This window comes from Xenopus tropicalis, chromosome 7 (genome assembly GCF_000004195.4).
Source record: "Xenopus tropicalis strain Nigerian chromosome 7, UCB_Xtro_10.0, whole genome shotgun sequence".
Classification (NCBI taxonomy): Eukaryota; Metazoa; Chordata; class Amphibia; order Anura; family Pipidae; genus Xenopus; species Xenopus tropicalis.
The window spans coordinates 102604584-102748762 of NC_030683.2; the positions used below are offsets into that span (position 1 = coordinate 102604584).

Consider the following 144179-nt stretch of genomic DNA (forward strand, 5'->3'; position numbering starts at 1 on the left):
CACAGGGAGAGATTCTAATAATGCTGTTGATGGTTTATATGTGGTCTCACAAAAACTTTGTCCAGGTGAAACAAAATAAATGGTGAAACTCTAATGCTGCCATTGGCATTCTTTCATATCACGTGAAAAAATTTGCTCATACCTAGTGATCATGAAAAGTTCACCTGTAATAAGAGTGTTGGAAGGGAACTAAATGCATCAATTATTTTAATTATTTTCTTGCATCTTTGTTTTCCTATGAGTGGGAAGAAGTTACAATAGCTCTGATTCGGTAACATCATCCAAAAGTTCTCATGAAAAATTGGCCTCCAGTGACAGATTACTATTAGATATACTAAATCCATGTTTGTTCAGTATAATGACAATTTAAGAACCACTGATCTGGCCCCTGTTCCCCTGCTGATCTGGCTGACTACTTTAAGACTCAAATAAAATGTAACAGTAGTCGACTGTCCTCAGTCTGCCTTCAGCCTGCATCCTCCGAATCCTACAATTCCCTGCACACTTGATGTCAATAAGGAAAGGAATGTTGCAGTGCAATGCATTGTGGGTTATGTAGTCCCTGCATGCTGTCTGTAAGCTGTGGAGAAGTTGTTAACATTTTTAACAGCAGTGTTTTATTCCCTCCCCCTGCCAGGATTTCAAATGATGTAGAAAGAGAAGAACTGTTTTGCAGCTGGGTTTCAGCATATAAGGGCTCTGGCACACGGGGGATATTAGTCGCCCGCGACAAAACTCCCTGTTCGCGGGCGACTAATCTCCCCGAGTTGCCTACAGGGAGTTTTGTCGCGGGCGACTAATCTCCCCCGTGTGCCACAGCCCTAAAAATGGTATTTATTCATACTTAATATGAACAGATTACAGTGTATGAGGGGGTTTTTGTGTTGTGCAGGGCTCTTTAACATATTTTGGTTTGGAAGCTGGAGTTCCCCTTTAATATAGGAGGAATATAAATAATTGCAATAAGTCCATTAGCAATACTATCACTCACAGAAAAGACAAAACAACCTTCAGTAGACATGATTGGTTTAAATCAGGACCCTTTGCATAAAGTCTGCCTCAGTGAGTGACAGTGTTATCAGATGTTATGGCAAAAAACATATCTGGCAGTAGATGCTAGGCAGAAAGCTGGAACCAAGTCAGGGAAGCACTTCAAGGCAACAGCAACCCTTCATTACATGCAGGATAAATAATTGTCGGCCTTCAGTTGTTTGTGACGAGGAAGTGAAAGGCTGTAAGAAGGCAACGTTAGGAGAGTAGGGTTATACCAGTACAGCTATTTTGTACACAGATTTTCTAAGTTTAATAATAGGAATTTAGTGAAGTACTAAATAAAGTAACAAGAACCCCACCATACCACTGTAACAATGAGTTGGCTAATTTCATTATTATCATTTTATCATTGTGTTTTTTATCGATTGGTATTTTCTAAGATTGGTAGAAACTGAAAGTTGTAACTCTATAGGAGAAACAGAATGTTGACTTTTCTGGCACATACTCTATTTAGATACTATTTAACTTGACCAAATTATTACCAGGTATTAAAATATTTCTTATTCTTCCCTCACTTTGCTTGACAGTTATTTATCCTCCCATACAGCCCACTGGGATTTCCCCATGTCTGTATATGAATATTTTTTTAACAATAGGGCAGTGTGATCTGGAGCAGCCACCTTCTCAAGGTAGCAATTGAGGGCCTCAGAAATCACAGAGCGCCATACAGCATATTTATCTGGGCCCCCAGGGTGGGTAATGGTTAAAAACAAAGCACAGGTTGATGTCCAGGGGCTTTATTGATTAAAAAGTGAACCCTAAATATACTCACATAAGCCTGTGAAAGACACAGCCTAGGGCCCAATTAGTAACATTCTTGGCGGTTGCTATGTGATGTCCATGCTGCCAATGGCTTATCAGGGGTCATTTCCATTACAAAATTACCCATAAGGTAGTTTTTTTCCCCTAGAATTCCAGCGACGCTGCTCTTGCCAGGGGAATTTCACCCGATGCAATTCTGGCCAGTGCAGTGTTGTGAGAGTGTTGTGTGCACCCAGTTCTTTAGATGCAAGTGTGCTGCACCTATTGAAGGGACCTGAGGAACCCTCAAGCTACCAGCTGGTCATGAGGTGGTGGCAGCTCCAGGGTTCTAGGTGCAGCAGCACTAGATTTGGAACAGGAGGCAGGAAGAAGGCAGCAGCTGCAAGAGCAACTATACAGAAGGGCAAGGAGAGCATCTTGACATAATGAATGGGGTTTTACACACAACTGACTGCAGGGAGATTTAAATGAACAATACTGCACTTGCAGCTGTAAATGACCCCTATCAATTTGAAAGTCCATTTTGTTGAGGTAGTTGCTGGCTGGGTGGCAAATAGTGCCTGCCTCTGCCTCTCTCCTACTGCTACTGTTGTAACTAGTATCTCTCTCATGCACCACTTACTCACCTATCCCACATAGTTATTATCTCCAGTGTTTCTCAGCACCCCCATTTTGCTGCTCTTGCTTCCATCTAACCTCTCCATGTGTCAACCTCCCTTAAACCCCATGTGCCATTCTCTCACTATTTAGTGTGCCACATTCTCCCTCTCCTTACTAGCTAGAGGGTAAAGTTTGAACTCCCCAGCCTATCCAATCTCCATGCTGCTCTACCATGACGAGAAAACGAGTAGTATAGAAAGCTGTGTGGGCCAAAAAAATGCAGGGACTACAGCCTCACCCTCCCTGGAGCCCGACCCCAGATAACCTGAGTGAGTACTGCACAGCTAACCAAAAGTACCAGAAAAAGCCAGGACAACTGTTCCACCCTGATGGCAGTGCTGTTGAAATTATACATTTCCATTAAAGCAATTTTATAGGCAAAGTTGGAAAATCAGCAGACTCTACAATCTACCACTTCATCAGTTGAGTAAAGGACTATTCTGTCAATGTCCACTGATACCTACACTGTGCCTCTCTTAGTAAAAACAGCCATGATATTGCTTAAATAGTGTCCTGAAAATAAGCTTCAGTCACTGATGGCATGCAACATGAAAACCCATTTATTCCAGAATAGGAATACTTTTAGTTTTTTTTCTGTACAGTTGTTTTTATAATTCGATGTAGAATGAATCACAAAATCTTAAGTATTCAACTTTATTGCATCTTTATTGCATCTTTTATGGAAAAACAAAACAGAAAAGTAACAGTACTTTTAGTTCACCCTTAGCAAGACAATGTTTATCATACGTTACCCTCCCATATAGATTGTAAGCTCTACGGGGCAGGGACCTCTATCCTCTTGTGTCTTTGACTCTTAACTTATTGCATCTGTATCTTGTATTTATTTGTGCTTATTGTTATACTTTGTATTTATCTATTTTAATACCCCTGTTTGTATTAATGCATTCTACTGTACAGCGCTGTGTACATAAGTAGCGCTTTATAAATAAAGTTATACATACATAATCACAATGTTAATTGTAAATCAATTGATTTTCATTTCTGATTATGTCGCTGGAAACAGTAAATCCAAGATATTGAAATGTAATTGCATTTTAACAACATGACAGAAATGTAATGCTGTTTATGCATGTATTACCCCCTGTACAATATGCTGCAGTTACACTGGGCACTGGAATTCCACTGCTTAGTATAGATTTTATAGTGTTAAATGTGTCCCACTGTGATAATGTATTAGCAGCAGAGAGAATTCATTGGGTAATCTCAGGCTCCTGAGAATGAAGAGATACCAGGACCCAGAAAAGATAGAAAAGAAGAAGAGAGGAGGGCAGACATTCATTTCAGCACTTTGTGAAAACCATCTTCCTGGGAAAACCTTGCTAAATGGGCTGTTGATGTGAATTAGCCTTTATGTAAACATCGGGTCTGATTCTCTGAAATTCAGTTACCTTCTGCCTCCTGCCGCCACCGCCGCTGCTGCAGAGAGATTGCCTCACAGAGAGGTAGGAATATGGTCTAGGGCTGATTTGGGTTTGTTTTTAGTACTAGGCAAGTCTCATGCGGGGGGTGGAAAGAATAACTGCATGGGTATATTTGTTGGCTGTTACCCTTAATCATAGTGCCTGGTCCTGTTTAAAGGAACAGTAACACTAAAAATGAAAGTGTTTTAAAGTAATTGAAATATAATGTACTGTGGCCCTGCACTGGTAAAACTGGGGTGTTTGCTTCAGGAACACTACTATAGTTTATATAAATACGCTGCTGTGTAGCCATTGGGGCAGCCATTCAAGCTGGAAAAAAGGAGAAAAGGCACAGGTTACATAGCAGATAACAGATAAGACACCATTTTATTCTACAGGGTTTATCTGTTAGCTGCTATATAACCTGTGCCTTTTCTTCTTTTGAATGGCTGCCCCCATGGCTACACACCAGGGTTTATATAAACTCTAGTAATGTTTCTGAAGCAAACACACAATTTTTACCAGTGCAGGGCGGCAGTACATTATAGTTTAATTTCTTTAAAATATATACATTTTTTGGTGTTACTGTTCCTTTAAATCAGTAGATATATGTGATAAAAATATGAAGAAGCCAACTGGATGAGTGGTGAAACGTTTTCAAGAAAAACTCAGAAAAGTCCAGTTGTTTTAGACTTAATTCTACTAGATACTGTATATCATGACCTGGATGAATAAGAATCTTCATAGACATACGTCACAAAATATCTTATTTTATCTTGAAATATATGTGTATCATCTTAACAGTTTGAGAAAATAATTTTTCACTCACTAAGTTTTCAACAAACATTGTTTATTAACAGAGCTTGCCATGACATAAATAACTGTTAGCCCATATATATATATCTCATAAAAGGGCATAACACCGAGGTAATGAAAGTTGTTGCTGTGTGCCCCCTACATACCTATGGTATAATATGACAGAATTTTGAAATACCATTTTAAAATAAGCAGCCAGCAACACCCAACTTCAAGCAGGTTTCACCTGTGTTATATTACAGCAGGGTTTCCACAAAACAGGACCACTTTACTTTTTACACACCATATGCAACAAAAATGATGAAAGTATCTGAAATCAGAAGTGCCAATTCCTACACAGGAAACCTGCTCTTGTAAATAATCCCTTAGCCTATATAAAGGCACATTACTTTTACTTTTAGCTTTCTTCCTTAATGCCCTAAGCCCACCTGCTCATTTCCTAAACACTGTTTGGAATTACTGTATGGAAATATTCTGCATTCTAAGTACATTAGCTTATTTAGAAACATTATTTATTCAAACCCCCTGTTAGTCCAACATGTGGTTATTTCCTTTAGCTCATTATAAGGATAGAGACACCTACAGTAACTGTCACCCTGCTATAGTGTTCCTAGAGAACCCCATACCTTATCCTGATTTTGGGGCTGGGCCTCACTTATTATAAAGCTGGACATCTGCTGTTTGGAAGTCTCTGCCTATGTTCAGCATCTGAACAAACCAAATATGCCCCTTAATATAAATATATACACCTGCTGGATGTACAATTCTCGTAACAGGGAAGAGATAACAGGATTATTGCTTGAATTCCTGAAACAGCTAATGTAATGTTCCCTTAATCTGCTTTATAAAGACATGCTGCATTGATTTCTCATAACTAGGCCTTAACAGCCATAGATAAATTGAGCCTGATTATGGTTTCCTTATCCCGAATCGTTAGCTTAAGTGAGGAAAAACAGCACACAGGTATAAACAAACCTATCTAGCCGTACACATTAGAAATAGCATTATTGTTTTTGCATGCTTTGCAGTAATACTAATTAATTCAAATTGTGTTTATTGTTTACCTTAAATTGCCTTTGATCAGTGCATAGTGGCCATATTCTGGCTTGTTACTATAGAGGAAGCAGACCCTGCCGTTTTGGGGGGTGGGGATCAGGGGAACCGCAGGGTCTGCTGCACAGAAATCCTCCCTCCTCAGTCACTTTCTAAGTGAAAATTGGAGTGCTCACTGCATCAGGCAGGGGCAAGCAGGCACAGAGGAGGAATGGGGCTGCTGTGTGGGGTCATTACAATAATAAATACAAATAATAACAAAGAACAGTTACATTAAGATTAAGAGGAGGGAGATCCCTGCCCCAAAGATCTTACAATCTAAGTGATAATTTCCATCCTTAGAAATGATCTGGGATTATCCAGAGCCCTATCTGTATGAGCACTTGACTGAAGTGAGCAGTACTTAAATGGTGACACTACAGTACATTAGAATGATACTGACTATCCATTGTCTGTTACAATTTACTAGATCCCATAACTGCCAAGCTATGTTGTTATCTATGAAAGCCACAGCAACTGATTTAAATTTATCAAATGTGATCAAATAAAGCCAACGCATCAGTGCTGGCCACCTTCTAATGCAATGCCAGAATGGTCTATAATCTACCAACAAGGTTAAAAATGTATAAACAGGTAGGGCATGGCATATACCAAGAACACGTTTCACAATTTGCATTGGTCGCCACTGCATATCCGCAGCAAAAATGGTAATTATGAGTACAAATAATTAGATGATATACTCAACTAAACACTTGCAGTGCATATTCACACTTCTACATAGGGAAGATGAGGGTCATGAGTGGATATGGGTGGCCTCCACCTATTGCTCTGGTGCATATTTATATTATACAAGAGCTATAATTACCCTGTAAATGATATACTTATACTGTAAATGGTGCTTAGTGACATAATATCTATTACATGACTCACTGAAATAAATAATGCACCCCCTGTTGTAAAATATGTCAAAAGTCACCTCAGAGTTCCATAACCCTATAAAGCACTTAGCCTCTGGCCCTGTGTCAATAGGGGGTACTTTATTCACTATACATTTAATTTCTTCTTCTGCAAAGAAAAAAGAGACTGAGAGAGCTAAAAAATATGTTTCAGCTCTGACTTTCCCCATTGATGTTAACAGAAATTTCAAATAAACAATGAGGTAAATTTTTCTCAGTGAACTGAACCCAATATGCATTATAGAAAACTCACTTATATAAGTATGTGCACTGGGGTTCATATAGAGGGGTTGGATGTTTTTTTACCCAACTTAACTTTTAGTATAATGTAGAGCAGTGATCCCCACCCTTTCCTACTTGTAAGCCACAGTCAAATGTAAAAAGACTTGGAGAGCAACACAAGCATCATAAAAGTTCATTGAGGTGCCAAATAAGGGCTAAGATTGGCTATTAGGCAGCCTCTATGCACCCTATCAGCTTACAGGGGGCTTTATTTGGTAGTAAATCTTGTTTTTATTCAACCAAAACTTGCCCCCAAGTCAGGAATTCAAAAATAACTCCCTGGTTTGGGGGCACTGAGAGCAACATCCAAAGGGTTGGGGAGCAATATGTTGCCCCTGATACACTGGTTGGAGATCACTGTTTTAATGTAACAACTGAAAAATGAAAGGTTTTCTTGGAAAAGGACATATGCCAATTAGCATTAGATTTTTGCCTGCAACCAAAACACCCATGGATTTCAGGGTTTTTTCTTATAAGTACAAGGTGCACAATAAAAGCATAATAATAATGTAGCACTAGCTTGTATATGACAATGCTGTCCTCAAATGCGGAATATAAATAACACATTGCTTTCATTAAATATGGATAAAGCATTTTTATTGTTATACAAACAACACATAATTTATTTTATATTTGCCACTTTTTTTTTTTAAGTGAGCCATAAAGACCTATTCATGTCATTTTTATAAATTCAAAGCAATGACATTCATCATGAGAAATACTGTACATAGTGCATAATAAAGCAACCCTATAACCCCTCTTCGCCATGATTTTGATCCTGACACAATAATGAGAAGTAGTATGCAGAAACATGTTCCTGAATTACAAAGATGAATTAATTTGCAGATCTGCTTCACTCACCAAATGTGCAAATGGGAAAAAAATAGATTTTATACACTGAAAGCATGCAGGGGCATGTGAACTGGGTTCTTGTTATACAATGGAACAAGGCATTCAGTTTGTGTATTTAAATTAGTTTAGCACAGACTTAAGATCTTATTTATGTACCAGCTATGAAAAAGTCCCCTAGAACACTGCTGTCAAACTGAAGGCTGTGGCCCTCCAAATGATTATGTGGCCCCCGGTCTAATCAAAGAGATGTGTTTATTTATATTAGAGCCAAAACTCACTGGTGATGTTGCCCAAAGCAACCAATCAGCAATTAGATTTGAATTGTCAACCTACAAGTTAGAAAACAAAAGCAAAGATCTCATTGGCTGCTATGGGCAACACTGTCTCTTGTGTTAATAAATACACCCCACAGGCTCCATAGACTTTAATCTGGCACTTTAACATGCTATAGGGAGAATGTAATAAAAGTCAGTAATGAAAAATATATTCGCAATGTGAAAATGTATGGCTCTGTGTGAACAAATTTGCCTTTGCATAATTTTTTTCCATTTACTACTTTTATTACATGCCCCTATTTGTATTTAACTGCACAAGGTAATGTTGTGTATAAGGTACCCAAAATGCCAGGGAAATATTCTTTATAATGCTGTTTAACTAAGGGGGCTAATACACTGTATAAACCCCAAGCCTCCCCTAGCACACACACTCTCACAAATAAGCAACAAAATCATAATTATTCAGCCTAATGGCACCTAAAGGCATTGATGTCTGCAAAACGAGGGAATCAGGGAAAGGAAATGCTGACATTTTGTAACTGGCAAATACTTTATACTACTGCTAAGGCGACTGCCATCTTTCTCCACTTTCTCACTTATGTAACCTTAATACAGACTTTCTCTCAGTTTACAGTGACCTGGCATTACTTGTTCTCAGATTTATTTTCCCTATTTAACTCTTGATTAATCTGCAGCAAAGCTGGAAAGTAGCCATGATAGTGGAGTGCCTAGTAATCCCTGCCAATGGGCTCTTTGTACCCAGAGAAAATGTGCTTAGCTTAATCCCTGCAGTGCTGATAGACTTGCCCTGAAATTTCATACTATTTCTGTTAAATACATCAAACGATGTACAAACAAAAAACTTGCCATGTGGTACCTATTCTAGCAGCCAGTAACTGAGAGAAGTGTGTGTTTTTACAGCCCTGGGTCATATTTAGGCCAGAGCAGAGAGAATTTGGGGCTAGGCCACCAACTTGAAAGGTCACAAAAATGTGGGATCTAATCCACCATGAGCCAAGAACGTGTCTATGTACATGTGTGCCAATGTACATCATTGTGACTTTGTGGCCAGTGAAACTCTGTAAAATAACCATAAACCAGACTCATTACCTCATACCAGGCATTAGCAACAGTTAAACCTACGGGACTGTATTAACAATTGAATCTGGTGTGGGCCTATCTAGAAGATCTTTATGACAATTTAAAGCAGAGCACAGATTGGTTGTCATAGGTAATTGCCCAGATGCAAATCTGCCCATGGTTCTTAAATAAGCTCAACCAAGAAGCACATTTTCTAAACACAGACATGTTAGTTCAAGTGCAGTAACCTACAGTATAGCAACTAATCAGCATTTAACAGCCAACAGTCTACTGTAGCTAGAATAAAGAAAGTTAATCTTTGGCTACTGTAGGTTACTGCACTGGGGCATTTTTCCCCACTGTTAGTAAACGAGGCCCAATGAACTTAATAACAATCCTGTCGGAAGCAAGTAGAAAAAAAACATTCTGTGATGTGCTACGTATTTTATTATAAAAAATATGTCTAACGTTTTCCTCATTTTTTGTTAATATTATCAAAAATATAATAATGAGGATTAACCCCATACTCAAAACTTACTAATAAATACACCTTATTTATCTATAGTTCTACTCATGATTTAACAATCTGAACTCAGTACTTTAACCCAATGTTACATCAGAGTAAATCTTCCCTTTTTTAAAGGGACACCATATTCAAAGTTTTATGGGATCTGTATGTAGCAGGAGCATCCAAAAAAATCCTGCTGTATTTGTTAATATTAAATGAAAATAATGTAAGTAAAACATGTATATCATATAACAGATATGCTAAATACAATTTTAAATATCCTTAGAACAAACAATAGTCCATATTTTCTAAATATTATGTACCAAATAGACTGTTGCAATTTACTATATGACTGCACTAGAACCTTAGGAAATACTGTTCTGGGCTTTAGTGCCATCTTCAGAAATCTGCAGTGCACTGCAGTCAACAGATAGAAGTATTTATTTTGTCCTGACAACGGCCTTGGCTTTGTTCAGCAATACCGTAATAATTACTTATTAAAATGTGTGTGTGTGTGTATATATATATATATATAAATTCCCCTATACAAAAACCTGTGTTCTAGTGTTCTAATGGTGGATTGACCACTGGTCCAGGCCCCATTCCTAAGGAACTTTTCCATTAACTTTACTCCCATTTTATTTTTGCATAAGGCAGTATCCAGAATAGTTTTTCACCCCTTTTCTTGGCTTGAGACCATTAAAAAAAGTTTAAACTGAAAACTTATTTCCTAACTTAAAAAAATATTATATAAAATATGTGCATTTTAACATGCATTGAGAACAATAACCTTTCATGGAGTGGCACTAAGTAGCTGAACATTGGTTATACTAAATATTACTTATCTAGTAAAGTGTAAGCAAATTGAATGGTGGGGACCTGGGATGTCTTTCCCTCACTAGAAGAACACTTTGGGATGTTTGGGACCAGAACACTAAGCTTGACAAACTCAGTGTTCTATGCAAAGTGCTTCTTGAAGATATGGGCAACCACTGGACTAGCACCATCCATCAGCAATGGCCTGAATTTAATCCATATTAGTTTGCTAGTGCCTGCATACTTTACGTAGATGGCTTTCTAATAAACCTATCCTCCACCTTGTACACTGAAGTTATAATCCATAAGTAGTGCTAAACCCCAGACCCATTTTAAAGGATATAGTCATATTTTATCCAGAGATTTCTATATTTATACCTCTATGCCCCTCTGACTAATTCTTTATCTCTTTTAACATGGTTGTCATCCTATTTCCTACCTATTTGGACTACCTGGTAGCTGTGCCAGCTTTTCTATGTATTGCCCATCTTTAGGAGTGCAATGGGCTAGGTGTCCCTACCAGAAGTGTGTTTCTAGATATGTGGCCCTTAGTGAGTAATAAAAAGGGGAGGATGATATTAAAGCGTCAACATATTTTGGGCACTGTACAATAGAAATACCTGCAGAATGGATTTCGCTGAGGTAGAACTAGTCACAGAGCTTAAGGCAGTGGTTCCCAAACTGTAGGGGGCTTGTAGCAGTGGCAGGCTAAATGCCAGTAAGGGGATGGGGAGGTTTCGGGAGAATGCTTATTCCTATTTACTGTTTAAGATATCATTATATTCCTATCTGTATTCTTATTTTGTTATATTTGTATCAACATTACCCTTTTATCTGTAATCCAGAAATTTGAGTTTTACCATAGAAATAATAGTTTCTCTGTTGTTTAGCAACAGAACCTTTTTAAAATGCACCTGTGCTGCAATTTCACAAATAAACCTTTTATTATGGCTCTCACAGCAGGCTATGGTTTTCTAATTCAAGCTAGGAAAATAGGAAAATAATTTTAGATGAACATCCCAAATTAGGCCTCTTCTATATTATTATTAGAAACCTAATTATGCCTAGCAGAGTACATATGAGGCTCCTGAGTTGTGCTACCAATCACAATTGTGCCAACAAGAGACCTTGCAACACTTCCCTTGTCTCTGTTCTATACTCCCAGTTCAATTAAACAGCTTGCTCCTATAGGCCAGTGCCTATAGGCCTATAGTGAAGTGGGCCAATTATTTCTTATGTAGCATGTTTGGGGGCCAGATTAAATTAGAATAATAATGTCATACAGGGAAGTCTGTGGAGCCTCTAAGCAGACTGGGGGCCATAAAAATCCATTTGGCCTGCGTGCTTCCACTTGGACAGGACTGCTATAGACCATTCTTACAAACGCAGCACCTACCTCACTTGCTAACATATACAGGTATTGGACCCCTTATCCAGGAACCCGTTATCCAGAAAGTTCCGAATTATGGAAAGGCCATCTCCCATAGACTCCTTTTTAATTAAACAATTCATATTTTTAAAAATCGATTCATTTTTCTCTGCAGTATTAAAACAGTACCCTGTACTTGATCCCAACTGAGATAGAATAAATCCTTATTGGAGCCAAAACAATCCTTTTGGGTTTTACTTGGGTAATTACTGTTTAAATAATTTTTTTAGTAGACTTAAGGTAGGAGATCCAAATTATGGAAAGACCCCTTATCCAGAAAAAAACCCAGGTCCCGAGCATTCTGGATAATGGGTTCCCATACCTGTACCAACATACAATTACCAAATGGTGCAAAAAGGAAAGGACTCCTGAGACCATATAAATAACATCTTCTAATTAACCTCTTTTTTCTCTTTAGGGATTTCATGGAACAAATTAATCTGACACCTTTGCTGTTTAATACCTTTAGTGCAGAACACCAAAAAAGAAAGGTATTTTTGTGTACATTAGAATATAATGCACCATTACACTGGTCTTTACTTTAAATACACTACAGGTAAGCTGTATCAAATACAATAAACAGGTTTATATACTATTTATGGTACTCTATGGCAGTGCTGTCCAACTTCTGTTGTACTGAGGGCCGGAATTTTTCCGACCTACGTGGTGGAGGGCCGATAATGGAAGCCAGTTTTGACTACTCCCCTTTTTGAAACCGCACCCACTTGAAACCACACCCATGTTATTACATGACCATACCCGTATTAATGGTTGTAGTACAGCAAAAACCTGCCATACTCTGCCTTCCCTACCCTGCCTGTGTGTGCCATACTCTGCCTTCCCTACCCTGCCTGTGTGCCATACTTGGCTGGTTTGTGCCATACTTGGCCTGTGTGTGCCATACTCTGCCTGCCCTACCCTGCCTGTGTGTGCCATACTCTGCCTTCCCTGCCTGCATGTGCCACACTTTCACTGTGTTTGCCATTCTTGGCTGGTTTGTGCCATACTTGGCCTGTGTGTGCCATACTCTGCCTTCCCTACCCTGCCTGTGTGTGCGCCATACTCTGCTTGCCCTATGATGCCTGTGTGTATGGCACACACAGGCAGCCTACAGTGACACAATGCTGGCACTGCTCCTACAGTCTGCACAATAACTATATATTAAAAAACTTTTTAATTGCAGTACCACCTCAGTATATGTTCTTTTTGTAGTATGCAGGGATTATTTGTGGGTTTCTACTCCTCCTGAGGTGTGAACAGGGGAACAATGGGGGGTGATTACAGCCTGAGCCTGAGGTGTGAACACTGCAGGGGGTGAACAATGCAGAGATTAAAAGGTGTGAACAACACAGGGGATTACATATTTAAACAATACAGCCTGATTACAGCCTGAATCTGAGGTGAGAACCATGCAGGGGGCCAGTTAATCTCAGTACTGATACCATTTAAAGCTTACTCAAAGGTAAGCCATCAAAGCAGCCAGACAGGTGGGGGGCCACACAGAGGGGGGTCGCGGGCCGCATGCGGCCCGCGGGCCGCCAGTTGGACAGCACTGCTCTATGGTATTATAGAAGAAAAAAACCATGCTCATTTAAAATAGAACAGTTGTTACAAATAAACAGTTTATTTGGATGCGCTCAGTAAACATATACGAACATTATTTTTAAGGCTCTGGCTAATGATGAGCGAATCTGTTCCGTTTCGCTTCGCCGAAAAATTTGCGAAGTTTTCAAAAGATTCGCGATCCGCTATAGTTCCGTCGCCCGCGGCTATTATTTAGTCGCGCAGCTATTGTTTTGTCACCCGTGGCTATTATTTTGTCGCCCGCAGCTATTATTTTGTCGCCCGCGGCAATATTTTTGTTGCGCGGCTATTGTTTTGTCACCCACAGCTATTATTTTGTCGCGCGGCTATTATTTTGTCGCACGGCTATTATTTAGTCGCCCGCGGCTATTATTTCGACGCGCGGCTATTCTTTTGACGCCCGCAACTATTCTTTTTTGGCGCTGCCGACAATTTTTGGACGTGCGGCAAATTTTTCCGCAGCAAATTTTTTCATCCGTTTCACGAAACAATCCGCCGATGGCGAAACGTGGAAATTTGCCGCAAATACATGCCTGGCGAAACATTTCGCCCATCACTAGCTCTGGCACATGGGGTGATTAGTCGCCTGTGAGGCAATTTCGGCGATTTGCCAAAATCGCCTGCGCAGCGTGTGCCATCCCACTGGCGACTTACATTTTCAACGGTGGGATGGTAGTTCGGGGAGATTAGTCGCCCGTGACAAGGGAGATTTGTCGCGGGCGACTAATCTCCCCGTGTGCCAGAGCCCTTACAAATTGAAAGTATATCTTAATTTGTAAGATAAGGTGACAAGATGAAAAATAAGGGATATCTCTCAAAGATTTAATTATCTCTGCTGAACAAAATCCTTTGTGTAATCACTTCCACCCTGACAACTGCCTTTTATAGAACTGTTTAGGCTTTGATTAGTTCTTTTATCAGTTTCACACTAGAATGGTCTGAAATATATTTATTTGCCTTTCTAGGATCAAACATTGTATTTTAATTGTTACAACTGGCAGACACTTGGGAGCCTAACAATTTGGAAAGTTTTGTTTCATTACATTTAAGACATAGGCGTTAATTATGATAAGCATGTGTCACCTTGTTGAAAAGGGTTGAGAGTTCTACAAAACAAGCTCTAATATCCAATAACATTCTGAGTGATGCCCATAGGGACAGTCTGTAATTTCGTTGGGAATAGAGAAACTTGTGTGTTTGCAAAAGGCTGTTACTGCATGAATTAAATAGAGACTCCATAAGCAAACGCTACATTTTTCTGAGCTAGCTCGGTTCATTTAACTGCCTGGTCCCATTCCCACCAAACTAATTAAACTACCTACTGTTTCCGCTAATGGAACATGGGCTGTTATATTAACTAAACTTATGTGAAGGACTTTATTTTTTTTGCAGTATGCAGTCAGATGTTGCACATTCTCATTCGATTGTTTATAGACTGTAGCCACTCCCTTTAAAGTTAATAATCCATGGGGAATGCTCCTAGTTTCCAAACATTGTTCAACAAGAATGTTAGACTTTGCATTAAAATTCTTATTTGCGTTATTAGCAAAGTTGGCTCCCAAAAGTGAAGTTTTCATTGTTTTCTTCAGGATCTGTCCAGGTTGATGTAGAACTAAGGTAAAGATAAACAGCGGCGGTATAAGGAACACACCTCGTTCTACTTGTGTAGCTCTTCTTGAGGAAGGGTTTGGGAACCTTATGTGAAAGGATAAATCCATTGTTTGCTTCTAGCTGACAAGTGTGGGAGTATAGTAGTGCAGGATACCTGGGATTATCATGCAAAAGCAGTTAGGCCTGTATAGCATGCAGCTACAAATGCTCCTCGTCTGCCAAAAATGATTTTTGAGGAGTAGAGGAGTTATTAGAGAAACTATTCTATATGCATAGTCTGAATAGATCTTTGAATTATTTGCCTTTTCATTCAGCAGCCTTCCAGTGTGGAATTTCAGCATCTATCTGGTTGCTAGGGTCCAGTTTAACCTAGCAACCAGGCACGGGTTTAAATGAGAGACTGAAAGATGAATAAGCAAAAGCAACATCAACGCTGTAGCCTCACAAAGCAGTAGTTTTTTTTGTCTGCTGGGCAGGCCAGAATTTGTGGCGAGGCCACAAAGGACAGGGCCTAGGGCGGCACAAAGTTAGGGGTGGCATGCCACTCCACTGCACCGAAATTTTGCTCCCTTATGGAGCAACGGGTACCTCTCCCCACTCCCCACAACAGTCTGTGCATAACAGTCTTCCATCTATGTCAACCGCTCATCTTGGGCATTAATTCCATTTCATTTGTCAGTTTTTGATATATTGTAACCTTCATTTCTGAAAGGTACAGCCTCTGTCTTGTATTTGCTGAATAATGTTAATACAGAGAAATCAAGATACCTGTTTCTATGCAATGTGCAATACTTATATTTGTGTATCTTACTTTTTTAGGAGAAATTGAGGCGTAAGGAATTTTCAAAAAAAAAAAAGAGTTTGTCTATGAAGATTTTCATTCATTCAGGTCATGGTATATCTAGTATAATTAAATCTAAAGCAACTGGACTTGATAGGTAATCCTAACAGTCCAGTTGCTTTAGATTTAATTATACTAGATAAAAAAAGAGTTTATTTTGAAAGACATTCCTTTTACATTATCCTATAATTCTTTTGCGTAAATAACTGATTTTATAACCAGAAGGTTAGCAAGCCAACAAGTACCTTTCCCTCAAGTCTGTCCAATCTATAGATGGAATACTGGGAACCGATGTTGATTGAGGGATGGGCACCTCAGATTTTATTGTGGAGCTGCTATATAGACAATATTGCTTTCCTTTACTGTGAACCTTAATGATAATGTTTATAATCCCATTAAACACTTCAACAGATCAATGGAGAGCCATAACAGTGCAAGTCACGCAAGCCTGGGTTCAGGATTTGCAACAGTCCCCACCCTCTAGACTGGTCCCCTGCACCCTCCCCCAACACCTGGACAGTCCCACCCACCCTTTGGAAGTGCTTATGTCATCATGAATATCTTTCCCTTTCTGCCCACCTGGGGGTGCAGACCTGGGTGCATTCTACTTCATCAACATATAGAAGTATTTCTAAACCAGAGAACTGTACATGCAAAGAATATTTTGTTTCTTAGGAGCCTCTGACAACTTGCAAATAAAAGTAAAATCTATCCTTAAATGTATCTTTATGCATAGCTGCCCCCCCCCCATTCTATAACATACTAAAAGCTATCTTAAAGGTGAACCTGCCCTTTAATATCTCCTAGAGAGGCCCATTTGACAGTTTGGGAACCTCTAGAACTCTAAGATGCCTATTTATTATGTTGTGTAAAAAATGGCGGCAAAATTTGCCACACATCACCAGGCTTCGCATTAAAAACAGCATAATTTTTTACACATTTTTTCTTACACCAGAAATTACGTAAAATAACAATGATTCACCATTCACAAATTCACCATTTATTTCACACATATTTTTTACACCATTTTTTTGGCGAATTTCGTTTCACAGAGCACATTAAATAGGCCCCTGTTTGGGAAGGCTGTTTTGTCAGGTAGCTTAAATGAGAAAATAGAATTTGCTGGCTCTTACATAACAATATATATATATGTTCTGTGAGAAGGCTTAATCGTTCATTTGGCTTACATCTTCAGGCCCAATCCTGTGGGAACTTGATAACATTCACAAGATAATGCTTGCTTTTATTTGTTAGGTCTCCAGCTGAAAACACTGTTTTCTTGTTCTGCTGAAAAGAATAACAGCAAAATAAATACAGCAGTGGAGTAAACAGGCAGCTTTAGTCTGACTCATAACAGAACATTTTAATATGTTTTGAATGGTTCCATGTGATTATCCTCCAGAACTGATTAGAAATTCATCTGAGGTCATGAACATGTCTCTATCAGTCCTGCTAATGTTCAAGTTTGCCGTAGCATTTGTGGAGGAGTGACAAGAGAGGAATTATATCATAGGAGCTGACATATTCATTAACAGATTCATTATGGTTCTATACAACTTGAATTAAAATGCTTAAACAGGAGAGAATGATGGGAAATTGGAAACTGGCAGGCACAGGGGAACTTGGCTTTGTAATGATCACACATGTGGGCCCAAATATCCGAGGGGAAGAAAACCCCTGGTTTTGGTATGAACTACCCCCTGTAGTAGCCACATGTCAGCCCCTAGCTACTGGGATATCATTATACTGTATATTCAACCACCAGTTTCCCAGAGGGCAGGCATTCAGAAACGTAAGGGGCAGAGTGATTGGCAGTAGAAAAGGCTTTCCAGTAAACTATAACACTTTAATTGGTTAAACAAAAGCAGCAGACAAAGGTGAGAAACCGTCAGACTTGAAATCCAGACAAGCAGGCAGATGTCAGTAGGGATCAGGATACCGGCCACAGGTCAGAATGAGAGAAAAATAAATAGTAGGAGCGTAGACTAGAGCGGCCTATCAGAAGCAGGAATGATTATCAGAGCAGTATTTATGAAGAAATAGTTGGCTGTGAGTCACTTCATAAAGGGAAAGCGGGGGTCATTGGAGACAGTGGGGGTCATTTATAAACATTGGGGAGATTTGTACCTGGGCAGTAACCCATGGAAACCAATCAGATGTTTGTTTTCATTGTTCTACCTGCAGCTGGCTGTGAAAAAGCTAATCACTGGTTGGTTACTATGGGTTACTGCCCAGGTGTAAATTTGCCCTGTGTTTATAAATGATCCTAGTGTTTGCTTATGAAGCTTTTACTCTGTTGGCTACACAAGGTTTCTGTTACTTGTAGTTTAGTAGGTACACAAAGGCAAACTGGCTGTTCCTGCTTTATTGACCAGGCAGATGCACCGAAAAATAACTCTCACACAAAATAATCATATAGACTAAAGAAACAACTCTTACTGATTAATTATAGTGTACATCAGTGCGGGCATGTATCATTAATCAGCATGTGCTTTAATCTAAATTATTAAAAGTGGGCAAATTTGCCCATAAACAGTAACCCGTGGCAGCCAATTAAATTGTTACACCTGCAGCTCTCTGAAAAAAGTTAGTCACTGATTGGTTGCTATGGGTTACTGCCCATGTGGAAATTTGCCTATTGTTGATAAATCTGCCCATGCCTTGCAAAAAAAAAAAACATGCACTTTGCACCTACAGTGCTAATATGTAATCTGTGCAGCAATTTGTGGGCATTTTTGCCAGCATATGTAATTTGCATTCCTATAGAGGCTTTTGACAAGATTTAGTATTCTGAGATGATAAAAAAAACAAACCCATTCAGAATGGAAAGCCCTTTGCATCGCTTTATTTTCCATAGTCGTGCGAAGTTGCTTGCAAGAAGAAACTTTGCACGACTTGGGATTACTATGGAAACTTTGTGCAACTTCAGATTACCGAAGCTAATGCATGGCATTGCTGTATATCTGTTTCTGCATAACAGATGCCATACAGTACCTGTGCCTCTTTCTTAAAGGTGTTTATGTGTGTGCACAATTGCATTGGGGTGGATGTTAGTGTTAAACTATATCCACATCTGGAAAAAAGTGAGGTCTATAGTGATGTAAATTAATAGTGTCAAACCCAGCATTCGGGCGGCATAAAACAAATCAGGTACCTTGATAAATTTGCCATTTGCACAGCTTTTTCTGCTGTTTTCTAACAATCGTTTTACCCAGTATGATAAATATGCCCCTATGCATTTTCCCCAGTTTCCCTAGTGGGCTCCATTCCTTGCATAGAGCTTTGTGGCCTTGAACAGTCATTACATACAGGGTTTTCATTCTACCTTAAGACATGCATGCATTGTATATGGACAGGGATAGACATATATTTTAGCCTAGTTATGGAATATTATGGCTTTCCTACTATTGATTTTCAGTACTCTCATTACTGTCAGGAAATTATTAATTTGTTAGAGAATTCCCCGTTTGTCCTTGTTCCCAAGCTGCAGGAACCCTACAACATAAAATCATTTACTGTTCCTGATTTTCTCGCCAGAATACTTGCTTTCTGATATGGTTCTTGCAACACTCATATTGTCATCTTTTCTGGCTCCCAGTAGATCCGTCTTGGCCTAGGTTCCAATTCCAGACAGTTTTTATTTTTTATTAACAAGTATTTATAGAATGGCAATATATTCTGTACAATAGATGGGTGTATACATCAAACATACAGATTACATACAAATACTGACAGATACAGTTGCTAAGTTAGGGCCATGCTGTTAGAACTTACCAATGACTACTACTGAATGTGGAATTAACCCGTGTCACCCCTGGGGCCAAACAATCAAATTAGAACAACGGGTATAGGCGAAGTCGGATCAGGGACCACATCAACGATCCGACTAAATTTTTTAACCTGCCCGATCGATATCTGGCCAATTTCAGGCCAAATATCGGTCTGTCAGGCCCGTCGTTAGTGCCCCCACACAGGCTGATTAACTGCCGAATCAGTCTAAGGGACCGATATCGGCAGCTAGAATCGGCCCGTGTATGGCCATCTTAAGACTTTTGAGCATAGGGATGGCTTCTCGTCCTACATTTATCTACAGGCCATGAATCCGCCCCGTGTCATTCAGTGCCCGAAGCCATTACATTTACATTCTGAAACTTCACCCAACATTGCACTTTGCACAATGTGCCTTGGTAAATAAAGTACCCCTATAGTTTTGAACAATAAAGTGTCCTTAGCAAAAATAGAGACAATACAATGCCCACCTTAGTGTCATTGATAAACAAATGATAAAGCAAAGCGCCAAGGACCCTTGTCACTACCTCCTTGATAACGTATTTGTAATCTATCTTTCAGTCAGTTGTGTATTTAAGTACAAGGCCAATATTACTCATTTCCACAATTTATCCAGTAACCTTCTGTGTGGTACTGTACCAAATGCTTTAGTAAAATCCAAGAGATCACATCCATCTTAAACCAATCAAAAATGTATGTGGGGGGGCAAAGTATAGACAAAGTGTAAGAGCCCCCACCGGTCAGGAGCATCTGTAGACACTTTGGCCAGCGGATCTGTTCCAGGGATCTATGGCACACATGCACATTTGATGTTTATGTTGTGATGACTCACCGGCTACAATGATGTTGCGAGCGTGCGCATTGTTAATAAACAAAGGGACATGTACTGTATATTATTGCTTGCTTTCCCTGTACATCACATCTATCTCTTCCTGATTAGTTCCCATGCCCTTTAAATCTTGCTTTCTCCTACTGCACCTTGCTCAAGCTGACTTCTGCTTATTCATATTATGCTCAAGTCTGTGTTTCTTTGCTATATCCGTTTTTTGACTCCTGCCTGCTTTTTGCTTTACTGCAGAAAGTTCTGGCACCCCAAAGGGGCTTTAGTGAACACCAGTGTTGGCAGGGGTTTCCTGTTACAGTGAAGGTTATTCCTCATTAGCTGCCACCCACAGTTCCTTGAAAACTGATTGATAATTTAATTTGACCCATCAATTGGTTTGCCAAATTTGGGCAAAGATCTCACCAAACAAGAGGATCTTACTAGGTATGCTCAACTTGGAATAGATTCTAGTTATTACCTGCTCAATATCTCCTGAACTGTTTTACCATCTGGTACTATGTGTGGCAGTACTATACATATCCCTAGTGTTATTGAGATGGTAGTTTCTTAGTCAGATATCTGGATTTTGTTTTCTGTCCAGTGTGACTACTCTTTCAGGCCATTGGCCCAAACTGCTCTGAATAGAAGTAATGGAGACTGAATGGAGACTACATTCACCTGACAATAATGGACATTGGCAGATGGACATACTTATGATAGACTGACCATGATCTTATTATTTAAGACAGAATTAACATGTTTGCATGACAGTTAACTGAGATTATTCATAATTTACACCAGTGGTACTTACAATCTCGGGTTCCCATTACAATCACACAATACATACTGTACACACTAGGGCTGACTTCTCCTCAGGAGTCAGTTAACTTGCCTGTATGTTTTTGTCATGCTAGAGGAAACCTCACTTGAGAAACATCAGAAGAGGATGCTCAGAAAGTTCATCTGAAATGGGTTAAAATTATAAAGAACAGGATAAAATATAGGACGTGAGAAAATGAACCCTCCTTTTCCAAATGGGGAAATGTTATTGTGGGGACAAAGGGGCAATGTTAAGGAGACTGAAGAAATAAAATGTGTGATTAATATAATGTGATGCCTGGAGATATAAGTATTTTCCAGTCAGTGGCAATCTAGACTCTAAACAGATAAAGGAAAAACACTGATTAAGGAAACTAGTCTTCATCTGGTTTCTAATTCTCTCTTCCAAGAATGTCCCATTTGTCACAGAAAATTGAAAATTGATGAGTCAAGCTACAGAAAAAAATAAAGCTTCATATTGCAGGATGCCAGCATTATGGGAAAGTGCACAGGATACATAATGATACCGTATGAGTTGTGGAAGGGCACGTTTTCAATCAATGTATAATGTGTTTGTGTGTTGCACTACTCAGCATATAATATATTATTATTATGTTATGAAAAGATATTTTCACTTTACTGTGACCTTCACTTAGGTATCTGGCCGGTAACAGCTGCCGGCGGTCCGAGTTGGCAGCTTATGTGGCCCACAGACAAACTGTCCAAGTGATATCTGTCATATATCGATCAGCAGGTTTAAAATTCCTGTCGGAACAAGCAGTGCATCGGCACGGTGATGTAGTACTCATCCTAACAGCCTGAATTCAGGCAAATGAGTCAATGTTTGGCCAGCTTAAGCCAACGCTCATTGTTGGAACTTGGATAATTGCATTGGTTTTTGGCTACATTGTGCAAACAAGAATGTATCTTATCATTGGATCCAAACAGAACAAAAATAGGATGCAGGAAGACTGTGGCTTAATTATATTATATATACAATACCTTATGACTCAGCCATAAACTTGTGTAGGGACCTATAGGGTTAACAATCCCTTTACCTTTAAACCCTATACTTCTTTCACTTGTAACTAAATGGAAGTCTATGTATCTGTTCATTATTGGCCATAAGCCTAGATGTACTTCTTCTTTGGCCTGCATCCGTTAAACCAGGTGGCACCAGGTACCACCGAGCCTGGGATCAGCAAGGCCCAGAAGATGTGTTGCCTTACCTAGAGGGACCAGTAGCTCTAGTGAAGTCGGAGAGCAAGGACCCCATGAATGAGGATTTAGTAAGAACAGGATATCTTTTGTTACAACACTTTCTAGGAAAGTAAGATGTTCAGCTTTGGTTAGAAAGAGCAGCTTTCTGGCTCCAACCAGGAGAGGTTAGCTGGGTGTATTCTCCTTAGTGTAGGGGCCGCAGTACTGACATATCAAGCATAGTCTTCTCCCTGATCCATGTCAGCTGATTGGGATTCGGATCATTAATGTGCAAACCCTAAGGATAAACATTGCTTACCAACTACTCTCTTCAGTGGAGCATAACTGCTCTGTATTAGCGTCATTTGAACCTGCCATTCTTTTGATGACATCTACTTTGTGAGTATATGCCTTGGATCATTTGTCTTGTACAATAAGCCCAGTTCTGTTCTGTTTTGCTGCAAAGAGCTTCTTGCATCCTTATTTTTTCTTTACATCTACTTTATTACATCTGGTAGTGGGAGATATAGTACAACAACACCCTCCATAATAATTCTTCCACATAGCGAAGGCCCATCCTTAGAAAGAGAGTCCAATGTACCCCATACTCTAACCTATCACTAGCTGGACATCGTCTGTATTACAGCCAAAAAGGGGTTACAGTTACACAACAAATAAGAGGTTTCCTACATTGAAGAGACACATTTATAGTTTATGTATGTGAGTGTATAGATTGGTAGGTGTGGGTTAGGTGTGCTGGGTTTACTTGGATGGGTTGAACTTGATGGACACAGGTCTTTTTTCAACCCTATGTAACTATGTAACTATGTAACATTTGTTTACACAAATAGCCTTATACTTAAAGATTTAAACTAAGTGTAAAAGTAAATTCACTCAGGGAATACCCAAAGCACACACACTGTGGCATATCAGGATAAAAATGTAGACTTGCACCTTTAAAACATTTAGACCAAATGGATCTAAAAGCAACCCCAAATATCCCAAAGTGATTAGCCATAAACGCTGCTAGGATTTGAAAAATGCGATATTGTCTTCTTATAAATAGCCTATAAAGACCTAAATATGCTATATTCTAATCAAGAGCTTACAAAAATAGCTAGGTTGCCTTGAACAACTATCCTTCAACTCAAAAGCAATGAATTGACTAGAGACAAATTTTCTCTGCTGGAAAACTGTCTAAATGACAAATTATCCCATTTTCTATGAACATATGAATGTTGCACAGGAGGTAAAAAAATTAATGGTTTCTCTGGAATAGCACCTGAAAAACCAGATGAACAATAAACTAGAGAGATATATTCCTTTTTGTGTCAAAATGTGCATCTCTTACAATTTATCTAAAGAGCTATCAAGCAAACTCAGTACTGCATAGATGGCTTCCCAGGCAGGTACGAGGAAATCAGCTGTTACCAACATAAACGGAACAGAAATGGATCTTTGCCCAGGCACTTGACAGGCACTGTGTTTCTTTATGAAGAAAAACAAACTTTATTTGCACTTTTTATGATTAAAAGTAATATAAACTATCCATATATGTTCTTTGGAGCAGTTGTAAGACTTCATAACATACCTCCCTCTTACTGGGGCTATGGTTTTTTAGAGTAGAGCAAGTAGCCACACCAATAAGTGTATATTATGGGGAATGTATATTGGGTACTCATTCAATAATTACAAAGCAAATTATTATTTACACATAAAGAAATATTTGCAATATGTACAGGCACCTGTTCATTATGCATTCTATATCCTAGTTACCATGAAAGGAAAAGAATAAAGGGAAATATGGGTCATCTGATCTCCCTCCCAGAAGTTCCGTTATGGTATCCTTATGGGTGAGATGTTGCTCTTTACATACTGGTATCTTCGCAATTTTCCAGGACATGCAGCCCCCTCACAACTGCCCAGTTTTAATTTTTATACATGTTTATCAGCACCTGCCCCCACCACAAGCTATAATGTAACTGGTCATATGGGGGGATGATAGAAAGAACTAACCCTTATTTAGCTTCCTGTTTACTTTTTTAAATAAAACATAAAACAATAGTGTCAGACTGGGGAAAACCCCAGAAAACACAATCAAAGGGCCCCACTATTCCAGCCACCCTTTCCCCCCCCCCCCAGGGACCACCACTACTGTACACCGACTGCCCCCAATGATTACAGTTCCTAGCGCAGATAATTACAGTAAACAGCACATTATTTCCAGTGCATTTTGGGCCCTTAGCACTCTAACGATGCACCAGCAAATCACCACTGGGTCGGACCATGGTGCCCAACAGGGCCTGGGCCCACCGGGTTTTCTTGGTGCCCTGGTAGGCCAGTCTTACCCTGTAAAGCAATGAGTTTTATTGCTGCCATAGCAAACAGACATCTAAAAAAATATTGTCAGGAAACCCTTTGATACTCATGAGTGACTTAAAGTGTAATCAGAATGCAAGTTTCCCAGGAAACTGGTTCATAACATACATGGTACATAAAACTGCATAGCTACAAACACAATAATGGCAAACCTAAGATAAGCAATTTCTTCCACAGTTTATAGAATATGTACCTGGGTCTGGTTGGCTGAAAATCTTATATATATTAAATATAATAGAATCAAAAGTCCTTGTTCTGCCCACTGGGGATAAACTGGATGTTTCATTAAGTTGGCAGCCAGCACAGTGCCTTCATAATGACTTTACTGACAGCTTAGGATCAGACCCATGTATTGGGTCTGATCATATTGCTGGCAAATGTCTTGCAAATTAGGAATGAAACAACGGGTGCTTTGGCTTTGAGGCACACATGCATATCTAGTGAGGCCTGAAAGGACTTCCAAGTGGTAGTTGTTGTTACATTTTATGTCCCAAGTATTGGACCCCCCTTTTAATAAGTCAAATTGGCCATTGCAGATAATTTGTGTCAAAGGTTTTTCTTTCCTGCCTCTACCCAGCAATGCAGAGATAGGAGAAGAAGAAATTCACTGGTCTGCTCAGAGCCCCTTCTTCAGCCCAAATGAACACTTGTGGGAAGAATTTCAATGCCAACTGGAAGCTTTCCTATAAGAGTAGATGCTGTTAGAGCAGCAAAGGGTTGGGTACCTACTATATCCCCAGGATAGATAAAATATCTAGCAGGTGGTACTGTATCTCTCCTGTGTTTGTAGCCATGGTCACTGCCACCAAAATATTTCAACATTTATAATTATTATACAAATACAAATCTGTTTCTCTTGGCTAGTAGTTTTTTTCTTGGCAGATACACTTTAAACTTGTCGCCCTAATCACTTTCCTTCTAGATTTAAATGAAGCGACATTTGCAAGTGGAATTATAAATATCAAGCTCAGTATAATGTGCAATGAATCTCTGTGCAGAACTGCACATTATACTTAAAAGCCTAAAGCTTATATTCTAGGTATAATATCTTGATTGGAGGTATTTAACCATTCGGCAGTAATTGTAACTCTCACAGTGCAAGGAAGCATATGCAGAGTTCTTGTTAATACAGCAAGCATTTGGCATGTAAAATGGAAATGTTAAATCTAGCAATTAGAATTGCCAGCAACTGTTACAGAAAAGACTAGCACAATGAATAAAGAGGTGGTACTGCATTACAGTAAAGGCGGTTATATAGGATTCTTGGGTTGGATTCAAGCTTCAACCCGTTCAGCCTACTCTGTGATTGTTTCCCGGCCAAATCATTTTGTATTATTCTTCAGCAACAACCTCTATATTTCAAAGGAGGTTCTCTGCGTACCTGCACTATCCAATTCCATTTGCTGCACTGCAGGTGGTGGCTGCCCTCAAGAAAAATCTAATTTATTATAGGTTGAAACAATAAAATTTGCTTTCCAACAGACATTTAGTTTCAATGAGTTAAACAATTTATAGTGCACTTTTGAACAAGAGAAGGCTCTCTATATATGTATAGATACAGTGTATAGATATGCATATAGATATCTTAAGGAAAGCACACTTGAAATGATAGGTACTATAATATACAGTAAAGGTGGCCATACACGTTAAGATCCGCTTGCTTGGCGAGGTCGCCAAGCGAGCGGATCTTCTCCCGATATCCCCACCTATGGGTGGGTGATATTGGGTACATTTAGGCTAATTGGATCATTTGGCCCTGGGCCCAAACATCAACAAGCCAATGCGGTCCCCGATCCGACTGAATTTTTTAACCTGCCCGATCGATATCTAGCTGATTTCAGCCCAGATATCGGTTGGGCAGGTCAGTCGTTGCTGCCCCTACACAGGCCAATAAGCTGCTAAAAATACTCTCATGCCTCAGCTAGTGGTATATGTAAGGATAGCTCTCAATAGTAAAATGCCCAGGTCTGGCCATGAGTAGGAGAAACAATAGGTTATCTGAAAAGAATTGCATTACGAAGTACTGGTTCCTTCTGAAAGCACAGGATCAGGCACAATCCACTGAGATGGCTGCCTACACACAAGTATTACATCTAAAAAAAATACATTAATTTGTTTAAGAACACAATTTTAAATGGTATATGATATGTAATTTAGTAATTAAAACTATACCATCAAAATTGCAAAAGAATCCCTTTAACTAAAACTGAACTGATCAGTTTATACAGTGGCTGCAGATATATTTTATGTAATTACATTCAAATCTTTAATAAGTGGACAGTTATATCATGCCCCAGCAGTAAACCTTCCATAATGATCATCTTAGAGACCCGAGTCTCGCAAGCACACAAGCTTTGCCATTCTGCAACCAGTATCACAGAACTCATCTGCAAAATAAGCATCATATTCGCAATTATTGAGGAATTACCTTGGCATATAATATCAAATGAAAAGCTTATAAAATAAGTCAGAACCAAAATGTCCACCTGTCAAGATACCTATATCTGCATTTTTTTGTTAAATTATTCATAGATCATATTTCCCAACCTATTCTTCTTACCCTGTATAGTGCAAATGTACCACCAGGGCTTTCCTGGCAGAGGAGAGCAATTGCCAAAGTCCATGAAAGTTCTTCTGTAGCTTCAGGATCATCCTAAACTAGTGGAATTCCTTGTGTGTCATGTTTAAACCACATTTGATTAGGGGAAATGGTGCATGTTAATGTTTTTTGGTAGCATAAACATGCCAGCCAAAAATTGCCAGTATCATCTTCCATTGCACTTTATAAGAATAGTCTGAAAGCACAATCACCAACACAAAGACAAGCAATTATTGCCTGGAGATGAAGTATTGTGCATTTTAAGATGAGATTTGCTAGATAAGCACTATTGGGCTATTTCAAGGGAAAATAGGCCACCATGACAAAATAATATATTGGATGCCAAACTGTGAGCACTTGGAGGCTATTCACAAGGGAATTTTGCTCCCATACATGCTTCATACAATTTCAAACACATGGCACGACAAACTCACATTGAGGAGGTGATACTTTCAGAGTTACCTTTGCAGGTTCTGCCAACATATGCAACTGACTTTTGTCCAGTACAATAGGCACATTGGCACTGAAGGCACTTGCACACACAATCGTAAATGGGGCCCTTTAATGCTCATTTAGTGGCCTATTTGCTAACATTAAGATTTCCTGTTTTAATGGGTCTCCCGTGATTTTGCTGGTTGAAAATATACACTTCCCTTCAAACCTACATCAAAACATTCCAACATGCTCCAAACTCTATCAAATTTTTATTTCACTTAAATATGCAACCTTTTTTTTAAGCAAAACCCATTCTTTTAAGCAGAGGGGGCTACAAGGCAACATGACTAGCAGGTGGGCTGGAAGGACTAAAAATACAAGTTTGAACCAGAGATGGAGCTGGCAGTGTCTGCTGTTCAGAAAGTATATTCTCTGTATATACCAGAGCAGATGTTTTCCCTTCAGTTACATATGGGATCCCAACCTTTTTTACCTGTGAGTCACATTGAAATGTAAAAAGAGTTGGAGAGCAACACAAGCATGAGAGAAGTTCCTGAGGTGCCAAATAAGGGCTGTTAGTAACTATTTGGTAGCCCTTATGTGGACTTGCAGCCTACAGAAGGCTCTGTTTGCCAGTACATCTAGTTTTATGCAACCAAAACTTGTATCCAAGCCAGGAATTCAAAAATAAGCACCTGTTTTGAGGCCCTTGGGAGCAACATCCAAGGGGTTGGGGAGCAACATGTTTGCCCCGAGCCACTGGTTGGGGATCACTGAGTTACATATTGGGATGCAGTAATGAGGGGAACACACTCTACATGTATTCTTTGACAACAAGCTTAGATATGTTTAGCTCCTGGTTTGTTTCTCTTGTGGAATAAGGTATTAATTAAGCTACCCCACAAATAATAGACACACAATATTAGACATAAACCCATATACTCTTGTGTATTATATGTATTAAGTATCAGAAATTAAAAAGTGTCTAAAACTAAACAAATTTAAACATTAGCATACTGTTAGCCCTTACTATTGCACTACTGCTTCCATGATGTTCTCCCATGGTGATCCCATTTCACTTGGGGTCATTACTTCTGTCTTTGTAGATGTATTCTATTTTTAGGTAGTGTTCCCTTTAAATTTCTGAACTTAGTCAAGCTTCACTCTACTGACAGATTTGTTGACATGACTTTTGACATCCCAGAATGCTCTACACAACTGATTTCTTTTTATACAAGGCCAGCTGTACATGATAGGATAGAACTGATGTCTCCCAGTACAAGGACACCAACACAGCCTATCAGTATAGGGGCTGCTACAGTTTGAAAGATTTAGTAGGCAATTTAAGCATGTGCAGATTAGGTTTTTCCAATGATCCACTCCTCCTCACTTCATTCATCTCTACACTTATTGATATTAAGAACTTTTCCCAGGTTCCATCTAAACACATTTGGAAGCTTAATCTCATCTAGCATAGCATACGCAGAGTATACTAAATACCAATGTCACCTTTTAACTACAATGCTCAATGCCAAGTCTTTCACTTTATTGACTCGAAATATTGCCATGCCCACACCTTGCAACTCACTCCCTGTTCTCCTTTTAGATTGTAAGCCTTATTGAACTGGCTTTTTTATTAATGCCTATTTGTGTCTGTTAGTTACCCTCCCATATAGATTGTAAGCTCTACCGGGCAGGGACCTCCATCCTCTTGTGTCTTTGACTCTTAACTTATTGCAGCTGTATTTATCTGTATTTATTGTTGTACTTTGTATTTATCTATTATCTTATTAACACCCTGTTTGTATTAATGTATTCTACTGTACAGTGCTGCGTACATAAGTAGCGCTTTATAAATAAAGATATATATACATACATACAATGGTGTCAGCCCATGTTTCTACCTGCCACAGCTTCCCATATAAATTTATCAGAAATGCTGTGCCTAAAGTACAGGTAGTGGTACTGGAGGCCCATCACTAAGATATGCCCAAGCAAGTGTGCTTCAGGCACAGCATTCCTCATAGATTAATATGGAAATCAGTGACAGGATAATAATATATAATTTAATAATAATAATTTTTTACTGTTTTGCACTTAATAACACTGATGGTTACAATGCCATGTATCACATTAGCCTGTACAAATTTAAATGAGTGTCTTAAACTCTATGCTATTAGCTTTTCCTTTGCATTTTTAGAGGGAAATCTACTACCAAACATAAGAATAAAATTAGACTAGCTAAAAAAACCCTAAAGATTACAAACAGAAAATGATGTGGTGCATCCAATACTGCACACAATGTTTACAATATAAATTATATTATGGAAAGAGAATTTGCCGACCGTATATATGGAATACTTACAAAATAACATAGTGCAGGTATGGGACTATTGTTATCCAGAATGCTTGGAACCAGGGGCGTTTTGGATAAGGGATCTTTCCATAATTTAGATCTCTATACCTCGTCTACTAAAAAATCATTTAAACATTAATTAACCCCAATAGGATTGTTTAGTCTCCAATAAGGATGAATTTTATGTTAGGTAGAACCAAGTACAAGGTACAAGTATGGGATCCGTTATCCGGAAACCCGTTATCCAGAAAGTTCTGAATTACAGGAAGGCCATCTCCCATAGACTCCACTATAAGCAAACAATTCTAGTTTTTTAAAATTATGTTCTTTTTTTCTGTAATAATAAAACAGTACCTTGTACTTGATCCCAACTAAGATATAAATAATCCTTATTGGAGGCAAAACAATCCTATTGGGTTTATTCAATATTTAAATTATTTTTAGCAGACTTAAGGTATGGAGATCCAAATTATGGAAAGATCCCTTATCCAGAAAACCCCAGGTCCCGAGCATTCTGAATAACAGGTCCCATACTTGTACGGTTTTATTATTACAGTGAAAATGTAAATTAATTAATTAAAATGGAGTCTATGGGAGATGGCCTTCCCATAATTCAGAGCTTTCTGGATAACAAGTTTCATGATAAGGTATACTATACCTGTATTTGAAGCTCTGTTTATAAAGCACTGAAGCAGGAATTTACTACAGCAATTTACCTGATTTCCCTTGATTCTGTTTATAAAGCTTTGAAATTTTTCAAAGTTGTGATTTTATGTTAACGTAATTACAAAATATTACAAATGTTGTTGAAGTACAAATAAAAAGTCCTCCAATTTCCACAATTTTGACCAGATAATTGATGAGTAATAAAATGTATATGATGATTTTATCAGGTCCAGGCTGACAATGTAATTCTGCTTTTAGAGCACCTTGATTGCAAAAATCATAATTTGCTAAAGATACCTTCATAATCAAGTTCCTCCACTGTTTTCAAGTTATCATTGTACAGGTATAGGACCTGTTATCCAGAATGCTGGGGACCAAGGGTAGTCCGGATAAGGGGTCTTTCCATAATTTGGATCTCCATACCTTAAGGGGCACATTTACTAACCCACGAACGGGCCGAATGCGTCCGATTGCGTTTTTTTCGTAATGATCGGTATTTTGCGATTTTTTCGGAAAATTATCGCGACTTTTTCGTTACCAACTTTTTCGTAGTGTTAAAACTTGCGCGAAACGTCGCGCCTTTTAAGTTTTAACGCTACGAAAAAAACGCAACTTTTTGCGCAAGTTTTAACGCTACGCAAAAATCGCAACTTTCGGAATGGCTACGAAAAACTCGCGTTTTTTTGCGGAAATCGTATTGGTAACGAAAAAGTCGCGATAATTTCCGAAAAGTCGTAAAGGCGCCGAAAAAATCGCAAAAAATACGAAAAAGTCGCAAAATGTTCGTTTTCCAATCGGAATTCTTCCAATTCGGTCGGAATTCGTGTCTTAGTAAATCAGCCCCTAAGTCTACTAAAAAATCAATAAAACATTAATTAAACCCAATAGGATTGTTCTGCCCCCAATAAGGATTATTTATAGCTTAGTTGGGATCAATTACAAAGTACTGTTTTATTACTACAGAGAAAAAGGAAATCAGTTTTAAAATTCTGAATTATTTGATTAAAATGGAGTCTATGGGAGACGTGCTTTCCGTAATTTGGAGCTTTCTGGATAACGGGTTTCCGGATAAGAGGTCCGATACCTGTAGTAGATTTCAAACCTTTTCTGCCCAAATCTCAATGTAACTGGCCTTTAGACTGGGACCCCCACAGTTTAGGAAGCACTTGAGTAATGTCTGTACCCTCTGTATAACCATAATTTACAATAGAGACAAAAACTGTTCTGCAAAGTCCAGATCCTTGGATGCTCCATCTTCAACCTGTAGGATGGTTTACCTGTATGAGGACACTCATGACGGTCCCCTACAATAACTCCACATTGCTCGCAGGGCCACTTTAATAAATAGTTAAACAATGCATTCTCAAAGACTTACCAGGCCTGGGGACTCACTAGCAGTCTTTTCAACTTTTGAATGCATCCAACAGAAGTGGCAAAAGCATTAAAGGTCTACAATATTATGGCTGCATCAGCAGCACTTCAGTACATATTACAAAGAGGTGGTTCATCTTTAAATTAACTTTTAATAAAATGTAGAGAGAGGTATTCTTAAACTATTTGGATTTCAATCGGACTTCATTTTTTATTATTTGTGGTTTTTCAATTATTTCGCTTTTTATTCTGCACCTCTCCAGTTTGGAATTATAGAAGCTTTGTGGTTGCTACAGTCCAAATTACCCTAGCAATCGGGCAGTGGTTTGTATGAAAGATTAGAATATGAACAGAGGAAATTAAATTTAAGCATTTAAAAGTAACAATAACAATGAAATTGTAGCCTCAAAGAGCAATAGTTTATTGGCTGCCGGAGTCAGTGACCCCATTTTGAAAGCTGAAAAGGGTTAGAAGAGGAAAGCAAATAATTCAGAAATAAAATAAAAAAGGAAAACCAATAGAAAAGTTGCTAGGAATAGGACATTCTATAACATAATATAAGTTAACTTAATGGTGATCCACCCCTAAAAGGGTCCCATTGCTAGCCCTCCTCCAGTAAAATCCTGCATTGAAATCAATTTCTTAAAAGAGCAAATGGATTTTATATACTTAATTTTGAAACTTGACATGTCGCTAGCCATATTCTTAGTTTCCCAGGTGCCCTCAGCCATGTGATTTGTGCTCTGATAAACTTCAATCACACTTTACTGCTGAGCTGCAGTTTGGAGTTATATCACAACCCCCACTCCCCCCCAGCAGCTGATCAGCAAAGCAATGGGAAGGTAGCAAGATAACAGCTCAATGACAGCTGCATTACTAAAAATGCTCCTATGCTCCAACTAGTGGTAGATATGAGAATAGTGCTCAATAGTAAAACACAGGCCATTACTTCTCCAGTTACAGAATGAGAAATAATAGGTTACCTGAAAGCAGTTCTAATGTGTAGCGCTGGCTCCGAGGTACAATGGCGCCTACACACCAATATTAAAGCTAAAAAAAAATACATTTATTGCTTCAAGAATAAATTTTGCAATGCACACAGTCTAATTTAATAATAAAAACTACACCATAAAAATCATGACAGAATCCCTTTTTGGTAGTACAGTCACTACAATGTGAAAGTGTGGTCCAGTCCCAATGGTACTATAAATCTCATCGCAGTCTATTTACATTTAAAGGAATAGGGACACTCTTCGATGACAGTAATGTGCATATATTGGACTGAGAAGATGGTTTGGTAGCATTAAGGAAGCAATTTATGTATTATGCGCAAAGGCAGCCATTATTGTGGGCAGGAGCACTGACAGCAGTCAGTTCAGAGGCGCCAGGTGCACTTTTGTTTGTTTTTTGCACTTTGCACACTGTCCCTGTGTCATAATTAAACACTACAGTGTCTTATTATAAATAATGTAATACAATTTGTGTATATGCATCATGACGGAAAGCACACATTAATAAATAAGCACATTTACTGCAAACAATTTATGGCACAGTACATATATTCCATCATGTCAATATATTTATAATAAAGTAAGTGAAACAAAATACACACTTTTAATTATCATTCTAAGCAGGAAAAATAATGAGCTTTATTTTTTTTACTTGGTTGTTAGTGAGAATGTGAAACCACATATGTGACACAGGACATAACATTTTAATTTACATCTTCCATCCCTGTCCGCAAGCGTATTCACAATTTAATGTCCATTAAGTGCCTGTAGGACTAAGCAAAGATCCATGAAATACTTTGACAAACTAAGTATACAGTGCTAACCTCTAATCACAGTAATACACCAGGAGCAAACAGAGAAAATGCTTTTAATCCTTTGATCTGTTAAATAGAGGTGGCACTCTATAACAGAAAAAAAATCCATATCCAATCTACTGTATATATATATATATATATACCAGTATATTTCTATCAAATTGTTGCAACACATTGGGAAATGGTTTTGGAGTGTTTGCGGAAGCCCATGAAAACAAGGGTGAAGAAAAAAATAAAATCTATGGGGCTTATGCAATTTTCAATAGGGACATTGGATGGGTCTTGAATGACAGATTGTTATCATAGTGATTAACCTATAACAGGTTAAGGTCCCCATACACGGGCCGACTATAGCTGCCGATATCGGTCCCTTGGACCAGCCCGTGTATGGGAAGAGCAGAGTGGCCTGGCTGACCGATATCTGGCCTGAAATTGGCCAGATCTCGATCGGCCAGGTTAGAAAATCTGGTCGGATCGGGGACCGCATCGGCTCGTTGATGCGGTCCCCGATCCGACTGCCCCATTGCCGCCCACATAATCCGATCGTTTGGCCCCAGGGCCAAACGATCGGATTATTTTTTTTTTTACCTAAATGCTCCCCGATATCGCCCACCCGTAGGTGGGGATATCGGGGGAAGATCCGCTCGCTTGGCGACATCGCCAAGCGAGCGGATCTGCTCGTGTATGGCCACCTTTAGTATGGCTGAAGAAGAAAATTGGTTGTCTTCCTTACAACCAATCATTGTAAATTTAGGGCAGTGATCCCCAACCAGTAGATTATAAACATGCTGCTCCCCAACCCCATGGATGTTGCTCCTAGTGGTCTCAAAGCAGCTGCTTATTTTTGAATTCCTGAATTGGAGGCAAGTTTTGGTTGCATAAAACCCCATGTACTGCCAAACAGAGCCTTCTGTAGGCTGCCAGTCCACATTGGGCTACCAAATAACCAATCACAGCCCTATTTGGTCACCTCTAGGGACTTTTTTAGTGCTTGTGTTGCTCCCCAATTTTTTTTATAGTTAAATGTTGCTCAGGGGTAAAAAGGTTTGTGGACCCCTGATTTAGGGCCATGGCAGTTTGGGGGGCATTATGATCAGCTCTGTGCCATAAAAATGTATGCAATTGCTTTTCATCATGGTGGATGGGAAACTTGTACTTATGGCACTTTGTCTTCAAGCTTTCTTGGAGGAATAAATGCAGAGAACAAAACACTTTAGTGCACCACTACCATTATGTAAGGCCATGGGCCAGTGATTTAATCTCTGATAAAACATGACCAATCATCTTTCCAAAGCATGCACTGTGTACATATAAAGTGCTACAAACTGGGCTTATCATTATAACCTCAGAATTTGTTTTTAGACCACATATTCCTAACCAGTTCTTCTTCATCTGCCACTGGGACAGTATGTTCAGCACAAGCCCTATTCAAAGAACTCATGTTAAATAAGGGCATGTACTGTCTCTTTAAGTCTTTCTTTCTCTTTTGGATCAATGTTTTTAAAGCTGGCTTTAGGCTCAAATCTAATTCTACACTTATACCCAAGCCAAACACAAAACAGGTGGTCACCTTTCTGCATTCAAAAAGAATAAAAATCAAGCCCCTCATATTAAGACTCTGCCAGGTCACAGTTCTGCTAAGAGTATCTGATAACTGATATTAGATAACTGCTGTGTTTAAAACATTTCCTGTCTTGTTTCGAAGAATATAAAATATTGACAACACTGGATTTTTTTCATCCAAGGACATTCTGTTAATATGGATCTCTTTTGAAGTCTCATTTGGTATATCCATATCTGTCCCAGTAAGCCAAAAATTTGACCAAATAATCAGTACTGCTTAGTAGTGATGAGCAAATTTTTCATTAGGCATGGAGTCGCAGTGAAATTCTGCATTTTGCCATCAACTAATTTTTTACGGAAACTCGCTGCAATAAAATTTGCAGCAACGAAAAAAAAATGTTGCTGATACAAAAAAATGCCCATTGACTTTAATGTATTTGGAGTAAAAAAAAAAGTCACATGAAAAAATGCATGTAAAATTTGTTGCCTATTTTTTGGCAGTTTCACTGATTTTTTGGTAACGTGAAATGGGACAGATTTGCTCATCACTTCTGCTTAGTAAGCTTCCAAATATGATCTCAAGTCAACATTCACACACATCAGTTTCATTAGGAGACAATTAGCCTGATTGTATTTTTTGGACTGTGAGAAATATGTATAAGAAACACATTAAGACAACAGGAGAGCTTAAAAAATCCTTGGGGATAGAGCCATGGTCTGCGTTAAACTCAGTCCTCCATTTCTGCAAGAAAAAGTGCTAATTAACCTGCCTGTGGTTATTTGGATTGTTGGAGGAAACTAGAGCAGCCCCACACAGATGGTCAGAATTGACCTCAAGCCCCCATCACTGCAGGCCAGCAGGGCTAATGACCCAATCCGACATCTTCTAGATACAGCATGTAACAAATACAGTTAAAACAACAGGCACACATCAAACATAGGCCACTTCTAATTTTAGTCTATTGGCACATGGAATTTTAACACTCCCAGGAAGCACTATGGAAATCAAACCCCAGATCTCACTGAGAAACCCACCCCAACACATTATGAAAAATATATAATCATCTGATGCTGTTTAGTGTCACTGGGTCACTGGTACATGCAAATGGAACTTGGGGTGACACAACATCTTTCATCTTTCCTTGGGATCCAACTATAGATTGCTTGGGGAGATCAGTGCAATTAGACCAATTAAATTGTAAAATATTAGCCTATATGTTAAGGTTACTATCAATCCCTGTTTCAGAGGGACTGACCACCTTTCAGATTCCCTGTCCCTGTGGAAAATATACCCTAACAAGCGTCCCCATGGCAACGGAGCCACCCCCAGCCAATCATTGCTTTTTCAGGATGGATGAGTGATCTTTTGTCCCCTGACGCCCTTCCCTTCTTCCACATCCTTCAACCTTCTCATGCCAGCTTTTCTGTTGCCAAAGGAAGGAAGAAATATGTATAAAATTATTTTGGGGAAATTTATTAAGATTAAAATATGTGGCTGTGATGTTGGTTGGGTGTACAGCAATGGGGGAGTGGCCAAAAAGTGGGTATGGCATAAAAATGTTGCACTTTGGAAACCATCCTCCAGTCACTTCAGTCACAGAGCACATGGGATACATTAGTGGCACACAGCTGGAGTGTATTTAGGGAACATTGTCACTTGCCTACTTCAAAAGCAAAAGCTTAGAGGGATACATTTACAAAGAGAGGGTTTTAGAAGGGTTATTTTTCCCATGATGCCACTTATTGGTCAAAGCATGGGTGGGGAGCTGCATTATGACCCTCACAATCAGTGTGATCGTTAGTCTGCACTGCTGGGGATAACCCAGGATTCCTGCATTGTGATCTAGAGCTAAAGTGAGAGTGCAAAGGATGCCAATTACAGCCTCGCTCAGAGAAATGAACATTAACGGATTTACTACCATGTGCAGTTACCTGAGGGAATGAAAATTGTGCTATTGGCAATTAAAAAACTTCAGCTTTTGAATGTTTTTGAATTTGAGAAACCAACCTGCCATGTCTGAGGGTGGTTTACAGAAAGATAAGAGAGAGCTAACTTTGCTTTGCTTAAATCAGTTCTTTGCCCGGTGTAAAACTGGCCATACACGCACCAATATTATCATATGAAATGAAGGTTTGTACAATATTCGGTGCGTGTATGGTGGATTGACGAGACGACTGATATCCCAAAAACCCTTGGGTGTCTGTCGTCTCAATCATATTCAAAGGTGCCCAAGCAAAAGCTGCATTTAGGGCTGAATCGTCAGAAAAGGGTAGAATTCCTATTGTTTCTACCTCCATATCTGATGATTTAGCCATGAACGTAAAAGGAAAGTACTAATGATCTTTACTGCAACCAATGGTCACAGGAAAGTTTGTAATTGTAACGTGTATGGCCACCTTTAGTCACTTTCCAGCCAACATCACTGCTACGCCATATGATGAGATACGGCCCCAAGTAGCTGCCAGCAGTGTCTTGCCTGGGGGCTATGGGAAGTAATGGCTATGTGTAACATATTCTAAAGCAGGGGTCCCCAACCACTGGTCCGGGGACTGGTGCCGGGCCGTGGGCTGTGCTGAACCGGGCCACCTCTGGTTCCAATTACCTGTGGTCCCAACTCCCCGCTATGCGAAGCCCCGGAAGGTTTCTACTGATCACGGCAAGGACCAAAGTACTTTTATTAAGCTGTAATAATAATAACAATAATAAAGTGCATAATATAAAATGTAATAATTATATTTACATTATATATGTAATTATTAAATTATATACTATGCACTAGCTGCGCCACCCCTCTACCTTCCCCATCCCCGGTCCTTGGAAAAATCGTCTTGCTTGAAACTGGTCCATGGTGCAAAAAAGGTTGGGGACCACTGTTCTAAAGGGTACAGTGCACATGTGAGGGGAGGGGCTTAGGGCTGTGTTGTAAGAACCTGTCTGGGGGGTTGTGCCCCATTTGGTACTATTGGGCTAGTGACTGTAGGAAGTGGTATGTCAGGCCTACGCCAAGCAAATCATTTCCCTAAGAAAGACCACACAGTTTAGATTAATTAAGAAAGCTGGTCTGCTCTAACAAGGTACAGGTACTGGGAAATATATCTGTATCTCAATTACTGTACCTATACTAAAGGTTTTGTATAAATGCCTGTTTAGTACTAATCCTCTCAGGTACTATGTAATACCCTTACTACCATTTTGTTTGTGGAACAATTCTGCTGTTCTGATTGCAGAAATGTTAGAGAGCACCCAATCCATGGGGCTCACAGGCACCTGAGATGAGAGGACTCAGACCCAGAGATCTAAATCTTGGCTCCAAAGACTAGGCAGGCACAGGTACCCTACTAGCAGGGAACATAATATTCTGCATGGCTGCATAGCTGTAACCTCAGATTCCCTGCAAGGCAGGATAGGGGCAGCCCCTTCTCACAAATAGTACAAGGGCTCACCCACAGCTTAACTTGACGGGATCCAAACCCATTAGCGAATACTCCTTCCCAAGCCATCCTCTTTCTTTCCTCTCCTTTTTAACATCTTATTCTCCACCCCCCTGGAGAATATAGTTCGACCCAGGCTCTGAACAGCTCATTTGAGCTCCGAAGTTTGTATTTGGGCTAAGCAGGTCTGAGGAGGGGGGGCGGCTCGCCAGAGCAACTCTGCAGCAGCCGCACCAGACCAGAAATAAGGAGGATTTTGCAATATAATAGGACTCTGTCTGATCATTAGAAGCGAAGTGGCCACATCTGAAAGAGCCAGCATGGACCTAGACTGAGAGAGGCTGAAATGCTCTGAACCTTTCCCACTGCGACCCACGGAGACTTTTATAGACGTTGCTGGCGTTTCGTGTGGTCTTTGCAGTAGACGGATCCGGCCAGCCCCATGGAGGTTCTCCGCAGGCTGCGGCTGTGAGAGCGCTACTTGCGCTGTATGTTTGCGGAGCGTTGCGTCACCGCTCTGGCGCAGCGGGCCGGTCTGGGAGACCCCAGCTTGGCCTTTCTATCCCGGTAACTTCAGGTGACTTTTGCACCTTTCTGACATGGAGAATGAGGTAGCTAAAGCCGTGGACAACCAAATGGAAAAATACATGTAATTGCCTTTCTAAGTCAATTCTTTTATGCGCACAGAATACAGCCTCTGTTTGTTTATTAGCTGAATTACTATAATATTATTATTTTCCTCCAATCTTCTTAAGCTCCCTCCCCCTCCTCCCACCTTTCCCCTTGTCAGCCTGTTCATTCTATTCTATTCCTTGGCGTGTGTGTTTAGCCTGTGTCAGTGCTGCTCCATCTCGGTGTCGGTGCCAGTGTCCCCTCCCTCTGCATGTGTATGAGCGCCTCTTCCCTGCTCTCTCCTGCTCTCCCCACACCTTCCTGCGAGAAGACCTGGTCGGGCAATGACTCCTTAATGCCTAAAGGCACCGCTCTCTCTCTCTTTATTTTCAAGAGTTACAATAATGGGGAAGTCAGAAAGTCAGATGGATATAGTAGAGAAATCAACGAAATCCGCCAAAAAGTCCTGGAGCTTTGTAGAGATTGGGCTCTCCGTGCTGCTGTTCCTGATGACCTGTGCGGTGGTGGCCCTGCTGGTGCTCTACACTAGCCATAAAGGTAAGTCAGGCGAAATGCACACGTTTCGGGAGCAGCCACTTCACCTGGAGGTGAGGGATGCAGTTGGGTTATCTCTATTAGTAGAAACCCTGACTGTAACAGTACTGAAAGTATTTAAATGATTGAATGAGAGCTACTTGCCTTGCATTGTGCTGTGTCTAATGATATATATATATATATATATATATATAGTAGTGATGGCACTCAAAAGCTTTGTGCAAAATAATAAAAAGTCGAAAAATCACATATCAACTGCAGGTGGTGAGGATTTATTTGTCCAACGTTTCAGTCCATTACTTGGACTTTCGTCAGGGAGGTCCAAGTAATAGACTGAAACGTTGGACGAATAAATCCTCACCACCTGCAGTTGATATGTGATTTTTCGACTTTTTATTATTTTGCGCAAAGCCTTTGAGTGCCGTCATTACCTACTACTATAACTACCTTAGCTCTGGCACCAAGGTATCAATTTGTTTGATGGGTGTGCTCCCCACTCTGGACTATATATATATATGTGTGTGTATATATATATATATATATATATATATATATATAAAATGTATATAGCACCAAAAGTGTAGTGATTTACATGGGCAGAACACAAACTGCACTGTACTGCACTGTGTGAGATGTGAAGCATAAGTGCTATGACTTCCAATAAGTTACAATAAGGTCTCTGAGGTCTCTGCACCATTGAGTTTACAGTCTACAAAATGTGTTGCAGAACAGTTACAAAATACCTATTATTTCTGCTCCATAGATTTCCTACTTTTAAAATTGGTTTTAATAAAGTGGGTATTGGTTTATATTGGTTTAATAATAACTGGCACTTGTAGGGACAGTATTGGCACCTTAACAGTACACCACGGGATATATTTGTCTCCAAGGGAGAGTGTATTTGGTGGCATAACTGATATTTAGATATTTAGCAGTAACATGAATATAGGAAATAGGCATATGACATATATTATCCAGCTTAAAACAGGGACAAAGTGGAACAAAATCAGGATTGAAACAGAAGAGACAACTAGAATCGAGGGAATATAATCCTGGGCTGTTTTTTTAAATACATGTTGTACTAGATTGCCCAGATTGCCCAGTTTCACCAGCTCTTGATCACGTTATCCTTGGAAATAAAGGGCATGGTCCCCAAGTTTCACTGGAGGGTTATTCATTTATGGTGGCTGAGGATCAAAAGGAGGGTTTGTAGTTCAGCTGCTGTCCTATAAATAAGATATTACTATAATCAGTTATGTGGGTTTTTCTTCAGTCTCTGTAACTGTGGGTAAGACCTGAATGGAACAGTCTATGAATAATAAATAGGCATATATGATCTTCTTTTTCTCTATATTTTCTAAGTAGAACTGCAGAGGAAGAACATTTGGCAAAAAATATACTGTAATACATTGATAGCTTTTGCTAAACTATCATGAACTATTTACACCACTTACTGTATTATATGGGGGATTTAAAGGGCATGCAAAGCCAAAAATGACATTTTGCTGAATGAAAAAAATTGTATTTGAAGAGATTCCAATATACCTTCATTAAAAATGTTTTGTGGTGTTTAAGGTATTTGTGATTGTAATGGCCACTGAAAGCAGTTTCTCCTTGTGCTATTCTCTGCATTGGTGGATTTGGCAACTGTAACAATGTAGTAAAAGCCAGCTGATTAACAGACCCATGAAAAAGCATGTGAGGCTTTGTGCAAATGGAGTCTTGGCTGAAGGAGATGTGGCTTCTGAAACATTGTTTCAGATACTTCTTTCAGGAAAGCTGTTTAGGACTTAAATGACATTTCATTTGATTAGGCAATTTGTTTTTGTTTACATCCCCTTTAATAAAGTAGTAGCTCATTCCGTGGTATATATATATTTTTTTTTTATTTTTTTTTTTATTTTTTTTAAATCATTTGCACACTTTTTTACATTTTCTTTTGTGGTGTTTGATTTATTTAACATTTTCCTCTTAAGATTTCCAGACTGGAATTGATACTGATATCTGCGGTGTCACTTACCCTAGCAATCAGACAGTGGTGTGACTGACAGACTGGATAACAGACGAGTGTCTGATCAATAAACTATACAATACAATAATATTAACAATACAAATCCAGCCTAAGAATTTATCTGGTTTCTGCATCCCAGGTGACCCTGAACTGGGCAGAAGTAGGCAGAATAGAAAGGCAAATAAATAAAAAATAGAAAAAGAAGAGCAATTACAAGGCTGGATATCACTGTTTTCATTGTGTTAAATGTTAATGCATAAACTTCCTCTTTAAATCTACTTTGATGGTAACCATTCTAATCTAAGGCAATTTGCAGTTTGTCTTAATTTTTTCTTTTATGTGGATTTGTAATTGCTTTTTTGTTCTGCTTTCTCTCCAGCCTGACATTAGAGTAGCTATGTGTTTGCCTGCATTCACAACATCAGGGATAGCACCACCCTATTTAGGCAGGTACTTACCTTTCCTTTGCACTACGTTACTTGGTGCACAATGGTCTTTTGTTTTAAAGAGACTGAAAGTCTGTTGTTAATGACACCTTGCTAAACTATAATAGGTGGCTACATGCTCTTAGAAAACAGAAACAGGGTACAAACTTTCCCCCAGGAAATATAAAATGATAGTAGCACATGTCATTAAAACAAGACAGAGGGCCCGCTGTGCTGGTCACTGCAGGGGTGGGGTCCTGACCATTAAGTTGTATGGGACCAAAGATTTCAGATGGTCTATATCTATCAATTATATAGTCTGCCTTTCAATTCATAAACATTCCATACCAGGAAAATAGGGATGAGCACATTTCTTTCCTGATACTCTCATGAGATTCATAGCCAAACTCCCATTTTTGTAATTGGTGAAAATTTTTGTAAATCTGCGCTAGAATTTTGTGATTTGCTTCACCACAAAGAAAAATTGTGTTTTTTCATGTGGGAAAACACACACACACCCAAAAAAAAATGGCCATTGCCACCAGTGCATTTGGCCAGAGAAAAAAGCCCATTGATTCCAACGCATTTGGGCAGAGAAAAAAGCCCATTGACTCCAATGCATTTGGCCCTGGAAAGAAGCTGTGAGAAACACTCATTGGCTCCAATACACCTGGTAAAAATTCCCCATTTCACTAATTTTTCATTAAACAATAACAGGGCAGTTATCACTAGGGAAATGATTAGAATTCACTCAGGGTTTAGACAAAACATAAACAGTAAGGAAACATATTACATTATAATAATGCCATGAAAACAATATTGATATTTAAACCTTGAAGTTCACAGGCATAACAAAAAAAGAGATCATCTTTGACCCCAGATGTTCTGTAACAGCAGAGGTGGTTATTTTTTTTTTTTGGACCATTGTTGCAAAACAGTATAAAATCATTGGATTTTTGTGCGTCACATATTGCAGCCAGTGCAGCTTAGAAGAACCCATAATGGGCAACAGAACACAAACCTTTAAGGGGGTACGATAACCAGACATGATATATATATATATAACAGCAAACTGATAGGGGGACAGGCTATACACCATGGACACACAAAACTGAGGTTGATTTGAACCACTAAAACGATGAAGGCAAATTTAAAAACTTTTTATAACTTCTCCCTGTGCTTTCGCCTCTCCCCCCAAACACACACACAGATGTGGGGTCTGCTTTCCCCCACTGAAGATAAAAGCACAATGACTTCAAAATATTGTAAACACATCTTTTCCTTCATAAAATGCTCCCTCCGGCTACTGACAGTGACAGATTGCTCTTGTGACTTGCAGAGTTATTTTCTCCATAGTCATTGCTAGCATTCTGGCTTTTTTAAATACTTAAAATTCTTGAAGTTTTCTTTTTTTTGAATTTCTTTCAATGCCATAAAGAAATGCAAGCATTTGTTCCTGCAAAGTGGCAAATTTATTAACATTATTAACATTTTGGGGTACACCATAATGCTTTTTCTTCAGTAGCATAATTACAAATTCAGAATTCATAGACTGCCAAAGCTTACCAGATTTTGCTGTTCATTAATAATAGAAAATATTGTTCAACCCCAGACATCCCTTCTTATCTTGAGAACTGCTGTCTGATAGCCAGAAATATTTGGTGAGGGTCCTGCTAGATGGGGATTTGACCCAACATTCCCCAGATACACCTCAGGTCTCATTTCAGTGGAGTATTCATTTAAAAAATAACCCTAAATAACCACGCACTACAACCTATGGTGATTCGCAGGACTATTTTTATGCCCTGACACCCTTTCTCTTGAAAGCACTGGCACTTTTCAGGCACTAGAAAATCTAGGGTATCTTGGCAATACATCTTAAATGCTACTGGCAAAATCCTGCAATTGAACCATATGCAATAGACCTAAGAGCCCATAGTGAGTAGTGTATTAAAAGGTCCAAAGTTTGCTATAGTTCTAATCGCCAACAGCAGCCAATCAGCATCTAGCATTTGCTGGTCTCCCATTTAAACACAAACATCTTATTGGTTAGTTTGAGTTCCCGCACCTGAGCAAACATTGTGCCTTTTATTGCACACCAAAAACATGGCATATGGCAGGCAATGGAAAAAACATCCTGATTATTATTATCATTATTATAGCGCCATCAATTTATGCAGTGCTTTACAGATAAGCCCATGCAATGATGGAACACGATGGTTTTTGATTCTGTTGCTTAATGTTACCTCAGTGAATCACTCGAGTATGAGCATATATGACCAGTGCGCCATTTGCCTACCTAGTCTCTGGCAAGCTACTTGTTTGACTGATGGGCCACATCCCCAGATCAAAGCAAGTTGGCAGCCCACATGGGGGGCGATTGCACACAATCCTTTTTGATGGGTTCCACATGGAACTCTATGGACACTATTGCTCTGGGCAATGAAAACTTAAAAAAAATAATTATGATCCATTGCAAATTAAAAAGTCCAGACATGCAAGCCCTATTTATCTGTCTTGAACAGAGGCAGTTTTAACTGGGAAACTTTTAAATAAATGAGGAGCTACTGTATTTGTGAATTAGAGGCTTTTAATAAGGGCTGCCACAGCAACATACAACAGCACAATGCAAAATGGTGCCTAGTTTCCTACATTCTATGTACAGGAACAGGAAGCACAGATCATGTGATCAACTCCTGTCTCAATCCTAAAGTGACAACTCTGTGTAATACAAAAAACAACTGCTTGCAAATAAATCCCAGAGGGAAGAAAGGGAATAGACATTGTCCCTCCGCTCTGTAGACACATACTTGCTGAGCTGTCCAGATAATGCTGATAATACGAAGAGATGGAAATGTGCCTTGGCATTCTGGAGGGATGTGCAGGGAGCATTGCAGATGGAGCTGTCAGAGTAGCCTCATTGTGCATGCATGTATTCCTTATTCATTATTTATAATACATGAGTGACATGAGATTATATTTCTGATTTTTTTATTTTGCAGAACTAACCTTTGATTGGCACACAAGGCAATTGGCATTCTGTGAGGCAGAATTATTATACTAACAGAAGCAGAAATGGGAATAGCAGTAAGTTGTGTAGCAACTGGTATCAGTGCAAACAAAGTCATAAATGGGATGTAGTGTGGACCCTAAGAACTGTCTAACTCCCCCCCACGTGCAGTGGGTGGGTATAAGTGCCCCCAGCCATCCTCGATATTTAGTAGGATTGAGGTGTAATAAATATATTAATATGTGTATATATATATATATATCGATCATGGGAAGCCAGCACTAACTTTTAAAAAGGGATACTTCGCCTGGGTGCAATTACCAAGAAGATTCAAAATTAATAATGACCAAGGTCAGGAACCGCTCACACAGGACTTACGAGAAATGATATCGATTTATTTGAAGTGAACAGACAACTAACGTTTCAGCTGTCACAAAGGCTGGTGTGACAGCCGAAACGTTAATTGTCTGTTCACTTCAAATAAATCGATATAATTTCTCGTAAGTCCTGTGTGAGTGGTTCCTGACCTTGGTCATTATTCATTTTATATATATAAGAAACAGAGAGTGACTTTGTTTGTCCCTGAGGAAGAGAACCGTTAGTGCTCGAAACGTCGGATCCTTTTCATTAAATACTTTATTTTTTGCAAAGTCCCTGTGTGTGCGGCTCTCTGTTTCTTTATTATTACCATTTTTGCCGGCACCCAGGGCTTTTGATTCTCTATAGGGTGTGCTCCATTTGTTCTTTTATATATATACTGTATATATATATATATAGTCAACAACAATATGAATCGCATCGCTCAGGACTTATAACAAAAATGTAGTTTACACTTAATAAACTTAATAAACTACATTTTTGTTATAAGTCCTGAGCAATGCGATTCATATTGTTGTTGACTATCTACGCTGAAGAGGACTGCACTCAGGCGCCTGAGATTTAATTATATCGTGAGTGCTGTTTATCGGGAACTTTTATATATATAAGTGCAGGAAAAGGTCCGTTAATATGTGTCCAGTAGTAATTGAGATATGAAGAATAATCAGAGACCCAGCACAAAATGGGTCAATATGGTTCCCTATACAAAGGATACTGTCTACTTTAGGAATAGATGTAGATTTTTGGTTGCTCTTTAGTGGCCATTGTAAAGTAAATATGTTTTTTCAGTAATCATTTGATTGAACTTTATGTGCCCTGCATTGAGGCATACAGTATGTATTTTTCTGAATGCCTGTTGTGTTAAAGCACAGAAGATCAATAGACTTTTCCATTGCATGCAAAGGATGGCTGTTCTGGGCAATCTTCATGATAATCATATGCTTATGCATTTCACTTCTGGCTGTCTGCAAAAATAGACACAATTAAAAATGTACGTTCTGCATCAATAAGAATCCTTCCAGTCAGACTAGCCATATAATCCCAAAATTATGGGTGTCTTGCTTTTATTCTTTAAAATATTTGTATCTGTTAATACATCTTTGAGTTGGTGTAATAAGGATACAAACTACTGTATTTATGGAATCGTATCCTACAACAAGGCTTGGGGTTATGTAATAAAAGGTGCATGCTTGGTACTGGTCAATTCACCTATAGCTTAGTGCCTTTGTTAAATATTAGTTTTTTAATGGATTGGGTATTCTGCAATTAAATTAAAGTGTGGTTCCAGCTCGCACCCACCAGGATTTGTATATAATACACATAAATGTGAACTATATACTTATAATACACGAGCCAAGAATATCCAAATATAGCTTATAAACAATGCTTAGTGATGTCATGATTTAAAAACAGTGCTTAGTGATGTAATTTGTGTCACATGACTCACTGAAACATGTGTATTCTAAAAATAAAGTATATATTGTTGTTAATTATGATGTTAGAAGTCAACTAGGAATTCCATGACAAAAAAAAGGATACAGAACTGATCAATGAGCTCAATCAGAAACTTTTAAAAGTGATGGCCACACGTATTTAAGTCTTTTATTTTTTTAATACATAAATTTGAAACATGGTATACAAAATAAAACAAAGAATGCAGCAGAAACTTGTATCACCTGCAAGGGAGGTAAGTAAAGAATGAGGAAAGAACCAATATCTGCATTCACTTGCAAATTGGCCCCATAGTGTGCACTGGTTTCTGGTATCTGGTTAGTTGCTTGTAATCCAGGTTTTCTTTAACCTTTTACTCTGGCAACACAAACAAGCTTGGGACTGAGATTCAACTTGCGCTTTTTCCCACAGTAAGTTGTGCATAAAACCACTTTCATCAAAGGTACTTTCATATATTTATGCTCGGCGCAGCTCAATCCTTCCTGCCTTCCCCTCCGAATCAGGCGATGCTGAGCAGTACATTTGCGCCAAAAGAATGGGGCGTACACGCCACTTGTGCGCCAAATACCAGAAATGGCGCCAGAAATATTCTGTACAATTGTGCCCAATTTGCACAAAGCACACTCGCAGTTGCATCAAGAGAATCACCTATTTAAATCAGTTATAATTATGGGGAAAAACAGTGCATTGATGGAAAATGTGATTGCCTTCGAAATTGCACATTGCACACTGCATCTAGATAAGTAAATGTGCCCAATCATTTCTATTTGGTTAGTTTAATGACTATGTTAAGAGCCAGAAGGAGGGGTAGGGGTGCAAGTCAGCGAAAGCAAGTAGGACCAGAAAGAGTGAGCAAACAAGCAGTGGTGAGGGGGGGCATGTTTAATGTATAAAAATGTTTGAAGGGTATGTATTAATGTGTGTGTATGGGGGATGTTTTGCTCACAAATTATTCATATCTTTTTCAGTTTCATTCTGTAATATTCTTTTACTGAGAAGATGCTGGAAAAAGTGATAAGTATAGGAGAATGTCAATGGTCTATGAGGCATATTCAGATTTGCTAACATAACCAACAAGAAGTTTCTGGTACTGTCTGATTACAAGAGAACTAAAGCAGTATGGCAAACATGTTGTACCCCACAGCCCTTTATCAGGGAAGATCTGTGCCTTCAAAGATGCCCCAGTGGCTCCCCATTTTCTTTTCTGCTGATTCCCTGCCCATGCTCTGTGCTACTGTCAGTTACCTGAGCTTAGGGACCCACTCACAAAATACTGTATTTCTCAGCAGCTGCCCAGAGCACACTGAGCATGTGCAGTGTCCCAGACTCTTCTAAGAGGTTTCAGTATGGTGACCCCTTGTGACAACTTTGAAGGTCTGGACCATTAGTACTATAGAAATGCTGAACCTTTAGGCTGGTTCAATAAGTTCATTATATAAAATATAGCATTTCTAGCCGTTTTTATTTTTAGGGCAGCAACTGCCTCCCCCAGTATTGCCTATTTCCATCCCTTTAAATAGAGTTTCATTTAAGGTTTGGTGTAGTTTCTTACTCCAGAAACAGGAAACATGCTAGGCCCAGTTCAATACTGAGGTCTTAAAGCTGAATAGTGCTCTTGCACTATGTATTGTATTTAATTTAATTTGTATTGCCATATTTCATTTAAATATTTATGAATTTAAGAAATGATTTGCAATCAAATCAGTGCAGATTAGTGTATGCCATGAGGTGTGGTTGCTGAGGGCTGTGGATAGCCAGGGAAGAGCCAAATGATCTCTGTGTGGGTGCATTAGCCTTTAAGAGATGCACAGTAGTTGTTAGCTCTTTGTTCACTGGGGTATTCACTCCCTTAAAGACACCCCACACTGACCATGGACTGATGGTCAGAGACAGAGAACATTTTAGCCTTCTTATTTATTCTAGGTGTAATAATTTCACCCACTGAACTGAGTAGCTTGTAGCTTTCTCCCCTCCACAGTCAACCCGTCTTCCATATGGTTTCTACCAGCATGTTGCATTGTATGGGCAAGCTTAATGCTTGAAACTTTATAATGCTGGCTCCTATAGCAGGTATATAGCTTACTCCTGCACTGGCATTCTGGTATAACTGTCTGGATTCTACATGTTGGCAGGATGTTTTGTGCAAAAAAACTGGGCATTCATGTCCTGCACCTGGCAGATTGTGGTTGTGGAACCCTTTGTTACTAGATGTTCTATCCGAAACATCTGCATTTCTTATAAAACTGTGTCAAAGTGAGGAAAATTCTTTGGTGCATGACCTTTGAAGTGATCAAAATAAATCTGGACAGATACAGCATCTGCTGAACAGCATGGGGGGGACACATTGCCGCACAGTTAGAGAGACCCGACAGCACTCAGTTTTATTCTAATGTTTTACTTGTTAAAGAGTGAGTGTAGGGGAAACATTGATATATTTTCCTATATATTCTATGATTGTGCCTTAAAAACTTGGCATACGAAAAACAGTTTTTTTGCATAAAGAAAATCTAGTTCTATGCAATTTCATATTTTCAAGTTATTTTTAAAAATATTAATGATTGCAAATAATGACTGCTTTGCTTTTTATATTCTGCAGGGGTCATTTATGCCCTGCCACAAGTGCAGGATGCCTTGTAGCAGGTCTGGACCTAGGATTCAAAATAGACCTTGACATTTCAAGTACACAGAGGCCCAAACAGCCCCCACAGGCCCAATAAATAGTGACTGTCTATGGTACCTTACAGCAACCCCTCTGGCATTTGCCAGAATCCACAGTTTGCCAGTCCAGGCCTGCCCATTAGTGTTCATTTTCAGAGCACTTGCATCTTTGTTAGAATACATTTATCAGTCAGCAGGGAAACATAGACAAAAAGGGTGGTTTGTGATGTGGGAGGGGCAGGGTGATGATGAAAAGGGGCAGCACTATGACATCACAGGCATCTTCATTGCCAGTAAACTTGTAAGACTGGCCCTGGCCCTGGCCTTGGCAGGTAATTTACCAGCTACACCCACAGCCATTAAGCAAACTGATTGGGGAGCACCATGGTTTGGCAAGTAGAGGAGCAAGGTAACCCACAATTATAAGCTGTCAATGTGACTCACTGCTCACTTGTAAGATTTTCCCAGCATTACTTGGTTTGTAGATCAGTTAGAATGGGGGAGACTGGGGTCTCTTCTAGTCTTGTAAAAGGTTTACACAGCCCATTTGTTCATTTTTATTTTACGTTTAAGTGAAAGTTCTCTTTTCTATGGATGTAGTCCAGTCCAGTTAAATCTCAGCAAATCTAAATGTGCATCTGACAGTCCTGAGGTAATTGAATTCTGCCTGTTTCTGACTTTTCTTTGAAGGATTTATCTCAGCTGGTGGATTTCATCCCCGGGTGACACGTCTGGATGCAGAGATTAGTAATGATAACTAATATTGAGCTACCTTCACACTATGTATAGAGCGTTTACTTGACACAGGCTTGGACAGATTTCTCCCCACATCAGATACCACCAAGACAGATGTGATTAAGCACTGCATTTGCCATCTATATATAGTACATCCAGAAATCGCTTTCGCTGGTACACTTAGGGGCTGATTTACTAACCCACGAATCCGACCCGAATTGGAAAAGTTACGACTTGAAAACGAACATTTTGCGACTTTTTCGTATGTTTTGCGATTTTTTCGTATTCTGTACGAATTTTTCGTTACCAATACGATTTTTGCGTAAAAACGCGAGTTTTTCGTATCCACTACGAAAGTTGCGTAAAAAGTTGCGCATTTTTCGTAGCGTTAAAACTTACGCGAAAAGTTGCGCATTTTTCGTAGCGTTAAAACTTAACGCTACGAAAAATGCGCAACTTTTCGCGTAAGTTTTAACGCTACGCAAAATGCGCAACTTTTTACGCAACTTTCGTAATGAATAGGAAAACTCGCGTTTTTACGCAAAAATCGTATTGGTAACGAAAAATTCGTAAAGAATCCGAAAAAATCGCAAAACATACGAAAAAATCGCAAAGTACCGATCATTACGAAAAAAACGCAATCGGACTCCATTCGACCCGTTCGTGGGTAAGTAAATCAGCCCCTTAGTCTGGGCCATTTGCTTTCCAGTAACTTACTCTCATAAGTAGGTACAGCGTTCGACATTCCTATGGCGCTGTAGGATGCAAGAATAATGTGAAAGGGGAATTTTAGCCAAATCTTCACAAATATTTTGCATAGTGAAGATGTAATTCTAAGCATCTTAAAGCCTTTTTTATTTTTGTTTTTAAAGGAGAAGGAAAGTCATCTTGGCATTTTACTGCCAATAGATTTGCCACATTAGTGCCACCTAGAACAATATATTTATTCTGCAGAAACCATTACCATACCTGAGTAAACAGCTTTAGAAGCTTTCTCTGTTTGCTTAAGATTGCAGCTGCCATTTTAAGTGGCTTCCTTCCTGCAGTCAAGCCGTTACAGCTGAGACTACACATTCATAAGGGAGGGGGAGGGTGTTCTTAGCATTCTGGTGGGAGGGGGGAGCAGGAGAGAGGAGAGAACTGTGCAGACTTTCGCCACGGGAATTAAGGCTGTTTCTGAGAGAGGAAGTCAGACACTGGAACATCATGTTTACAAAAACAGAGACAAGAAAACCTGTGTTTCTTTTGATAGAGGACTCTTGATAGTGCAGCATTACTGTAAGTGCTTATGGCTGTATTTACATAGACCTTTCTGATAAAGCTTACTTTCCCAACCATGATAGTTTCTTTGCTAATCAACTTTCCAATATAGTTACATAGTTAAGTTAGGTTAAAAAAAACACACATATATAAACTATATACAAATATCTATACTAATTGTATATTTTATTATCACATTAGTCTTGTATATTATGCTTGTTCAGGAAATCCTACAAGCCCCACTTAAAGGCATGAACAGAATCTGCCATCACAACATCACTCGGCAGGGCATTCCCCAACCTCACTGCCTTCACCTTAAATAAACACCTATATATCGTTTAAATGGTTTTAAAGGAGACATATTGGATTAATGGAAAAAACTCAAATTTTGTAGGAAATTATGAATAATATACGGTGCTGGTTTCACTTTGGGCTAAAAATTAATCCTATCTGTAAAAATGGCCCCTTTATTGGAGCTACTTATAGATCCTATCACTTCTCTGTCTGTGTCTCAAATGAAGAGTGGGCGTGTCCTAACAGTCCCTGCCAGAAGCACGGCAGAAGGGGGAGAGCCAATCACAGCCCTGCACTCATACAAGCAAAGAAAGGCTTCAGTTCCCTATCAGGTCAGCCTAGCTGCTGATTGGTTCCTATCCTACAGTGCAGTGTGCTGAGAGTCGCCGGGTCCCCTGCACATCCAGAGAATTCAGCCAGCAGGAAGTGGAACAGGTGGGCGGGGCTAGTGGGGTTTTGGTGGAATTTCTCAACAATCAGTCTGAAACACAACTTTTTAAAGCACAATCCTTCTATATTTAGATGAGTATAATTCACTGGTACATTCTTAATTTTTATAGGATATGTCTCCTTTAATGATGTTAAAATTATTTGTAAGTGTGATTTCTATTGAAAACAGCATGGGCCTGTTGATTACTATTCTCGGCTGAGCTGATGGTGATTCCCTAATCTCTTGATGCAATGTAGCAAGATTCACCTCTATTCCAGTAAAGACACCAATTGCCATATGTGGTGAAGGTGTGTAGTGCATTGTGGGAACTGACGTCTTGGCTAAATTCTTCATTATATACAGGCCTGAGCTGGTATTCAAAACAGGCCCTGACATTCCAAGAGGCCCAACCAGCCCCACCAGCCCACTAAATAGTGACTGTCTGTGGCATCTTACAGCAGCCCCTCTGGCATTTGCCAGAACACACAGATTGCCAGTCTGGGCTATCCAGGATAGATTTGTTGCTCACTTAGTGATGAGGTACCTTTTTGTTTTTAAACAGAATGCAGAAAGTATATCTAGCTTTTGCCAGAGAAATCAGTGGGGGTTAAAGGGTCCTCTATGTGCAAATATTAAAACATTAGCTTACAAAAGTTTACATTTGTCTGTCAACTGCGGAAAGAACTACAGAGAGGACATATTTCAGCACTGAGTTCCTAAGCAGTTAAGTAACTGAGACTGACAAGTTAGTACTTGGGGAGTGGGGCTTGTAATGGGCTAGATTCAGTTCAATGAGAAAAACTTATCTCATGGTTTATCTCATGAAAACTCAATAGTCGGGAATTTTGGAATTCAATGAAAGAATAAGTGTTTCTCATAGCATTCTCCTATGGTTTGTCATTGTATTCTATGGTTTCTCATTGTATTCTATGGTTTCTCATTGTATTCTATGGTTTCTCATTGTATTCTATGGTTTCTCATTGTATTCTCCTATGGTTTCTCATTGTATTCAACTACGGTTTCTCATTGTATTCTCCTATGGTTTCTCATTGTATACAACTATGGTTTCTCATTGTATTCAACTACGGTTTCTCATTGTATTCTCCTATGGTTTCTCATTGTATTCAACTATGGTTTTTCATTGTATTCTCCTATGGTTTCTCATTGTATACAACTATGGTTTCTCATTGTATTCTATGGTTTCTCATTGTATTCTCCTATGGTTTCTCATTGTATTCAACTACGGTTTCTCATTGTATTCTCCTATGGTTTCTCATTGTATTCAACTATGGTTTTTCATTGTATTCTCCTATGGTTTCTCATTGTATACAACTATGGTTTCTCATTGTATTCTATGGTTTCTCATTGTATTCTCCTATGGTTTCTCATTGTATTCAACTACGGTTTCTCATTGTATTCTCCTATGGTTTCTCATTGTATTCAACTATGGTTTTTCATTGTATTCTCCTATGGTTTCTCATTGTATACAACTATGGTTTCTCATTGTATTCTCCTATGGTTTCTCATTGTATTCTCCTATGGTTTCTCATTGTATTCAACTACGGTTTCTCATTGTATTCTCCTATGGTTTCTCATTGTATTCAACTATGGTTTTTCATTGTATTCTCCTATGGTTTCTCATTGTATACAACTATGGTTTCTCATTGTATTCTATGGTTTCTCATTGTATTCTCCTATGGTTTCTCATTGTATTCAACTATGGTTTCTCATTGTATTCTCCTATGGTTTCTCATTGTATTCAACTATGGTTTTTCATTGTATTCTCCTATGGTTTCTCATTGTATACAACTATGGTTTCTCATTGTATTCTATGGTTTCTCATTGTATTCTCCTATGGTTTCTCATTGTATTCAACTACGGTTTCTCATTGTATTCTCCTATGGTTTCTCATTGTATTCAACTATGGTTTTTCATTGTATTCTCCTATGGTTTCTCATTGTATACAACTATGGTTTCTCATTGTATTCTCCTATGGTTTCTCATTGTATACAACTATGGTTTCTCATTGTATTCTATGGTTTCTCATTGTATTCTCCTATGGTTTCTCATTGTATTCAACTATGGTTTTTCATTGTATTCTCCTATGGTTTCTCATTGTATTCAACTATGGTTTTTCATTGTATTCTCCTATGGTTTCTCATTGTATACAACTATGGTTTCTCATTGTATTCTATGGTTTCTCATTGTATTCTCCTATGGTTTCTCATTGTATACAACTATGGTTTCTCATTGTATTCTATGGTTTCTCATTGTATTCTCCTATGGTTTCTCATTGTATTCTATGGTTTCTCATTGTATTCTCCTATGGTTTCTCATTGTATACAACTATGGTTTCTCATTGTATTCAACTATGGTTTTTCATTGTATTCTCCTATGGTTTCTCATTGTATTCAACTATGGTTTCTCATTGTATTCTCCTATGGTTTCTCATTGTATTCAACTATGGTTTCTCATTGTATTCTCCTTTGGTTTCTCATTGTATTCTCCTTTGGTCTCTCATTGTATTCTCCTTTGGTTTCTCATTTAATTCTCCTATAGTTTCTCATTGTATTCTCCTATAGTTTCTCATTGTATTCTCCTATAGTTTCTCATTGTATTCTCCTATAATTTCTCATTGTATTCTCCTATAGTTTCTCATTGTATTCAACTATGGTTGAATGTTAATAAATATATCATTAGTATCATAGAACTATATATTTTTTCTTTCTTTCTTTCTTTCTTTCTTTCTTTCTTTCTTTCTTTCTTTCTTTCTTTCTTTCTTTCTTTCTTTCTTCTTTTTTCAGCAGTAATAGAATTAGCAGAACAGCCAGTGTATCTGACCTTTATAGTTTGTTAAATGAGAGTTCATCGTTTTTTTTCTGCCACTACCACAAGAGCAATCATCTCATTATTCATGGTCATTAAGCCTTTATGAAAATATTTTTGTATTCGCTTGACAGACTGGTTTGTACAGTCCACCAGATGGAGCTTTAAGAAATATTAAATTTAAAGTGTGCTGAGGTTTTTGTCAATGAGAGGTCACATCTGTAAGTAGAAAGCCCCACCGTCGAATTGCAATAATATCTGACAAATATGCACATTTTCAATTTAGAATTAATATAGTGCTGACAGTCTGAGATTCTTTGTAATGGGAACACCCCTGAGTGCTATTAAACTAGAAATGGAAAAGGCTGGCGGTACAAATATATCAGTTTTAATAAATATCTTGGAAAGCTGTGTGTTTTATGGCCCAAAGAATCAGGAAAAACCATACATCTCTGAACAGTTGTGTAACAGTTGCTGTGGTTTTAGGTTACAGTTAAGTTGTCTGTGAATTATAGGAGAGGAAAAGGTAAAATGGCAAAATGTTAGGCACCACCAGTGATTGTAATCACTTACCTTATACCCCGGGTTGTTGCTCCTTTTAGGAGAAAACTGCACCAGCCCAGGTAGCTATGAATGAATGATCCTCTTCCTTCTCTCGTCTGTCTTGGAATCCCGAAGCCGACGCATGCGCAGTAGCGTGAAAAGGCCTGCTTTTTTGTTAAAGTTTGGCTTTTCACTCTACTGCACGTACACAAGCGGCGAAAAGACAGCAGAAGGAAGATATCTCTCTCACAGCTAACTGGGGCTGGTGCGGTTTTCTTTCTTATACCCCGGAGCACCAGCCCGGGGTATAAGGCAAGCGATTACAATCACTGGGGGTCATAACATTTTGTCACCCCCCCCCAGTAATTGTATTTTTCCTTCTCCTAGTATAATATATACTAGGTAGAGTATATTTGAATGGCTCTCACTGTTGTCTAGGTATAGGATCTATTATCTGGAGAGGGATCTTTCTTTAATTTGGATCCCCATACCTTGAGTCTGAAAACAATCATTTAAACATTAAATAAACCCAATAGGATTGCTTTGCCACCAATATGAATTCATGCAGCTTAGTTACCGTCAAGCACAAGGTACTGTTTTACTATTAAAAAAGGAAATCTTTTTGAAAATTAGAATTTTTTGCTCAAATGGACTCTATTGGCTTGGGTTGTGATATCTTCCGACTGTGCTGTGGACAGGATGGTGACATTGTGGGGGTTGGTCATGACAGTGAGCGGTCTGGTGACTGGAGGTGGGCCAGTGACTATAACAGATGATCGGTAATTGGCTAATCACTGCATCATTTACTTCAGAACCATGTTTAAATTTCCTTATTAGGCAGTCATAAGGAGAAAAAGTAATAAAAATGTAATAGTATGGGATTACCAAGGGAATATTTTGACTGGGATTGCAGCCCTAGTGAACACAGGTGGAACGCAACATGCTGCATTGCGTTCATCGCATGTACATGTGCCTGTGTGAGTACAGCCACATTATGAATAGAATGCGTTTTATTATGCGTTTGATTGCCTACAGTGAAACACAGGAGAACACCCCCGCAGTGGAGCGCAAATAAAAATGTTCATCGGCATCAGTTCAACGGCATCACCATCCTCTGTTTCTGGGAACCCTTAATAGTAAGGGCTCTAACATAGTCAGTTGTCATTTTAACTTTCACATTTTACAAATACATAACTGGGTTATTTCCCCTGTTGGGTTTGAAAGGACAATAACAATAAAAAAGTGGATTTTCAGTCATTGACACTGTACACACTTGCCCTTTTGTGAGATAAAGCCTTATGGCCAAGTGCTTTGGGCAGACTACTGATGTGCCAAATGCTTTATTTGTGGATTTAGAAGAATACTAAAATCTTTACAAAAGATTGCTTTTATTTTTTTAGCATTTGGGGGTGCCTTACATCTGCACTGAAGTCCACAATCTTAGGTATTGTCAAAATCTATAATCCAGTCCCTGCCCAGTGCATCCCTATGAGCTAGAGAAGAAGAATGATGCAAGTTCTCCATGCTGTCATGGAGTCATGGTGTTCCTTCATGGTTTCAACAGATGAATCCATTTGTTGTTTATTAAAACATCTCTTCTGTTATCATCAGAATCCACCTTTTCCCCAAAGTAAAAGTTTTATCATTCTAAAGACAATGCTCTCAATTATCATTCCTGAAGGGCAAAGATAAAAATGAGGACCAGAAAAAAAGACTGCATTTTAAAGATTGTCTGCCTTGTTTGTTATATTTGTCATAGGCAGCAGAAATAATTAGTTTCTTTTATGGCAGGCTGAATGTTTCATTTGATAATGATTATGCAAATGAAAGACATTTAGTGTGCTTTTTTCAATTTAAAGGAATGGCTGATTTCCTGGAACACAACCACAAATTAGCAGTGATTTAGAACAGGCGATTTCAAGCTTTCATTGTGTAAGTGGATTTCGGTATTAATAAAAATAAACATTGCCACGTGGTCCTCATTCAAATTGCCAAAAAAAAGCCAAAACAGAAACTGTCCATAATCATAAGCATTAGCTCCCAATATTTGAAAAATGAAAAGAGGGACAAAAAGACTTGGCGTGCGCAGCGCGGCAATTTTTTGACCACGCCCATTTTGTGACCACGCCCCAATTGCCACACCCCGTTTTTTTTAAATTCATTTTTAAATGCCCCCATAGAAAGTACCCTCCATACACAATGCCCCCATAGAAAGTGCCCCCAATTGCCCCCATACACAGTGCCCCCCATACACAGTAGCCCCCCTTACACAGTAGCCCCCCATACACAGTGCCCCCCAATTGCCCCATAGAGAGTACCTCCAATAGTAAATTCCCCCCATACACAGTGCCCCCCCATACACAGTGCCCCCCATACACAGTAGCCCCCAATTGCCCCATAGAGAGTACCTCCAATAGTAAATGCCCCCCATACACAGTAGCCCCCAATTGCCCCATAGAGAGTACCTCCAATAGTAAATGCCCCCCATACACAGTAGCCCCCAATTGCCCCATAGAGAGTACCTCCAATAGTAAATGCCCCCACAGTGACCCCCATAGACGCTGCTGCTTCTTGCAGCTCCTGCTCCTTATGCGGCTCCTTGTACGGCGGCGACAGGCCCTTTTATAAGGTTGCGTCCCGTGCGTACGTGTGACGTCACACGTACGCACTGGCGCAACCTTATAAAAGGGCCTGTCGCCGCCGTACAAGGAGCAGAATAAGAAGCAGGAGCCGGAGGACTAGACAGAGCCGGAGCGCTCGGCTGTAGCCAGCACATCCCGCTGGCCTGGAGAGTTTAATGAATGCTCTGCATTTCCGTAATGCGGGACATTCATTTAACAATCTGGGACAGCGGGATGCGCTGTAAAAACCGGGACTGTCCCGCGAAAAGCGGGACAGTTGGGGGGTATGCATAAGCATTAGGTCCAAGGCTCGTAAAATCCTCTGAAAACAGGGTTAATTATGGGAACAAATGAAGGGGTCAATATATATTTCTCCTGTCATATGTTTTCTTGGAAGGCTAGCCCATAAAGGAAGACTATACCCACAGATAGTTTATATTATGTTAAGCGGCCTATTAAAGAATCTCACCAAACTAAAATATATATCAGTAAATATTGCCCTTTTACATCTTTTCCCTTGATCCACCATTTAGTGATGGGCTGTGTGCTCCCTCAGAGATCAGCTGACAGGAAATAATGCAGCTCTAACTGTAACAGGAAGTAGTGTGGGAGCAAAAGAGGCAGAACTCTGTCCATTCATTGGCTGATGGGGCCTAGCATGTATGTGTGCCTTGGCTTGTTTGTGTGCACTGTGAATTCTATAAGGTTGATTGGTATTATTATTGGATGAAATTCAACCTGTGCAGTTGCAGAATGATTGATATCTTCATACAGTAAAACAGGTCATTGTGTATTATTTTGTTCATTTTTATTGTACATTTCAACCATAATATATAAATATAGAATATATAATTGTTAGCTGGGTTTAGCATATACAAATGTTTTATTTATTTAAACTTTTCGAAGAAAGAGATTACAGTGATAGTATATTATTGATGTCTGTGTTGTGTGGGACTCTATAACAATTTTTAGTTAAGACGCCAGCATTCCGCTTTAATCTTATAATCTGTATTTATATGTTGTAATATATTCAATTGCACTTAGTAAATCAGTGATATTGGTGCCATCCCAGTGCTAAAATTCATTATTCATGTGCAAACTAAAAAAATACAATGCAAGGCCCCCACAATGGTCACTAAAGGACCTTTTGGAACCGTGCAACAGTTAATGCCATATTGACACTCTTTGCCCCAAAGCAGTCTGCTGCTCTTACACAAAATACTGCATGTTTGGGCCATTCCTGTTTCAAACAAGGTTTTATTTTTGTGGAACACAAAGGAGCCATTTACCTAGACCAGGGGTCCCCAATCTTTTTTTTACCTGTGAGCCACATTCAAATGTAAAAAGACTTGGCGAGCAACACAAGGGGTTACAAATAGGGGCTGTGATTGGCTATTTGGCAGCCCCTATATAGACTGGCAGCTTAAATGAGGCTCTGTTTGGCAGTACACCTGGTTTTTATACAACCAAAACTTGCCCAAAAGTCAGGAATTCAAAAATAATCATCAACTTTGAGGCTATTGGGAGCAACATTCAAGTGACTGGTGAGCAACATGTTGCTCGTGAGCCACTGGTTGGGGATCATTGACCTAGACCCTGGCTGGAAGCAAAAGAGCACACATTAGGGGACAAGTAAGGAGAGAAAGAAGGGATGCCTATGTGCCTCCAATGGCCTACCAAAGAATATAGCACTGCTAAATGGCCCCTACTAAAATTATCAGTTCATAAAACTTGTCCTTTATCTACTAAAATTGATGCTTTCTCACTCGTTACAGTATATTGAAACACTGTCTGCACTCCTCTCAGAACAATTTCACACAGATATCATTAGATGTGTTTATTCAGGATTAGATTTCTGCTTCTTTGTGAAATGAATCAATAAAATGTGGGATTTGGTGGTATCTAAACCTTTCCAGCTTGGGTATTTGATGCGTCTCTACCTGTGATTAACCCATCCTATTATTTTATCATGCAGAAGGCATCTGAAGCCAAATCATCACAATCAATATTTTTGTTAAACAAATAATTACTCTGAGACATTAACTGTCTAGTTCTTCACTGCTGACTATTGACTGAGTAGCTGTATGGCACATTACTCTGCATAGCGTGCTCTTCCACACCTTGCTTACACCCTTGCCTTTGGTATATACCTTTAGATGTAGGATGCTAGGAACCCTACACTTTTGTACTGTAGTACAGAACAATGCTGCACAACTGGGGACCACAGTAAAATATTTTAAGGGCACCAAAACACTTTGGCAAAGAACTGCTTCTAAAAAGTATAAATATATATTGATATTTCTTTTCAGTAAAGACACAATAGGGCCCCTGTAGTCCTGTACCCAGCTTTCTCTATGGCTGTATCCTTAAATCTTACTACTTTTGTGGGCTATAAAACGTATACACCTTACTGTATGGAACCCTGTCCTTCTTTAAGAAGCTGCTAAAAAAGCATTTTGGTTAGGGAGAGATGTCCTCATTCTTATGCAAAGCATCAGGAGTTCTGGGAAGGAAGTTCAGGAACTTTTCTCAAATTTCTGTTTACATGGGTTCCATAGAGACTATACCTTGCCCAGAGGGGTTTAAAGCACAGCCAGGACAGTATGCTGATTGAATTTCCTAATGTAGCCTTGTTTTGCCCTTATTGGAGCTCATCGGTGCAGTGCAGGTTTTTCTGATCAGCATATGTAGAGCCAGGAAAGTGGATCCACTAAAAAAGATTAAGGAGGTTTAAAACCCAGAGATTGAGGCCAATTTCTAGGATATTCTAGATAAATAGAGCCCCATTAAAGGTGAATCTGATCTGCATATTGCCCTGGCTGCACTTTAAAACCTAATTTTAGGAGCAATCTGGGCTTTTGTCCAAGTATTCCTTTTTCTTTTATGAATCAGAGATAGACATTTTATGTTGTGATGGGCCTTTTTGACAAAAACTGCTTCAATGCATGGTTTAGTAAGTAGGTACTTAAACGGATACTATAAGTATGGGGAAGGGTTTAGTTCAAATTTTAAACCTTATTTGCTGACATCTTAATGTCAAGGTAACTTTTCTCAGATTGCTACAAATAGAATTAAAAAAATAATTTGTCTCTTTAGTTACCAGTATGACTATTCAGGCACCCACTTGCACAAGTAACAATTGTAGGGACCCACAGGGTTAATAGCACCGATGGCTTTAAATCCTTACACTTCCTTATTCCCTATGCAAGTTATACACTAAATCAGGGATCCCCAACCTTTTATACCTGTGAGCCACATTCAAATGGAAAATGGGTTGGAGAGCAACACAAGCATAAAAAAGGTTCCTGGTGGTGCACGAGAGCAATAATTGGCTATTTAATAGGCCCCATGTGGACTGGCAGCCTACAGAAGGCTCTGTTTGGCATTATATTGGGTTTGTATGCAACCAAAACTTGCCTCCAAGCCAAAAATTCAACAATAAGAATATGCTTTGAGGCCACTGGGAGCAACATCCACGGGTATGGGGAGCAACATGGTGCTCACGAGCCACTGGTTGGGGATCACTGCACTAAATGGTAGTGTGTAGGAGGGATCCTTAATGGAGAAGAGTCTGGGGATTTTTGCAGATTACAAGTTGTCGAATTTCAGGCAGTGTCATTTTTGACTCAAGGGATGAGAACATCATTTTGCCCCTTTATAGGTCCCTGGTAAGGCCTCACCTTGAGTATGCAGTGCAGTTTTGGGCTCCAGTCCTTAAGAAGGATATTAATGAGCTGGAGAGACTGCAACTAAACTGGTAAAGGGGATGGAAGATTTAAGCTATGAAGTTAGACTGTCGAGGTTGGGGTTGTTTTCTCTGGGGGAAAAAACACAAAGTTGTGATGGGAAACAATTTTTGCCACAGCTTTAAATTAGATTTTGTCCTTGAATGTCAATATAAAAAACCTTTACACGAAAAATGCTTAAATTACTGGCAATGCTCCCATATGGGTGCACATCACAAACCCATCACAAGCTGCTTAACTTCTCCAGCTTGGTGGGTACACCAGGTTTAACTTCTTAGCATCTGCAATGAACTATACAACCTCCCAGAGACCCCTTTGCTCTTAGAGAGTACATCCAGCAAGCAGGTATCTGCTAGAATAGCAGATCTGTCTACCTCTTTCATTTTCAAACACTGCTTCATTGGATGGAACCCAACACCCTCCTGGCCGTGATAAGATTCCCTTTACTTAAACACAGCATCCCCATACTTACCATCTGTAAAGCTTAACCTGTGCCCAATGCAACCTAGCCAAAACTGTGACTACTAAAACAGTAGAGCACACCCTAAAAGAGAAAGACCTCAGAGTGTGTGTTGTACTCCTAAATAATGAGATTTCGGGTCTTGGAGCAGTAACTTATTTATTGAAATACTGTGCGTGAAAGAAGCATGGCTCTCTGCCTTTACAGCTCACTCTGATCTCCTTCTGGAGCTGACCCCACTTAACCGTGTCCTTGCTATGACAAAGTTGTGATATGCTTCACATCCAAAAGCAATACCAAGAGTCTCTTTTTTATTAGTGAATATTTACAACTGGCTTCCATGTCTTACCATCTTATTGTAGCAGGACAGCACCTGTTCCATCTATTGATTCACGGTTTATATATTTGAAGGCCAATTAATGTCAAAATATTGCAGTGTCTATTCACAACAAAAAATGTCTTTGAGCAATTTGAACTAATTTTCCTGATTGTCTGTCCATTTCCACTCAGCATGCTTTAGTAACAAGCTCCTCCTCTTGTTTGCCACATTGGAAATGTACTTGCTTAGGTAGTTCAATGTACCCCATTTCATTTTTGTTACTGGGGACTGGCCATTCTTAAAATTTCTAGAACCATAGCAGGATCTGGTTTCACTCCACTGTGAGAAATTATTTCACCAAAAAACAGAATTTCTGTTTTCTTAAACTGACATTTATCTTAGTTTTAAGTCCAATTTCTTTTGCAAGACTCTCTTTAAAATATCACCTATGTAGACTTTAACTCCTTCAACCTCTTCCAAGAGTTGCTGCATTTTTCTGTGAAAAACCTCGGGGGCTGAACTTAATCCAAAAGGCAGACGCTTGAATATCAGACCTTCCAAAAGGTGCTGCTTTTCTTGAGGCATCTAGGATTGCAAATAATTTTGCATTCGCCATTTTACATAGGATTTCAGTTGAGGTGGGAATATGAAAATGCTCTCACCTTATGATTTCATATAATTCCTTGGGACCCAAGTACGATTTCAGGGACTCATCCTTTTTCTCTGCAATGGCTAAGGAATATACCAAGCTGAAGGTTCATTGATTTTTCTCAGTGCCACTGGCACATGTCTTTTGGCTTGCACCACTGGTTTTGCATCAGCTTTCAATGAGACATCATAGGTAACTGGCAGTTTCCCAAGACCTGTGAACACATCCTTATATTCACTCAGTAGTGTATCAGTGCTGCTTTGTTGTGAGTTTTCCACAACAATTCATTTGTTTACCAGTCCCAACTTTTCATATGTTTGTACACCTACATTTTCCTATTAATGGAATTTCAGACTCATTGTATGCCCAAAGTACTGATGTTGTTAGTTTTTTCTTTCACTTTTAGCTTTCTCAACAGTATTTCTGTGATAATGTTCGTTTCTGCCCCAGTGCCCACTGGGCTTTTGTATCAATGCCTATGATCCTTCACTTCAGTTTGCTTTTACTATAACACTGCTTGGCAAAGTGATTATATTTGCCACACACCTTGCATAATAAAGCAGAGCAGTTGTTAAAGACATTAGAGTAGGCACAATTACTGCATACTTTAGGGTTGACTCACTAAGGTGCGTTAAAACGAGCGCTATTTTATCGCGTCTCATTTTTCGCGTCTTAACGCATGATTCACTAAAAGGATACTTGCATTAATTTAGACGCAATGCTGTTTGTGTTATTTAAGTCGCGAAGACTATTTTCGTGCAGTATTTGACGCAACTCACGCTAATTAACACAGCGCGCACAAACTGTCACCACGTGCGAAAAACCGCACGCCATATTAGCCATACACACCATTACTTTCAGAAAACTACTGTTCTGAAAATGCCCATTTCCCTGCAAACTGGAGGCTGCATCACTCTAGGGCCAACACAGACTTGAATAAATCCCACTGCAAAGTCCATATTGTGTTGCCAAAAGCTCATGAACTGTACTTTTCTACTTAATGCATTCGATAATACTTTAGCAAATCGCGCAGGGTTTTTTTGCGTCAATTTTAACGCAAGAAAGCATGCGATAACGCTTATCAACCTTTAGTGAATCAACCCTTTTGTGTTTTGTAAATGTTGTATCAGTTTTCCTTTTGCCTTTTTTTTTAAATCAGATTTACTTGTGTGAGCCCTTTGTGTGACTGAAGATGCGGCAACACTGCTCACTTGAGAAACCTTCTCTTCACCTGTTAACACATTGAGCTGCTGTTTTGTGAGCCCAGGTGTGTGACATATTCTTATAGGTTTTTCTAATGTAAGATTGTGTTACTTTAACAATCTTTCTTGCACCTTTTGATCATTACATCCAATTATAAGTCTGTCTCTAATTAACAAATCTTTCATGCAGGAGTGGATGCTGAGCAGATTTTGGTGGCTTTCCCCCAGACTGCCGTCCCCAGCAGCATTCACATGAATTTTTGAGAAATATCCCGAAGTCCTGCAGTAAATTCTAAGTGTGCATGCACAGTAAGCATTTGGTGGCATCATTTGAAGCATTTGTGCATGTGTGGCTACAATTTTTCAATTTTACATGTGACGCACTTCCGTAATTGTGAGTGACATGCGTGCCATCACTTCCGGATATTGCAAACAAATATTTTGGGGTGTGCCACATTCCCCCTTTCACTCTAGCTTAAAAGTTGACAACTCTATATTGGCCCACCCTGCCATGCCCCTTATCGCAGCAGTTGGTTGTTTAGGGGTAAACTTTGCACTAGTTGTTCATTTATGTGAACAGTAAGCCAATCATTCAATGAAGAGCTTGAGGTAGCAAATTGGCAGAGGAACCTCTAAGGCAGTGATCCCCAACTAGTGGTTTGTGAGCAACATGTTGCTCCTCAACCCCTTGGATGTTGCTCAAAGTGGCCTCAAAGCAGGTGCTAAATTTGGAATTTCTGGATTGGAGGCAAGTTTTGGTTTCATAAAAACCAAAACCCAGTGTAAAGCCAAAGAGAGCCTTCTGTGGGCTGCCAGTCTACATAGGGGCTTCCAAATAGTCAAGTATAGCTCTTATTTGCACCCCCAGGAACATTTTTCATGCTTGTGTTGCTCCACAACACTTTTTCTATTTGAATGTGGCTCACGGGTATAAAAGGTTGGGGATCCCTGCCCTAAGGAATACATAATGGTTTCTTGGATGACTTATATTTTCGGCGACTTTTTCGTACCTGCGTGACTTTTTTGTATTTTACGCAACTTTTTTGTACTGTGTGACAAAATTTGTGCGACAAAATCATATTGTCGTGCCGAGTACAAAAGTTTCGGATTCATTCAAGCTTCAGTATCGTGACTTTTCTTGGGCCAGGTTGGAGCTGCAGAGTGCCATTGAGCCCTATGGGAGACTCTCCTTGGGCCAGGTTGGAGCTGCAGAGTGCCATTGAGCCCTATGGGAGACTTTTCTTGGGCCAGGTTGGAGCTGCAGAGTGCCATTGAGCCCTATGGGAGACTTTCCTTGGGCCGGGTTGGAGCTGCAGAGTGCCATTGAGCCCTATGGGAGACTTTCCTTGGGCCAGGTTGGAGCTGCAGAGTGCCATTGAGCCCTATGGTAGACTTTCCTTGGGCCAGGTTGGAGCTGCAGAGTGCCATTGAGCCCTATGGGAGACTTTCCTTGGGCCAGGTTGGAGCTGCAGAGTGCCATTGATTCCTATGGGAGACTTTCCTTGGGCCGGGTTGGAGCTGCAGAGTGCCATTGAGCCCTATGGGAGACTTTCCTTGGGCCGGGTTGGAGCTGCAGAGTGCCATTGAGCCCTATGGTAGACTTTCCTTGGGCCAGGTTGGAGCTGCAGAGTGCCATTGATTCCTATGGGAGACTTTCCTTGGGCCAGGTTGGAGCTGCAGAGTGCCATTGAGCCCTATGGTAGACTTTCCTTGGGCCAGGTTGGAGCTGCAGAGTGCCATTGATTCCTATGGGAGACTTTCCTTGGGCCAGGTTGGAGCTGCAGAGTGCCATTGAGTCCTATGGGAGACTTTCCTTGGGCCAGGTTGGAGCTGCAGAGTGCCATTGAGCCCTATGGGAGACTTTCCTTGGGCCAGGTTGGAGCTGCAGAGTGCCATTGAGCCCTATGGGAGACTTTCCTTGGGCCAGGTTGGAGCTGCAGAATGCCATTGAGCCCTATGGGAGACTTTCCTTGGGCCGGGTTGGAGCTGCAGAGTGCCATTGAGCCCTATGGGAGACTTTCCTTGGGCCGGGTTGGAGCTGCAGAGTGCCATTGAGCCCTATGGGAGACTTTCCTTGGGCCAGGTTGGAGCTGCAGAGTGCCATTGATTCCTATGGGAGACTTTCCTTGGGCCAGGTTGGAGCTGCAGAGTGCCATTGATTCCTATGGGAGACTTTCCTTGGGCCAGGTTGGAGCTGCAGAGTGCCATTGAGCCCTATGGGAGACTTTCCTTGGGCCAGGTTGGAGCGGCAGAGTGCCATTGAGCCCTATGGGAGACTTTCCTTGGGCCAGGTTGGAGCTGCAGAGTGCCATTGAGCCCTATGGGAGACTTTCCTTGGGCCAGGTTGGAGCTGCAGAGTGCCATTGAGCCCTATGGGAGACTTTCCTTGGGCCAGGTTGGAGCGGCAGAGTGCCATTGAGCCCTATGGGAGACTTTCCTTGGGCCAGGTTGGAGCTGCAGAGTGCCATTGAGCCCTATGGGAGACTTTCCTTGGGCCAGGTTGGAGCTGCAGAGTGCCATTGAGCCCTATGGGAGACTTTCCTTGGGCCAGGTTGGAGCGGCAGAGTGCCATTGAGCCCTATGGGAGACTTTCCTTGGGCCAGGTTGGAGCTGCAGAGTGCCATTGAGCCCTATGGGAGACTTTCCTTGGGCCAGGTTGGAGCTGCAGAGTGCCATTGAGCCCTATGGGAGACTTTCCTTGGGCCAGGTTGGAGCTGCAGAATGCCATTGAGCCCTATGGGAGACTTTCCTTGGGCCGGGTTGGAGCTGCAGAGTGCCATTGAGCCCTATGGGAGACTTTCCTTGGGCCGGGTTGGAGCTGCAGAGTGCCATTGAGCCCTATGGGAGACTTTCCTTGGGCCAGGTTGGAGCTGCAGAGTGCCATTGATTCCTATGGGAGACTTTCCTTGGGCCAGGTTGGAGCTGCAGAGTGCCATTGATTCCTATGGGAGACTTTCCTTGGGCCAGGTTGGAGCTGCAGAGTGCCATTGAGCCCTATGGGAGACTTTCCTTGGGCCAGGTTGGAGCGGCAGAGTGCCATTGAGCCCTATGGGAGACTTTCCTTGGGCCAGGTTGGAGCTGCAGAGTGCCATTGAGCCCTATGGGAGACTTTCCTTGGGCCAGGTTGGAGCTGCAGAGTGCCATTGAGCCCTATGGGAGACTTTCCTTGGGCCAGGTTGGAGCGGCAGAGTGCCATTGAGCCCTATGGGAGACTTTCCTTGGGCCAGGTTGGAGCTGCAGAGTGCCATTGAGCCCTATGGGAGACTTTCCTTGGGCCAGGTTGGAGCTGCAGAGTGCCATTGAGCCCTATGGGAGACTTTCCTTGGGCTGGGTTGGAGCTGCGGAGTGCCATTGATTCCTATGGGAGGCTTCCAAAATCATGGAGAGAAGGATCAAAGTTGGAAAGGATTTCCTGCATTTTACGATCGTTCAGATACGAAAACTTTATGACTTTCGTTTCGCCATTACAATATTATCTAATGACTAGTGACTAATACGATTTTTTCGTAAGCATATTCGTGATATTTGCGATCTTAAGAAATTATCGTATCCAATTCAAATTTATCTCATTCGGGATTCAAACTGGCGTTTTCATGAATGTGCCCCTATGTCAGTGGTTTTTAGACTTTTTTTTACCCCATATCTCTATCTAAATTACTAGCTGACTTTTGAGTTGAGCTGACAGAAGTATCATGGACAACATGGAAGTTCTTCCAAAATGTCACCCTATTTGGGCTTCTTATTAGGGCCCCGGTGGTTGTTCTAGGCCGAACCAGTGCTTTATGTAGACAGGGTATTTGGTAAGGCAAAATGCACAGTGCTATTAGCCACAAGGGAATGCTGTAATTTACATTTGCCTCTGACTAGCTGAATAGACCATGTTTTAGTGTGTAGCACACCAACCAATGTACGCAAGACTTGTGAAAGAACAGAGAAATGCAAGAGATACTTGATACTTTTTCTGGGCAAAGGATTTCTCAGCAAGTACAGGTAAAGGACCTGGTTTTCAGAATGCTTTACATGTTTACATAAATTAGATCACCACAGTTGTTTTGCCACCAATATAGATTCATGCAACTTAGTTACCATCAAGTATAATCCAAGTATTACATTGCTGGTAAATTTGTAATTCCAACCCCAGCTGGAGATTTACCAGTTGGGCTGTTGAAGTACTGGCCAGGTGGCAACACTACATACCTGTACTGCTGAATACTTGAATACCTGCATAGTTCTCTATGAATTTCAAGTGTTGCTGAAATTTGCTGCTACCTTTCACTGTAAAGGAATTTGAAGATCTTTGGAAAACATTAGGCTGTACCGAGCATATCTTGTTCATGCATTTTGTAGGAAAAGAGTCTATGATGCCATTTTGGTTTGTGTAGGAGCTATATTATGGTGCCTGAGCATCAGCTGTTTGACACACAGTTGGGTTTGAATTATGTCTTCTTTTTTATTGTATAATATATATATATGTATGTTGTTTAGGTTATGTAAAGTTTACATTGGTTCAGTATGCAGATAGATGTTTGCTTCTATTATTATTATTAGAATTTCGGTATAATAACTGCTGAATAAACAAGAATGTGCAATTATAAAGCAAAGCAGTAGCTTTATATTACTCGGAATTTTATAGGGGAGACTTGTAATTATGAAGGTCATCTGATATTACGCAACAGTTTTGTTGCCATATGTCATCTATTCTTCAAAATATAGTTCTCGTAGTGGTGTTTGGCTTGGAATGGTTACATTCTCTAGTCCAGGCAGTGCCATTTGTCACAATGTGACAGGCATTCTTGTCTGTAATGGGCTAGATAAGAACAGAAATTCTTGTAGCTATCTGGGGATTGATCGTGGAATGAAACTGATAACAGCATTGTCATCATACACAGATCCCTTGCATTAACTGGCAAAACTGGGAGAGAAGCTAGCAATTAGGGTAGAGTCATGTAAAGCATAATTCCGATGGTATTATGAGAAATCCAGTGTGATCGCTTAATTATTCCTAACCAGTAAATGGGCTGACATTAAGCAGAAACCAATGCATGGCTGTTTGATTTGTTTAAAATAATAATAATTAACATAGTCGGGTATTCCTGTTTCATAACTCACTGTTATTTCCCAATCCGAAATTCCTGCAGGACCATAAATATTGGGTTTTGTTTTGTTAATTGAGGTCTTCCAGTTGCAGTTACTCTGAAGTGCTGCCCAGTTTCAGTCATCATCAGTTTTAATTAAGGCTATCCTGAAAATAATGCCTCTTTATAGGTATCGGTTACAAGGAAGAGACATTCAAGAATGTAGAACGCTCCAATATCGCACAACTGTTTTCATCGTCATTGTATTAAGGAATCCACTCTTGCCCGTTGCTTTCAGTGGGAATTATATGACTTTTGTAGACTTCTGTAGACTTGCAGGCAGCGCTCTATTCACGGGGCTAACCCCAGGTCTCTGTGCTTAGAAATGGTGCACTAAGGCCTGCAGCAATTTGTAAACACCAGAGAGCAGTGTCCAAAGTGCAAGAAAATGGACGATTTGGGGCTTTTTTTTTTACACTTTGCACACTGCGCTCTATAAGTTTAGAGATTAGAAACGAAATTTACCAGATGCATTAATAATTAAGAAATGATGAAATTAATGGGAAGGATGTTTGGGCTGTTGAGTAATTGTATTTCAGCAGGGACTTAGCACAGCAGTGAATGTTTTTTTTTCCACGTGCTAAATGTGAACAAACCCACAGATTTGTTGAGTAAGATACCAGTGTCTCTAGGTCCGTGTAACATGATAGGTACAACATTTTCAGCAATTAGCTGTAACAAACCTTGACCTGAGGGAGATTAATTCTCAGAAGACAAATTGTATATGACTTTTTAACCCTTATGTAAAACCCATACTGCAGAATTTATTCCTTCACATTGCCCACACTTCTGTTCTCTACTGACTACTTAAGGGAACAATTACAGCAAGCTGGGTCGGGGGTGCAGGGGTATCATTTAAGACATGCAAGGCAAGAGCACCAGAGGAGCCTAAGTACAAAGGAGAACTGTACTTGCCGCCGTGCAAAGTCAGGTGTGTGACTCTGTGAGTTATTTCCTTGCACCAGATTTTTAATCTAGTGTGCACCTTGCACCTGACTCTGGTACAGACATAAGTGCTCAATCTATGTGCCCAAAGCCCAAAGGGATACAGTGCAGTTTTGAACCCATTAGCCACTAAGTTGGCCACCAGTCTAGTGTTTCACTGGCCTTCTTGTTAAAATGCTGCCTGTGGCCAAGGCCATTGTTAAACGTTTATTGGCAATTACACTAGAGACCCCCTCTTTTAGAGATGCCAACCTGGATCCGAAGTGATCCAGGAGCATCATGGGCACACCTGCCACAGCCCTGGCCCCACTCCCATTCCCCCTATGCTCCTTCCCTGTCATGCTTTCTTTAATACTGTTTGAAATCCTATGAAAGGAAATCCTATTAAAAGCAAGGATTCTGTGCATTTCAGTGGAGCGTTTAATTCAAGTTAAGGGTTTAAATTACCAACATTGGGAGATGGTCCTGTTTGCTTAAGGCTGACAAATACAGCAGCAGTTGTCTTGCTGTTAAATTTTTAATAACTAGTTCTCGGCCCCTGGCACACATGTGATGTACCCCGATCCACTTATATTCCTTCGTGGAGTCCCCCTGTAGCTCGCAGACGCCTGCTCTACTCTTCTCTTCTGATTAGGTTGATGGCATCATGGCTCTGTACCATTTACATCACTACCCCTATTCCTTATATCATGAACCCCCACATGGACCTGCTCCCTCTCAGACCCACCCCTGACTTCCAAAAGGTGGCAGCCCTATTACCTCCTCCAGACACAGCTGAAAATGTGACAAACCTGTCTAACACCTGTCTGTATCAGTAGTAAATTAGCCCTAGAAACTGAGAAATCCTAGTCATTAAGGCAAAACAAAATATCTTTGACTCAGCAAGTAAACTGAAAATAGGCATAAAAAACCATGTAAATGTTACAAAACACTGTTTCACCCAGGAGCAGGCTGGTAATACTAGCTTGCATTCATTTAGCTGCCTATTTAAACAAAAATAAATGCTGAATCGAAAACATTGGTTTGGAAGGCACCAAACATGGCTGTTTCTCATGCACGTGGTTTTCTAATTACTGTTTGTTTTCTGTTACAATAGTGGCACGGGGGGTGCACGTTCAGCAGAAAATGTGCATTAGAAGCTGTCTGCATGTCCTCAGTGTTACTCGCAATGAAATGTAATGCAACAACAATAAACCCACACTGACCACAAGGCCTGGGAGTCTTTCACTTCACAACTATGTAAAAAGCTAAATATTTTTCTTTCGGACAGATGTTCCGTTAGTGTAGATGCATTGTGGGAAAAGAGATATGATATTAAACATAATAAAAATAGTAATGCCTATTTGTAATATGAAAAAAAACAAAAGTTTGCTTTTGTTTGTATTATGGAAAGGGCAAGTACAGGGTATATATCCCAAGTGGGATCTCCATTACCATTTAAAAGGTTAAAATATAGCAGGCGAGTGAATGGCAGGGCTGGCAGGGTTAGCGGCTCCCATAGTTTAACATTAACACTAGTAGGTGTCACAGCTCACTTGTTCGTTGTTGGTTGGGCTCCCAGGCTGCTCTTTGCGGGTTAAAGCAAGTGAGCTGTGACATTTACAGAAATACTCAGTGGAAATTGTAATCATTAAAAGGTTCAGACAAATTACTATACTCCTGAGGATCATGAGTTTAGGGGGTTTGCATATAGGGAAATTATTCAGATAGCCCTGCCTAAATGTCAGTCATTGGGTGCCAGTAAGGGGCCAGTAACACCAAAAGACTGCTATTTTGAGACAATTTGCATTTGGTTTTCATTTTTTATTATTAGCAGGTTTTGAGTTATTTAGCTTTTTGTTAAGCAGCTCTCCAGGTTAGAATTTCAGAAGCAAACTGGTTGCTAGGGTCCAAATTACCCTAGCAAACGGAAGTATAAATATCTATATAAAAAGATAACTAATAAAAGTAACATATAATTGTAGCCTCACAGAGCAATAGTTTCTTGGCTCCTGGGGTCAGTGACCCCCATTTGAAAGCTGAAAGAGTCTGAAGAGGAAGGCAAATAACTCAAATACTATAACAAATAAAAAATGAAGACCAATTGAAAACTTGCTAAAGACCATTCTATAACATACTAAAAGTTAACCTAAGGGTGAACAACCCTTTTAATACTTTTTTCAAAATTAATGGTTTAATGGAATTCATCGATTTTCGATAAATGTCAGCTAATCTATTCACACTAGCATATATGTTTGGAATAGTTGGATGCAAATCTTTAAAACAATAAACTCAAAGGTAGTCAGTTCTGGGAAACCATACACATAAGGGCCACCATATTCCTTTTTTGACCTTCATTTTGAAATGCAGTTCTATGAGCCTGTTACCTGCCAAGCTCTTGGATTCTACATGCCGGCAGGTTCAAATATCAGCATTGTAGAATATACATTTGCCGGCTCTTCCGCTGCAGCGATTTGTGAAATCCACTATGTTTAGACTGCTGTTTGGTTGCACTTACTAGAGAACCATATTTACCCATTTTTATATCTATTTTCCATATAATTCATATCTGCGGATTATGGGGGTTACATAAAACGAGCTCAGGGCAGTTTTGCAGCTGCTGCAATAAAAATTTGGATGTTTTATTTACATTTCTGGTTCTTGAACTGCCAATTAAATAATCCCTGTGTATATTGGATATAAAACTTCCATAGGATTTGTGGCATTTATAATAGTGATGTTTTATCTTTGCACCTCATGACGGCAAGATAAGATGCTGTAAAGTACAAGCTTTGAAATCAGAATTGCAATTAAGTGATCTAGAGTAGAATGCCATCTTCAGAAAGTGTTGTTTTAATATGTAGCTTTCCGGGCTAAACCTACAGTATATTAAGGGCTTTTGCTATATTTGCAGGGGTCGAAGTATCAGCCATGAAAATGTTGATGTACTGTTGTAATTTTGAGGTGTCTTCGTGCCACACACTCTGGTAATAACACCCCGAGTGTCAGCTGAGGGGAAAAGGTGTCTGTAAATAACCACAAGACCTCATTTTATCTTTTTTATTCTTAAATCTCATGAACTGCAGATCCAGCAAAAGTTATGTTTTAACCTGTGTTCCAGAAATTGTGCTGATGGGTGGAAAAATGTGAAGAGCAGCCATTTGTATAAAAGTAAATGCCTTACAGGGCAGTGTCAGCATTCAGACAGGCTAAGCCACAAGCATGTCTGTGTTTTCTTTATGGGTATAACCACGTCCAGGCATGATAAGATAAATAACATAAAAATAATTTTCTTTTTATTACTCTGTATTGTGTTTCCTTGACTATCCCATACTCCATGTAAAATCAGTACATGGTATAGAAAGGCCAAAACTGACGATTTGGAATCTGCACTTAAACATGAAAATGCATTTTGTTGATTTTCAGATGAATTTCTAGTATGTTATAGAATGGCCAATTCTAAGCAACTTTAATTGGTCTTCATTATTTATTTGTTATAGTTTTTTAATTATTTGCCTGCTTCTTCTAATTTTTTGCAGCTTTGAAATGGGGGTCACTGACCCCGGCAGCCAAAATCTATTGCTTTGTGAGGCTACAGTTTAATTGTTATTTTTCATTTGTAGTACTTATTTTTCTATTCAAGTTCTCTCCTATTAATATTCTTTCTTTCATAGTCTTTCATTCAATCCACACACTGGTTGTTAAGGTAATTTGGATCCTAGCAACCAAATAGCTGCCGAAACTCTAAACGGGAAAGTTGCTGAACAAAAACTGAAAAAATTAAAAAAGTACAAATAATAAAAAAATAAGATCAATCGCAAATTGTGTCAGAATATTGCTCTCTAAATCATACTAAAAGTTAACTCAAAGGTGAACAGCGCTGCGGAATATGTTTATAAATAAATGTTAATAATAACAACCCCTTCATGTAGCTCTTTTTCTCTTTCAAACTGTATCCCCTTATGTAATAAAAGGCACCATGTTTGCCCAGTAGCAGTAACCTATAGCAACCAATAATATGTTTGCTTTTGAACAGGTGACCAGTAAATTCTACCTGCTGATTGGTTACAATATCCTGAAGCTTTACATTCAACTTTTTAGCTTCTATGCACTTACTAAATATCACAATCCAAATTTAGGAGTTTGTACACAAAATAAATTGGAATCGAGGAAAACATTCAAATTTGAAAGTTGGTAAATCAGCCCCATAGTGCTGTCATACCTCCCAACTGTCCAGATTTTCGTGGGACAGTCCTTCTTTTGATAGCTCAGCCCGCAGTCCTGGATTCTTACAGTAAAGCCCCTTGTTTCCCTTTGATCTCCTGCACTGCAGCTAAAAAAAAGATACAGATGTAATTAAAAGTAGCTTTTGGCAGAGAGCCCAGAAATCTTAACGAGCTTCACCTGCACTTAGAAACATTGTTTCTTGCTTTTAATTAAATAAGTGGCTTCTGGCAGAGAGTCCAGAAAGGTTAAAAGCCCCCCCCTGCACTGAGATACAATTGTAACTAATAAGCTAAACAGGTCTCTTAGGGCTCTGGCACACGGGGGAGATTAGTCGCCCGCGATTAACTCCCTGTTCGCGGGCGAATAATATCCCCGAGTTGCCTACCCCTGCCATCCCACCGGCGAACATGTAAGTCGCCGGCGGGATGGCAGACGCGGCGGGGCGATTTGCGGAAATCGCCGAAAAAGCCTCGCGAGTCAAGCAGTCTGGCAGTATAAATATGGTGCCAACTTTATGTTTATTGCCCAAGAACCCGTGCACACTCCAGCCTACAGTACAAGTTAGCTTCACATTTAATGCCTTCAGTTAACAAGAATTCCCAATTACTCCAGTACAAAATGTAATGACTTGTATGAATTTGTTAACATTTTTCCTGACTCATTTGTCAACTTTCTGGTTTTAGTGGTTTTTTAAACCATGAAGAAAATTTTGACTAAAACCACAAATGGCAAGTAATTTATTAAAACAGCCTAATATAAAAAGCTCAAGAGAATTTTTTGTGCACTTACAAACAAAAAAATGAATCTATTATTATCGCACTGCATCCTAATCATCCAAATGGAACGCAACTGCACATGCTTCTCGCTGTAAATCGGATGCAGTTGAATATTTTCATGGTCTGACTGGCATTAATCCAGTGTTCGCTCATGTCAGTTCCAGTGTTCGACACGTGAATGAAGTCTACGCCTGATTCTTTAGGTGTAATTGCGCTATTACTATTGACGAAGGGTGCTGAGGAAACCCTGGAGCTACTGCCTGGTGAGGAGGTAACAGTAGCATCAATAGTCACAGCAGTGCTTAAACATAAGGCAGGAAGGAATGATCACCGCTGAGCATAACTATATGGAAGTACGCATAACACATTTGGATGCAAATACCTTTAACAAAAGTGGTTTTAGATGCAACTTACTACAGGGAAAAGCAAAATTGCCTTCTGCACCTGTGGACGTAAATGAGCCCTGGAAGAAAAGAACATATGGCACCCTAATGTCTCTTTCAAATCTACAGGGGAATCAGTGAAGTTAAATGAAATGTTAACAATCAAGTAATTGCCAAAATAAAGGAATCACCATGACACTGCGTGTCTGTATGAAGTTCAGACTTACCAGTTTTGTCTTGCATGTTAAACCAATGCACAGAGCTTACATTTGGTGAGCATCTGTTTTCACCAATAAATTGCAATTACAACGTAGAAGATTATCGGGCCAATTTATTAAAGATTGAAGTGGAAAATGTAGATTGATTCCCAGCAGCGTGCTCTGTTTTGGGATGTAGCAAGTGTGTGAAAATAATAAGGACCTTAGCTTGAAAACTCTGCTAGGAAAGGGACTGATATGAATGAAGAACAGTGAAATAAGCGTTGCATATACAGGTCCTTTTCAAAAAATTAGCATATTGTGATAAAGTTCATTATTTTCTGTAATGTACTGATAAACATTAGACTTTCATATATTTTAGATTCATTACACACAACTGAAGTAGTTCAAGCCTTTTCTTGTTTTAATATTGATGATTGTGGCATACAGCTCATGAAAACCCAAAATTCCTATCTCAAAAAATTAGCATATTTCATCCGCCCAATAAAAGAAAAGTGTTTTTAATACAAAAAAAGTCAACCTTCAAATAATTATGTTCAGTTATGCACTCAATACTTGGTCGGGAATCCTTTTGCAGAAATGACTGCTTCAATGCGGCGTGGCATGGAGGCAATCAGCCTGTGGCACTGCTGAGGTGTTATGGAGGCCCAGGATGCTTCAATAGCGGCCTTAAGCTCATCCAGAGTGTTGGGTCTTGTGTCTCTCAACTTTCTCTTCACAATATCCCACAGATTCTCTATGGGGTTCAGGTCAGGAGAGTTGGCAGGCCAATTGAGCACAGTAATACCATGGTCAGTAAACCATTTACCAGTGGTTTTGGCACTGTGAGCAGGTGCCAGGTCGTGCTGAAAAATTAAATCTTCATTTCCATAAAGCTTTTCAGCAGATGGAAGCATGAAGTGCTCCAAAATCTCCTGATAGCTAGCTGCATTGACCCTGCCCTTGATAAAACACAGTGGACCAACACCAGCAGCTGACATGGCACCCCAGACCATCACTGACTGTGGGTACTTGACACTGGACTTCAGGCATTTTGGCATTTCCCTCTCCCCAGTCTTCCTCCAGACTCTGGCACCTTGATTTCCGAATGACATACTTTGGACCACTGAGCAACAGTCCAGTGCTGCTTCTCTGTAGCCCAGGTCAGGCGCTTCTGCCGCTGTTTCTGGTTCAAAAGTGGCTTAACCTGGGGAATGCAGCACCTGTAGCCCATTTCCTGCACGCGCCTGTACACGGTGGCTCTGGATGTTTCTACTCCAGACTCAGTCCACTGCTTCCGCAGGTCCCCCAAGGTCAGGAATCGGTCCTTCTCCACAATCTTCCTCAGGGCCCAGTCACCTCTTCTCGTTGTGCAGCGTTTTCTGCCACACTTTTTCCTTCCCACAGACTTCCCACTGAGGTGCCTTGATACAGCACTCTGGGAACAGCCTATTTGTTCAGAAATTTCTTTTTGTGTCTTACCCTCTTGCTTGAGGGTGTCAATGATGGCCTTCTGGACAGCAGTCAGGTCGGCAGTCTTACCCATGATTGCGGTTTTGAGTAATGAACCAGGCTGGGAGTTTTTAAAAGCCTCAGGAATCTTTTGCAGGTTTTTAGAGTTAATTTGTTGATTCAGATGATTAGGTTAATAGCTCGTTTAGAGAACCTTTTCATGATATGCTAATTTTTTGAGATAGGAATTTTGGGTTTTCATGAGCTGTATGCCACAATCATCAATATTAAAACAAGAAAAGGCTTGAACTACTTCAGTTGTGTGTAATGAATCTAAAATATATGAAAGTCTAATGTTTATCAGTACATTACAGAAAATAATGAACTTTATCACAATATGCTAATTTTTTGAAAAGGACCTGTATATGTGTCAACACTATAGAAATAACAGATAATAATAACTGAATATTTCTTGCCATGGAAGTGTTAATAAATTGACACATTTATCAAAGCTGTGTAGGCTTGCAGGATTCACAGCAGGTACTTATTCAAACACAGGGGTGACCATTTCATTGTGTTCTTGCTTTTGAAACAAAGGAAAAAGGGATATAGATTCGGCATTCATTTGGCAATTTAGGGGTCTGGTTTGACACATCTCCCATGTTTACTAGAGTGTGATGCTCCTAATTCGTCCTGTGGTACTGCTAATACTATTTATGCAAGCATAACAGGTCATTTCCGCATTACTTCTAGCTTCTTGCTACTGCGCATCAGTTAGTCTAAAGGTAAGAAACTTCAGATGGTTCCGCATCGCTCCAAACTTCCAGGCAGGTGCAGTTTTTTCCTAAAAGGAACACCAGCCCAGGGAATAAACCTAGCGATACTTTGGCCTAAACTTTTGCCACTTCTTTTCCTATGAGATAAAAAATATGGCAAACTAGAAATAGGACAGTAGAAAGACAATGAATTCATATAGTAGAACACAGCCACTGCTCTCCTTTTGGTTTAAGCACTTGGAAACTAAATTGGAAAGCCCATTTTACTTAATTACATCAAATGATTAATACAGCCTTAAATCTATCAACTCCATTTGTAATAAACACCATTCCTTGAATGGGTCACAGATAATAGTGTATCAGATTCACCCCAAGAACAGCCTTGTGTAATTTCAACCATATGCTGGTTCAATAAAAGATATGATTCCACTACGGACATTCCAGCCCTACTGGTGCCTCATGAATCACTAAGATTTTTTCTATAAAAGATCAGCGTTCAGTTGGTCTTTCAAGCATTACTAGATAAATATGCAGTTTTGCTCAATTTTACTAAAACAGATCTGATACTGTGTGTTTTTTGATAATCAACATTTTTTTACAGGGAAGACAATTTTGTTTTGGCTCTTGAGCAAGTCTGGCGGCCGTGATGCTCAACAGACTGTGCATGTAGTGCAGATGTAGGAAAAGATAACAATCTGCACAGATATATGGGATGCAGGGCAAAAAACTTGTCTCCAAGCCAGAAATGTAAAATTGGCCAACCAAGGGGTTGGTGAGCAACATGATGCACCCGAGCCACTGGTTGGGCATTACTGGGTTAAATGTTTCCTTTTGGTGTCTCCAAGCTGGCCTGGAGCCCTTTGTATCCCCCCAGCTAGGAATTATGTCAGGATTTCCCATACACAGTAAAGTTTGGCATTATGCGTGGCTCGACTGCAGGCACTTTCTGGGCAAGGTGGAAAATATTAAACTTCCTGTATGCAGAATAATAAACCCTGATCCTATTAGCATAATTATAAGGCAATTGACTGATTTATGTAATCTATTTTATATAAATATATATATATTTTTTTTTCAGATGTTATTGGTGCTAATTATATATGCCAATACCTGCTGCTTATTAAGTGTTCTAAGAAAAGAATAGAAATCATATTTATGCTTACTAACAACCTACTCTATTACCACTAAGCTAAAATGATTACTAGCACTCTAAATCCTATTATCTGCACCCGTTATACTTTTATTATTATCTGCACCTCTTACCTGTACTTTCACTTTTTAGTATTGGCCTGTTTGTGCTATTAAAACAATAGCCTACCTGATATTTGGTCGGGTATCGGACAGATATACTTTTGGCTGGTTATAAAATTCCACTGGTTAAAGACCACATTGGGAGGGTGATTTGGCCCTCTTTTAATGTATCTGCATAGGTACCTAATTGTGATCTGATATTAACCCCAGGGCCAAACAGGCAGATTTGGCTCTATGTTTAGGTAACCAGATCTGGTAAAAATCCTCTCATTTACCAAACAAGAATATCTGTCCCTGTATGAGCCCCATTAATCAGGCTCCCAACACAATAGTAGTACTCTAATAAGGGGACTTAATATTTCAAGTCAGAATACAGTAATTCAAAAAAATATGAAGGTGGAAAAAGAACCAATTGGTGCATGTTTTGCAGTATATACTAATTCTATTTATCCCAGTGCCAGCAGGGTAACAAACACAATTCCGGAAAAGAGGCGCTTGCGAGGGGACATGATTACTCTGTACAAGTACATTAGAGGGGATTATAGGCAGTTGGGGGATGTTCTTTTTTCCCATAAAAACAATCAACGCACCAGAGGTCACCCCTTTAGATTAGAGGAACGGAGCTTCCATTTGAAGCAGCGTAGGTGGTTTTTCACGGTGAGGGCAGTGAGGTTATGGAATGCCCTTCCTAGTGATGTGGTAATGGCAGATTCTGTTAATGCCTTTAAGAGGGGCCTGGATGAGTTCTTGATCAATCAGAATATCCAAGGCTATTGTGATACTAATATCTACAGTTAGTACTAGTGGTTGTATTTATAGTTTATGTATGTGAGTATAGATTGGTAGGTGTGGGTTAGGTGTGCTGGGTTTACTTGGATGGGTTGAACTTGATGGACACAGGTCTTTTTTCAACCCTATGTAACTATGTAACTATGTAACTATGTAATTCCAGAAGTGCAGATTTGATTACGCTATCTTAGCGAATATAGTGTATTTATGTATAGTATATTCTCTTTCTGTATATATGAAGTGAAAGTTACAATAGATGTTTCATTTATGCATTTTTTGTTTGTTTGTTTTTTTCTCAATTCAGAGAGCATATGCACAACAACTGGATGTGTAACAGCAGGTACGCCATCTCAATATTTAGCTTGAAAAGTTTATAAGTAAAAATGTATGCAAACTATTGCTGTCTAAAAGGAATTCTGCCATGCCAAGGTTTCTCTTTTTAAGAATATATTTCATGCATGTGTTAGGGTAATGTCATACACCCCGTGGGTTGCTTTTCTATTGACATCACTGCCCTGCCAGTTTATCCAATGAGGCAACTAAGACATACTAAACATGAGTTTCTTTCCACTGACCCTTTGTACCTATAAGTGTCACATTTATATATTCCAGAGCACGTATTTGGGTAACATCTGCATAGTACAGGGTGACTTAATCAAAGGTTTGTTTTTCTTTATGTATATAAATATAGCTGCAAGAATTATTCAGAACATGGATCCTACCATCGAACCATGCACAGATTTTTACCAATATGCTTGTGGCGGTTGGTTAAACAAGCACGTTATCCCTGAAACCAGCTCAAGATATAGCATATTTGATATTCTTCGTGATGAAATGGAAATCATACTAAAGGGTAAGCCATCATCCCCACTGATTTGCTTTGTTTAATAACGACAATATCATCCAACAACTCCTCTGAGGCTTTTATGGAAGTTGCAGGTAAAGTCATTACACTGTATTGTAACAAAGAGTAATCATACATAGAGACCAGTGTAGATGGTAAAGTTGCTTTAAACGTACATATATAATATTACAGGTATGGGATGACTTATCCGGAAACCCGATATCCAGAAAGCTCCGAATTACCGAAAGCCTATCTCCCATAGACCCGATTTTAATAAAATAATTCAGATTTTTAAAATTGATTTCCTTTTTATCTGTACAAATAAAGCAGTGCTTTGTATTTGATCCCAGCTAAGATATAATTAATCCTTACTAGATGCAAAATAATCTTATTGGGTTTAATTAATGTTTTATTGATTTCTTAGTAGACTTAAGGTATGAAAATCCAAATTACGGAAAGACCCCTTATCCGGAATACCTTGGTCCTGAGCATTCAGGATAACAGGTCCTATACCTGTACTAGACTTGCCTGGATTTATATGTAAAATCTTACTCCCAACTTTGCAGCGATTTCAAAGCTTTTTCAATATGCCTCAATGGGCTTCGAAAAACCAGAACCAAAATGATATTTGTGCACTGCTTTTTACACAATTGTATAAATATTTCCCATAGAAATATACATTTGCACAACCCCTGTTCCTTGTCTGTAACTTACCAGTCACCCATAGCGTATTTACATAAAAACTGGAATCAGAACAACTCAGTCGGGTTAATTTCCACAAATGTGATTCTTTTGAAATGATTAAAAACACTTTAAAAGCAAAATACACGTCTCAATGATTTATAAAGAAGCTCCTAATTGCCCCTGGGAGGCCCATTTATCAACATTCTTATTTTTGTGGTTTTGGAGGATTTTGAATTTTCTCTAAAACCACGCATGCAAGTGAATGAAAACAAAAGTAGAAAAAAACCCAATCTTTCCTTTTGTCATACAAATGAAAGCGTCAAAAAAACCTGAAACCCTCTAAAACCATGAAGCAAAGAAATATTAGCCAATTGATGGTGTATTTGTACTTTTACAGTTTTGACAAATAATAAATGGCAGAAGAATCATGTTTTTTCCTGAAAAAAAATGTATTTTTGCGCAAAAAAAAGCAGGACCTTTAGTAAATGGGCCCCTAGTTAGGATTTATCATTATTTTTTATTATAATTTAATTGGTCTTTCTTTTTTAAAGGATTGTTGGAGATGCCAGATCAGGAAGACCGTGATGCCTTCAAAAAAGCCAAAATTTTATATAAATCTTGTATGAATGAAAGTAAGTGTATCGCCTTCATACACAGCTATCATTGTAATGGAGGAGTCCTGTCTCACCCCATTTTCACCTTACGCTGAGCAGGAGGCAGCAAAAAAAAAGCATTTTTACATCCCAAAGGAGAAACTTTGTTTCTTAGTTGGAGTTTAGCCTTTGATGTTGAAAAAATGTTTATTTTCCAATACTCCAAGGGAACTACAACAGCACACTTAAGCTAAAGAATGTCTTTAGTATCCATGACAGTAGGAGTTGGTCACAGGTCACCATCTGTAGTGATGGGGTCTACCCAATAACCATTTGTGTATCTGCAGGGAGAAGGCACTTTATATATTTTGTTAAACATGTTTGCTCATCTTGGCTGTATCATAGGTTGCACTGTAGACCATTCCTTAAATAAAGTAACTCTGGAGTGGCCACATCTGTGCTTTCTTTGTACGTCAGAGTGATTCTAGACATTTATTTTCCAAACTTTGTTTCTTTCAACGTGTTGATCTTTTTGTACAGTTTGATAAACAAATCAGAGAAGCCCAAATACTATATTTTACTCATGGACATGCATTAAACATGGGTTGGTTGCTTATCATATGAAAGAACACAGTATGGTGGGACAACGCTCCAACACTAATTAAAATGCTTTTATCACAGAATCTTGGAACAGAGAAATGTTTTAAGCCAAAAAGGTCCTTTATCAAGCTCATTTGGGAGTTGATAAGAACCTGCAATAGGCACATTTTAATTATTATTAAAATACAATCCAGGGAGATATGAACTTTAATCATTACCTGTGGTCTAAGCAGTGTGCCATAAGCACTTGGATTGAATACTCATCATGTGTTTTGCTGTTTTTGCTCTATTTAATATGGAAGGCAGCAAGGACATGGCCAGTGATAGGTAGATAGGTAGAGAGCTGGTGGACACAAGGCAGTCCTGACTTGTGTCTAGAGTACTAATAAATCTCCCCTTTTCATATCTAAGGAGCTACATGCCTTGGGTTGAGATTATTGTAATTGTAAAAATCAGCTACAGGCCAGTTTCTAGATTGTGTTGTAAATGTGAATTTCTCTCAAAATAGCCCCAATAATGTTGGATGCCACACTTCTAGAAAAGCCTCATCTCAAAGAATTCTGTGAATTCTATAAACCAATTCAAAAACATGATAAGTGGATCACAGCAAAAAAAAGGATTACCAGTTTTTTTGTATCTAATCCTGGAAGTTGGAATAATACCAGTTTTTCTTTCAACTCCACTATGATTCTATAGAGTAGACTAGAAATGAATATTGTTTAGTGCTTTCTTAGAAAAAATGGCAAAAAAATCAAAGACCACAGCCCTTTGTATTCATAAACAGTGACAATAAAACAGCAGTGATTTACATTGTATGCAACTTTCCTCCAAGTTATTTGTTGTAGTTTAATAAACAAGAATCTAACGTCATTTCCTGCTTGTTTTATGTTGTTGCCAAACACCTCTTGTAATATGAAGCAGAAGATTTCTGTCTCCAGCAATATGCCAGTTCATCAAATCTGAATTGACTATAACGAGCAGTTGAATTCAGTTTATTCCTATGGGTTTCAGAGTTCAGTCCTGCACTGAACCCTAACACTGTACCAATTCAGAACGGTGCAAAAAAAGTATGAGCACTGCAGTAACTTTAATGCAATGTTTTTCTATGGGGGGTTTTTTTTTGGGGGGGGGGGCTGGAGTTTACCATAACAATATAATGCATTATAAATTCTGGGAAATGTTTAAGAGGGAGTAATAATTTATTATTTACAAAATATTCCCAGTATGTGCTATTATTTTGTCACTGTGTGTACTTACACATTTTGGACCTTATCCTAGTATATTTTCTCACATACAAAATGGACAATTAATATGAGCAATTAATAAGCTAGAACACTGTACATATTAGCACAGAAAGTAGGCTTCATTTACTTAACGGATGTTTGTTCTTTGTTAGGCTTGATTGAGCAGAGAGATTCATTGCCTCTGTTAGAACTTTTGACTACAGTTGGAGAGTGGCCAGTTGCTTCTACAGACTGGAACGGTACCAAAGGTAACACTTAGTAAACAGCCCCATCCAGCTGCCCCAAAACAACAAGCCATGCAAAAGGCTATCAGTACTAAGAGAATAAAGTCAAATCTGATGAATGTATTCTAGGAGTGTTGCAGATTTATACTTTGCTGGACAAACTGTAGAATGTCCTAAAGTGATCTTATGAAGCTATTCAGGAACTTGCAAAATTAGGTCCAGTCCAGTAATACATACCAGCCAGTCAGATGTTTACTTTCATTACTCAGTCTATGTTAAACCACTAAAAGCAACCGCTAATTGGTTCACGTGGCTTATTGGATCAAGGCAAAGTTAGCTTATGATACTATGATTCAAGATTTTATAGGAAAATGTAGAAAAGCAATCATGAAATACTGTAAAGATATATATATATATATATATATATATATATATATATGTGTGTTATACAATATGCAGCAGAAGCCGGCACTCACGTGTAAAGCTGGTAAATGTGCCTGGGTGCAGTCCCAACAAAATGTTTACAGGTGCTTGAAGAAAGGTACAGCTCACACAGGTCTTAGGTTCAGTGTTGAAGTTTTATTGTAGAGGCAAGAGAACTGACGTTTCGGCTGCAACACCAGCCTTTGTCAAAGTATATATATATATACTGTATATATATATATGTGTGTGTGTGCTTAATTGTGTTTTTTTTTATTTTTTTAATAGAAAGTAATTGGAGCTTGGAGGAAAAACTTTCGCTTTTGAACTACAAATTCAACAAACGAGTTCTTGTTGACATATTCGTGTGGAATGATGACCGTGAATCCAGCAAGCATATCATTTATGTATGAAAAATATCAATGTTATCAGTACTTTAATATTTAATGCATTTTTATAAAAAATTAAATACAATTTAATGATAAAAAAGAGGAAAATATGGCATACGTGTTTTGAATATTTAAGATGTAGTGTGTAGAATTTTCCTCTCCACATCTATTCCATTTTATCTCTGAATGTGCTAGATTTACCTACTTGTAAAAATGCAAAAGCCATACTTAAGTCAGCCATACACGGGCCAACCAGAGACGCTTTCTGCCCAGTTGCCCACTAAGGCTCTTCTTTACCACGTCTAATGATTTACCATGACTAACTTGGTGCATCAGCAGTTGAAATTTTCCAATCTGCCTGATTAGTAGTTTGGGATTAGTCATTAGAATTAAGAGTTTTTAGTGTATAGAGTATTATAGAGTATACTAAGCCAGTGCCAGTGCTCCTAAAGATAATTTCCCTAATTTTCCATTCAAGGTTAATGATCTATAGAAAAATATTCAATTTTGGCTCAGTGGACTGTTTTGTTAATCCCAGTACTTTTGCTAAATTTGACCAAATATTTACCTTTAGCTCAACTGAATCCAAAACTCTTGATGTCTCTTGGGTCAAGGTTTCAGTTCACCCCTAAACACCACTGACCATTATGTTGTTGTTCATCTGTGGTACAGTTCTACAAATATGGCCGCAATTTGCAGTATTCCAGTAATATTACCTTTTATCGAATTTCCAAAGCTACTTAAGTAGTGGGGGTATATAATCACATCACAATTTACATGGTTTTTTTTTTAGATCTCAGCCTGTTATTCTCCTTGAAGTACCTCTAAACCGCACATTAGAAGAATTGGAGATATTTATTACATAACTGTGCAGGCAGAACCTCATAGCTCCTCATTTGCACGACATTCCTTTTACATTGTCAACTAATAAATAGCAATGACCAGCAGAACAGCTACAAATCTGGATTTATTTTTACCCCTTTCTCCTGGAACATTTCTAAGTCCTAAGGGAGCTCTGTTCCTGCAAATAGTTTCTTGTAGGAACTCCTTTCCTGGTTGTTCCTGCTTACTTGCACTGCTGTCCTTTTGCCTGGGAGTTGTTGCATAGCTCTCTGTTGGGTGTGGGTATAATGTTTGTAGCTTTAGTTCAGGGATCTGACATTTACCCTGCTGTGCTTTTATCCCTGCCCTATCCATACATACAAAAATGATTGGCAGAGCAGCTTAGCACAGGTTCAATATACAAAACTCCTTTCATTCAGTTTGTCAGCCCCAAACCACATTGCTCACATGTACATCTGGTCTGGGTCACAATAAGGAGCCAAAAGGATACATTTTATGGTTAATGTAATATTTTGCTTGCTCCATTAGAGAGCCATGGGAGTTTTTTAAACGTTGCCATCTGCTTAGGAAAACTAATGAAATTCCTTACAATAACAATTACCCCAAAAAGGGCAAGAAAACTCACATTTTTAATATTTATCTGTAAGTACAGTTAATGAAGTGGTTTTTGAGGGTTTTGAGTCCCTGGATATATACATCGATTGGAAGGTAATTTCATCTGACTGATCTGACCATAGTGAATAATAAATACTAAAGTTCTTATGTTTAAGCACAAGTTTGCTAAAAACACTCATATTGGCCATCCCCAATGATTTCCTTCTGTAACTGATCCAATTGTTTCTCCTACTGCACATTCATCTGTGCTGGAACAATATCTGATTTGTAAATATGTTTGCATCCCAGTGGAATTTACAGAACCAAAGAAAAATATTAAACAGTGTTAAAAATATTTTAGAAACAACATCAGGCCCCCCAAAAATCATCAGCACTACTGTATTAAGAAAGAAGATTTATTGCTTTATGGAGAAGATTTATAGAGTGCTTAGTCTCTCACTGGCTGGCACCATTTGCTTGCAGTGCAACACCATATACATAATACCGCTATAAGGACCTAATGACCATGAAAACTTAAGACTTTACAGATCATTTCAGAGACATCGATTTTCCCTCTAAAAGAGTTGGTTTGTCTCTGAGTAAGCTGGCCATACACAGACAGATCGGCTTGTTTGTCGAGGTCTGCCCACCCAAGGGCCTGTGTATGGGCAACTAAAGTAGCAGCCACTGTCTGTCCCAGGTCACTTCCCATTGTCTTGAATGGAAAGTGGAACAACTTGCCTGCAAGGAGTTGGAGGTTTCCACACAAGAATTGCCCATAGAGGGTGACCTGCTTCACTTTAAGGGTGAAGACACATGGAGCTACTAGTAGCAGCTACAGAAATGGACAATGCTGATCATTTAGTTATAATTATCTCTGGGTTTTAGCAGAGGCGATTCTCAGTATTGTCTATGGCTGGGTATTCTCTATTATTTAGTAGCCATGACAAGTAACTACTAAGTAGCTCTGTGTGTCTTCACCCTAAAATGATCCACAGCCAGTAGCAGTATTCTCATTGCTGCTGCAGGCAGTGGATTCATGTAAAGTAAAGTGCACAGTGTGCATTAGGTCTACAATACACTTTTTTTTTTTTACATTACAATTCCTTTATTGCTCTTAAAACAATTGAATTTTAAGTAAATTCAAGTATATGTAGTTTGGTGCTGATAGGAATGCAGTACTCCCTTACAATACATCTGATTATACATTTAGTAACATGCTTTGTTACAGATTTTTAAAATATGATAATAATGTATCATGTATTTAGAGCTTTCTTTTTGACTAAATCAAAGGTTAATTGCCAACCTCATCGTAGAACAAAGCTAAATTAAAACTAAATTGTTTTTTATTTAGATTGATCAACCAAGCCTTGGAATGCCTTCCCGGGACTACTATTTCAATAAAGGAAATTATCAGCGGGTAAGTGCCATTTTCCCTGAAGGTGAACTTTACACTCTAACTCCCATATGTAATAAAAGGCACAAAGTTTGCCCAGGGCAGTAACCCATAGCAACCAATAAGATGTTAGCTTTTAAATAGGTGACCAATAAATGCTACCTGCAGATTGGTTGCTATGGGTTACTGCTCCTGGGCAAACTTAGTGCCGTTTATTACATAACTCCATAAAAATGTACTAATAAAATATCCTGTTCAGTGATCTGTGATACTCTGTTTATCTTTGTTTTCTATAGTCATCAACTCTATAATTAATAATAATCATCAATAATAATTACTAAATCTAACCAAACCAAAATAAAATTAGAAATTACAAGGCCATAACTGGTTGGATCTCCAGATGCATAACTAACGTAGAAAGTCAACTGGTATCCATGATCTTATTAGTTTCGAAATGGGCATCCTATGACCCAAGGACCAATTCTCACAACAATTAGATGTAACTAGGGCTGAAGATAAGAGATGTTATAATGATCTGTGGTGGAAATAAGAAAAAGGTTTATAGGAATTATCTTTGGGCGGGGCCCATTAGGATCTGGACCTACTGGAAGATTCTCTGGTAAACTGGCAGGCCAGTTGGTCTCAATTCCTTACTACTACCCCTATACATAAGGGTAGGCAGGTAAACCTCTCTTTTATTAGTCTTTAAGCCTACCCCATTATTAATATTTCAGTGGCCTATTGAAGACCTTTCCATTCAAAATAGAGCACAAGAGGTTAATTCTTGTTAATGCTAGTTCCTCTAAAACTGGAGCTGTTTTTGCTTATTAGAACTGTCAGAACCAAGCCTTTACTTTACAAAGAAAAAAAAAATTAAGATCTCTTTTGTCTCTGGGTGGCCCCTGATGTTTATGCTAGCTTTAATTGTCCTCTTATATTTATCCCTTTGTCTCTGTTAGGGATTTAATATTTTATTGCTAAAAAATGTTTTGGAGCTTGTCATAACTATACCACCTCAGTGGTACAACAGTGTCCAACTAAAAGGAACGCCAACTGCACAAAGTAGCTGTGATGGAACTGTCATAACAGCTAAGATGTGCAGTAAAATGTGCTTGTAAAGCTCTCTAGAGGGAAAATAGACTCTATTTATATGTCTTGCTTGCCTTCTGTTTATTTTTGCTTATGTAAATTGTAACTGGTAATAACAAATAATGTTTATAGAAACTGTTCGCACTTTGTTATTTTGCCTTTTTAGAGATAAGTGAAAGTCATGTTACTGTGACCCTCGGTTTTGCTTCATAAATGTACTATACAACAAGATCACAGGAGTGAAATTTCTCTGTCAAGTTTTCCCAATTATAAATTTAGAAATTGCTCTTCACTATCCCGAAAACTCCAAGGTGCACACTATCTTATGATTTTGTAAGAGGACAAATTCAATTACACTTAGACTGTACTTAAAAAGTGTCCAGAATCAGTTTCATGTCTCTGGAGTCATCTGTTTCATTCTGCACTATAGATAAATCCATGCCCCCCAAAATATGTATGCTACAACTAGGGGCACACCGAATCCAGGATTTGGCCAAGATTTGTCCTTTTTCAGCAGGATTTGGATACGCCCGAATCCATAGCCCTTCCTTATACTAATTTGCAAAACTACTTATACTAATACGCAAATTACTGTGGCAATGAATTGTAGTTCCTTCTACTATAAAGAAAAATTTTGAAAAAATAAATAGAAATCAAATCAATATGGTGTTTTTCCAATTTCATATATATTTAGGCTGCAGCTATTTCTCCTACAGGCAACCCTTTACTTACTGCAGGCAATAGGTACAGAATGATACTGTTTTTATAAAGAAATATCTATTTTTTATTTGTTTATTCATTAAACAAGCCAAAGCTTAAAATTGAGCCTTTTCACTTTCCAACTTCCTGGTTCTTCTGGGCAACTGTTGGGGGAAAAGGTACTTAGTCAAAACCTGGCACTGTTTTTCAGGTGGGGTAATGGCAGGTTATTATACAGAGCTTCTTATTTATGTTTAAACTAATAGATTTGTTTAAAGGGGTTGATAGGGGAAGGTAAAAGCAGAATACATTTTCAACAAAAGCTTTCTTTATTGTTTATATGTTAAACCAAGGTGTATATTGGTGTAATGTGCCCTTTAACAGTTCTTCCATTTTAAAGACATAAACCTGTGGTTTCCATCTGCCATGCTTAGATACTGGTTTGGCCTTTGTTTCCTTTCAAAATAAAGTAACAAACATTGGCTTTTCGTGGCAGTGATAACTAAAGTGCTTGGATAGAGGTTATGGTCATTAATATAAATTACAGCAGCTCTGAAATAAAACCACATGACTTCTGAAGCTTCTGATGAAAGCCATGTGCATTGCACAAGTGTGGGTTTTTGGAGATGAAATATAGGCACCTAAAAGGTAAAACAGGCTTCCGTGCAGTCTACAGTAATCTTACATGTGTCAGCAGATTGTGGAATTCTGAATGGAAACGTGACATTAAGCACCTTTTGCTGGATTGAAGGACGTTTCTGAAAGGTAGCTTCAGTAATTCATGCAAAGTGGTGCTTTTGTATGGTTGTGGACCAGGCATAAGGCACAGATATACCATATTTTACTGCCAAAACACCAGGCATCACTGCATAAAACTGATCAAGCTGTGTATTAATTATAGGTAATCACTTAAATTAAAATTAAATTGCAAGGTAAAAACTGTGATCGCATTTCTGCTTTTAATGCCTTTTTCACACAGCACATTCCAGTGTAATTCATTCCTTGCACATTGACTTTTCCATTGACTTAAATGAGGCCCAAGCAACTCATCCGTATTTTTCAAGAGTCACCCTGATTTAAGCCCCCTCACCTGATCACCCACAGTAACAGGTCCATCAGTCGCTGTCAGTGATGTGCACCTGAAACTTACCTTACCCACTACATTTAAAAATCGTGCCCTGAATTGCTTTTATATTGTCCAAAGTAGTGGAACAGGGAGCACGGTTATGCATGGGGCAGACAGGTGCATCTGGAGCACTTTAAATCCAAGTTGGCATCTCTGGAAATGTAAAATAACAGAATGAAAAATACCACAACTAGTTCATTTGAAAGCTTTATTGAGGGATCACAGTAGACAACATCAAATCAAAAGTGAATTAAATAAAACAACATAGCTTTATGTAGTATATTAGGTACCTCCTGTACCTTATTCACTATATATAGGGATATTATAAGACAAAGAGAAATTCCATGACCATATAGGCACAAGGTCTAAGGCAGAGTGCCTTTTATACAGTATATGGAACTCCAAGGTGACTTCTAATATCCTCTTATTTTACAACAGGGAATACATTATTTATTATAATACAGAAATTACATCACCAAGCACTGATTATAAGTGATGACATCACCAAGCACCATTTATAAGGGTATAATTTAAAGACTAGTTATGTGTTATAAATATTCATATATTTTACACTGGTCTTTACTCCAGTTTCCTTAAGTAAATAATTTCACACCACTTGATAAGTAGGCCCGTTTTGACAAAGGGAGCCTTTACTTAAACATATACCTTGAGCAGAGGGGGTAGGCAGCATTTGCAGGTGTGTATGGCCTGCCATAAGTGCACCTTTGGACAGCGGCAAAGTAAAAAAAAATTAGAAATATCACTCTGTATTGCATAATATCTATACCCTCGGGAGCCAAGAGTTGTTATAGATTGAGCTCAATATCCCATTTTTAAATGATGTTGTCTATTGTCGAATGAAATGCCATTGTACTGAAGAGGGTCATGGTATTATATCCTGGGACTTGGTTGATGCTTTGTTGATGCTTTATTTTGTTTAGTCTTTCTATTTTTCAGTGGTATAGTTACTTTTTAATATGTTATCAGTGGCTAGTACAATATAAGTAATATTTCAGTATAAGAATCTCATTCTGAGAATAACTGTATCCATACATAAATCTTGCTTTAAACCACAGGCATATGTCCCTGCACGCACTATGATATGCACAAATGAAAGAACCACAAAGATCAGAAGGAATAAAACATGGTGATCTTTACGCCGGCTGAGCTCACTAGCTCCTGGTTTCCTGTTATTTACCTTAGCCACTCATTTATATCTGACTTTGTTGGAGGTCAGGAATATCCCTGCTGTGAAGCTATTTGGCCATCAGGCAGATCATACAAATATGGCTCAGAGATCTGAAGGATCTATCACAACTTGGGTCGGTCAGGTCACTTCCTTGAAAGGATGTTAATCACAGAGTAAATTTTACACTATTTTGAAATGAAAAACCATAATGCAGTAATGCTACCAAATCCATAGCAACAGAAATTAACTTTTACTTTCCAAATCAGGTCCTGCTGCGGTAAAGTGTAAACCAATAAAATTGTCATACTGTACAATGAAATTGCACTTATTATGCCTCTACAACCCTAAAGCAACATAAATGGTTCTCCACTGTTAGGGTGATGAAGTGTGGACAGATGTAATGCCTTTATGTATGTGTATATATAAATATATATCTATGTCTGTATATCTATATATACACACACAAATAGAGTGAGACAGACACAGGTGTCTGAGAGTGTCTGCGTGGTGTTTATTTGCCTACTGTGGGTCAGTAATGCTTGGATTAAATGGAAGGGTTGTCTTTTTTTAAACCTTATTAATTTATAATATTTGTTAATGTATTACCTGATACACATGCTTGACAGAATGCTTATCTTCCCCAGATAAGGGAAGCTTACCTACAATTCATGATCACCATAGCCAGAATGGTACGAGAAGACAGGAATTTAACAAGAGATGACAGCCTTGTCCAGGAAGAAATGACACGTGTAATGGATCTAGAGACGGATATTGCCAGGGTACATTTTCCATTTTCTGCTGGTACATTTTGAGGTCCTAGGAAATTGCTTTGGTTTCTAGCATTTTATTTTTACTTGACACATATTTGTATAATAATCCGTACTTGTAATGCAAGGATATTGTTGATACATATTGATTAATTGTTAGATTAAAAACCATATATAAGAATGACTGAGGTAGTAATATTTTTGTACTTGTTACTAACTGGTTGTGTTAAGTAGCAACATTGTTTAATTGTGTTGATATGGTGGGAAAGAGAATGTCCCTCTCTTATACACTCATAATAGCCCCCACAGGTGGTGACACAGAAAGGCTAGCACTTGTTACTTATCTAGTAGAGCAAATCTGTAATTTATCTTGTAAGGTACATGATTCTGGGAGGGCTCGAAAGAAGGGTATATGGGGCTGGGGGGCAGAGGGAGTAAAGGAAAATATCCCAATGACATATTTTACATTAACCTTAACCTCTGTGCAGAACAAGGTATACAGTAACTAAAACACTAATGCCTAAAGCCCATTCAGGCAACATGATTGAAGTTAAAAGTAAAGGTGGTTTTATCATCATTGTAAAAAGGGTACTGATTGGATGGCCAAGTTATGTAATTTTATTCAAGAGGCAAATGAAGTGATCAAGGTTCTTTTGTTTGCATTTAAAGCTTGGTTTATAGAAATAGAAAAAAATTGCAGTAGTGATTTTTTTAACAAAAGTGTCCTAATTGTATGTTTAGGTGGCACAAGAATTATCCCACCACTAGTTTTGCTGCTGCGTCTGTCATGGGGTATCACATTTTTCTGATTCTAAAATTTCTGCTTTTAGGCAACAGCTCCTTCAGAAGAAAGAAACGATGTGACCTTATTGTACAACAAAATGACCCTCCTGGAATTCCAGCAAAAGTTTGCACTAGATGTAAATATGCTATTAAATTGCAAATTAAATTGTGCTGGTTACGTCAGTTATCTTGCCATTGCCTAAACTTTGTCTTAATTTAATACCAAGTGATGTGTTTCCTCAATAGGATTTTAATTGGACTAGCTTTATACAAGGAGTCATGTCCTCTGTGAATATCCAGCTTCAAGCTGAAGAAGAAGTGGTGGTATATGGGGCACCTTATCTACATCAACTTAAAAATATTCTTTCCAACTATTCTGCAAGGTAAACTGATCTACCTAACAAGGTTTTTACTTCTGCGGGACAGTTTATTGTGATCTTGTCCTGTATCTACTGACTGAGTTAAAACTCTACCCCCACAATGAATTTTTAAACAACAGATTATTTATATCTTAAAAAGTAAGATATATCAGTAAGTATTGTAATTTTACAGAGTTTACCCTGAGCCACCATTTTGTGATGGTCTGTGTGCTCCCTCAGAGATCACCTGGCAGGAAGTAATTCAGCTCTAACTGTAACAGGAAGATGTGGGGGAGTAAATGACAGAACTTTGTCAATTCATTGGCTGATGGTGCCTAGCATGCATGTGTGGCTTGTTTGTGTGCACCGTGAATCCTATGATCCCAGGGGGTGGCCCTTAGTACTTAAAATGGCGATTTTCTATTTAGGATTATCCAATGGCACATACTACTAAAAAAGTATAGTTTTTATGAAAATAGTTTATTAAGAAGAAGCAGGGTTTTACATATGAGCTGTTTTATGTCACATAGTTTTACAAAGACCAACATTGTTTTCCTTTAAACATACACTTCCAAGTAATGGATGGCTTCAGGAACCAGTGACATCTGATGTCTGCTGAATAGCATCTAAACTAGTTAAATGATTATAGAAGGCACCAAGGGGTTCTGAAACCTTATACTGTAAAACCTACTAGTGATATAGCAGTGGAACTCTGGGCCTCTTTCTGGCCCCAGGGCTGTCACACTCCCTGTGCCGCTGATATTTATGCAACTTTTTCCTCTCAATCTTCAGTCAAACCAACAGATTCTTGATCCCAGATCCCATGTCCACTTGTATCCTCTGTGTATATAATTGTGCATTGGGCACTTTACTGTAATCTCTAAAATTTGTTTAAAAGAATGTAAAAACCTTTCTGCCATTTGATTGCTTGTTAAACAACACATTTTTTGGAAAGATACACTTTCAATATAAATAGAGGCAGATTGGCATTTACAGATATATGATTCCATGACGCTGTGAATTTATGCGTGGGACAGCTGTGTTTTGCTTCATTAATATATGAATGTGTGAGATTTATAGATAAAAGCAAATTTACTATCACAATTTGGCTACCAATTCTGCTGAAGATACTAATCTAAACTTTAACTGTGTTTGATGTAATATTTTTTGTCATGTTTTAGCACTTTACAGAATTACGTTGTCTGGCGAATGGTAATCGACAGAGTCAGTAGCCTCAGCAGAAGATACAAAGATGCTCGAGCCAGCTACAGAAAGGTAGATTTTCTTTTTCCAAGCAAATTTACTATTTAATACAATTTAATATTTCCTCAGCCGTTCCTGCTTCCTTCTAACTGCAGTTTCAGGTAAGCACGCCAGATACCAGGATGCTGGATATAAGTGCCTGTGTATAAACTGGTAGTTCATGCAGACAAGATGTGGGAGTTCCACTGCTTGACTAAGCACCAGGGACCCACCAGAGAACTTAATATCAAGGGCCCAACAGCCAGAGCCCTAAAATCTTTTCTTCTTAAGAAAAACCGGTGGTATCCCCATGTTTAAGAACATCATTGCTCAAATGCAACAGATTAATGTAGCCTAGAAGGCACTGTTTTTTGCCCACTAGATGTTAGTTCAGTTTCCAGGTGGTGAATCATTGGCTCCTGCCCCTGCAATGGCTCTTCCAAACAGATTAAACACAGCTCCTCAAACAGATTAAACACAGCTCCTCATCTGCTGTGTCTCACCGAGCAAGAGATACACTTTACTTCTGGGGTTTTACAGCCACTGTTCCCCAATCATTAAATATATTGTCCAGGGAAAGAAAACTTTTGGGCAATCTACTGATTGTTGTTCAGTTTGTATCCTGCTGTTTTGTTCTCTATTTGATATAGAGGCTCATGGGTAAAAAAGGTTGGGGATCCCTGTTCTAGATTGTTATCTTCACTGAAGAACACTTGCTTTATAGGCACTCTATGGAACAACATTAGAAGAAGCTCGCTGGAGAGAATGTGTGAGCTATGTCAACAGTAACATGGAGAATGCTGTGGGGGCCATGTATGTCAAGGAAACATTTGCTGGTGAGAGCAAGAGGATGGTATGTGACTTTTACATTACCATACTATCCATTTATACAGCACTATCATTACTACATCGAGAGACTAAAAACTGTCAGAATGCTATATATGGTTGAAAGGAGCATCAAACATCAGAGTTACATTAGTGAATGTTTTAGTGAAAGCTGGTTTCCCCATTCTTTGAAAGGACGCAGTTTGGAATGTATTAGTTAGGCATGCACCGAATCCACTATGTTCAGATTAGGACGAACCCCAAATCCTCCGTGAAAGATTCAGGCAAATACCGAACTGAGTCCTAATTTACATATGACAATTTGGATATGCAAATTAGGATACGGAAGGGTTAAAGAGAATCATGCGCTAAAAATTTTCAACATTTATGTGACGTTATTTTAAGCATTTGGATTCGGTTCGACCAGGAGCATGGATTCAACCAAATCCGAATCCTGCTAAAAAAAGGCAGAATCTTGGTCGAATCCCAAACCGAATCCTGAATTTGGTGCATCCCTAGTTCCAATATCCCTGTTCTTCCTGGTGTAACTGGCAGCTTGGGCTGTGACTTGGGGAACTCAGCCTGAAATCTAGTTAGCGAAAGGTGTGGGTTTAATGCCAGTTTGTTCTTTTATATACACCCGAAGGCCCCGCTTTAAGGCCCATTAGGATAAGATTTGGGGTGAGAATATATTAGCAGTTTTAGATATCATTGGAACTATGGCTAAATGACTGATATACTTATGTTTTTCTATATCTAATACCATGTTATCAGCTAAGGGGGGATCTAAGCAAAGGCTCGACCTCCAAAAGTGCCTGGAAAAAGTAGGACAGCCATTGCAACCAAAGCAGAGCCTGGCCATGTGTTTTTGTATGCAGGTCCAGAACTTGGGGGCACAAATCTCTTTCACCTACCCCTAGGGGCACATTTACTAACCCACGAATCCGAATCCGAATTGGAAAAATTCAGATTGGAAAACGAACATTTTGCGACTTTTTTGTATTTTTGCGATTTTTTCGTCGCCTTTACGACTTTTCGGAAATTGTTGCGACTTTTTTGTTACCAATACGATTTGCGCGAAAAAACGCGAGTTTTTCGTAGCCATTACGATTCGCTTGTATCTTGTCGCGACTTTTTTGTATTGAGCGCTCGTAAGCGGCGGGCGAAACTTTCAGACTTAGCATGATTTTGGAAGCCTCCCATAGGACTCAATGGCACCCTGCAGCTCCAACCCGGCCCAAGGAAAGTCTCCCATAGGGCTCAATGGCACTCTGCAGCTCCAACCCGGCCCAAGGAAAGTCTCCCATAGGGCTCAATGGCACTCTGCAGCTCCAACCCGGCCCAAGGAAAGTCTCCCATAGGGCTCAATGGCACTCTGCAGCTCCAACCCGGCCCAAGGAAAGCCTCCCATAGGGCTCAATGGCACTCTGCAGCTCCAACCTGGCCCAAGGAAAGTCTCCCATAGGGCTCAATGGCACCCTGCAGCTCCAACCTGGCCCAAGAAAAGTCACCATACTGAAGCTTGAATGAATCCGAATCTTTCGTACTCGGCACGAAAGCTGCGAAAAAGTCGCAACTTTTCGCACAAGTAATAACGCTACGAAAAAATCGCAACATTTTGCACAACATTTTTTTTTCCGAAAAATCGCCAAATACCGATCATTACGAAAAAAACGCAATCGGACGCATTCAGCCTGTTCGTGAGTAAGTAAATGTGCTTCCTAGTCTAGGCCCAAATCCCCTTGTTCCGAGGAGATCAGAAAATGCTAAGGGGCAAAAGGAAAAAGGCAAATTGCGTCAAAGCGCCCAATATACCTTTTCATTCAGAAGAGCAGAAATCGTTACAGATAAAAGTATTCAATTGCTAAATCATGCAAAAATTCTAATGTCCCTCTCTGCCTGTCACGGCTCCTAATGTTGTATACTTACAAGCCCCCTATTTGCTGCATAAGCTTTTTGTGCAGAGACCCTCCTATTACCACTCTCTGCATGGAAGGCCATTTTTGCCTTATCCATGAGTGAACATAGCAGGTTAAAGGAACAGTAACACCAAAAAATGAAAGAGCTTTAAAGTAATAAAAATATAATGCACTGTTGCCCTGCACTGGTAAAACTGGTGTGTTTGCTACAGTAACACTACTATAATTTATATAATAAGCTGCTGTGTAGCCACGGGGGCAGCCATTCCAGCTGGAAAAAAGGAGAAAAGGCACAGGTTACATAGCAGATAACAGATAAGTTCTGTAGAATACAATAGTGTTTTATCTGTTATCTGCTATGTGCCTGTGCCTTTTCTCCTTTGAATGGCTGCCCCCATGGCTGCATAGCAGCTTATTTATATAAATTATAGTAGACTTTCTGAAGTAAACACACAACTTTTACCAGTGCAGGGCAGCAGCACATTATATTTTAGTTACTTTTATACACTTTCTTTTTTTGGTGTTACTGTTCCTTTAAACAGTGTGTTTCACAAAGATCAGTCAGATTAGAGGAACCAAAGAGTGTGTTACTATCATACTAGGAATTCACAACCTGAAGGCACCAGGATTCCATTAGCAGAAACATCTGAATTCAGCTTTTCTTTGATGGTTCTGTACATTTGACAACTGTGTAAACCTATACATATTAAACATAAATATATTCATAAGATTGGCCATTCGTATTTATAATGTTTTATTTCTGTACACCAGAACAAGCGTGAGATAAGATGCTATAAAGTAAAACACTGTCTAAAAATATATGGTTTTCTGGCTTCATTTTAGAGGCCATTTTGGAAGTGCAATATAGACTAAAATTGTCATAGAGATTTTAAAATGTGCTATTCTACTGGTATGGGTTTTTTTTATTTAAACAGGCCACAAATTTTGATAAAAATATACTTATATGGTATTGCCATTGGAGCATTCTAAATCATTTGTATTTTCGTGCATATAAAACTAATTATGTTTTTCTTCATATTACAAAAAACTGTGAAATTGCTGCGTTTTTAGGTATTTAGCTCATTAACATCCACAACTGCAGTAAGCAAAGTACAATTTCAAGCACAGTTACCATGTTTTTCCCATAATGCAGTGTTTTTTCCCAGAATTCCAGTAGCATTGAGTTCACAAGGAGGAGCTGTGTCTGAGGCAATTCTGGGCAATGCAGTAACATTTTTGCAATGGTTTGCACAACTGCATGAACGCAACTGCACTTGTGTTCCTAAATGTGCCCCAATTTATAGTACACTCCCCGAAATGAATGAGCATGAATTTTTTTTTTTTTTTAAAAAGTGAGGCATTAAATGCAAATGCAGTAGGAAAATCATCTGCTACACAAAGGGTCAAACTAATTAGCTGCAACTAAAAATAACATCAAATCTCTTATGTGCTGCTGCCGTTGTTTTATTGTTTGTGTCTGTTGGACTTTCTCAGATCAGCGACCTCATAAATAAAGTCCGTGAAGCGTTTATTGAGACCTTGGATGAATTACAGTGGATGGATGAAACATCTAAAGATAAAGCCCGTGAGAAGGCAAGTACAACAGTCTGTTCCTAGTGCCGCAGTTTCTGAAAATTGTAAACATTATTCAGATGTTGAAATTGGACCATATGTTAACGGTGGAGGGAACTGTTCAGTAAAGTTAATTATGGGTTCCTTTTTTTGACAATCTGTGTAGAAATGATCAAAAGAGAGGATGCATGTCAAACCATACAGACTAGGCTACTCTATTGGCTCCTATTAACGTTTTTATATATATGTGTATGTAATATTGTGTGAGAACTGTCACTTATCTTACTGGAATACAAAGGCACGCTTTATTGTACTTTGCACATTGCTTTCCTTTGTTAGAGTTGCTCCAGGTTGCACAGAGACCGGCGACTACTCCCTAAGCTTTTTGGTGGCTGATACTTGTGGTGGTATTTTAAAGGCCAAATGTTCTAATGCCTTATATGAGCACCTCTTGAGCTTATGTTCTTCTCACTCCTCTGTTTCTTCATAGGCACTGTCAATTAAGGAGCAAATTGGGTACCCTGACTATATTTTGGAAGATCAGAATGATAAACTGGATCAGGAAACAGCAGCAGTAAGTTCATGTTTAAAGCTTGTTCTGAGATTTATTTTTGTTATAACCATTTTCTCCTGGACCATTTTCCATTCCTTTGACATATATGATTTTCCCAGCCTGTTTGTTTTTGGTTACTAAACAACTTGAATTGGCCCTCTATACTCACCTCTACAGGTCAATACATAGCCAATGCTTCATACATTGTAGAAAGGGTTGCCACCTGGCTGGCATTTCACTGGCCTAACTAGTAAAATACCAGCCAAGTATTTCAAATTTACCAGCAATGTACTTGCCAGTAAATTTGTTATAGTTAGTAAATATGCCCCTAGCCTGCCTCCAATCCACCCCTTTCTCCCATTACAATACTTACCAAATCACCTCATGATTTCACACTTGATGGCTCAGCTCTGTCCCTTTGATTTCATTGCCCCTGTGACATCACTGGCCTGACCATTTGGGTCACAATCCTCTGCCACAGGGACCCCCGGCTGCTATATTTTGTTAATTATGCACATGTGTGCTAAACAACATGGCCGCCCACACTGGGAGCTCCCTGCTGGTGCGGGCAGCCCAGCGCTTTCAGGGGCTATTTTTTTTTCAAGAAAAACTATTGTTTCCCCCAACCGGAGTGTGGATTCTATTAGCCAGCATCTCTGGTGTGGGAAAAATAGGGGTGTCTATTCAATGTCTTTGCCATGTTGTGGCTATTCTTTACACTTAACAAGAAAATGGAATTAATATTTGATTCATGTAATAGTATTTATAGATTATTTAATCTAAATGTATATAAATTATATATTTAATCTAAAAAAATGTAGCAAATTTAAATATGGTGGCTCGTGTAGAATCAGAGCACAGGATTGCACCCACTACAGCAGCATACAGTTCTTGCATCTACACAGCATCACTCTGGCAGTTATGCCTACTCTAATGCACGGGCACAAGACACAGCTTGCTGAAAGGGTCCGTGCCCATATTCTGGCAGTGTGCTGCCTCTCTACTGTAGTTAGGGTTGCCACCTTTTTAGAATAAACTTACCAGCCGACAGGGGGGGAGACAAAAGTGGAGATCTGTTATGTAGAAGAGGGCAGGGTGATGACAAGGTGGCAGAGCTATGACATAAGTTGCAAGAAGGATCAGGGGCAGAGAAAAAGGAAGAGGAAGGGTAAGTTTGGGGTGGTTTCTGGGCAGTTTGGAGGCTTAAGGGTACAGGCCAGGGGCTTAACTTCATTGTATTACAGCAACCTTATCTGTAGTAGGCACAAGCTACACCAAAATGTGCACAAGTATTTGAGCCTCTCATATGTGGCCTAAAATTTTCAGAATAACATTGGAACTGTGAGAAGGAATGTTAACATTTTAGTAACGTAGCATATTGCCAAACATGAGACATTAAAGCCAGTGATAAGATGGTTCAGGATCAGAAAACTCATTTTTCATACCACTAGGTGACAGTGGGAGAGAAACATAAGGAATGTAGATAAGTCCTTAACTTACCCTTTATTACAGTACTAGAAGTAGAGTAATGTGTGTACATAGCCACAGCTTAGAGAGAACATTGTGCCAATATAGCCCAGACAGCCTAGCTGAATAATCTTAGATATGTTGTCAGGTGACTCTGGGACTTGCGTATTGCAAATATATATATATATATATATATATATATATATATAAAATCTTACAAAATCAACAAGATAAGATGATTCCTAGAGCAGTTTGGCTAAGCTACAAAAGATTAGCTCTTTAGTACTTCCAAGAACCCTGTATAAATCAGATCATTCTGCAATATGTGTATTATTTATTAGGTGATCTTCCTGGAGAACCCACCACAGCCATATCTCAGGCCCAGGGCTATGGGACAGCCTACAGTCAAATTTTATTTGGGCCCTCTACAAAAAGCATATCTTTATTGGCTACAAAATCTTCATTGGCTTGTGTTGACAAGGCTTTTGTTCTGCCCTAATAATATTTATGCAATGTGATCTGCCATGTGCTGCCAAGTACCTAATTATTCGATTTATCTAAGTATCACTCATTGGCTGAAATGGAGCGGGTAGTTGGTTGGGGGCCATGTACTAAATGTAGTATTTATCTAACACTGAGGTTAAAAGTCACTTGTTATGGTGCTAAATGGCATGTAGCTGCAAATCACTGGTTTAATGGGGTGTTTACATTTACATTAACTATTATTATGATGTAAAGAGTGATATTATGAGACGATTTGCATAGCTTCTATAAATAAAAAGCAAAAGTATCAAGAATAACAATTTAAAAGTTGCTAAGAATTGGACATTCTATAACAGTGATTCCCAACCAATGGCTTGAGAGCAACATGTTACTCTCAGTGGCCTTAAAGTGGGTTCCCATTTTTACAGGCAAGTTTTGGAGGCATAAAGACCATGTGTAATGCCAAACAGAGCCTCCTACACTGTAGTAGTCTGCCAGTCCACATGGGGCTACCAAATAGCCAATCACAGGCCTTAGTTGGCTCCCCCAAGAAAGCTTTTTCATGCTTGTGTGGCTCACCGACACTTTTTACATGTAAAAAAGGTTTGGGATCCCTGTGCTATAACATGCTAAAAGGTTAAAAAACAGTTTGAAAGTGAAATTGACAGACATCTAGGAGTATTAGGCTCTACAAAAACTTTACCTTTTTTTTACAGTTGAACTTCAGTGAGTATCAGTATTTTGAAAATATTTTGGAAATCTTAAATAGTGGGGCACAAAAGAGCCTGAAAAAGCTCAGAGAACCAGTTGACCAGGATGCGTAAGTATATTCTACCATTGAAAGTTTGTTCTTTATATTTTTATTTCAGTTCACTAAAAGGCAAATTTAAAAGGTTTTTAATGACATTGTTTCTTATTACAAAGAAATCAAATAAAAACAGACTTAAATATGCTGTTAGTAAATCTAATCAAGCCACACATTGTAAATCAATAATATTATCTTGGTTCGCCTGATCTTATATGGCAATAGCTAATGTTTATGGACATCACTATCCTTCAGTGGAAATTCTATGCCCATACACATATTTACACAGTAGGAGGGAATACAGCTATCTATATTTGTCCAATGTTATAAAATATGAAAAAATACCATATCTTCCATTGTCACTGTTTAGCCAGGACAGGCCTAAGTCACAGAGCCCACTGACTTTTCTTTAATTACCAGCATATTACAGACAGTTGGGGGTCAGTTACTTAAACCCCAGACAAAAATGCAAGGGCACTAAATGTAGCCAAAGGCACACCCAATTGTGTGCTTAATTAAAAAGCAATTGCATCCAGGGATTGGTTGCTCTCTGCATCTAGCAGTGGGTTGGAAATACATTATGGCACATGGGGCAGTGCCACTGGATACAAGGTAGCCCTTCCCATAGGGCACTGGCACTCTCTAACTGGCTCCTGTTCATGAGGGGTATGGGCTGAATAGGGTAACACCTTCAAACTACCCTCTGCCTGGCCCTCATGAATACAGCACTGCTGTAAGCAGGCATTGCTGTATTCGCAGGGGGAACACTGGTCTCTGAACTTTATTAAGAAGCTCTGAGCCCTGCAGAATTTTTTAAGGTGCAGGGCAGGCTGCAAAGTGTCTGAGTGCAATTAACTTTCCAACACAGGACAAGTAAATATTTCCTGTTAATTAGTTGGCATGGGTTAAAAAACCTGGGCCACAGTTTGTAACTTTTATTGCATTTCTCTTGTAATTGCCAAAAAGGAATAAAAACTGCTGCAAGTCAGACTGGGGTGTGAGGGGCCCATCGGGGCTGCCATCTGGGGGCCCCCTACCCCAGTCATGAGCTTCTGCTCCCCCCTCCACCCCCTGCGTAGTGTACCGCACCAGCACACAGCTCCGGACAGGGGGATAGACGGCATATACTGTTTTTTTCCCGGTGTCCTACTGGCCCAGTCTGATCCTGATGCAGAAAAAGAGGTTCAAAGAAAAGAGCAGTAAGACAGAAAACTCAGAGTGGTTAATAGGGGGTTCGTGCAGGCAGAAAGGATTTAACAAAGCCAATAATAAATAATTATAGCCAGACCATAGGATCTTTCCTAATGAGAATGTGACGATTAAAATGCCTCCATAAGTTATTTGTGCAATCATCAGCAGTATTAAAAAGTGATCAGAATCCCTTGCCGTGAAAAGCGTTTTAGCAGCCAAGTGTAATCTGTAAGATCCAATGTCATAACATGCCTGTGGAGAAGAAACAAAATGTCATCCGAGACAAGTCTTTTAATTAAAAAAAATGATCATGTGTCTAATGATGTGAGACTGATTACATAGTGAGGCCAGCACGTCGCAGGGCATTGCCCAGTGGATTGGTTTCTAGGATACCTTTCATGGTCATTTATCTTTATTAAGCCACAGAACAGAAACAACTTATACTAATTTTTCTTCTCTCTTTCTGTTCTTTAGCTGGATAATTGGTGCCGCAGTGGCTGATGCTTTCTATTCCCCCAACAGAAACCAAATAGGTATGTCAAGTTGCACCTAATTATATTATAGTCAAATGACCTGTTAAGTGAATCATAGTTATATTTATTATCTTTAGGTTTTATATAAATTAATAAATATGTGAACAAATGAGAATTAGCTAAATTGATTTGCTGTGTTACCTTTATTCTCTCATCTCTAGCAAATACGGGTACTGAGCACTGGTTAGAACGTGTAAGCTCTTATTACACAGCACGTATCCATCTTCAGATTTGGGGTCATTACTTAACTTTTGTCTAATCAATGTAGTTCACTTCAGGGTCAAACTGGGGGGTGCAGGGCCCACCGGGGCTGCCACCACAGGGGCCCCTACCCCCCCAAGAGACCCCCGCCGTGGGTTACATGAAGAGGCCTCTACAGATACCAACAGCACTGTTGCAATGTAGCAATGAAACTCCATGGTCACTTCTAATATTCTCATTTTCAACAGGGGGCACTTTATTTATTTTAACACGCAAGTCTTTGATGTGTATAAGTGGGATATTTGACAAACTCAAAATGAAAACTTTGATCCTCTCTTTTTTGCCTCACTGGAGCTTACATTCTAAGCCATTATCACATTCATACACACTTTATGGTCAGTTTTATTACAAGCCAGTTTGCCTGTCTGTATGTTTTTGAGGTGTGATTGAAACTGGAGGGAACCCACAAAAGCATGGACAGAACATACAGATGCCATGCTTTATAAGCATTTCCTTTGATGTGAATTTAGATGAATAAAAGAGAAAAATACAAATCTGGAAAATGTAATTTCTTTTTCAGTGTTTCCTGCTGGGATTCTCCAACCTCCATTTTTCAATAAACATCAGCCTCAAGCATTAAACTTTGGAGGGATTGGTATGGTGATCGGGCATGAAATCACCCATGGATTTGATGACAATGGTATTAATAAAACTTTAATTTTATTCCCTGTTTTTCTTAATCCATTTTAATTGCACTACAATAATATGTAAAGATCAGATACGATTAAGGAAAAACATTACGAATACAATGTTTATAGTTGATCACCTTCAAATTACATTTTAGTATGACATAGATATTGATAATCTGAGACAATAGCAATTGGTTTTCATTTTGTATGGTTTTTCAGCAGATCTCTAGTTTGGAATTTCAGCAGCTGTCTGGTTGTTAGGGTCTTTTTTACCTTAGCAACCAGGCTGAGGTTTGAATGAAAAAGTGGAATATGAATAGGAGAGGGACTGAATATAAAGATAAGTAATAAAAAATAGTAATCATAAAATTGTAGCCTCATGGAGCAATAGAATTTTGGCTTTCGGGGTCAGTGACCCCCATTTGAAAGCTGGAAAGATGTAGAACAGCCACTCGCAGCCACAGGGACCTACTCTAAAGTAGGACACCACACAAGTCTGGACTGCATATGGAAAATAAAACAAAAGTTTAGGAAAAAAGTGATATGGCTAACTTAAGGTCACTGTTCCCTTCAATATTTACTCCCAAACACTACTTTGTTTTGAGACACTATAACACATAGAGCTCATTTAGGGTTGGTAAGTGCCTTTGACAGTGCCATTGTGGGTTTAACTTCACATATGTGATCTTTTCTTGTTTCTCCTAATACAGGTAGAAACTTTGACAAAGATGGAAATATGTTTGATTGGTGGAGCAATTTCTCTGCAATGCATTTCAAGGACCAGTCCCGTTGCATGGTTTATCAGTATGGAAACTACACATGGGAGCTGGCTGGGGGGCAGAACGTAAGTACATGATTTTGTTTTATGTCTGGAAATGTATTTCTTTGTGTTAGGGCTTTAGAGTTGCTGGCAATTTTTAATAAATACAGAGAAAGACAGGGTCGGTGGGCCCTCAAGGAGCTGGGGCCCACCAGGTTTTTTCCCAGTGTCCCACTGGCCCAGTCCAACCCTGTTTGCCGTTCAGAAATTTAGGCATAAATCAGTTATGTCCATCACATTCTGTCTCACAAGGATTGTATCTGTAGAGTGTAATAACTTGGAACAAGGCATGTTATATGTTTTACCATGGAGAAGAAGAGAAGGTGGAAAGTACAGGTACAATATAGGGACATGTGCATGTTATGTCTGGCATTAATATGTCCTGCCCATGTATGTTGCAGGGGTTCATCCCTAAGAGTGACACTTTGTATAAAAAGCTTTATAGTGCATTAATAAAATAGCATAACCTTTAACTTTATCTTTTTAGGTTAGTGGAATCATCACATTAGGAGAAAACATTGCAGATAACGGAGGTGTCAGGCAGGCATATAAGGTATGTCACTTTATCAAGCTGACCAGTTGGGCAAGACCTGTTTGCTATGCTATGTCAAATAATGTGTGTTTCATGTGCTACATTGGATTGGGATTGAATTTTTTATTTTTGGATATTGAGTTTTATATGACCCTGCTTTTATTTTCATTATTAACATGTTATTTATACTGTGCCAACATATTCTCTAGTGCTGTACTATAGGTGTTTGCACAAATCATATTTTATATTGCATAGAATGCAGATGGATACAGGATGTAAAGAGGGTACTGCTCATTAGAGCTTTTAAAAAGGGTCAGTATACACCTAAAAACACTTTTGTTAAAAATAAGTACATTAAATTGGATTTGTGTAGAAATTACATTCTGCCTATTATGTTTTAGTTTTTTAAAAAAATCCATATTTTCCCATTTTTTTTGCCATTATAAAGCACCAATTTGACAGTCGGGCTTTGTTCTGTGGACTCCCCTTCAACCATTTGTTCAGAGCTCCCTATTTACTTTTAAGAAAAACAAACCTCTCCCTCATCTATGCAGCAGCCTTTATGCAGCTCATTATTGGCTCTTATTATTATTATTAACATTTATTTATAAAGCGCCAACATATTCCGCAGCGCTGTACAATAAGTGGGTTTCATACATTGGACATACAGAGTAACATATAAAGCAATCAATAACTGATACAAGAGGTGAAGGGAGCCCTGCCCAAAAGAGCTTACAATCTACAAGATATTATCAGAGGCTTCTCCTTGGACTGAATTAGTTTTATCAGCTCCTCTGAAGTTTTTTGGGACCAGAAGTAATGGGAAGTCCTTAAGTGAAACTATATTCTTGTTTAGTGCCAGAAATAACAGAAACTATAGATGTTTCTTAAATGAAACAATCGGCAAAAAGTACGATCAGCACAAGACTTAGATATTTAACTGTTGAAATTAATTTAATTGTTGAAGAGGGGTGTATACTGTCCCTTTAAACAAATGAGTTTATCTACATACCATAACACGAGGATGTAAATGTAAACAGGTACCTTTCATCCACAAAACATCAGGTTCCTGCATTTAATGGCCCTGCGGATCTCTGGGCTCCACCTCGTGTTCTATCATGTTACTGAAATCATTCACTTAGATATGAAATACTTTAGAACTTTTCATGGACCATCCCCATCCGGGGAAAGGTCAGCGACTAACTTTTATTTATTTTTCATCTACCCTGTACCAGGGTTAATAAATGAGCCTCATTGTGTAGCAAACGTAGCTAAGCTAAACCTTGGCCCTAAACAAATAATAACTATAATGTAACGACCCATTGTTCTTTGCAGGCCTATTTAAAATGGGTGGAGAGACATGGAAAAGAACCAAAACTACCTGGACTGGATCTTACATACAAGCAACTATTTTTTCTTAATTTTGCACAGGTAACTATATATCTATTGATGGTTATGTTGTCTGATGTCCTCTATATTATATTATATTTCAATCTTAAATCCATACAATGGCCTTTTGCAACAGAGGCCCCCTCTTCCATGCACCCGAGAGGGTTTAAATTAACCCTTCAGACACTCATACACACATCAGAACAGGGGTCCTTAACAGTACATGTTTAGAATGCTTTGGAACTGGAGATTCCTAGGAAATTTGTTTAACAGATTTAGAAATTCTTGGTCCAGATAAAAGCAGTCAGAAGGGGTCATTCACTAATGCCTGGATGCAAGTGCAAGAGTATTAAGGGTGCAAAATTGCACTGCTGCAGTTGCAGTGCTCATTAAATAATCACTTGTTTCTGGGGCATATATATGGCTATTAGCTTCCATTATTTGTACTTTGCATGCTGCCCTGCACTTTGTAAATTAGGCTCTCTGACTTTGCCTCTTGGGTTAAATGGGCTTTTTTTGTTAGCGGGTCTCAATTAATTCTCTGTATCCCCACAAATTAGAGATATAATTGGTTTCACTGCTTCCTACTGCTGCTGGAGGGGGTCAAAAGTCTCCTTTCCAGTTCACTAATCTCCCAGTGTCTACATTTACCAATAATGGGTGGTCATACGGCACTTTATTTCTGCTATGCTTTTTGGTATAAGCAGGTAAAATGAACAACTTGTTGGCTGTATTAAAGTCATTCACTTTGTCTGTTTTTTACATTATTATTGGTATGTTACATACAGTATTTCACATAGCTGTACAATAGAGGGGTGTTTACATCAAACTTTACAGCTTGCACTGTAACAGCTTTATTTTATTATATTGCTACTTAACTGTAATGACTTTTGTAGATTCTCCTTGTATTTCCATGCACTAAGTTGTTTACTTTCAAAATCAGACTGCTAAATACTGCTACTTAATGATTGGTTGGATTGGGTTAGTTAAACTGCATTAAGCTTTGTGTCTGCCTTTAAATTCCCTCAATACATATTCAGCAGCTTGATAAACTATATTCATTTACAAGTCAAATCCTATGGTGGGATCCATATGCTGTGTTATCAATATAAAGGTCACTAGACTTCTTGAACTCACTTCTTGCCAGTGTCATGTTCCAAGAACATCTCTTAGATCTAACAGCTCTGTCACTATTTAGCCTTTATTCAGTGTGGTCACCTTGCCTTCCTGCTCCACTCACACAGCTCCTACCTAGGTGGGGAACCAAAGCAAAAATGCCTCTAGTTACATTCCTTATGTATTTAAGGGGGAATCACTGGATTACAAGGGCCTGGACTGAATACTACTATTTTCTATCCCTGGAAACCTTGGGAGTTATTTACAATTTTACAATATTTACAAAGTACATGTAAACCCCTTAGTGCTCAATTAAAAAAGCACCTGCATCCTAGCAGTGGTTCTGAACCCAGGCATTGCTGTATTCATGGGGCACACAACACACCTGGACTGGCAATCTGGGGATACTGGCAAATGCCAGAAGGGCTGCTGTAAGATGCCATAGACAGTCACTATTTATTGGGCCTGAGGGGGGGCTGTTTGGGCCTCTGTGTATTTGAAATGCCAGGGCCTATTTTGAACCCCATTCCAGGCTTTGCATACAAAGCTCTTCAATATGGAGCATAGAGGCCTGTGGCAATTCCTAATGTGTAGAGCAGGGTGCAAGAGTGTAAAAAACATAGTGGTTTGCGCCTTTTTAGCATTTTGCACCCTGCCCTGCACCCAATGTCTCCTGATAACAGGATCCAACTTATCATTCTCTTTAAGTCGCAACCAAGTGAATACAGATGGCATTTTACTACATAAGAAAATGACCAACATTATCCATTAATTGTCTGAACATGTTTTCCGTTATCTACCTTTATAGGCAAAATCTTTATGTAAATAAATGGGTCCACATGTTCTTGTTTGTATCTACTGGCACACATTTCCCTTGTCACACAGGAATTTTTTTTGCCTAGATTTATGCAAGGATTTCATATGCTGAGCTTGATAAAAGACAAAATTAGCTAATCAGTGTGCATTTTAGAGCAGTGATGAATTAGCTGCGAGCGTTAAAAAGGAATGTAATTCCTCATCAGGCAGAGCCATTCAGAAAGGACTTGGCACATCCCGGATTGTCAGAAAATGTCTGGGCTGTAAACCAGCACAAAGCAAAAGTACAGATGATTTAGAGAACAAAACAATGCTGTCAGAATGAGCCACTCTGAGCATCTTGGGGTAATTTGAAATGCTCTGAATGTCAAACGTAATTATAGCTTTGTGGCATTAGAGATGTGCAACTTTGGTTTGTTTTTTCAACAAATGAAGCATATTCGCTAGTTAATGGACTTGATACTGAACATGGGAGTGATTTTCACAACAACAAGCCAATAGCAGTGTTATTAATATAAAGAAGAAAAAGAGAGAAAATGACCCCTTCAAAAGAAAGAGTTAATCCGAGCCAAAAATTCAATGATCGCCAAATGATTTTCTATATATTTAAGCATGGATCATTGTTCATTGAGCTAACTATTCCATAAGCCAATATTTCCTGCATATTTGTTTAGTGCTTATTGAACTATTCAATGGTTATGAAAATGGTGGTGCTGCTTCAATAAAAGGTCTAAAAAGAAAGTCCTTAAAGTACTTAACATTAGAACCACCAGGCTGCCTACAGGAAAGGTGAGAGTTTGAGCATTACAGGAGGGGCACAAGGGAGGTGCAGATGGATATTTGTTCCTTTGGCTAGCACCATCATGATCATAAGTGGGAGTTTGGGAACCAGATTAAATGTTTTAATTTTGGTGCATGCCTTCAAAATTAACTAAAGCCATTCTTCTGCACCTAGGTTTGGTGTGGTTCCTATAGACCGGAATATGCCAGGCATTCCATTAAGACTGATGTGCACAGCCCTTTCAAATACAGGTGAGTCCAACTAAATGATACATATTTGTAAAGCAAAACTGTATCTTTGAGAAGAAAAGGGTTAGACCAGTGTTCCCCAACCAGTAGCTCATAAGCAACATGTTGCTCACCACCCCCTTTGATGTTGCTCCCAGTGGCCTTAAAGTAGGTGCCACATTTTTTTTTTACATTTCTGGTTTGAAGGCAAGTTTTAGAAGCACAGAGACAGTTTTACTCCAAGCAGAGCCTCCTGCAGGCCAGCAGTCCACATGGGGCTACCAAATCATGCCATTCACAGCCCTTATTTGACATCACCAAAAAACATATTATTCCTGTATGGCTCACCAACACTTTTTACATGTGGCTCCTGAGTAAAAAAGCACGGGATCCCTGGCTTAGAGGCTACCCCTATGTATTCTATATACTAAACTGTCTCTTGTAGGGCTTGAATAAACCACTTAATCCAATGCTCTTTAGGTTCCTAGATTTTAAGTTCTTAGTGGAAAAAACCTATGTGCTAGGAACTTTAACAGTGTTGAATAAAATAATCTCTTCATCTAATTAATCCTTTAAAGGAGAAGGAAAGGTACATTCACTTACCTTATATCCCGGGCTAGTGCTCCTGTTAAGAGAAAACCCCAGCAGCCCCAGGTAGCTGTGAGAGAGCTATCCTCTTCCTCCTTCTGTCTTCAAACTTTAACAAAAAAAACGTTGGCTTTTTTACGCTACTGCACATGCGGCGGCCTCAGGTTTGTTTGCAGCTACCCTGGGCTGGTGCGGTTTTCTCCTAACAGGAGCACTAACCCGGGGTATAAGGTAAGAGATTACAGTCACTTGGAGATGCCTAACGATTTGGCACCCTCCAGTGATTTTACCTTTTCTTCTCCTTTAAAGAAAATGAATTGATTCCTACTTACTAGGGGCCTTCTCTGAGCATTTTTGCAGTTTTCCAACATTTTCTACTTTTTAGTGGTTTGCTAAATATTTGCATTTTGAGATTGCTAATGACAGGCTTTTAGTTCAACAGAAAGTCAGCAATAAAGCAAAAAAAACATTTATTAACCGTTATTCCTTATTGTCTAGTCTAGTTCTAGTCTAGTCAAGTCTAGTTTCCCTGCTAAACATATGAAACACCTTTTATGTACATATCTGCCAAGTGGTAATCAGATGAGGCCATATTTCTGCAATGTGCCAATATATCAAACAAGCAAGAAATGTGTCTTACATTTATGTTTCAACATCACAGAGGGGTGTTTTCCTCAGGACAAAAGCACACAGCAAGTGTAAAATAAAATGTTTATTGTTTACATGCTCCCTGCCATTACCGGGATCCTCCCCCATGGGCAGGTCATAAATCAACCTGGAAAACCTCCTGAAAAACAAGTCATGAACTTTGTGCTGTAAATTCAGGTATGGAACCTGTTATCCAGAATGCTTGGCACCTAGGGTTTTCCGGATATGGGGTCTTTCTGTAATTTGGATCTCCATACCTTAAGTCTGCTAAAAGGATTGTTTTGCCTCCAATAAGGATTATTATATCTTAGTTGGGATCAAGTACAAGGTACTGTTTTTTTATTACAGAGAAAAAGGGAAAAAAACAATTATTTGATTAAAATGGGCCTTCCCATAATTCAGAGCTTTCTGGATAATGGGTTTCCAAATAACAGATCCCATACCTGTACTTATAACCTAACATTCACAAAACCTATTTAAAAGATAAATAAGTATGAAGAACTTTAGTTTGTACTGTGCCGAGTTGTCTCTAAATCCAAGAACATTGTTACTTGCAGAGTGATGGGATCTTTGCAGAATTTTGAAGCCTTCGCGGAAGAGTTCAACTGCAAAAAGGGTACCAAGATGCATCCTGTAGAGAAATGTCGAGTGTGGTAACCTTACAGGCGGAAAGTGATTTTCAAGCGTATGAGAATAACTGCTGGGCTGGCTTTTCTGAACAGTTCTAGCCAATGATGTGCCTGGTGTTTCCCTGCTCAGATCAGAGTCATGGCGAGTGGTGCAGGCAGTTACAGGCAGCTGTTCTAAGGTTTCCCTAACGTGTACAACACACGGAATAGAACTCAATTAAAACTAGGACGAAATGCTGTCATGGAAAATGACTGTTTTTAACATGGCTTGACTGTTATATAAAGCAACTCTGCTGTCAGGTTTTCAAAGACTAGTTAAAAAAAAAAAAAGATTTATTTTTTCTGAAGTTATTTTCCCTTTACTATTCTCTCCTGTATCCGTGTTGCACATTCATTATTCAGAGTGGCCTATGTGAAAACCATTGTCTGTAGCAGTTGTACAGCTAATTTTGCCAATAATCTTTATAAGGTTTAGTATTTTACTTAACGCTGCTTTCGGGAGGGGGGTCGCTGAATGTATTACTGGGAACCTCCATTTCGCACGACCCTTACTGGAGCAGCAAGCAAATACATACACGGCAAGATTAACTTGCGCCACTTTTGTTTTTTAATTCAAGAATTGTATAGAGATAATTACGGTAAGAAGATATTTTCCCATACTCTATCTGCAGATATTTTTCATTCTAGAAGATAAATATAAAACTCCTGTAGAGAGATATATATATTGAAATTGTGATCAAGTGGTTTGTATGTGCAACTGTTTTGTTATTAAAATTGAATAGAAATACTGAGGGGGCTGTGGGAGCACTGAAAGGATAATTAAAGTACAAGTAAAGTGTAATGGAAGTGGGTTTGATGTGGCCGCAGTGGCTTTACACCTACAGCAAGGGGATGGATCAATCTACATTCCTTGTCCCTGTATTTTAGTAGTAATGAATTCTTTGTAAGTGGATACATTTACAATCAAGGGTTTTTAGTTCCACGTGTATGAGCATTGCCGAACGCTAAGGCCAATGTACATGACTTTAGTGATAATAGCATTTCAGGATACAATTGTGCAGTGTTCCTATGGTGCCGGCCAACATTTTAAAATAAATACTGTGATGTTTTAGAACCTGCCCGCGATTTCACATCAACTATTATGCCAGTAATGCTAGACACCCCATTGATCCAGCCAACACCCACCCACGTTTGGGGGACACTACAAGGGATTGTCATGTCAACTTTAAAACAGTTAGCAGGTTTGCTGTCTTCTGTAAACTAGTAAAACTATGGGAAAATACCAGAAGTGTGGTAAGATGCGTCGTGCACCAGTGATTCCTTCTTACACCAACAAACTGATTGGCCTTTTAAGCTAGCAGATTGACATTATTTGTAATATTCTTAGCCAATGTGCATCAGTCTGAATACTTCTCATTCTGCAGTAACTAATACAGCGTCTACCTCCTATTAATATTCATTATCATCACTGCTTATGTATTGGAACATCCTCTCTGCCCAACTGCCCTTGTCTGTTGGCCATTGTTCTCAGCTGCACATTGTTTCTATTGTTGAAATAGAATTCTAGAATAGAATACAACCAGCTATTCTGGTGATATGGTTGGCTGATCCCCTGCATGGAGGAGGTGTTTCTTTTTATGCCATCCCTTCTAACAAGCTGTATTCTTCTTAGTTGCTGTTTTGTACACCATATCTCCGTTATGTATGTACAAGAGTAGTGACTATTCTGTGATACAACAGGGAGACAAGATCTTGTTTATTGCATACATGATGTGACACACTTTTTTGCCCAAAGGTATATCATGTGAAACAGCTCATATGTAAAACCCTGCTTTATCTAAATTAACCATTTTCATTAGTATGTACCAGTGGGTAATCATAAATAGAAAATTGCCATTTGAAGTACTAAGGGCCGCCCCCTGGGATCCTACAATTTATGGTGCACACCATTTTTGCCTCTTTTGCTCCCACACTACTTCCTGTTACAGTCAGAGCTGCATTATTTCCTGTCAGCTGATCTCTGAGGGAGCACACAGCCCATCACTAAATGGTGGCACAAGGGAAAAGATGTAAAAGGGCAATATTTACTGATATATATATTGAAAAAAAATTCATAGGCCACTTAATATGACATAAATGATCTGTTTTCTGAGGGTATAGTATAGTTTTCCTTTATGAACACCTAACTCACAAGAATCTTAATTCTCTGCTGTTAATGCTATACAACTCTCTGCATTACTTGGTAGCCACAAGTTCAATGGTTAGATACCCATACCAGTATGTGTGACAATACTATAAAAAATCATACTTCTCTACAGTCCAGTAACCCATAGCAACAAATCAGTAGGTTATTTTTAAATTTTTATGCTACAAAGTTAAAAGCATATTTTAATATGGGTTCGAGGATCAGGGTACGGTAACCATCAGTCCCCATTTTGGGGGACTGACCACATTTCAGATTCCCAGGCAAGCATCCAGACTCTGAAAGCTGTCCTCTTTGCAAAAGAGCTGTCCCCCAGCCAATTGTTGCTGTTCCAGGACAGGAGAAAGGAAGAAGTGATCTTCCCATGTTCTCCAGCACCAGCTTTTCTTTTGCTGAAGGAATATGTAGAAAATTATTTTGCAGCTTTTCTAGGTAAATATATTAAGATTACAATATGTAACTGTGGTGCTGAGTGGGTGTACGGCAATAGGGGAGTGACCAAAAAGTAACAACACAAGACCCACAACAGTAATGAGGTGCATTATTGCAGCAATCTAAAACTTGGTGCTCTGACCTAGCATTATCGGCTCAGCTATTCCAGCTTTGTAAACATTCTGCCTTCGCACCCTATTGTACTTGTATCCCATTCTTTCATATGATTCCATTTTGCCAATGTATACAACATTTCAGAAAAACCTTTTATTTTAATGGCTGAAATCTCTGAATGAAGCTTCTTTGGCAGCAACAGGCTTTAAAATGACATGATGAATGTATGCAATGAAAAGTGATGAAAAGTAACTATGTATGACAATAGGGCTCATTTACACAGACTGGAGGATAAAGTGCAAGAACCCTAAGAAGCACAAAGCACCCTATTAGTGCTGATTTAGGCAGCACTTCTTCCCTCACTCCAGCCATAAGGCAGTTGGTAAGCACAGTGTCCTATTGCAGACTGCAGCCTCCATGTCTGAATGACATTCACATTAGAGGGTGGGGGGCCTAGGTATCTCCCTTCTCCTGCTCTTCTTGATTTCAGAGTTACCAAACCCGGGTAGCAATGTATTTAGTGGGGCAGCTGCAGGTCTCTGTGCTCCAAAATGGAGAGTTGGGTTGAAGAAAGACAACTGTCCATTGAGTTCATCCCTTCCATGTGAAGCACCAGCATCTCATTGACCCACATTATTAAAGGTTCCACTCTCTGTAATCACTTTATAGTTATTGCATCCCCCTATGTTGCTTATCAAGATATCTGCAGATTTATAAAACACAATTAATGATCATTTGGCAAAAGCGTAAAGGAGAAATAAAGCCTGCATAATACCCTGCACTCCTCAAGGGTCCTCCTGAACCTTACTACTGAAGACCCCGTAAACCTCCTAGTTTGCTGTATCTTGTTCGAAAAAGTAGAGCCATCTTGTGCCACTCCGGGTCCTCTTCTCTGCAATCACTGACACCAAGTCAGGTCCAGATCAGCTTCATTTGTGCATTCCCCTGTCTGGAGTTTAGGGGTCCCCAGTGGTGCAGTTCAAACAGAAGGATGAAAGGGATCTGGAGGGGGGTTAATATGTGAAACAGGATTCAGTTATCCTTTAAACCTGACATAACTATTTTTGCTTCATTAGTATAAAATACCTCCCTTCCTAGAGAATTCTTTCCATGTTTAAAGAACGAAATGATGGTCTTATAAAAACCAACGTATCTTAAATATTTACAGTATTACACAACACATTGTGGAAGTGAATTTCATCTTACAACCTTAACCATAGAAAAACTATTTCCTGTAGGCATAGAGCACAAATAGGCAGAGAAACGCCTACTGCTTATGATACCTGCTCCTAAAGTTAATGGCAGCCTTCTGTTACCAATGGCAATAGGTGGATTTGTCCCAAAGACCCAAGTTTAAGGGTTTTTGAGTCAAAACCCACTGGTCTATAGCAGGCGGTGGTGAACAAGGAACCTAAAGTATAATGAATCTGTATTCCTTAATGGGACACATAAATGCTAGTATAATGTATTGCTATTACTATGTGGTAACATTTACTAAGCTTTTATATATTGTTTACCCATTGGCATCCCTCTTTTTTATTAATCACTGCTAATTCCCTGATCTGTTTTATACAATTCTAAAATCAAACTTGGATGTATGTAAATAAGAGAGTTATATAAATATTTGTTCATCTGACTGCTGCTTAAAATGTGCTACTTAAAGACTGTTTGATCCTATTTAGAGGATTTTGTTCTATTACAGGTATAGGATTTATCATCCAGAATGCTTGGGACAGGGGGTTTTCTGGTTTACGAGGTATAATGCAGATAAAGCTGCTCTTTATGTTAATGTGTTTCCGTCAACATAGATTTATTTAGCTTTGCTACTATTAAAGGGTTTCTGTCATGGGGAAAACATTTTTCTACAAAACACATCAGTTAATAGAGCTTCTCCAGCAGGATCCTGCATTGAAATCTGTTTTTACGAAACACTCAGGTTTTTTTTAATTTAATTTTGAAATTTCACATGGGGCTAGCCATATTCTTCATTTCCCAGGGTGCCCCAGCCATGTGACTGCTTCTCTGCAGTAAGGCCCCCTTCTCAATTTCCTGCCCCTGCAGCCGTTCAGCAGAATGATGGGGAGGGACAAAAATAACAGGTGCCAGTCACCCACAGTGCTTTAAATGTTCTCATGCCCCACTCAGTGGTGATTATAAGAATAAAACTTAATAATGAAACACCCAAGTCTGACCATGACTCCTTCAGTTTCATTGGGTAGGAGAAACAATAGCTTACCTGAAAGCAGTTGCATTATGAAGTGCTGGCTCCTTCTGAAAGCTCAGACTCAGGCACAATGCACTAAGATGGTGCCTACACACCAATATTACAGCTAAAAAATACATGTATTGGTGCAAGAATAAAATGTTAAATGGTAGAGTGAATTATTTGTAATTTTCATAGCATAATTTAGTAATAAAAATGACATCATAAAAATCATGACAGAGACTCTTTAAGTACAATGTACTGAATTAACATGAGAGAAGCAGCAAATCAGTTGATGGTTTACAAACTGAATTTTCGTATATCAGAACTTTCTGGATAATGGCCAGCGGTGGGGGCCCTGGTGGCCCAGACCTGAACCCCCCATGATCCGCCGGTCTCCCTCCCCCAAAGCACCACAGGTGAATTTCATTTAGGCACAGTCGGAGGGGAAGGGTGTTGGGGGCTTCTGTGGGGGGGGGGTGTGAAGGCAGCAGGGGCCCCTGAGGCAGAAGCCCCGTTGGGCCCTGCACCCCTAGTCCAACCCTGATAGTGGCTTTCCAGATATAGATCCCATACCTGTATAAGAACTTTCTGATCTGTCAGAATCCATTATCAAATGTACAGCTTGCCACCATAAACATGTATGGAGGGAATAGAAAACAGTGCTCCCCAAACTTCACCATTAACAGAACAGAATTTTTTTTACTCAAATTCAAGAATTGCTGTTACTTTTTCCACCTCTTAAATGTTGCTTGGAAGTTGTTTTAGAAGAATACCTATACATTTAAGCGGTATGTCAGTTTTTTTCATAAAACAAAAATCTATCTATTCTGATGTATTACAGTGTTGTCTCAGGCTATATATATATATATATATATAAAGAAAAACACATTTTTGATGTATGTTGTTTTTCAAAGAAGTAATGTTGCGTTTTGCTGGTATAGTGTCCTTACGTGTCAATGATTTGTTTGAATTAAAATTTGAAAGGCTTGTAAACTTGCTGGTTTTCGTTTGGGGAACATTCATTTATATTCAGAATTTACAGCAATCTACAGGTATGTACTAACTCTAAGGGGCACATTTACTAACCTCCGAATCCGAATTGGAAAAATTCCGATTGGAAAACAAACATTTTGCGACTTTTTCGTATTTTTTGCAATTTTTTCGGCGCCTTTACGACTTTTCGGAAATTGTCACGACTTTTTCGTTACCAATACGATTCACGCGAAAAAACGCGAGTTTTTCGTAGCCATTACGATTCGCTCGTATCTTGTCGCGACTTTTTCGTATTGAGCGCTCGTAAACGGCGGGCGAAACTTAGCTTTAGCATGATTTTGGAAGCCTCCCATAGGACTCAATGGCACCCTGCAGCTCCAACCCGGCCCAAGGAAAGTCTCCCATAGGAATCAATGGCACTCTGCAGCTCCAACCTGGCCCAAGGAAAGTCTCCCATAGGGCTCAATGGCACTCTGCAGCTCCAACCCGGCCCAAGGAAAGTCTCCCATAGGGCTCAATGTCACTCTGCAGCTCCAACCTGGCCCAAGGAAAGTCTCCCATAGGAATCAATGGCACTCTGCAGCTCCAACCTGGCCCAAGGAAAGTCTCCCATAGGGCTCAATGGCACTCTGCAGCTCCAACCCAGCCCAAGGAAAGTCTCCCATAGGGCTCAATGGCACTCTGCAGCTCCAACCTGGCCCAAGGAAAGTCTCCCATAGGGCTCAATGGCACCCTGCAGCTCCAACCCGGCCCAAGGAAAGTCTCCCATAGGGCTCAATGGCACTCTGCAGCTCCAACCCGGCCCAAGGAAAGTCTCCCATAGGGCTCAATGGCACTCTGCAGCTCCAACCTGGCCCAAGGAAAGTCTCCCATAGGGCTCAATGGCACTCTGCAGCTCCAACCTGGCCCAAGGAAAGTCTCCCATAGGGCTCAATGGCACCCTGCAGCTCCAACCTGTCCCAAGGAAAGTCTCCCATAGGGCTCAATGGCACCCTGCAGCTCCAACCTGGCCCAAGAAAAGTCGCCATACTGGAGCTTGAATGAATCCGAATCTTTCGTACTCGGCGCGAAGGCTACGAAAAAGTCGCGACTTTTTGCGCAAGTAGTAACGCTACGAAAAAATCGCCAGATTTTGCGCAACATTCGGAATGGCAACGAAAAAGTCGCGTCAATTTTCCGAAAAATCGCCAAATACCGATCATTACGAAAAAAACGCAATCGGACGCATTCGGCCCGTTCGTGAGTAAGTAAATGTGCCCCTAACTCTACATTCCTACTTTTATATATTTTTTTTTCTGCCTCTAATAAGCTTGAAATCTTTAAAAAAGTGAATATTATTATCAGGTAAAACCCTTAAAAAACGTGAATACCTCAAATTCATGTTTTACTCATCATTTTTAATGGGTCGACAAGCTCAAAAAAATTTCAAATTGACTAAATAGTTAAAATTGTGCCTAGGGCAGCTCCCATGGACGTCTACATGACCTCGCAAGCTTTTAGATGCTGAAGTTTTACATTTAAATTTTTCACTTTTTTTTTTGCTTAAATATCAAAAAATTGAGCTTTTTCAATCGTTATTCAAATTCATGCCCTTTTTTGAGGGGAAAAAAATCTGAAGGTTGATAAAAATTCAAATTATTAACATTTAAATGCAATTTGAGTATTTTTAAATTTGAACTGGGGGTGTGAAACATAAATGTTCAAATATAAAGACTGGAAATCTAAAAGCTAGAAGTCAGTGGAAGTTATCTAACCAAAGTGATTTTTACAATTTTGGGGGGTCTTACTCTTTAAGTAATTGAGTTATATAGAGTCACATTTTTTCATAAATAGAAGCACATTTGAGTTTGGTGTGTTTTTGAGTTTCTTTTAATTTGACAAAAAATCAAAAATTCACACATTTAAATTTTGATAAATAGGCCTCTTAGACCAGTGATCCCCAACCAGTGGCTCAGGGGCAACATGTTGCTCCCCAACCCCTTGGGTGTTGCTCCCAGTGGCCTTAAAGCAGGTGCTTATTTTTGAATTTCTGGCTTTGAGGCAAGTTTTGGTTGAATAAAAACCAAGAGTACTGCCAAACAGAGCCAGTCCACATAGGGGCTACCAAATAGCCAATCACAGGCCTTATTTGCACCCCCAGGAACATTTTTCATGCTTGTGTTGCTCCCCAACACTTTTTCTATTTGAATGTGGCTCACAGGTATAAAAGGTTGGTGATCCCTGTTTTAGGGGCTAAAACCTGGCGAATTTCTATAAAAACCAATTGGAGGTATCTGTTCAACATTAAAGTTATTTTATCATTAGTTCTAAGTTCAATTTTTAGAAATGTGTGAAACAATTTGATGATATGATTTTGAAATTAGAACTAATTACAAAGATCGGGCTCTTTGAATATGAAGCTCTACAAAAGGCAAATAAATTCCAGACCAGAATTTTGAATTTAAAAAAAAAAAATTCAAGGACCTAAAAAGTATTTTATTTTTTTTTTCAAATTCAGTTTTTTGTACATACATTTTATATTTATTGATGATAAATGAAATGTATTTAATTTATTCCCAGGAGTAGGGCTTTTTATTTCAAATCAGATTGCAGTTTTGAAAAAAGCTCTACTTTTTAATTTTTTTCAAATTCAAGTTTATCAAGCAGTCAGTTTAGAAACTCCTAATTTCTTGAAAACTAGAGAAAAAAATAATGTACATTTCAAGTGCTTACAGGAGTGAGCTAGTTTACCTTTTAATGGATCAACTATATACGTTCTATGAAAAGTTCTATTGACAAATAGAACCTCACTTTTTGCTTCTCTTGTTGTGCCCAGAGCAGACTATCGAGTATATTCTGTGCATTAGTGTTGTGTAGGCTGGTCCCTAACCCACTGGATTTAAGCAGATTCTGTATCACAAGCAGCTCAACTGCAGCTCTCTCTACTACTTCCTAGTCTAGTGTGAAGCTTCAAGCCCTTTACTTTGCTGGGCTCTCCTTCTCTCTCTGTGAAGATGGTCAAAAAGGTGCCGACTGTGAATGCCTCACTGATTTCTATTGGAGCAGAGGCAGGAAGCATGTGCAGTAGGCACCTCTTCGACTGTCTGCACAGTAAGAGAGAGAAGGATAAAGGGGGCGAAGCTTCAGGCTAAATTAGGAAGTATCTGAGAGAGCTGAAGTTGAGCTGCTTGTGATGCAGAATTAAATGAAACTGAATTGAGGGAGAGTGGTATGTCATTCTGGGCACTGTTTAGAATTTTCTTATTCTTTAAACCCTACTTAATTACCCTCATTAGCCTTTAACGCCAGATCACTTACTTTACATCAACACATGCTTGGAAATTGCAACACAAAAATAAACTGAAAAAGAGAAAAGAAACATATCTCTTAAATGGAACTGAAAATGAAACTTTCATTAGATCCATTTAGTTATACTGAAAACTGGGTTATAAACATAAACACATTAGGTTATAGTGTGTCCAAATAAGTGAAATATTCATGGTATGCCTCTACTGACTATATAGGAACTTCTCTTGGATTTTTACTTAGTAGGAAGGTTTATAACTCTGGATAGAGGCTCCCACAGAAGTTTCCAGCAAGTGAGCAGGTCGCACGTTAAATGAGTGAGTGCTCTGTAAGAGAGGTAAGGTTGGGTTCCCAACATGTAAACAAAATCAGTTAAGGTTAGGTAAATTATTGTGTATGTGTTCCATGTCTTAGCTGTGACCCTCCAGCTGTAATTAAACTGCAAAGAGCTTTCACCCACTGTGATTTCTGACCCAATGGGTCCCCCAAACTTAGTAGTCCCGGGCAGACAGGGTTGCCACCATTTCAACTAGACAGTTTTCAGAAGGGTTGTCCGGGTGAAGGCTGCCTGTCTGGATTAACAAATTAGGAATTCTGTACAGGATGTAAACTAAATGATGCAGTGATCAGCCAATCATTCAATGGCAAGTAATAGCCCCACCCCTCATGTCACCAACCCACCCATGAAATGTACTTCGTCCCAATGTCACCCATCCTTCCCCGCTTTGAAAGGTGTCAACCCTACGAGCAGATGTTCTTTAGGCGTTGCCTAGGCTCTGTTAGAGAATGATTATACTGGAGAAAGGATAAATACCTATGCCCTTATGGGTGCTAGTAGGATGCTGCCGTTACACACCACTACTTCATTTGTACAACTTTTACAGTGGGACACCCATGTTATCTTTTTAAGGGGATCAGAAAAAAAATGGTATAAAATTCTGAAAAATGTAATATCAGGGAAATGCATTATACATCATTTAATGAGACAACAAAAGTGTCAAATGAGGGGAAATACAGGGCATGTAAAATTGAGGCTACTCTGTATAGGAACATGAAGAATAAATAATACAGATAGTAGAAGTCACCATGGTGTTCCATTAAGATAAAAAGGCATAACACCAAGTGCTTTTATACAGGTCACAGAACACCAAAAGGAGTTCTAATATCCTTTCATTTTACACTTTGGGCTGCAGTGTGCAGAACTATGATTTTAGTTTGTTCCTCCTACTTTCTAAGCAGAGCCTGTGCTACTTGTGATTTTATCTCTCAGACCCTTGATGTGTTAGAGAAGGAAAGGGATACACAAACATCACACAATACTCCTCTGTGTACTCCTAGCCATTAGTTTCCCTGGCCCAGTAGGGATCAGCACCCGACCACAGGGCATGCCTAACTCACCAAGAGACTTCCTATATTAGGGGGGATTAACCCTTATTAGCCTGAAATAGTTACCTATAACTACAAGTGTTAATAAATTATAACATAAGTGAAGTACAAGGTATTGAAGAGCAATAAGTTGAAGACATTTTAAGCATTTGTAGTAAATAACAGCAGTAAATGATTAAAGGAGAACTAAAGCCTAATTAAAGAAGTAGGTTAGAAATGTTGTACATTATGTTTTGGGTTTCTGTACCAGCCCAAGGCAACCCCAGCCCTTTAGCAGGGAAGGTCTGTGCCCCCAAAGATGCCCCAGTAGCCCCCCATCTTCTTTTCTGCTGATTCCCTGCACATGCTCTGTGCTGCTGTCACTTACTGAGCTTAGGGACCCACTCACAATATACTGTATGTATAGAATATAAATGTCACAATAAAAGACCGATTAGTAATTATTTCAGATTCTAATTACATGGCAGCCTTGAAATCAGTGCAGGTAGCATTAGAATGTAAAAATCAGCCCTGTAGCATCAACTTATATAACAGGAATACCTCAACAACCCCTAAGCTGCTCAACAGCTGCCCAGAGCACACTGAGCATGTGCAGTGTCTCTGACACTCCTAACTAAATCCAAGATGGGGCGCTCCTGTGACACCTTTGAAGGCCTGGATCATTACTGTTATAGATTTGCTATACATTGAACAACCAGACAGCAATATTATCAGGGGCACAGGTGACTCTGGTGAACAAGTAACAGAGAGGGCCTGACATCTGCTGATGGGATAGGGGCATGAGGGGCCATTTACTTACCACAAGTTCAGAGAGCCATTTCAAGTGCCATTTTGAAAGCAATTATTGTGTTTTGTACATGGAATTCCAGCACCATTCTGTCCGCAAACAGGAGAGGCATCTGGCACCACTGTCAACTCCTCAAAATTGTGTGGGTGGTAGCTCTTCTAGTGCATAGCTTGAAAATGACGTGTGCCCCTACATTATGGGGCGCAAGGCAGGATGAAGGCAGTGGTGCCTAGAGCAATTATATGGAAGTGCGAGGAGCAGCTCTGGAGCCAAGTACCTTTAAAGAATGGCATTTTTTCATGCATTAGCACAATTTCAGCAAAGTTGCACAGCTGCAACTGCACTTTTGATAAGTATATGAGCCCTATAGTGTGGCCACTGTGAGCCAGCATCACTTCATCACCCCTATCTGGCACATGTCTTTCGATACCCATTGGGGGGCCTGCAGGTGTGGGTTATAAGGGAGCACAGGCAGCCATATTTATTAAATATTTGTTAAATTGCTCAAGTTCCGCTGCCAATACCAAACAAACGCCTTTGCATTTCATTTTCTAAGCTAAATAAAACTATTCAAAACTGATTGCTGATTGGTTACTATTGGCAACTGCATTTGGGTGTTTAGTACCAATGGTTATCAAGTCGGGTGGTTTATTCCAAATGTGAATAATATAATCATTTAGTAGTCGTGTTGTTCTCTGAAAGTTTTTATTAATTTTAACCTGATTTCATGTTTTCAGTGTGAATTTGTGAACAACCCCTTATTCCTCATCCAGTGCTTGTAGAATTGCAGGATGTTTTCTCTTAAGGAAAAAGCTGCTGTTTCAGATATGAACATATTAATTTTTATAATCATTGTATTTTCATATAATGAGATTTTTTTTTTGGACTTTTAGATCCAATGGGAAAATATGCTCATATGTTCATAATATGTGAGTGAATAAACTGCGGCCAATGAGCTAATTAAATCGCCACATATAAGTATAAACTAGAGCACAATGGACAGAGCCATCGAATGAAGGGCAATAAAACGACCTGTAAAAGACTTTTTATAGTGTAAAAAAGAGGACTCGGGTGTGTTCCATTTATGAAAACTTTTGTTGATCTAATTTTTCTGCATGACGTTGGGAATCTTGATACACAACAAATGTTTCCATCCTAATATGGTGATCCATCCCAGCTGAAAACAGAGTGAGTAGTACAGAACAGAAGTGAGGAGTACAGAACAGAAGTGAGGAGTACAGAACAGAAGTGAGGAGTACAGAACAGAAGTGAGGAGTACAGAACAGAAGTGAGGAGTGCAGAACAGAAGTGAGGAGTGCAGAACAGAAGTGAGGAGTGCAGAACAGAAGTGAGGAGTACAGAACAGAAGTGAGTAGTACAGAACAGAAGTGAGGAGTACAGAACAGAAGTGAGGAGTACAGAACTTGAGCAGACTTGAGTCACCAAAGTCATTATAAAAGCAATGTTTGTGTAAGAGATACCATGTGTGAAATACACAGTGGCACAGTTCACTGAGTGGGTGCACATCAGTATCTGCTATATGTAAACCTAGCCACTTACAGCCATGTTTGTTTCAAGTTTTCCTAGAATTCTTTGGTGGTGTAGGGTGCAAAGTGCAAAAAAAACAGGTGCAGGATATGCTTATCCTGATGCTAATGCTATTTCCCTGATGCTAAGGCTATTTTCCTGAAACTAATGCTATTTCTTCTGGATAGGGGACATAAATGGGTGGCAGGTGTGTTAAGGTTTCGGTCAGCGGTTCTGGGTTCGGCATGGGTCTGCCTGACCAGACCCATGTTGATCTTTAAAAGCAATAATCCCTCTTGTGTTTTCCAAACTAAATCATATGGGGAGTATTTAGAAAAGTTAAATTAGCCTGACATTTGAGTTATAGTGACATAAAATGTATATTCCTCCAGAAAATCATCTAACACCAAAGTAAAATTCACAAAGTAGATTCAGCCCAAAAACGAGCAGAAGCAGATACCATATAAGGCAATTTCAGTAAAAATGAAATAGTAAAACACATATACAATAATGTAAATATATGAAGATATAAGGCTTCATTTATAATTACAAGTGTAAGGGCAAGCACTATACTGCTTGCAAAGATAAGAATGCATGTAAGGCGGTAAGGTACATGCAGCCACAAATGCTTGTTTAATCTTGCGTAGAGTGCCAATGAGCCCCTTCAGCTTGATCTGATGAGTGATGTGCAAAAGCATGTAAGGAGGTGAATCATAATTTATTTCAAAGTGTATAGTTATTAGTCTATATTATTTATAGACTATAATTAGGTTGTCCAGCAGGTGGCACCAATCAGTAAAGTTGGCCTGTAGGGGGATCTCCTTTCAGGACATATATAAGGAAATGCAAAAGTTGCCATTTCCTCTTTGGCCTAATAGCATTAACAGGAGAGACAGACAATACCAAGCTAGACCAGGTGGGAAGCTGCATCTTGCTAGGTCAAGATAAAGAGAGGAGATTGGTATCAGCTCACTCTAAGGGGCAGATTTACTAATCCACGAATCCGAATCTCAAATGGGAAAAAATCGGATTGGAAACGAACATTTTGCAACTTTTTCGTATTTTTTGCGATTTTTTTCGTCACCGCCGCGACTTTTTCACAGCTGTTACGACTTTCGCGAATTGTCGCAACTTTTTGTATTGAGCGACGGCGACGAAAAATTCGCAACAATTCACGAAAAAGTTGTGATGGTGACGAAAAAGTCGCGACAAAGACTGCAATAAAGACTGCTGTGGTTCATTGCATTTATTGGTGCCATGCCCACTATTTATTATAAGTCCTACCCCCATTTTTTAAAGAGCATATTCCACCCAATGAATCACAGTCTAATGCCAGCATTTCCCTCCAGAGAGCTTGATTTCACCGTTTGATAAATTTGCCCATATGTAGGTACACTTACAGTATACATGTTAGGGTATAGTCTCTTATTGTTTGAACTATTTACTGTAGTAAATGTTGATTTAACACTCAGTCAGATTAAACATTGGGTGTAATAGTTGCCAGGAAGGCAATAAATGGATAAATGATTATATACAGCCAACAAAAGTCGTATAAATAGCACAGAGATGTATAGGCACATGGACTGCAACCACATCAAGGTGGGCATATAAGCTGAAAAATGATCACCAATCACAGATACCAGTTTGCTACTTTGGTTTTATTCAGTGCCTGTGCATTGGCATTTATTATTATTATTATTATTATTATTATTATTATTATGTGCATTTTTAATTTCAGCCTGCAATATTACCATATCATCCATGCCAATTTAGATACAGTTTCAGTGTATAGAGATTATTTTCGTTTAACTTTTTTTCTTTTTAAATCAGAAATTTCAGGTGTGAATAATAAAACTTAAACTTTAGTTTTATTTTCTCTGCATACTGACATGTTATAGATGTATGTGTAACACATTTAACTTAGAACAGGAATATTGTGTCTTGTACAGAGGTGCCATCTAGTGGAGAGAAATCAAATTGGCTAGGGGCTTCATTTATTTAGGAGGGTCTTGATTTTGTGAGTAACATGGGGGTATTTATGTCAAAACTATTTGCCATATGGTTTTGTTAAATGGATGCCAAGACATTTCAGGATGGGCCTTCCTATGGGGAGGCAAGGGATTCGGCAATCAGTGCATATAATAAGGGGCTAGAGAACATAGATTGCAAGCTCTTTTGTACAGGGCCCTCTTTACCTCTTGTATCAGTTACTGGTTGAATTTTGGATTCAATCTGTATGTTGTGTATACACCCATTTATTGTACAATGCTGCTGAATATGTTGGATAGGTTAATTCTCTGGCCCTGGGGTTTTCCTAATAAGGGATCTTTCTCTAATTTGGATCACCATATGTTAAATCTACTAGGAAATCATTTTAACATTAAATAAACCCAATAGGATTGTTTTGCCTCCAATAAGAATTCATTATATCTTAGTTGGGATCAAGTGTTTTATTATTACAGAGAAAAAGGAAATCATTTTAAAAAATTTGAATTATTTGATTAAAATCTATGGGAGTCTAAGAGTCTATGGGAGATGCCCTTCCCGTAATTTGGAACTTTCTGGATAACGGATCCCATACCTGTAATAATAACAATAATAGTAATACCTGACGGATGCTGTTTCAAATAGAAATGTAGTTGCACAATGCTTCAAGGTCTTTAGGTGAGGAATATAGTTTTTTAATAGCCAAAAAGAATACCATATCATTTTTAAAGGGGGTATAAACCCCAAAAATAATATGATAATCGGGTTACTCTGAATGGACCTTTTGCAAGTTACATTAATTTTCTCTTTGTAGTGGACTCTAAAATATTAGCAGTTTTCGACAGTTTTATGCAGGCTTTGATGTCAGCAGATGGCTTTGAAGGTTTGAGTTAACCCTAGGGTTGCTGACTTTCATTTGAGCCAAAAACCTGGTATTAGCAGTCTAAAAATGCAAATAGCTCAGAAACCACAAAAAACAAATATGTAAATTGCCAAATTTCTCAGGGAAGCACTCAGAATTAGGTTACATTAGAATGGGATTTTGAGCCCAATGGTAAGCTCAGTTAAATATTGCTAAAAATCACACAAGCTCCAATGTTCAGTTCAGCCTTTTTACCCATCAGCCCCCAAGTACAGCAAGTCAGAGTTTTGCTTTAGGACAGAGAGCAAAGGGAATAACATATTGTGCAAGGGGAATATATTAACTGCATTTAAATTCTGTGCTTCAGATAGTCTCTGTACTGGTAACTGGGCTGTATTGCAATGAAATGATGATGGCTATGAGGAATGAGGAGATTCTGAAAGCTTTCGTGTTTCTTGCACCCTCCATTCTAAAACATCACATTGCCTGGAAACCAGCTAATTCCACTGGTTCCATAATCCTTCACTGACCAGTATGCTATGTACTAATGCTGGACTATTGTTGCCCCAGTGTAGTAACACCCTTCCCTGACCCTCTCTCGCAGAGATCACTCCCCTTTTAAGTAGATGTCCACCTCTGCCCTGCCCATTTCCCCAGGCAGCCTATTTCCCCGCCCCAAGTGATGTCACTGCCCGGCCCCCATCCCAAAGGCTGGTATTAATGCAGAAGAACAGTGGCAAAACCCTAGTAGTAAACCATAGCAAAAATGTTCATCCACTGCAGGTAGAGTAATAATAAGAAGCCCAAAAAAGCAGCTAAAAAACAAACTTATTTTACTTTGTTACAACATCACTGACTCTCCAAAATCTGCTGGTATGGATAAAGTCTGTTTTTTACCCTGGAGCTACCGCCATCTCCTGACCAGGCGGTATCCCAAGGCTCCCTTTATGCAATAGACACAGTACACGTGTGCCTAAAGAATCAGACACAGGCGTCACTCGTACACCGACATGATGCCTAATGGACGTGCAATTGTGTATGATTTGTGACAAAATGCATGGCCAGTTATGTTAATTTGGATGAAATGGATGTAATTGTGTCAGACACAGTCCAAATGTGTCAACTGCATCGACCCCACTCATGCAGGGTACAAACATATTTGCATGGGCGTCTGTAGGCCCATTATACATACAGTGGCTTGCAAAAGTATTCAGCCCCCTTGAACTTTTCCTCATTTTGTCACATTACAACCACAAACATGAATCAATTTTATTGGAATTCCACGTGAAAGACCAATACAAAGTGGTGTACAGTGGAACGAAAATCATACATGATTCCAAACATTTTTTTACAAATAAATAACTGCAAAGTGGGGTGTGCGTAATTATTCAGCCCCCTGAGTCAATACTTTGTAGAACCACCTTTTGCTGCAATTACAGCTGCCAGTCTTTTAGGGTATGTCTCTACCAGCTTTGCACATCTAGAGACTGAAATCCTTGCCCATTCTTCTTTGCAAAACAGCTCCAGCTCAGTCAGATTAGATGGACAGCGTTTGGGAACAGCAGTTTTCAGATCTTGCCACAGATTCTCGATTGGATTTAGATCTGGACTTTGACTGGGCCATTCTAACACATGGATATGTTTTGTTTTAAACCATTCCATTGTTGCCCTGGCTTTATGTTTAGGGTCGTTGTCTTGCTGGAAGGTGAACCTCCGCCCCAGTCTCAAGTCTTTTGCAGACTCCAAGAGGTTTTCTTCCAAGATTGCCCTGTATTTGGCTCCATCCATCTTCCCATCAACTCTGACCAGATTCCCTGTCCCTGCTGAAGAGAAGCCCCCCCAGAGCATGATGCTGCCACCACCATATTTGACAGTGGGGATGGTGGGTTCAGAGTGATGTGCAGTGTTAGTTTTCCGCCACACATAGCATTTTGGCCAAAAAGTTTCATTTTGGTCTCATCTGACCAGAGCACCTTCTTCAACATGTTTGCTGTGTCCCCCACATGGCTTGTGGCAAACTGCAAACGGGACTTCTTATGGTTTTCTGTTAACAATGGCTTTCTTCTTGCCACTCTTCCATAAAGGCCAACTTTGTGCAGTGCACGACTAATAGTTGTCCTATGGACAGATTCCCCCACCTGAGCTGTAGATCTCTGCAGCTCCCCCAGAGTCACCATGGGCCTCTTGGCTGCATTTCTGATCAGCGCTCTCCTTGTTCGGCCTGTGAGTTTAGGTGGACGGCCTTGTCTTGGTAGGTTTACAGTTGTGCCATACTCCTTCCATTTCTGAATGATCGCTTGAACAGTGCTCCGTGGGATGTTCAAGGCTTTGGAAATCTTTTTGTAGCCTAAGCCTGCTTTAAATTTCTCAATAACTTTATCCCTGACCTGTCTGGTGTGTTCTTTGGACTTCATGGTGTTGTTGCTCCCAATATTCTCTTAGACAACCTCTGAAGCCGTCACAGAGCAGCTGTATTTGTACTGACATTAGATTACACACAGGTGCACTCTATTTAGTCATTAGCACTCATCAGGCAATGTCTATGGGCAACTGACTGCACTCTGACCAAAGGGGGCTGAATAATTACGCACACCCCACTTTGCAGTTATTTATTTGTAAAAAATGTTTGGAATCATGTATGATTTTCGTTCCACTTCTCACGTGTACACCACTTTGTATTGGTCTTTCACGTGGAATTCCAATAAAATTGATTCATGTTTGTGGCTGTAATGTGACAAAATTAGGAAAAGTTCAAGGGGGCCGAATACTTTTGCAAGCCACTGTAATATTCATAACCTTTAACATACTAAACAGTGGACGTTCCATATAGATATGGTAGCAGGCAGCCTCAGTACAGTATAAAGAAAAGTTTGTATTAATTCAATTTAGGACAGTGCCTTTTTAACAGCACTCATAGTGCCATATTCGGCTGTTATGGGGCACATACTCAAGAAAACTGCCAGTCTTAACTCTTGGCTAAGTATTGGAACTTCTAACCTCAGTCACATCTATGGATCCTATTACTGGATATAAATGTTATTCTCCATAGAAAAATGTGACCCCCCTCGTCGCCCTTCATGACCACTATGGGGACCCCAGTCATAGAGTTCTAGCAGGGCCATACTGGCTCCCCCCTGAAAACAGGTCCAATATCAACCAAGGCAGTGGCCAACCTTTGGTCTAGGCTCCCCTTAGTTCCTAGAGAGTTTCAAGACATAGGAAAGAAAATGTTGCACTGGCCATTCAGTCATAGAACTACCAATAGCTAGGATAGCGAATAGGTGTTCACCCCAAATCTAGCCACACCTGAACTTGGGCCTTCAGATGTAGGAGCAAATACATTTTTCCCCACCAAATTTCACCTTAACTGACTTTCCCCTGCCAAGATCAGCAAACTTAGGAATCACCGCTCTATGGATATATCAAACTAGGGGTGTCTATCCACTATCTACCTACCTATATATAGTATATTGCAATAAGACAGAGGCTGTTTATAACCATTGACACTGTTCATTTTACCAAAAAAAATGAAAACTTTAAACTATTACAGGTATTCATATGGATATGCATGGAATGCTTTCTGGTACAGTTAACAAGTAAGATAGAGTTAGTGAATTTAGATGTATAAGATATGACTCTAAAAAACACTGGTGATGCTAAATTATCACTGTCATGGCTGACAACAGAACAGAAGCACTAGTCAATGTAAAAACAGTTCTGAGAATAAACAAAAGTTTATTGTAAAAAAAAAAAAACACAAAATTCCAATTTCTGTTTTTCCAACATTAATGGGTATATTAGTTAACACTGGAGATAAACCATCACTAATATTGCCCATAGCAATCAATCAGCAATTAGATTTGAATGGTCATCTACAAGTAAGAAAACAAAAGCAAAGATCTGATTGGTTGCTATAAGCAACATTAACGGTGATGTTTGTGTCCAATGTTAATAAATACAGCCCCTAAGTTTTATATGGCTTCATTATATGCAGTGCTAAAGAATTCTAATGTCATGTTTTAACTTTAATAATCAGATCTATAAACTGGGGGAGGCCAAGACAAATGTCTTCTCTGCCCTCTCCTAAAACTTGACTTGCATGTATAAACGGAGATTAGAGCAAGAAGTTCAACAAAGTAATTACTCAAAAAGTATAAATTAGGTATTCTAGGGTTACAGGTCGGGCAGTATAAAGGACTGACCAATTATACATGCTTGCTTTGTTACTGTATGCCCCCCCATTTCCCAGAGATGCATACTGAAACCGAAGTTATTTCTTCATGAAGTTGTGCATTCCAACATTTTTTATTAAAATTGGGCCACCAGAGGTCACTATTTCATTAAAGCTTTTGAATGAGATCACACCAATGGCTGCTTTGATCCCCAATACAAATATGTAAATAACCTGTAACCAAACATTACAGAATAAAGTCAATTCTTGCAATATTTCTGTCTGGTTAAGTCAACCAAGTAGTGAGCCACATAGGCTGATCTGATCCCTTGCGCTTCGGATACTGATCACGTAAAATTCCCACCAGGCCCAATGAATAACCAGTGGAGTCCCTGATTTTGATCAGGGAGAGCATTGTTTTTGGCCCATACTGAGACCAAAGGACTGCCAATTAGATATAGCCCCGAAAAGTTTGGTTAAAGGAGAAGGAAAGGTAAAAACTAAGTAAGCTTTATCAGAAAGGTCTATGTAAATACAGCCATAAGCACTCACAGGCACTCTAACAAAAGAAACAGGATTTCTTGTCTCCTTCCTTGTCTCTTTAATTCCTGTGCCAGTCTGCCCAGCTCTCTCCTCCCTCCCTCAAGAATGCTAAGCATTAGGAATGTGTGATCAGTTACATAGTTACATAGGGTTGAAAAAGACCAGAGTCCATCAAGTTCAACCCATCCAAGTAAACCCGGCCAATCAGCAGGAAGCTTCTTCATAGTCTTACAAACTGAGCATGTACAGGGGTCTCGGTGCAGGAGCGAGGCATTATGGAAATTTTCTTTACAGAACTCAGCTTTTTTTTTCCTATGAGGCTTCTGATCATCTGAACAGGAGAAATATGGGGAGACTTAAGGGCACTATTGAGAAAACTGAAGGTATGCCTGCAGCTTGAGATTAACACCACATTAGCCTTTCAGTCTCCTTTAAAAATGGTTTCGGCAATCTATAACCAAAGCAGAAGCAACCTGCAACCTTCACAATTTTCAGCCTGATTATGCACAGCCAATCCATGAACAGATACAGTATAATCATGACTCCATGAGATCTTCTTTCTTCATCTTGTACAAACTTCATCATTGCACTGAAATGATAAAGTAAGAGTGGAATTAATACAGGTTTAGGATCTGTTATCCAGAAGCCCATTATCAAGAAAGTTTTGAATTACAGAGAGACCATCTCCAATAGACTCCATTTTAATCATATAATTCAAATTTTTAAAACTTTTTTCTTTTTTTCTGTAGTAATAAAACAGTACCTTGTACTTGATCCCAACTAAAATATAATTAATGCTTATAGGAGGCAAAACAATCCTATTGAGTTTAATTCATATTTAAATTATTTTTTGGTAGACCTAAGGCATGGAGATCCAAATTACAGAACCTTTATCTGGAAAACCCCAGGACCAAAACATTCTGGATAACAGGTCCCATACCTGTACAATAAAAATGAATATAGGGCCCCCTCTGCTGTTCCCCACTCAAGTGCCGTCACTTGGACACACCGGGAAACAGACATCTGTAGGACTCCAGCCTTAGAGCAAAAGGTTATGGTATTTGGCACTAAAGATCATTTAGGGGGCGACAGCTTGCTTGTGAAATAGGCTTTCATGTGTACAACAACTTGCTGTTGCCATCTCTTTGCCAACAGCCTGTCTGCTTGATTGTGAAAATGTTACAAAGCTTGAAACAGAAATCTGGCCACAGTTTTAACCTTGTTATCTGCTAAATACACAGCATTGTGCTTAAAACAAGAGGGCTCATTAACGTTACACAGGGCTGGAGGACATATGTGAGTAAGAGCCCATGCCCTACACATAATCTTGCTTTTGGCTCCCTTGTCTATAAGCTACTCCCTTGCTTGTCCCAAACAGGCCAGGTTGTCATTATGGCACATACTACTATTATTATTATTATTATTATATTAACCTTTTTCTTTTACTCATTCCCTTATATGATGTCACTGATGGGCTAAGATTCGGGTCAGGTTGTAAATGTTCAGTAAGGATCAGGTTGTGTATATATATTTTCACCATCACCTCTCAGCACACCAGTACTGGTCAATATGTTCCCAGAAAAAAGGATATATTTCAAGTAAAGCCCCCAATTTAAGAGATAAATAGTGTGCCAAAGGAAATGTTCTTTAAAAGGCAGACCAGGCAATTATCTTTTGGGCAGGTACTGGGTACCCTGAGAGAAGCGCTAAATCTGTGGCTTGTTGTTGCATCTGGGCTTTAAACACATTTATGCTCCAGCAAAAATTGTAACCATTTAATTTCAAAATTCACATTTCCTAATATTCTTTGTAATTTACAGGAACACTGGGCAGAAATGCTCTGATTTTCCCTGTCCAGCATTTTACAAAAGAAGTTCTTATTGCATAGAAATTCTGTGCCTCTATATCCTAATGGCATCTGTCAGGCTGCAATGATAATCACATGTTCAACTGCCTGTGCTTTGCTGCTGCCATTCTCTTTTCTTTGCTCCACGTTACAGTGAAAGGGAATTGTGGTGCTTACAGTACATATATGTGAGAAGCTTATAATGATAATGATGGAAATAATACAAATCCCAGTTTATATAATGTTCATGGGGACACAGGGCATTGTTATGTATGCTCCGCATTACATAAAAACTAATTTATACTCCACACTCTAGAGGTCACTTGCTGAAAAGAATGGGCTGTTATAAATATGTAACGTTATATACCAACCTGCGGGCGTTGGCTTTCGGTCACATTAGCAGTGATTCCAAGAGTCTGAACAATGCTTTCCAAAGGCACATAGTCCCCAGGAGAGTCCTGAATAAAGTGCAACAACACCTTTTCGCCACCTATAAAACATTTGTTCAAAAGGTCAACGAACAATAAAACAAATTCAGGGAAAAATTCTATTTGGTAGTCAGGGTCACTGACCCCTGGCAACAAAAAATACATTCATATATTTCTGGAAGTTAACATGTTTAAGCTCCTTTTTACATAAGCCCAACTGAATGAGATGTCCAAAAGGTATATTTTTTCTTTACGAGTCCTGTACTAAACTCTCAAACTTAACAAAATCAAAATGTAACACATTTTCCCAAAGTCCTATGCCAAAATCTGTGGAAAAGCAGTAAACAAACTGCAAAAATATAGCGTGTCCTTCCACTTCTCATTGCTTACTGTACCTTTGCTGACAATTAGCATCCCACCGCTCTGTAGAAGATCCCCGCTGAAGTTACCCTGCACTCCATCAGCATTTGCCTACAAAGTAAACAAATAGTTATGTACAATGTAGCAATACACAAACCATGAAGATATTTTTAGTTGTTTTAGAATTATTTCAGTTTCTATTTTGTCTAAAAAGTAAGGGGCATTTTTTTTTATACTGCGTAAGCAAACATCACTGGTAATGTTGCCCATAGCAACCAATCAGATCTTTGCTTTTGTTTTCTAACTTGAAGGTGACCATTCAAATCCGATTGCTGATTGGTTGCTATGGGCAACATCACTAGTGATGTTGGCTTACACACTAATAAATATGTCCCTTAAATTTTAATTGCAGGGTTCTATTAAAGCAATATCTTTCTTCTTTTGGAAAAACTGAAGGAAACACAGCCCAAATTTGCTTTAGATCCCCTTTATCTAGAAAATGCTCAAACTAAAGCTTAACTAAAGAAGTAGGCTAGAAATGTTATACATTATGTTTTGGGCTTCTGTACCAGTCCGAGGCACCCACAGGCCTTTAGCAGGGAAAATCTGTGCTCCCAAAAATGCCCCAGTAGCTCCCAGTAGTATTTGCAGTGTTACTCACACTTCTAACAGATTCCAGTATGGTGACCCCCTGTGACTAATCTGAAGTACTGGATAATTATTACTATAGAGATGCTGAACCTTAAGGCTGGTTCAATTAGTTCAGCATATAAAATAAAGCATTTCTAGCCATAGTCATTTTTAGGATTTAGTTTTCCTTTAAATTAATTTGATCTTGCTTCATTCACTGACCTTGGTGACAATATCTCGAACTTTTTTCCCTAGAGCGGCAGGGATTACAGACAGCGCACTGTACCTGAAAGACAAATTGATTTATTTTTTTTTTTAAATGGGATGATGTCAAAGTTGCAAAGTTTGTACCAGATCTTGTAACCAAGAGCAGCCAACTGCTTTCAGATAGGTGACTAGTAAATACTATCTTCTGGTTGTTATGGGTTGCAAGACCCAATACAAACATAGCTACTTTTATTACATTACCCATAAATGCCAAGTGGGCTAGAGCACGTGACAGTTCCCTCCCCTGGCAAAGCAGAAATGTTATATATTCATAAGAAGTGTCATTTTTTTAATCTGCTATACTACACTTCAGAGAATTTGTTTATAAGGGTCACATCATGGGGTCACAAGGCCATATGTAGGACCAGGGCAATGACACATGGATGCCATTTATATCACTTTGGACACAGGGCAGAGCCCTGTTTTCTGTGGCTCAGAAACATGCAGTTAACAAAGAAACAATAATACTACTTTAGTACTTACCTTTTGAAACCTAGGGTTTTGTAGCTCTCCTTGGATTCATCTATATAAAGTTCTGAGACAAAAACACAATACAGTTATTGCACTATTTAAACCATTCATTCATAAAGGGCTTTTCTTCTGGCTTTTACATACACATATCCATCCCTGTTGTATGTCTATAAAGATTCTCATTCATCCAGGTCATTTTATACAGTATCTAGTAGAATTAAGTCTAAAGCAACTGGACTTTGAAAACATGGCACCACTCATTCGAGCTGCTTCTTCATTTTATCCGAATGGTAGGTAATTCTCAGACATTTAAACCCTAAAGGGTAGTACAGACTCGGACATCCAATCACAATGGATCAACTGAACTTATTCAGTTAGGTGTTGGCAGAAACTGACAGGTGTAAGAAGGAATGATCCAGTCACAATGGTACCATGATTCTCATTGATGCCTTTTATATGTGTATATCTGTAGGAATGAGGGTGAGCAGGGATTAGCAGAATATCCTGCCAGTGTAATTTATTTGCACTGTATGTATACACCCTACATGCTGTGCACTTGCAGAATATTCTGTTTTGCCCTGGTCTCACCCAGTACATGGTGCACTATTGTGCCTGGATGTAGCCCAAGTAGAGCATACAGGACAGCCAAGTTCTTTAAATTTGTGAGAGTGTTGTGCAGAATGGCATTTTTATAAGGAGTTTTGTTTCCTGCTAATATGAAGAAACACTGTTGGTACAAATGCATATTCCGTATGTAATAATGGATATGAACATTAAAAGACATTTATTTTAACTGCGAACGCACCTCCATTAAAAAAGTTGCCTTCCAGGAATTCTTTGAGTCCTACTTCTTCCGGTCCGATGCCTACGAGGCGTATCTGGTGAGCATCACAGGATGCCTTCAATTTACCTATGTCCTTTGCAATCCAACGGCAAATCTGACAGCCGAATCTCCGCAAGAAAAGCAGGACAGTGGTCTTCTCCTTCCATAAGGACTTTAACTCAACCATCTAATGAGAAGGAGGAGCTGCAATGAATGTGACAGTCTCCATAGTATTTCTTCAAAGCGAATGCAAAACCAGATTATGAGAAGTAGCGGGAAGCAGCAGCATGGCGGCACGAAAAGGGCCACAAATCCTCAACACAATTGAAATATAAAATCTCAAAACAATTCATATGAAATCCTATAGAAAACATACTTATTAAACAGCAAATCAAATGTATAAATCAAATTGAGGTTTAAACTAGCTGGTCACAACCATTGCACAACAGAGGTTTCTTTATCAGTAAATCTGTCTGCAAACTGTTTCACAACTATCCAACCATATGTTTCACTCACTGGCATGATAAGCAGTTACAGAATCTGTCTCTATTGCTACAAGTACCCATTCTATTAGCAGGGACTTCTAGCAAAGAAATGTGCCAAATGCAGGCACAAGGCTGGATCTCTAGTGTTGCCAGCTAATAATGATGCAAGTAGACAGCTGTATTGCTGCTCTCCAGTCTGACCCGCTGCAATGATTAAGAGGGCTCAAATAAAAAGGGTATTTACTAATGCAGTGCAGAGTGCAATTTTGGACACATATTGCCATGATTTTCTCCTCCAGCGTTCAATAACATCAACAAGGCAAAGGCACTATTCACCAGAGCAGACTGGGTGAATGCATTGGGCTTAGTGCAACTACACAGAAGTGCAAGGAGCATGTTAAACATGTTAGACACCACTAGTGTTAATAAATGGCCTTGGGATACAGAATATTAGGTCCATTTTAGTGCAATCGCACCTGCTGCATTTATATTTGACTCACAATTCCCAAGCAGTCAGTACCAATAAAATCTTGTAGCAAAATACTGGCACTTACTCATTTGACTCCTTGGAGCCCCTTACAAGGCCCTCTAACTTTATATACACTGACATAAAACATTTTTCATAGGCCTGGGATAGGGATGGGGTGGAGCTATATCTGTACAGTAACCCAGGTACCATCCCTGTAGGAAAGTGTGCCCAGGGCTGAATGCCCAGTACAACCTACCCATACAGATATTTGCTTTACATTGGCTCCACTCGCCCCGGGGAATAGCTGCTCTGTCCCACACACTGAGAGCTGCATAGAGAGCCCTGATGCAATGGCTCAGGGGACATTGCCCTGTTTGTCTCCAAGGAAAGAAGTACAAAGTCACGTTACCCCATTCCTTACCTCTCCACTCAGAGCATTTTTCACCAGGATCGTGCCCACCTTAGCCAGATCCACCGAAGCCATACCTGCCTTCCCCACCCCGAGACTATAAGTGATTGTAAGCTGTGCGCGGCGCTCCCACACTATAAATACTACGCGCAGGGTGAGGCGTGTCTCCTGTGCGCTAGCCAATAAAAAACATGGGTTTCTGTAGGGGCGTGGTTTCAGAATGAATGGCGTTTCTGGTTATGTATGACTGGGAGGCGGCTTGTTGCATAAAGCGACCCAAGGAACTTGCATAATACTATAACTGCAATAGGGAAGGGTCTGTGAGCAAAGGTCATGGGCGTCTGGGAGGATTATAAGAAATATGTTTATAAAATATATTCATATTTTGAAAGTGCATGTAGAAAATACTTGCACTCCGTATAATGAGAGAGATGCCTGAATTGTAGTGGGTGGGGTAGGTATGGCCCCAATGCACATAGAACCTGGTGCTTTGTTTTGTAGCCCTGCTTGTGAATAGCTAGGTTCTGTGATTCCAGATAATGTTTATTGGACTTTATAGTTGCTTTACCTTTTATATCCTGGTAACTATCAGAATTAACAGTGCCATACACCTTCATACAGGCCCAGACTGGCAATCTGTGGGTTCTGGGAAATGCCAGATGGGCTGCTGTAAGGGGCCATAGACAGTTACTATTAAATGGGTGGCCAATCCTAAGCAACTTTTCAATTGGTCTTTGTTATTTGTACAGGTATTGGACCCATTATCCAGAATGCTTGTGACCTGGGGTTTTCCAGATAAGGGGTCTTTCTGTAATTCAGATCTCTACCTTAAGTCTGCTTGTTTTGCCTCCAGTAAGGATTCATTATTTCTTAGTTGGGATCAAGTACAAGGTACAGGTATGGGATACCTTATCCGGAAACCTGTTATCCAGAAAGACCATCTCCCATAGACTCCATTATAAGCAAATAATTCTAATTTTTAAAAATTGTTTCCTTTTTCCTCTAACAATAAAACAGTATATTGTACTTGATCCCAACTAAGATATAATTAATCCTTATTGGAGGTAAAACAATCCTATTGGGTTTATTTAATATTTAAATGATTTTTAGCAGACTTAAGTTATGGAGATCCAAATTACAGAAAGATCCCTTATCCTGAAAACCCCAGGTACCAAGCATTCTGGATAACAGGTCCCATACCAGTACTTTTTTATTATCACAGAGAAAAAGGAAATCATTTTTAAAAATGTGAATTATTTGATTAAAATGGAGTCTATGGGAGATGGCCTTTCTGTAATTCGGAACTTTCTAGATAATGGGTTTTCAGATAAGGGGTCCGATACCTGTACAGTTTTTTTCATTATTTGCTTTCTTTTCAGACTCTTTCCAGCTTTCAAATGGGCATAACCAACCCCAGCAGCCAATAAACTATTGCTCTGTGAGGCTACAATTTTATTCTTATTGTTACTTTTCATTACTTTTATTTCTATTCAGATCCTCTCCTATTTATATTCCATTCTCTCATTGCAACTTCCTGGTTACTAAGGTAATTTGGAACCTAACAACCAGATAACAGCTAAAATTCCAGACTGGAGTTGAACAAATAGTAAAATATTTAAAAAAAAACACACAAGTAATAAAAAATGAAAACCAATTGCAAATTGTCTTAGAATATCACTCTCTACATTATACTAAATGTTAACTCAAAGGTGAACAACCCCTTTAAGTGGGCAGGTGGGGGCTATTTGGACCTCAGTGTACTTAAATCCTAAGGCCTATTTTTAATTCGAGTCCAGGCCTGCCTTTATATCATCTGTGCTACTGCATTTAAACCTGCCAGTGTCCACAATTCCACCTGAGAATTTTATTACAAGAAATGCAGTACACAAGCATATTTCTATATGCAGGCCTGAACTGGGATACCAGAGAGACCCAAACAGCCCCCCGACCAGCCAACTAGTGACTGTCTATGGCATCTTACAGCAGCCCCAAATCTACAGATTGCCAGTCAAGTCCTGCCTATAAGCCTTTCTGTGCATCATTTGAGTAAGAAGAGCATTACAAAGATACTTAGTCCTTAGAATCTGAAGTGTTAGGGAAGGTGGAAGACAATAACCCACCAGATGCACTTTGTAGAGCCTTAAAATGAATAGTATGTAGATTAATGGAGTCAGACACTGAAATAAGGGGGTGATATGAAGAAAATGTTAGTACAAAAATAGACATTTTGGAATTGTTTTATTACAAGGACAGGCTCCAGTTTTAACATATCATTGTTTTATGGATACTAGGGATGCACCTAATCCAGGATTCGGTTCGGGATTCGCCTTTTTCGCAGGATTCAGATTCAGCCAAATGCATGCTCCTGGCCGAACCGAATCCAAATCCTAAAAATTGTGACTTTTTATCATGTAAACATAGAAGCTGAAAATTTTTCAGTGTGTGGCTAGAGTTAACCCTTCCGGAACCTATTCCTATTACCTATTAGAATATGCTAATTAGGATTCGGATTCAGTTCATTATTTAGCCAAATTCAGGGGATTCGGGCGAATCCAAAAAAGTGTATGCAGTGCATCACCAATGGATACCACATGACATAACTCGTACATTCTTTCAATTTTGTGCTGTTTCATGCAGTTTTCCAAAGTAGTTGCTAGATGGCAGTGTAGTTCAGGATCATACCATTTTACCTTTCACATGAAAGGTAATATTGCCTGTTTCATCCATTCAGTCACTTTTTGGTGTGCAGTGAGCTAATAAAAGATGCAGACTCAAAAACAAAACTGTACATTTCCTTTTATTAAATAATGTGCCATTGTAGTGATACAAGATGCCCATATTCCACTTTTATAGCTGGCAGAGGAGTAACTATAGAGAAAGCAGATTTCCACTGCCACCAAGAGTTATAGGGGACTCTGTGATACTGACTAATAAGGAGTTATATATGTTAATAAAAGATGCAATGTTGCCAACATTTACAGGGGCCAAAAAATAATTTTTTAGCGGAACCCAGTAACATTTTAGTTACGCCACAGACAGCAATTCATCTATTTTTGGAGACATATGAAACCTCACAGCTGCTGGATCAGCAATTGTTGGCCTGTGTAAGGGTCCACAATAAAGCCCTTCATTATCCATGTCTGATGATGGTCCATTCAGATATGGGTGAGGCAGGCTGGAAAATCATGGTAGCCCAGGAGGGTGTTCGGCTGTGAATGTAATCTATAGCTTGTGGCTTTTCTGTAGATGGCAGAACATTTTTTTTAAGTATGTTT

At 39.3% G+C, this 144179-nt stretch overlaps 2 protein-coding genes across 5 annotated transcripts; one reads left to right on the forward strand and one right to left on the reverse strand.

The window, feature by feature from the left end:
• The first annotated feature begins 39370 nt into the window (after nt 1-39370).
• On the forward strand, nt 39371-115339 carry mmel1 (membrane metallo-endopeptidase-like 1). 3 transcript variants are annotated; one of them, XM_018095273.2, is made up of 23 exons: nt 39371-39867; nt 40263-40426; nt 81657-81692; nt 82044-82205; nt 83432-83512; nt 85470-85565; nt 86250-86368; nt 89142-89207; nt 93931-94065; nt 94884-94973; nt 95083-95219; nt 96377-96470; nt 97162-97290; nt 100676-100774; nt 101244-101327; nt 103973-104076; nt 105727-105785; nt 106567-106686; nt 107386-107519; nt 107983-108048; nt 109363-109458; nt 112304-112380; nt 114150-115339. In XM_018095273.2, the coding sequence occupies exons 1-23, from the start codon at nt 39863-39865 to the stop codon at nt 114247-114249; spliced, it is 2253 nt and encodes a 750-aa protein (XP_017950762.1). In that variant the 5' UTR covers nt 39371-39862; the 3' UTR covers nt 114250-115339.
• Nucleotides 115340-134942: 19603 nt separating this feature from the next.
• prxl2b (peroxiredoxin like 2B) lies at nt 134943-141002 on the reverse strand. 2 transcript variants are annotated; one of them, XM_012966658.3, is made up of 7 exons: nt 140917-141002; nt 139524-139745; nt 138731-138782; nt 138203-138266; nt 137386-137461; nt 136934-137052; nt 134943-135305 (listed from the first exon to the last, which is right to left on the reverse strand). In XM_012966658.3, exons 2-7 carry the CDS (start codon nt 139726-139728, stop codon nt 135279-135281), a joined length of 543 nt encoding a protein of 180 aa, XP_012822112.1. In that variant the 5' UTR covers nt 139729-139745; nt 140917-141002; the 3' UTR covers nt 134943-135278.
• Nucleotides 141003-144179: the final 3177 nt, after the last annotated feature.

Coding starts and splice junctions, on each gene's coding strand:
- prxl2b (XM_012966658.3), bottom strand. CDS start 139,728: ATGGTTGAGTTAAAGTCCTTATGGAAGGAGAAGACCACTGTCCTGCTT. Junction 138,267..138,730: donor AAAACCCTAGGTTTCAAAAG/GTAAGTACTAAA, acceptor TTTGTCTTTCAG/GTACAGTGCGCTGTCTGTAA. Junction 137,053..137,385: donor GATGCTAATTGTCAGCAAAG/GTACAGTAAGCA, acceptor AATGTTTTATAG/GTGGCGAAAAGGTGTTGTTG.
- mmel1 (XM_012966097.3), top strand. CDS start 39,856: ATGGAGAATGAGGTAGCTAAAGCCGTGGACAACCAAATGGAAAAATAC. Junction 40,427..81,656: donor GCTCTACACTAGCCATAAAG/GTAAGTCAGGCG, acceptor TTCTCAATTCAG/AGAGCATATGCACAACAACT. Junction 106,687..107,385: donor CCATGGATTTGATGACAATG/GTATTAATAAAA, acceptor CTCCTAATACAG/GTAGAAACTTTGACAAAGAT.